Here is a 121,896-nt window from a genome sequence, read left to right as displayed (position 1 = left end):
TTTCTAGAAAAATAGGACCGGTTTAAGGTTAGTTAGCAACTGTGGCCTGTTGGAAACAATCCTGGGTTCAGATTTGGGAGCTAGCTACTCTTCCTAAGAAGATCAAACCTATCCATTCTTAAGGAAATCAGCCCTGAGTGCTCACTGGTAGAACAGATCCTGAAGCTGAGGCTCCAATACTTTGGCCACCTCATGAGAAGAGAAGACTCCCTGGAAAAGACCCTGATTTTGGGAAAGATGGAGGGCACAAGGAGAAGGGGACGACAGAGGACAGAGACTGGATAGTGTTGTTGAAGCTACCAGCATGAGTTTGACCAAACCGCGGGAGGCAGTGGAAGACAGGAGTGCCTGGCGTGCTCTGGTCCATGGAGTCACGAAGAGGCGGACACGACTAAACGACTAAACAACAACATCCTCTTCTTGGCTTGTTTATGCACTTATTCAAAGTGAGAGCAAACAGGTTGCCTGCACAAGCATACAGCTCGTGCAAGTTAAGATTTATCAAGGTTTGTGGCTTACTGTCTTGGGCGAACACTCCTTGTGTTTTACTATAAGGAACAAGGGAATAAAGACAGGTTATTGATTTCCTTATTCCTTCTAGAAGGCGGCCGTGAAGGTTGCAGTGAGCAACTCTTCCTTCACAAAACAAGGAGACAGAGATCCAAGAAGAATGGTTAGCTGTAATTGCCTCTGGGCACAGTAGCCGCTATTAAGAAAATGAAGCAGCCTTTACAGACCATTTGGCAATACCGCTTTGAGAACTAACCTGGTCATGATGTACATTTGATTTCCCACTGCCAAGGTGGAGGGCAGAAAATAAGAACAATGCTCAGAGGTGCTCCAGAAAATGTGTATGTCTGCTTATGGATGGTTAGAGCAGAACCCACGTTTAGGATTAACTGATGGCGCTCAGCTCTAGAAGCGTTATGTGTAGTTCAACCGCAGCATGTATCACCAAAAAATCCATTCATACTGGAGGGGCATCAAATACAACTGAGGCATAAGCAAAATGCTACTGATCAATATTTGAGAGGTCTGTGGAAAATCAGAGTCATGTAGTGCATTTCAATCCAAAATTCATACACAAGGTTTTATTTAAAGCAAAACAGAAACCCAACACCCAAAACTTCACTCTCACAATCTGCCCAATGTGAACCCGCAATGGACTTTTGGTCAAAAAGCTTAGCCATGAAGCAGCAAACTCCTTGCACAAATGGGCAAGGTGTCCAGGTTTTTTTGGTGTAGCATTTATTGCTCTGCAAGTGCATTAACTCGCGGAAACGTTACGGCTTAAGCAAAGGAACTCCTGATATGTGTCTCTGAAGCAGCAAGACTACAACTACACACGAGTGGGTGCAAAGACAAAGGAAGTGGAAAAATACTGTTGTAAGAAGTTTAATTTAAAAAAAGAGAAATTCAACAGTGCCTAAATCTTTATTTTTTTCATAACCTACAGTTTTAGACAGTTGTACATTTTATGACACAAAAGGAAACTTAAATTACCAATAGTTTACATGTAAGCTTGATTCCAGTCTTAAATGGAAGAAGAACAAAAAACAAACACCCTCAGGGGGAAAAAGGCCTCCATTTTACACCTCCTGTTTTGTGACTTGGCAGCTGCTGCCCTCGCCAGGTGTGTCTTCCGATTGTCTGCTGCTATCAGTGTAACAGGCTACACAATACCTAAGGGCTGCAGCAAGCTGAAAGAGATACAGAGGCTGGTGCAGAGCCCTACAGTCAGTGGTTGTTCATGATACACTGCATCACACTCACAAGTAAGGGCATCCCATTGCCCACTGGTTATGTGTGTTCAGCTAAGAGGCAGCAAACAAAAAAACAAAAAAAAAGGGGGGGGGAGCAAAAAATTAATAAAAATAAATGAGCCTGACAAGTTTGTTTTTGTGTGTGACAGTATGTAAAATTGAGGTGGGGCAGCTGGGTGGAAAATTATTGTACTTTTTTTCCTCCTCCAGAAGCAAAAAATTCTACATTTCTCGAACAAACAGCCTCAGGAAAAGCTGTCTTTATACACGAGCACCAAAGCAATCCTACAAATTGGGATTGGTGGTTGGGTAGGGAAGGAGTCCCATTGTAACGGGCCCGGCCTGATCATTCTAACCAGAATCTCAGCTTTCGGGGGAGGTTTTAAAATTTCAAAAAATAAAATAAAATAAAAATTAGCAGAACTCAATAGCTGTATGTAAAACACTCTGTGGGATATGAACTTCTGTTCCAGCAGCCCCATACAGTCTGACTAGGAAAGTATTAAAGTGATTGGAGAAGTTATTTGGCATGACACTTTTTGCTTCTTATTTATTTATTGTTTATAAAGCTATTGCAGTAAAGTTTTAAACTCTTTTACACAGACTGTTATTTGTGTGAGAATTACAGTGTATTATCCTAGCACAAGTGGCAGCCGAATGCATGAGAACAGGAACAATCCACCTGCTGGTCTGCATATATTCAGTCGGCTGTAATGATTAGCTCCACACACTCGCTGCAGCCACTTCCCACTTCATCTGCAGCTGTTTCCTTCATGCTTTCAACAGGCAAACAAAGGAATCTTATCATTGGCCCAAACCATACCCCAATCTAGCTGCCGTTCCCCCACTGCTCATTGGGTAAGGGATAAACATTAAAACCCAACAACAGTCCCAGTTTGTTGATTTTGAATTCCCAAAGTGTGCCTTTTCAGGAAGGAACAAACAGATCCCAGCTTGCTTATTTTAAATTCTGCAGTGCAAAAAGCAGGCTGGTTTTTTTATTTTTTATTCTTTTAAGAGGACAATTAAAATAGCAGCAACCTATGTCAAGAATTCAACTGCCCTATGTGTTTTATGAGGAAACAAATCCCAAGATATGTACTTGCTAATATTTTGGCCTTAAGAGTGGTTGAGTAAACGCTGGGGCTGTGTAATTGTGGCAATGTCATTTCTTTCCAATTCCGGTTCTTTGAAAAAATAATAATCGCAGCTTATAAGTCAGAGTTGAAAATTACATTGCATAACCATGTTTCATACTGGTCAAAATACACACTTCCAGAGAGTTTTTAAAATGTCAGGGCTTTTAAGACAGACTTTCTCCAATTCCCTTTTGCAGTGAAGAGGCAGAATCAGCTCAGCACACCAGAATAAAGTAAAAGAAACAAGGAAAAAAACAAATTAAAGTAATATTCAAACCACAACATTTAGTTTATCTACATCCAGCTCAACAGCAACATTTATAATATATCAATAATTTTTATCAGTTTTTTAATGGTACCTTTTTATATGTTCTGATTATTTACACCTGTACAAGCAAAAGCACACACTTCCAAGTGCACATATTTAATACAGTATTGACTATTTCCATTTACAGATTTTCAACATTTTGAAAAAGATCAACTGCTTAAGATCTTTTAAGGTATATTACAAAAAACTGCCGCTACTTCCTGTACTACAGTGTGTTTACCCAGTAAGACCAGTGACAATACATACATACTGTAACTGAGTAATTCTGTATATGCCACCCACACTAACCCATGAGAGGGTCAGACTTCAGTAACTATAAGCTGTCTTATACAAAAGTTAAGGCAAAGTCATTTTCAAGTTTAAATAAAATTCAAGTCTTTAAATATTGGATGGAAATAATTCTTTTAAAAAATCAGTTGTTTAAATAAACCTCCTTTTTTGTGTGGAATAAACTATTCAGCAGGAAAACATTTTCATCCGAACCATCTGCTGCTTAAACACTCAAAGAAAAACTTTAGGCATTTAAAAACAAAAATAATTTATAGTCAACTTTATTAGAAACTCATTAATTTAGTGCATCCTTGTCCTTCAGAAAGCATGCCACTTCTAAAAGTAAGTAAGTGTGACAAAGCTCACTCCAGACAGAAACAGGGACCTCTTCCTTTACCATACATGCACACGCAAAAAAAGAGAGAGAACTCCATTATCCCATGGACTGAAAAATAATAATTAAATCCATATGCCAATGTATGCAGGTATAGAAAGGTGTCAGCACTTAGGCCGATTAAGATATGAACTCTTTCAAAGAGCACTTTGAACATAGATTTAAAAACCTACACAGAGCACAGGGGTAAACCAGTAAGGACAGTAGTGACTCAAAATGAATTTATTCCGGCTTTTTTTTGGGAGGGGGGAATTGAGATCATCCTCACAAGAGTGCTATTGTGCTATCTTGTGAAAAACAGCCATTAGCAGGCACCTGCCATTTTGCAAGGGCTTATGTACTTTATTATTATTATTATTATTGTTTATTCACAATGTGCTTTGTTTTTCTCTTTTCCTGAAATTCAAGAAACCATTTTATTCTGGATTGAGAAGCTGGTTACTTGCTTGCAAGTCCATCAAAACAAAACCTTTTAGAGAAGGTGATCTTTATCAGGTTCACATTTCGTCAAGGGGGGGAAAAATGGTTGAAATTTAAAACATCAGAATTGTATGTATTTCAAAACCTTAAAAGTCTAATTTATTTGATGTGCTACAGCAGCCAAAATTTTTAAAAAGAAAAAAACAACCGAACATCAAACTTGTCTTACTGCTTATAAAACACCTGCTTTTCTTTGCACTCAAAATATTTGCTGCTGTTACTAGTCTTCTGGAGTATTTTTTTTAAAGATACGTATACTTACAGACCAGTTATTTAAAAACTACAGCAGCATTATTCTGCTTAATAGATTAGGAAAATAACTCATTAGATAGAGCTTGTATTCACACAGCCACATGGAGGCTTAATAAAAAAAATTGATCTCCCCCCCACCCCCGGATGAATACGTCTTCCCTTTAGGGAAAAGAAAAGGATTTTAGGCATCACCTCCGGTTCAGCACCAACCTAAATGTAAGGTTTAGATTAATTAAACCCTGACAGAGTAGACCATTTGCTCAAGGGGAATTTGGTGGGGGGTGGGGTGGAGAGCAAGAGAATTGGAGGAACAATCTGATTTACAAAGAAACAAAAAAACAATTACCTTGCAGGCATTTCATATACATAATACGCACTGCAAGCTCCTAACCAGCAACTCATTCTTTGTACTCTGAGTGGCAACATGGGTTTACTTCATGGTGAGAACTTTTAAAACCTCCTCCTAAGCACTAGTTTCACTGAGGAGATTTGGGAGGGGTGCTCTGTTCTTTCGTCAGACGTTTCCCAACGGCTGGAGGTGGGGACTTGCGCCCTGACGGCTGTCTCCTCTGGTCTTTGGGCTGTCCTGGATTGGACTTCACAGGAGGGGGTTCTTTGCTTCTCTCTAGTGTTTCTGTGGGTTTCCTTTCATCTTTCCCACAGGTGACAGTGTTTGGCTTCTGTTCTTTTGGGGGCTGCACGGGTGACGGGTCCTTGGTTGTCCTCTGACAGATCTCTGCGTAACTAGGTTTTCGCAACTCCTGCGTGATCAAAAGCACAGGACAGAGCTATACCACAACAGCGACATTTATTTGGGGCAGCAAAGGTAAGACCGATCAAGGGGAATGGTGCAGCTACAAAAGTGTGTCTCAATCACGCTCCAAGATTTGGGAAGGAAGCCGTGCTTAGAATTTTCATTTTACCAACAAGAGCTGCCATTTAAGAACTTGGGAAAGCATGTTTGTCTCAATGGGAGTTGGAACAGCTCGAGTGGTTGACGCATAAGGGGCAAGCAGAGTGACATAGTATAGATGCACATGCAGACTTTGGGACAACTGCTTGGGAGAACTGGGCAGGTGGGGAAGAACACACAGGAGAGCTGAAAAGGCATGGATGACACGAGACAGAAACTGTGGATTCCTGATTCCTAGCACGCAACAACTTTCAAATCCAACATTTAGGCTGGGTGTTCAGACATCTGGCAACAATTATTCTGTTCCATTTATCTATTTGGCATAAAGAACGGGCATTTTTCTTTTCATCATGATTCAGTTTATTGTGTCATTCTCCTTTTGCTGTTTCATGTTTTCTTAATTTTATTCATTTCCATTTAAGCCGTTGGCCATTTATTATGATTTTAAAATTTTGCCCATCAGCAGCCTTGGAGCTCCCAATTTCTCAGGACAGGAGTAAGTGTCTTAAACAAATTAGGTAAGACCTGTAGTGCAACAAACGTGTGTCCGCAATGATTAGAAAGGGAGCTCACTAAGCAGTATTGTGGCTGCTGAGGGCATGGCATATTTTGGGGCACTTCAACTGATCACAGAAGTTCTCACCACCTGGTGGCCGTGAGAGCCATCAAGTAATGCCAAGTAAGTAGGTAACACCAGGAAAGCAGAGCAGATTTCTAGCTCTCCTTTTCTCCACCCACCTCCCCTCAACTTCTTTGTTCTCAGGAAGCCAAGTCACTTGGAATTTTCTTGATTTTTTTATTGCAGTAAATAACTCCTCTATCATTTAATAGCTGAGGACAGAAGGCGCTAATTAAACAGAGAATGCCTTAATGAATGTCAAATGCACTTACTGCTACAGCAGCCCCATTGACTTGTACTGATTTGCAAGCGGTAGTGAGTACAGAAGAAAGTCTTTCAATATTTGGGGTCTCTCTCTGCTGCTTGTCCATGACTTTGGAGTCACTGCAAAGTAGTACAAAGCAACATGTGAACGTAATGAACAACTTTGCATTCAGCACACTAAAGTCAACATGCAGAAGCCTCTATTCCTGTCTTTTGCTGTAGGGAACCAATGATCATTCGCTCCTCCCACTTTGGAGGCATGCAAATGATGCTTTTTCTCCTCTTTGAGAGTCAGGCTTAAAGTTAGTGTTTGAGCATGCAAAATTAAAAGTAAATTCTAGACTACTGCTGTGGGTCACGCATGGGGTGTTATTGAACTGAATTTTTCAAGAGCTATTCACACAGTGTCACACCTAACCTTTTGATGATGGAAAATGCAAACTGTTGATTCAGAGCAGTATATTTAAAGCCATGTATAATTAAGTCCTTACTCAGGAGGCTGGGATGGGGAAGGAGACCTTTCAAACGTCCCGGGTAGAGGAGAAGAAACTGGCAACAAAGGCTCTCGAGGAACTCCTGATGGAATAGTGTTTGTACTAGTAGTCGCGCTGAGGTTCTGAAGAAAACAAATTTCGGGTCATTTCAAATGCATTTCAACTCAAGGCAACATACACTCAAAGCCTTTATAGAAGAAGACTTGCAAAAAAGATTCCAACAGAGACCAAGAAACAGTTAAGCATTTCAGTGTAGTATAGTATCGTATCAAAATATTTTTATTTCCAGAGTATCGATAGATATCTTTTCAAAAAGAGAGCAAGAGCATCAAGTGTGTGGGAATGATTCATGTTCTTATGTCGCTGCATTGTTTTATATTTTCTGGATGCCCCATGATCATATTATAAAGCAGCTGTGTTCTATGTTATAAATCAAGCACTGCTAGGAGTGGTTCCTTTTTTGTTTTCCAATGTATTCCTTACCAATAAAAAAATTGGTGTGGCGTGAGCAAATATTTATTCTGAAAGTGTGGCCCAGAGAAAGAAGTTGGAGAACCACTAGAGCAATAGCTCCAGAGATTTCAAAAGAAGTTAAGGAATTTGGATGGGTTTGGATGCAGAACGCTGCCTGTGCGAACAAGCGCCCTCTAAATCTGGCCTTCCTCCAACCCTCCAATCCCAGCGCAGATTTGGAGAGGGTGCGGATGCAAGCAGGAGGGAGAAGGGAGGAAAGTTGTGTGGCATGAGCATAAATGCTTGCGCTGGCAGAACAAGTTGGTTGGATGCTGGCCTTTATTTTGTACGCTGATTTCATCTGTGCCACACCACACCACACTCGGCATGACCCCTAACCCTCAGCAGTGGTTTTAAGGGATTAGTGAGAATGCTTTATTCAGCAGGCAGGACTCTGCACAGGGCTGCTGTGGTTAAGAGCGGTAGTCTCGTAATCTGGGGAACCGGGTTCGAGTCTCCGCTCCTCCACATGCAGCTGCTGGGTGACCTTGGGCCAGTCACACGTCTCTGAAGTCTCTCAGCCCCACTCACCTCACAGAGTGTTTGTTGTGGGGGAGGAAGGGAAAGGAGAATGTTAGCTGCTTTGAGACTCCTTGAAGGGAGTGAAAGGTGGGATATCAAATCCAAACTCTTCTTCTTCTTCTGCTTGCACACAAGCATTTTATTCCAAGCAGGAATATCGAATAAACTGCAGCGCTTGGTAGTGGCTAAAGCTGAGTAGACCAGCACAAGCCATTGTGTATACCAAGAGGAATTCAATTCTCTGAGTGTGGATCCTTATGCAGGCAGAATGAACAAGAGGGAGCAGAGACTGAGGGAACTCCAAGGTTTACAGTGGAGGGAGGGAAGGGTTCAGGGTTTCAAAATATCTGGGGTGTGTGTGTTATGGAACAGAGCATGCTGTAAGAGGGCATGACTGGCTGGCACCACAAACAGGAAAATCCCACACTGCTACTTTTTTGTGCTAGGTGTCATTTCTGCAACAAGTGAAAAGGTCTCATGTTCATGCCATCTCTCACTAGAGGTCCGAGAGAACCTTTGACCAAACACTCTGGAGAGCTCCTTGTCAGTGATGATAGTACTGTACTTTAATTCTGCATGTATGTTTGTGTAGTTGGCTTTTCTGCTTCTAAACCGTTCAGAAGTCTATTCAGGTATTAAAACTAAGGCAAGATTGACTATGTTATTAAGTAGAAGGTGGCACCTTTACAGTTGGTTGTTATGAGCTTTGCATCTGGGCAAGGACAACCATATATTGAAACAGCACCCTTTTCCTTCCAGATTTTCTTTGATCATCAATAAGAGGGTGCTGCAACAATAAAACTGCTGGCAGATTTGCAAAGCTAAGCAGAGTCCAGTGTGGTTTCAAATTGGATGGGGGACCATGTGTTGAGATTCCTGTATTGCAGGGAGGTGGACTAGCTGACCCTCAGGGTCCCTTCCAACTCTACGTATCTATGATACTAAGCATTCTGTGTCACTGCCAAGTCCATCTGGCCACTGATACGAACCTCTTTGGACCAGTTCCACAAGCAGATGTAGGTTTGTTTAAGAAATCTGTCTGTTACTCAGCTACATCAGTTTACTGAAATCCAATTTAAAAAGCCAGCCCCCTTCAGATGAATTTGCAACCTAGCATTAACTCTTTTCTGACAAATGTTTCACAAGTGTCGCAGATCGATTCACAGCACAAGTCAGGCTTCCCAAAGTAGAAAAAAGGCAATTGCTAGGGGGAGGATGCCTTCATTTGCAGATCCCCTGCCCAGTTCAGCTGCATACTCACTCTTTCTTTCGATGTTCCTCCTACTATCACATTTGATAGTCTGTTTTCAAACAAGTCTTCAGTCTTTAGATTCCCAGCAGCTCCAGGCAATGGAGGGAAACTGGACAGTCCCAATTCAAAACTTGGGGATGGAGGCTTTGGTGGTGGTGGAGACTGCGTTTGTCCTCTCTGCAAGAGAGAAAAGTGCCGGGTAAGAAATGTTAGGCTTCACTGAAAGACTATGAACTTTTAAAAACATCTTAACATTAGTCATCTACTTGTGCTTTTTTAACAACAAAAACTATTGCCACACCTGCTATATGCATCTATGTCCCAATATTCTCCAAAGACTTCTTAAACAAACAAAAGTAAGTCATACAGATTATCATTTCTATCCACAAAAATGAAAGGAGTTCTTTGTGAACCATCTGTATAGTTTTAAAAACCATTTTAAGGGACTAAAATACATGAAGACATAGACCCAGGCCAGGATCCAGATGACCACATGTGAACTACTCATGTTCAAGCACTTGTGAAATATGAGGTGTGTAAGGGACGCGGGTGGCGCTGTGGGTTAAACCACAGAGCCTAGGACTTGCCGATCAGAAGGTCGGGGGTTCGAATCCCCACGACGGGGTGAGCTCCCATTGCTCTGTCCCTGCTCCTGCTAACCTAGCAGTTCGAAAGCACGTCAAAGTGCAAGTAGATAAATAGGTACCACTCCGGTGGGAAGGTAAACGGCATTTCTCTGCGCTGTTCTGGTTCGCCAGAAGCGGCTTAGTCATGCTGGCCACATGACCCGCAAACTGTACACCGGCTCCCTCAGCCAATAAAGCGAGATGAGCGCCGCAACCCCAGAGTCAGTCACGACTGGACCTAATTGTCAGGTGTCCCTTTACCTTTACCTAAAGGGACATGTCAGCTATGCACATGGAAACATGTTTCCACAGAGACCAAATTCACTTGATCATGGCCCCAGTTGGTTTGCTACAGGCAAATTGAAAATGATGGCAGACTTATCGGGAGGACCTGCAAGTCTCATACTTCATTTAAAAGGCTGTTTGTACCATTGCACACGTGGAGAAAGTTTTAAAGGAAGCTGGCCATCAACCAGATGCAGTCATTGGGGGAGGAACTACACAGAAAGGGGGGGGGGCACATCTCAATGCACAAAACACAAAACACCCCTCGCGGTGTAAAAGATGCCACCACAAAAGAGGAGGAAAATGGCTTGGAATTGTGGAGAGAAAGAACTGGGAGGGGAAAAGCAACCAAGAGGAGACAAGGGTTGGGGAAAATGGGGATCAAAGAGGATCTGCATGACCTTAACTTCACAAAGAAGCAGATCTAATATCCATTTTGTTATGGGGATTTTCTCCTTCCAATGAAAGCAGACTAGTCTCTGGCTGGGAAGAGAAATAGTGGACGGGTGGGTGAGGATCATTTTAGCCAAGCCTGCTTTTCAGTAACCCTGATAAAAAAAATGACTCTGCTCCAGTCTTGGTATTCACCTCACGACCCTCAGGAGCTACTGACTGTATTTTATTCTTTAGTAATTATATCATGTCAATCATTTCACGTATTACTATGTCATTCATGATATTTGCAGCCATAACAAACTCACCGTAAACTTGTCTTCTCTCTTCTTTCGATAGCCATACGAGTTTTTCCTGGAAGCAGAAAAATCAATGTAATGAGAAACTTTTGCTCTATGCATCGCTGGTAAGAAGCTCACTACATGACCTTGGGTCCAGACACTTATCTCTTGGCCTATCAACCTCACAGAGTTGCTGGGAGGATATGATCTTTTGGGAGGGAGGTGGAATAATGTTGTATGTCACCTTAATTCCCCGGCTGCATCAATGTAACGTCCTCCACGTCAGATTATTTAATTAACCCTGCCTATTCATAAAAGCAAGGGGATGCTAAGTAGGTAAAGGTAATGCAAGCAATTAGTTTTCCCAGCATGCTTTCTAACTGGCAGATTCTGGTTTTGGAATGGAATTCCAGTACTTGTGGTGTGCTGCAAGCTTGAGTCTTTGTAACCTTCACCTGAATATTATTTATTTATATAATTCCTAAAATTTCTACACCACTTGATTGTAAAAAAACAATAAGCTCAAAGCGGTTTACAAACAGATAAAACAAGAAGGTTGAGAAAAAATTCACAGCCATTACTTTGAAATATGCAAAGTTAAAAATACTAAAACAGATTAAAGTTACCTCAACTTTCTAAGCATCTAGTTGGCTTGTTTAAACAATAATGTTTCTAGCAGGCGCAAAAAAGAGTACAGTGAAGGCGCCTGCTTGATCTCAAGTGGTAGGGAGTTCCAAAGTACAGGTGCTGCCATTATTCTCTGGCTAGAACTTTAAAGCATAGGAAGCTGATAGAAGTCATTCACCTGCATAGCAGTCTTGTTCTTCAGAGAATAAAATCAAATCCTGACACACATTAAATAACCTGCATTTCAACTATTAAGCTGCAAAGATTGCATTACCGCTTCATTTTCCAATTTTTGTCAATGAAAAATATGTTGATAAATAATACATTCTGGGATAATGGCAGTTAGCTTTTTTCGGTTTGCTTTTATCTGAAAGTTGCCTGGGGAGCCCCATCAGGGAAAAAGGAGGGAATATAAACAAACTAACAAATTCCCCACCACTATTTTTTCCCATGTCTTTCGGTGCTTTTGTCTCAAATGATTAAGGGCTGACTATGCCACAGCCAAGTACATGGTGATCTTGCTCCTGTTTTTTGTAAAAAAGAAGAAGTTTTTATTCAAGATTTCCTTGTGTTACAAAACAAACATATAAACAAGGAAAAGTACAAATAACGTCCCCATTTTTTATTCATAGTGTCTTTTTCACAGTTCGTTTACATTTGGTATGAGACACTATGGTCGTGGACATCATGCAGTTGCTTTCGTTCTCTTGCATAATGTTAGCGCTCCTTGTTCAAGGCAAGCTGCATTGTTCTACTATCCATACCATGGCTTGGTACCTGTATAAATATCTACAGCACTAGGAATTTGGGGTTTCTTGCAAGTTTACAGGAGACCTAAATCCTTTGTAAGCAATTGTCTCACAATTCTCTTATGTTTTCTAAGTAACAAATAAAGGCAATGAACATAAGGCTGATTAGTAATAGATTTTTATAAAGGACAAAAAAGACTGAAGTGCTGAGTTCTGCTCAGGGTTCCAGCCACTCCATTTCTCTCTGCAGTTTTGGTATTACAAATGGTAGCAACAAATGACTGCGTTCATAGAATAAGAGTCTGCAGTGTCAAATAAGAACTAGCACAGTAACACCAGGCACAAAGGCTAGACTGTAAGACAGTAGCTTGACAACAGATACCTACAAAGGCTTATGAAATCTATCAATCTGCTCTTAGCACTCAGATGACGGGTTAGGGGAAGAATGACAAAAAATCAATTATCTGTGCATGTGTACGTGTAATATCTCATAGATTTGCAGTAAAATAAAAAGGTGTCCAGAGCACTACTATTGGAAACAAAGAAGAGGAAAAGTTGAAAACCACCACATATCAATGCTAATGAAGTGCAAGGTCCAATAAGCATTTACATTGCAATGATGGCACACACAGAAAGCCATGCCTATTCAGACCATTCAAGCAGCACAGAAATAAATTTCGGGCAAGGAATTGGGCTTCCTAAAAAACATCTCTTACAAAAACACCACCCCCACCCCTCACATTTCCAGTTTCACAACTCTGGCAGAGAAAGCTCTGTTGAAGGCTTAGAAACCAAAAGGAATGTTTGGCAGATTATTAAGATGTCTTTTGTGCCCTCCAGTTCTTCCTTGGCTGATCTTCCTTACTGAGTTTAAAATTCTTGTCCCTAGCCCGGGCAATATCAACTGACCCCCACCAAATAAAGTATTTGTGTTCCTGAAAAGACCAGATGCAGCCAGCTTGCGGTCTTCATTCTGAACACAATTTCTCCCTGTCAAATCACAGAGCACCAAGCAACAAAGGTTCTAGGATCCCAGGGCAAGGTCTGAAGGCCAATGAGATTACCACCTTGGTAGAACTAAGCAGGTCTCAGCCTAACCAGTACCTGCATGGGAGTCACATGAGCAGTGTCTTGGACTCCATAACCGAAGGCAGCCAGGATAAATAAGTAAGCTAAATTGCAACTTCCAAATTGTAAATAGTTATAACACAACTAAAGCAACAGAAATATGTTATTAGATTGAATATGGTTTGCCATATTTTGATATGGACCCTAGTTTAACACCAGAACACTTTCCCAACCAGATGTTTCTTTTTTTAATTCGGTACTTCTTCACTTCGACTTGTCACCATGTTAATGCCTCTTTCTACAAGCAATTATTTCCCTCTCTTGGACTCATTGCCCTAGAAGCATTCCAAACTGTTGCAGTCCTCTTTATGTAGCCATCAGAAATCTTCCCACTCACTTCAGTCTGCCAATTTTTTGTGTCAATACAGATTCTAATCTTTTTGTTAGTAAGCATCTTCTCAGTTCTTGCACGCCCGTTTTCTTAGACGCACCTCATCTGTGGAATTTCTTTCCCAGCCTCTCATTTATACAAAAACCCTTTTAAAAAATGCTTTTAAAAGTTATTTTCTTTTCTCTTTCCCCGCAATTCAATCTCCCTCCTCACCTGGGGTTTCATCTTCCACTTTTCATTACTCCCACATGGTGGAAACACATGATTTAATGGAGCTCTGAGCAGCACTTAGTCAACAAAAGTGCTTAATAAATGTTCCAGTACTCACCTTCCTCTACCTAAGTTTGGGGATGAGTCTAAAGTAGCAGGCTCTACTCGCCCACTGCCCACTTCACGCTTGGTATAACTTGTCGTACTTTGCATCCGTGTCCTGTTTTGCCCTGGTTGCCTTGTTTGCGGGCTTCTGACACCGTTGATTAAGCGGTCAGCAGAAAAATTGAATATTGTAGGGCTCTCTAAAAGTCCTGGCCCTCTGTCTGCACTGGGTATTGTATGCCGTAGATGTGATTTGCTGGGATTTCTGGGGGAGAAACAAAAGACATAATTTAAACCATCGTGCAAAATCTGCAGACAACTTCCAGAACCACGCTGAAGAACTTTCTAAAGGCTATTCCTTTTATAGCATAAGGCAAATGTTTACTGAATACATAAATTGTTCAGGCTGTGGCGGGAATCCACCCAACACTCATGGGAAAATGTGGCGTGATCTTTTAGAGCAATCAAAGGAAACTTTATTACATAACATAACAAAGGTCTGTAATTTTATCAGGACAAGTTGTAACATCTGTCTTCTTCTCAAAATCTATCTTCTACAAAGAAGATACATTTACTTCTACAAAGTCTATTTATATGGAAAGGCCTGGTGCTTCTTCTTCTTTTTTATAATTTTTATTGAATGGTTTTATGTTACAAAAAACAATACAGCCATACTACCACTAAATATAATTAAGAAATAAAAATTACATACATCGATATTTAGTTTGTTATTTGTTATTTACCGTCTTATTTCCTCCCAAACATTGCATACAACAACACACATATGTGCAGACACCCACACCCGCACAGAAAATGACAACAATGAAAGTAAATATTTTTTCCCTTTTATCTTCCAAAATCTGTTCTTCAACTTTGACTTCCTGTCAAGTCCCTTTGCATATGTTTTATCTTACATTTGAATGAACACAAAACAATAAACCTTTCTATATAATTTTTCTAATACATTCTGAAAACATAATAAATCCTTAATTGTTGTCCAGAAAGGCCTGGTGCTTCTGTAGAGGCAATGGCTTCCATCATGAGAATGTGCGCTCCGCCCACCTTAACCAAGACGGAGATCTTGGCATCAATCTTAACTGTGGTTAACTCTCTGTCTGGTTAGCCTGAACCAGTGGATAAGATGGGAGGGTGGAATTTACTCTGGGGTAGAGGTACAGTGGTACCTCGGGTTACAGACGCTTCAGGTTACAGACTCCGCTAACCCAGAAATAGTACCTTGGGTTAAGAACTTTGCTTCAGGATGAGAAGAGAAATCGTGCTCCGGCGGCGCGGCAGCAGCAGGAGGCCCCATTAACTAAAGTGTCTCAGGTTAAGAACAGTCTCAGGTTAAGAACGGACCTCTGGAACGAATTAAGTTCTTAACCCAAGGTACCACTATATGTGATTTTATGGTCCGTTCTCATCTTTTAACCACAGTCAAGAGAGAGTGGTCATTCTATACGTACCTGCCCTTGGGGATATTAAATAGCTTGCAGCTCCAGCACTGACTCTATTCTCCTCCCAGCCATCATCCCCTCTCCTCCCACTGCTTCACATACATATAGTTCAGTTCTTCTGGCTCTAGAAGCCAACAATGTCTCTTTTAGAAGAAGCCTGTCTCATCACATTGAGATCTGTGACCACAGCACTTCATGAAGACACAAAGCCTGCAATTCTTGTAAAATTATTATTCCTCCTAGCAGCATAGATTTCCATTTGGGGAGGTCACGTAGGCCACTTCCCTTAATCAATTGTTCAAACTGCTACTGTAACATAAACATAACCCAGGGTTGTAATTAAGGTCTGGGTTTTTTAAAAAATAAAAAACCAATTACAGTGGTACCTCGGGTTACAAACACCTCGGGTTACAGACTCTGCTAACCCGGAAGTAGTACCTCAGGTTAAGAACTTTACCTCAGGATGAGAACAGAAATTGTGCGCAGGTGGCGTGGTAGGCCCCATTAGCTAAAGTGGTGCCTCAGGTTAAGAACAGTTTCAGGTTAAGAACGGACCTCCAGAACGAATTAAGTTTGTAACCAGAGGCACCACTGGAATGGTTCTTTATACAATTATAAAGTGAGGACAGGCCATAGTATTCAAGAGAAGTGAACATCCCAAAGTGATACATACAAATGCCATTCCAATAATTCCCACGACAGATATAACTTAACAGAGCAAAAGATGAAAACTTATTTCCAGAACTTGCCTGCTTCTAGGTGTATACTGCCTGAGTGAAGTCAGTGGAGAAGTAGTAGGCTTGAAAGTAGGAGATGTAAAACCATTGATAAATCCAGTATTTGGAAACGGTGTTACCTATGGAACAGAAGTACTGCAAGTTACACAGCTGTAGATTTAAGAGACTCTCAAGAGTTCTTGAAATGACCTCACAGGACTGGTTTTTACATTAAGATCAGCACTTGCTGGCCCAGGTGTATAGCCCAGCCAGACCAGGATCCAGTCCTCACAGTGGTGAAGCAGGGAAGCTAGTTAATTTATTTAGTATGCCATTCTTCCTCAGAAGATCACAGGGTGGTTTGCAACATAAAAATACAAAATGAGAACACAAAATACTAAATAGAACAAAAGCAAATCAATAATCACCCTGCCAAACACACATTTAAATGGTCTGGTTATGGAGTAATGTTTTTGCCTGGCACCTAAAGATATGTAATGAAGGCACCAGGTGAGGAGAACATCCTACAGATGGGGAGCCACCACAGAAAAGGCCCGCTCTTGTGTTGCCATCCTCTGGACCTCTTATGGACCTCGCATGAAAAAAGGGCCTCAGGTGATGATTGCAAGGTCCAGGTTTACGGTCCCTGACATAATTGTGGCCCTGAGCTGTTTAAGGCTTCATAGGTCAAAACCAGCACTAAATGTTTTTACATAAAAAAACATTTAGTGTCTGCAGAAAGTTAGCATGTAAGGGAGAGGCTGAGGTCAAAACCTCTTAAGCACTGCACGTAGTTTGGAAGTCTGAAATGCAAGGACGATTCTGCCATGCAATTTTACTTAATATGTAGCTTGAGCGTAACACCTGGTCTTAAGATTATGAGGATAAATAGTCAAGTCCTTAGTTCCTATCATCACTTCAATTTACACTGAAGGGGATTTAACAGAATTAAAAACATTCAAGAGGCCTTCTATCTCATTGTCTTTAGCTACTCCGACTTGCTGCTACAAAATAATCTAAAAATGAGGAACATGGTGTAATGCTAATATATGGGTTGAGAAGTAAGAGTATGTAAAACAGATTCAGGAAGTACACCAGTTATTATGGAGCTATAAACTGAATCTAGTATGCCCCGATTATATTCAAGACTAAGTAACAGCATGAACATTTAAAAAGCAACAAAGGAATGATTCTGAAGTGCTTACCAGTGATGGATCAAGATAGCTATGTGTTGTTGACCACGTCTGTGGGGCAATTAAGCTGTACAGTGGAAACTGCTGTTGGGGGCTGTATACTGGAGGTATGTAAAATGATGTTGTATAACGCTGTGTGTAGATGTTCATGTCCAGAGGTCTGTATCCATTCTTTGGCAAAAATGTGTTTATAGCTATAGCCTTTGCTTTTATTCTTGCCTAAAAGACAGAAGAGCATGATCTTAGAAGAATCAGCCTAAGAGAAAGACGACCACTCTCAGAAGTATTTCAGTGAACACTAAAAACAAAACGTATTTACCTTAATTGGTTTTCCTTGGAAGGTTTTCACTTCTTCTCTAAGGTATCTATAAGCCTTTAAGAGTGAAAAGTATGTTTGTGTGAAAGGCAGCAGATATAGCAAGTTAACAAGAAAAAGTATATCATTATGCACACACAGATATTAACTCAAACAATATCAGTTCTTCCCTATTTAAGAATACATGGGTCCAATTCAGGTTTATACTGGATTACAGACAGGTCCTCAGCATATGGTCAGAGGCATTATCAGGTTTCATTTTAACCCTGCTTGGCAATAATCATATGTGGTACTAAAATCACAGTAAAGATGGGAGCAGGAAGCTACTTACTCCATTTCAAAAATTCCACTCTAGGGTCTAAACCAGCTTTTGAGAGCAGCCCAGACAAGAAAGGCACAATTAAGACTTATCGTAATCACAACAGCAGTTGGCTGAATCACTCCTTTTAGTAGGATTTAAAATTTCCAAGAAGTACATGTATTCTAGACTTAATTATGGAAACCATGACTAGACAACAATGAATTTCTCTGAATTATGAAGGCTGCTGTTCTGTGCAACTATATGATGTCTTCCTGCCATTTCTTACATGAACATTGTATTATGGACCAACTTTGTTTGTGGAGGTCTGTTCACACCACCTCAGTCAAGAGTGTCACAGTAATTAATCTCCAAAACCGATAATTGACACAAACTAAATATGTGCAACAAAAAAGTGAGAGCTTACCTGCTGTGCATCTGCTTCAGACTCAAATGTAATAAACCAGTTGTCATTATAGGCAAACTCACAGTTGATGAACCTAGGCAAGTTATCTCCCTTGAAGAGTGCTTCGACCTCCTAAGGAAAGATTGGTGGGAAAGAGGGTTCACTGACAAGTACAACAGAAGGTTCATTTAGGACCAAGCAAGTAAAGGCCTCATTAGAACTGATGGCAAAAAATATCACTGACTATCCTTAATTTCAACAAGAAAGGGCTATGGAGCAGGGTACTGACACTGTCCCGTCATTCCAGGGACCCGATTTCTTTTCAACTATGCAAAGGCTGCCACCTAAAGGTTTGATGTTGGTGCCTAAACAATTTCAGGGTGGCACCTGACTAAGTCACACCTATCACTAATTTAAAGTCCATTGATTTCAATTGGGTCTATTCCAGTACAGTTCAGATACTACTCACTGAACTGTAAATACAAAGACATACCGTGTTAACCTTCAATTAACAGATTAACAGCAGATACACCCTTATTGACGTTCCTAAGTCAAACTTTATGACTCAGGAAATTTTTCCTGTTAATATCACTCTGCATGAACACCAATATTACTTTTTTGATTTCTTAAAACATCTCTTTCTCTTCAAAGAGCATTTACTCAACCTCCTTGATCTCTTGTGCTGTCAATGAGCTAGTTAGAACACCTCACTCAAAATGTTGCCGATTGCTCTACATTTATTGATTTGGAATCTGTCTTCCAGGAGCAGCCTTAACTTTATGGTGGAAGCATGTAGAGAGGCACTCACTGTCTAAAAGGCTCCAGAAACCTCTTTCTGACAAGGTATAAATGGCATCTCAGCGGCAATTCAATATTTTCTTTTAAACAGGTATTTAGTTATTGGTTGAGTGTGGGATTGTTTTCCTTGTACGCTTTATAAAATTGTGAGTGATATCATGAATGCACAATTATATGGAAGTAAATCTTACTTGGAAAATATTATATGGAAGAAAAGCTTACTTGGCCACAAGTGATCGCCAAGAGAGAGAATCACAATTAAAGCTGTAGCCACCTAGCACCATGGCAAAGGTATAGGGTGGGTGGGATTTTTTTAAAGCATGTTGCAAATTGTTTGACTGCTGTATACGGAACTTACTTCAATTGGAGTAGATTCAGGTACTTCACGTAAAATCACAATGCAGCGATTCTGGTTTGGCCTGACTTTTTCACCCTTCTCGTCCACTTGGACTAAAGGCAATGCTAGGGGAAGACACATACAACACAGTTACTTTGAATTCAACCAGTTAAGCAAGGCTTTGTTTTGCACACACTGCAGTTTTGTAGGACTAGAGTAAGATCTGTTACCTTATTCATCTCCTGTTTGTAAACAAATGTGTACAAACGTGGAACATGCCTGTCAAGTCTCCCAAGCAAACAACTTACTTTAGGAAAGATCCTGGAGTGTTCACCACACCTCTTAGTGAAGCCTTTCAGAGGGGGGAACCCACTCCTACCAGTCTTATTCTGTTAGAAAGTCCACCTTGTATTGCCCTTTTCCCCACTTTGAAATGAAAGAGTGTACATTCCAATACTACTCTTTGGTACTACACTAAACAAATCATCAGGAGTGACAATCAAGCGCTTCACTTATCAGATTCCAAACTGCCTCACACCAGTGGTAATTACCTTCAAATACTTTAGCCACGATACAAAAAATTTATGTTTGACAGGTTTAATTAGTAAACTGCTAAATAAAAATTGCAAATGGTGTGCTGGAGCAGAAACCTGTTAGGTATCTTTTGAAACCAACCTTGGAGAACTTCCACTTAGAAAAGTCTGTAGTGGCTGACGCTAAACAAGCTACATACTGAATATACGTTTAACTGCAACAATGCAGAAAGCCTCAGCAGTATCATTAGGATACCCAAGTCGAGCAGTTTGACAGAGGGGCATTCTCCAATAAATCTATTGTATAAAACAGAAGATTAAATGGCAGGTCTCTCGCTGCAAGCATGAATTTACTGCTAAGACAGGTTTATTGTCATTTAAGTACAGTTTTCTAAATGTTGCACTTACCCGCTGGCTTCAACCCTCCCCCAATGCTATGCACCTCACAGAACAAAAACTCACTATTCATCTTCAAGTAAAAAATAGGTGCTTTGTCAATTACTTACATCGCAGCACTTCAACAATCAAATCCATATCAGTACTCAGCTTCTTGACGTGATCAAGGTTTGCTACTGTCATTATTGGCACATACTGATCACTGTCCATCTGAGATATAAGGTACATGTCACTGGCAAGATTCTCTCTGTTGAAGGAAAGCAGAGTCTTCATTATAAAACTCCTTTCTTTATCTTTACACAAGCGAAAATGTTGCATTTGACTTTCTTATCGATCAACATCTACGTACAGTGGACGCTCAGAGTTGCGAACATGATCTGTGCGGAAAGCACATTCGCAACCTGCAGCGTCTGCGCACCTGCGGGTTGCAATTTGGCGCTTCTGCGCATGCACAAAGCACGATTTAGCGCTTCTGCACATGCGCCAAAACCCAGAAGTAACCCATTCCGGTACTTCCGGGTTCGGCGCGGTGCACAACCTGAAATTGCGCAACCCGAAGCGTCTGTAACCCGAGGTATGACTGTATTAAGGAACTGTCATGTATTTGCTTAAAATTCCCTTTGCTGCTAGAGTGAAGGAAACAGCTACCTATGAAACTATCTTAGCTTTGTTGCCTGGGTGGAGAGAGAGAGAGAGAGAGAGAGAGAGAGAGAGAGAGAGAGAGAGAGAGAGAAGCAGGGATTTTCAACTTAAGGTGTACCATACTGGATGCAGCCCACCTGCCAGGTACTTTTAAAACTATGTTTTACAGCGCTAGGGAAACAGAACAGCAAAAAGATTCATTAAGTCCATAATAGGCCACTTTAGGTTGGACTGGATGACCCTTGAGGTCCCTTCCAACTCCACAATTCTATGAATCTATGTAGCTGGTGCGCTGAGTTTAGCTCCGTAGCTCACACACAGACAAGGTTTGTTCAAAACATCGTAGAGCTGGAAGGGTCTCTAAGGAACATCTAGTCCAACACCCTGTAACACAGAAATATGCAGCTGTCCCTTATTGGGATCAATCCTAAAACCTTAGTGTTATCAGAACCACATTCTAACCAACTGAGCTATCCAGCTGTCACCTCCAGATGTTGAGATGTATATTTTATCTCCCATCAAATTAAATATGGGGTCACAGAGGCTCATGCATGGATAGTATTTGAAGTTTTGGTCTTGAAAATAGCTCAGTTAAGATTTCCAACAGCCAAGCAGCTCCGTACATTAAACAATCAGCATACAGGAGGTATCAGTGCCAACCCCCCCCCAAAAACCCCGACCTTCCTGCTACAGATGACAAGCCACAATTGACTTAAATCTATTCTCAATAGTTACTGTTTTCTAAAGCACTGAAAACAAATCTGGCTGCAGATAGAATGAGTGAGTGGCAGCTTTGTTTTTTTTAAAAAACCAACTTATCTTGACAGGCTTCAGTATGCAAATTAGCAAAGCAAGAAGAAAAACAAATTGCATATTTAACTGAGAAAAAAAAAAGATTCCATATGGATTTACTCTGTAGAATTTTGGTTCCTTCCCATGCTTCTCAAGGTCCGAGCCCACTTCATATATGGATAATGAACTTCTATTAAATCCAGATGCCACAACCTTTTTTCCTGCGTTAACGCTTAGCAGTGAAAATGGGTAGTGAGTTATTCCGTAGTAATGATTACTTAAGCCAGGTGTGGAGAACATGTGGCCCTCCAGATATTGCTGAACTGCACTTCCATCACCGCTGCCCATTGGCCATGCTCACTAGAGCTGATCGGGAGTTGTAACTCAGCAGCATCTGAAAGGGCAAAGGTTCCTCACACATGACTTAACCTATCATCCTAAAAGGCAAATATCTGTAAACTGCTCTGGAAGCCTTTTTCTTTTCTGTTATGAAGGGTTAATGCATGAAGGGTTTGATGCCACAGAGTAAGCTGGCCTGGCAGGCTTAGCTATGTCGCTCCCCTCCAACCTGGGAGGAATGTAATCAAGCCTTATCGCTGTACCTCACAGTCTACTTGAGAAGCTCAATTTGGGAGATCTGAGCTGCTTGCTCCAAGCGCAGACCACATCACTCTAACAGGTCTCTCTTAAATTCCTACACCAATAATTTAGGAACTTTCACCAGTATAACTAAGCCACGTTTTAATGCCTGTGCAACCTTTACTGAATGCTGCATGGAAAAGCACATGGACCTGTCCTTTGTGAGTATATAAATCAACCTTTTTTAACTTATCAAATGAGTGGTCTCTCTCTATGCTGCAGATTTTGCTTTGCTTTGCTGCATATTTTGCAAGAATATTTTCCCAAAACCTGGATATTGGCATCTAAGAATTCTATTTTGTATATATCTCTATTTTTCTTGCTACCAACAAAAATGCTTTAAATAAATGCAGCATGAGTGGTCACTACTGAATACATGTTATGCTTACCTAGATAAACAGAACTCCAGTGTTTTTTTCAGTACTTCTCGCAAGTCTTCCTGACCTTCTGACTGCAGCTGTTCTTTACCTTCTAGAAACAGAAGACATGAGTTTGACAAAGTTGGGGGAGAAACCAAGCCTTCATAAAAAGTAGCTTCCTTCAAGTGTCAAAGGTCACCTTATTTGCAATGGCAATAGAGGTTAAATAAAGTACCCTTCATACCAACTCATGACACAAAGAGTATCTTGCACATGATCCTAAATATCCGGACTCAGCAGAAACTTTGGTGGAGCTTAGACACACATAAGCTTGCATCCACAGTCTACCCACCCCATCTCATTAGAAAAGGTTGGCTCCATTGAAAAGCCAAGCAACAATCATTTTATATTACCATCAATACATAAACAACTGACAAATTAGTTAGGATTCCTTTCCAGTTGCAATAGCTTTTAAGAAATAAGGGTGATGTAAAATATGTAAATATTTGAACAGGAATAAATTTTTATATATCTGGAAGCTATCAAGAAGGCTTCTAGTATTTATTTTTTCTGCTCTGCCCTTTACACACTCAATGCAGACAAGTATCTCAAACGTCATCTTTAAAACTTGAACTATATTACTGTGGAGAAAGCAGTTTGAAATATGTGCACAGCACCATGATATAATGATATAATATGAAAAAAAAATTCATTTGTTAGCTTCAAAGTACAAAGACCAACATGAAACTCTTATGTAAGAAACTCTTATGTAAGAAAGTTGCATTATTCATTATAATTTTAACAGCCAGGATTGTGTTTGGTACTACAGTGGAAATTCTTGCCATCAGACGTTGCAGCAGACACGAGCTAAATTCTTTTTGCTAAATGGCCTCGGTCCAGTATACCTGAAGGAGCGTCTCAACCTCCATCGTTCTGCCCGGACACTGAGGTCCAGCTCCGAGGGCTTCTGGCAGTTCCCTCGCTGCAAGAAGCCAAGTTACAGGGAACCAGGCAGAGGGCCTTCTCGGTAGTGGCACCCGCCCTGTGGAATGCCCTCCCACCAGATATCAAAGAGAAAAATAACTACCAAACTTTTAGAAGACATCTAAAGGCAGCCCTGTTTAGGGAAGCTTTTAATGTTTAATAGGTTATTGTATTTTAGTGTTTTGTTGGAAGCCGCCCAGAGTGGCTGGGGAAACCCAGCCAGATGGACGGGGTATAAATAATAAATTGTTGTTGTTTATTCTATTAAGTAAAAACTTAGATTATCAGTTGGAAAAAAGCAGAAGGGAGCTCCAAATTGATTAAGATGGATAAGGGAATTATATAATGTTTTGAAAAGTTCCTTTTCTGGACTCAGAAGAAATGACACAAGAATTATAGTGTTAGGCTGCACTGAACAACATCCAATGATATCTGCCTGTTTGCACAACAGAAAAATGCCTGTGCAATGTGACTTCCTTAGATGAGTTATTAGGTTTCCCCAATAACATTAGTTTAAAACAGAAAGTACCCCAGGCAGGTGGTATCTATCCTCAGCCTATATACTGTATAAAAATGGTAGAGCTGTGCATTGGTTGAAATCCTATGTTCACACCCTGAAAACACAGTATTTGACACTAGCTGCAGAAGTCTGCAAGGCAAGTTTCTGGCCCTGAGATTGTGGAGGATTGATACCATGTAGGCAATGTCATGTGTGGGTTGCACAGTGAGCAGATGTAATGCCCTGCAAAGTTTGTCTTTCTCTGTAACTAGCAAAAGCAGAATTACTGAATTAAGCAAATAAAATGTGCATAATGTGAATCATTCAGCTTTTCTTGCCTTTGCCAAAGAATACAATCTTCATTTAAAAAAAAATTAAAATAAACATGGCCGATGGTCAGGGATGGTGGGAACTAGAGAGCACTACTCCTGAATTATGCACTGTAGGCACTTTTCATTATACAACTTAGACTTCCAAGATAACATGTCAACACTACATCCTGTGATCCTATAAAATACTCAGTTCATCTAGTAAATATATTCACTACCCAAGACATTGAAGGTTCAAAGTTCCTAGCATTGTCTGGGCTGTTGAGACTTCAAAGTTTAGATTGCTTTTTAATGATGGAGGCAAGTTTGAACATTTGAAATATTGTACATATGATCAATCTGGTATTTCTTTAAATGTACTGTAGTCACAAGCCCGGGGGCAAACAGTGGTTTGTCCTAAATGAAGCAGACTGAGCCCCACATATAAATACATGCAAATGTGCTGGTAAAATTGTTACATTAATAGGCACTACTTATTTCAGACTATGCATCAAGGATTCCTACAAGCAACTATTGTTACTGTTTAATCATTTCTGTAGCAATGCCTATAATTCAGTGTTGCCCAGGTAAATTTCTTCAGTAGCTTGTAATTTATAAGTTCCTGTCAAAGACATATTTAGGATAAACACTGGGGGTCATTTTGTAAGTTGGAGAACCATTTTAAAAACATACAAAGAAGCCTCCTCTTTCTTACCTGTCTGAGTGTTTTCGTGTATAGATTCATACTCTGAATGATCTAGAGCCAAAGGGTTCATATCTGTCTGGTCTGACAGTGGAGCTGTCAGTGATGGTTCTTGCAGTTCTGTTAACGATTCATTCTGGTGCTTTTTGTCACCATCACCATTGGCCTCCAACCCTGCAGAAAAAGTTGCAGGAGTCACAAACCAAGAAATTCTTTATCTGCTTTAAATTAGAAAGAAAAGGCTCAGAGGACCAGCACACTCAGCTAGAATCGTACCTTCTTTGCAGGAATCTGGTGGATGATCTGCTATTTCTTCCCAGGTTTTGCTCACGCCGCCATCATTAGCCCCGCTTGCTTCCACATGTAACATATGATTCCCCCATACTTTTGCATTAGGATTTAGTTCAGAAACCTTGGCCGACTCCTAGGAAATAACAATTGGGTTACGCTCTGTTAACTAAATGCCTGTAATTTTACGTGGTTCCTTATTATAAATGCAACCCACAAATGGTTAAAAGATATACAGCAGTGGAATAAGAGTTCTTGTGGCTAGAGGCCATTCGGTGCTTATGTAAACTCAACCTACATTACTTATCAAGGCAAATTCATCCACATTTATCATTTGTATAGCTCTTTGGAATATTCAAAGAAGTAACATCAATTGTCTTAGATTCCAAGTTGTTCTTCTTCTCTTGTACTCTTGTAAGGAGGTATTTCCGACAAGTCTCTCCTCCATCAGCAGTCGTCCCCCCACCCAAAAAATAATCTAGCACCTTTCCCAAAGGACCCAACTCAATTGGGATGAGACCACAGGAAGCTGCAGGAGGTAGCAGGAGTCAGGAAAGCTCTGCTCCATTTATGAAAGTTACCACCCAGGCTTCATTTATATTTATGATCAGATTTATACTCCACTTTTCCCACCAAATGGAGACATCCAACTGGTTTTCAACAGTGGCTACATTCACATGGTTACACTAAATCACATTTTAGTGTTACCAATATGAGCCTGTGCAAGTATGACATTCATGCGCTACCTCCCTCCACGATTTAGCATTAGGAGGAGCTGCCTGTGTGAGCCTTGGATCCGCACACTCTCCCATGCCTGGGTGTAGCTATGAGGAGACTCGCAGCTTCTATCTGTTTTTTTAAATTAATAACAACAACAACAACAACAACCCCAGTTTAGTGTTATATCTGAGCCCTAAACTGTGCTTAATTTTAACTGTAGTTTACTAAAAAAAATGCAGGCTTCATAGTTAAGATTAACTGCAGGCTGTCCAGATTCAGACTTAAGGCTAAGCTGTGGTTAGTCAAAAATAGATGGCAACATTCGTTGTGCCGTGCCAGAGCAGTGTGCAAGAATGAGGCTTACAAAAACAGTAAACAAACATTATCAAAAAAAGGAGCCATAGTAAAGGTAAAAGTAAATCTAAGCATTGGCAAGATCAAAAGCGGATGTTAACTCCATAATCTTTGAACCGGTTCTGTAAGGGAATGTCCAAACATATTCTTACTACAGAGGAAGGGGGAAAGTGATTGATGCGAGTTTTCTTAAGGCCCCCTAGCAAGCCCATGGGCTGAGGCAAGGTATGAAGAAGGATTCATAGCTTATATTGTACAACTATGAAAATGTCCTCAAAGATGATGGCACTATAAGGTTAGATTTCAACCATGTCATAAATGACTGAACTAGCTACCTATTGCAATGCATGCTTTACAATCTTCTAATCATGTGGTTATGATAAGATGGGTGTATTTGTGCAACAATTCCCCTTACACAATAATTCCCTTGAAGAATTAAGGCTTGCACGATTGGTATCGTTATGAGCAATTTATGTCTAGGATAATTTCCACAATAAATTGTGACCATTTTGGCTCTTGCCTGCCTTTCAAAATAAAGACAAAACCACAAACATAACAAGACAAGTGTTATCTCTCTGAATAACAACCCTACCGGTAATAACTGCTGCACAACTCCAAACATCATTGCTCTATAGTTTTTAAGCAACAAACCTAGAAACAAATCTAAGCTCGGATACCTCAGTAGGTATGGTGCTGACAATGCCAAGGTTGCAGGTTCGATCCCTGTAAGAGACAGCTGCATATTCCTGCACTGCAGGGCATTGGACTAGATTGGACTCAGGGTCCCTTCCAACTCTATGATTCTATGAGAAATGTCTTCCTTTACATTAGGAAAGGGCAGGGGCCATCAGAGTTTTGGCTGGCCTTGATAGCCAGCTCAAGTTTGTGATGATGAAGACTCCCCTCCTCAGTTTCAATGCAATCTTGCACATTTCTACTCAGAAGCACATCCCACTGTGTTTGATGGAGCTTAATCCTAGCAGGGCATAGGATTTGAGCCTTGGGAGTATTCCCCCCATAGTCTTTCCAGCCTCAATCAAACAATGCTACCTCTTGCTTAGCAATGTTCCAGGGACATAATATTGCTGGCTGGCTGCCACTGAGGAGCTCTGCTGCCACTGCCAGAGGCAGTAACGAAAAGTAAAACACAAATCCAAAAAAGGATTAAGAGAAAGAGCGCTGGTGCTGTCCAGCTTCCAACAGTTAGGTGTGCCCCAAGAAACTCTGGAAAAAAATGAATGAAATGCACCCCTCTATTCAACATGGAAACATGGCAGCAAATCCTGCAACAGCCCAAGTTCAAAGCAGTTACAGCAACCAAGTTAGCATTACAGTAATTCTCTACACAGTGCTAGGGGAGCAGGGAATTGCCCAGACTAGACATGTGCACTGCAATCCCATACATAGCCTACTCAGAAGTAAGTCCTCCTATGTTCGAGTGAGGTTCACTTACGTGCCCTCAATTAGACCCCGACCACCGTTACAAAGCTACCTCTCAAAAAGGGTTAAAAGCAATTTTACAACGTAATGGTAGCAAGATGCTTTTTCAAATCCTCGTCCTTCAGCTCTCAGATAGGAGTGCAGGTATAGGGACACAATTATTTACTTCCCAGTTCAAACTTCTTAGCAATGATAAAAATCGGCTCATCAATAATGTATTAAAATTTAACCCAAGCATTTTTCCAATCTGTTTTAGGGAGAACGTTACAGTAAGTTGTAAAATATCAACTTTGTGGCAACCTTCAGAGGCTATGGATGAGTGAGAGGCAACAAAAGAGATGTCTATGCCTGCCACAACACAGGTACCAAGATGTGCTGCTATGTATGCCTCCATTTTAGCAATTCACAGTGGCTTAACTCAAACAAACGGAAACACTGCTGGAGTTTTAGAATATCATACATCAAATCAAAATCTTCACCTTGGATTACAGCAACTCCTTTTTAAAAGTGCCTGATGAATCAAATTATGATAGTGAAATACTTACATATTCTTCATCTCTATCTTGCCATCCCCAGATATCACTGTTTTGTTGTACTAGCAACTGGTAAGGGTATCCTCCCATTTCAAAAGAAGGAACGGTCACATCGCCAGTTTCATTTTGGAGCGCCTCACTAGCACTGCATGAGCTATCCGTTTTGTTAAAAGATGAATTAATCCACAAATATCCCATCAGGTATTCCTGATCATCTGTAAACTTGGCAGATGAAAACAAACCACTTAGTGGAGCAGATGGACAAAGCGGATCACCTTGGGAATCGCCCATATCCATTTTGTGTGTGTTATCAGATTCCTTTAATATATCTTCCATCAGATCCAATACATGCTTTGCATTGCCTTGGTCACATTCTTGATCGTTAACAGAGGCCAGAGGTATTTCGTACGAAGGAGTAGCGGCATATTTGTCTACCTGCTTGGGGTCAATACAAATCCCACCTGCATCAGTACAAGTCAGAGAGTCTTTGGCATCTGATCTGGAAGCACATTCCACCTCAACGTTCAGTTTCTGCTGGCCGTTTTGGGGAGCAGAGTCCTTTGCATTTTCTGTTAATATATCTGCACAGGGAATTGAAACTTCAGAATTTAAAGGCCTAAGAGGGCACATGGTTTCCATTATACTCTGTTTGGGTAAAGAGCTGTTTCCGTAGAATCCTGATTTCCCTCCTCTTGATCTGGTCGATGTCTCAGTGTGACTAGTTTCTATTTTTACATTTCTAGCATCACTTTCATCAACTGATGCAGGAAGTCTCTCTGTTTCAAGCTGACTATTAGCTTTATCAATCTGCAGGATACTTAAAGACTCCTCCAGAACTAAAGGCCTCTCTTGCATATTTGAAGATACTCTAAGTTTTTGCATTAGATCATTATTGCCATTTAACATACAGTCATCTTGAACAGTGAAATTTTCAGAATCTGCCCTGGTTTCTATTTCACTATGTGTTTTCCTTTCATGGTGTGTTTCCCATTTCAACCCATTTACAGGCTCTTCTGCAGTTGCTATTAATTTGTGAGGGTCAGTCCCTGCACTCAGCTGATCTTCCAGTCTATGGAATGTACATTTGTTCCATAGCTTGCATTGTTCATCATTCAAATCCATCTCACTCGCTTCAGAATGTGCTAAAGAGACACAGCAGCTGTTATCTTCGTTAAGTGAACTGGAATAGTCATTTGTTTTGCCATCCTTTTTAGAGAGGTTGTGTGGAACTTGAACTTCCAAGCAATTTTCATTTTGGATTCTTTCATATTCATTTACATTTACATTAAGAGGTTTAGAAAAAGTTAATGTCTCTTCGCTTCCCCATGATCCTTCTGTCAAATCACTCATCTCTGAAGGTATGTTATCTATTTGAGACAGGTTTTGATGAGCAGCCCTTATAAAGCTGCCGTCTTCATAACTGGTAAGCTCTGAAACATGGGGTATTTCCGCTTCAAAAGCCACACTCTCTGATGTTGGAAGTGTTTTAGTGGTGCTTTCTTTCAGATCCCCATGGGAGCAGAATGTTCCAAGATCAGAATCATCTTCATATTTCAGGAGTAGCTCTGGATTAAACTGTTCAGAAAAGTTAGGGATTTTCTTATCATTGCAGGCAGATACTCTCCAAAATTCATTTGTGCTTCCTGTAAAGTTTGGCCTATTCACTTGACTTTGGTTTTTTGTGTTATTTTGACTTACAGAGAGGAAATGACCAGTTGTGTCCTCAAACTCTGATGAAAACTTCAGGCTTCCCAACAACTGTTTAGAGTTTTCACCTTCGGTATTTTGATTTTCATTAGATTCAGACTTTACACCTTCAGTGACACATTTGTTCTCACTATTGAAAAAGGAAGTCCATGCATGAGTCCTGCTTTTTAATTGCAGAGAATATTTCATGCCTTTCTCCAAATGCACAGGTGTTGGAGAATTATTGTTTTCACCAAGTGATTCATTCACAAAGATTCTACTACTATCTACCATATTCATTTCCTGGGTTCTATTTTTAGTATACTAAAAATACTAGTATAAACCTGTGATCCCCATTCACTACACCAACTGGAGCTTTTACCCCCATTTCACTTTTTGGCATCAGTAAACTATCCTTTATTATACTGGGAGATTCATCTTTCAGAGCACTGAAGTCAACAGGCACCTGAACCGGCTTCTTCGGGACTAACAATTCCTTCCCACTTTCCCCAGGCCATGTCATACTGTACATCTCCTGAACAGCTGAACTTTCTACCTCTAAAGCAGTCTCTCCGTGCAAAATAACCTGCCCTTCTTCTAGATCCATTCTCAGATCATCATCAACTATACAAATACTGTAGAATTCATCTCTGGTACTTATACGGGGCCTGTCAATATCAAGATATGCAAAGCTTGAAGCTGCTGTCTCTCTGTCTGCTGTACCTGAACCTACTGCACTACAATTACTTTTAACAGAATCTACTTCATCCTGCACTAATAAGCACTCACCCATAACTGGCTTGCCTTTTATTCCACATGTACTTAAGGCTTTCGGGAAGATGCTTCCTTGGCTTACAGCCACCGGCACACATGAAGAAGTACTTTCAAATGAACGGCATGGCTTTCCAGCTACAGTAGATCCTGTTTCATTATTGCTATTAATATGGTAGCTGCCTGCATTATTCACACATTGAACATTACTACTGCTACTTTCTGGAAGATTTTCAGCACCATCCATATCTTCCATTCGTCCGCACTCTTGTAAACTGCCATACCCATTCAAGACCTTTCTTGCATTATGTGGATAAAGATTAAAAGATCTACTGGGGTTGTGGACACCTTCAGCGATCCCCGCACAATGGCCTGAAGGATATTTAACTGACTCTACGCAATTATTATGAATAGCAGGTGTTCCAGAAACTGCCTCTTGGATTACATGCAGGTCCTTTCTTTCCATGGTCTCCAAAATGGAAGTTAAAGTTTTACTTATCCCGTTTTCTGACGTCTCCTCTTCAGTTGATTTTTGCAAAAGACTCATCTTCTCATTCTTGCTGTTGAGTTCCTTACTGAAACAGCAACCCATTTTTATGTTGCCTTTTACAAGTCCCGGAACTGTGAGCTCTTTACTGCATATACCCACTTCACTTCAAGGCTGCTGGGCAGACAAGCCAACACCCAGATGCCAAAAATAGCACTGTTTAAACAGTGCAGGGGGTTCATATGCTATTGCCACTCAAAATCCAAAGCCCAGTTCCTAAAATGCCTCTATGTAAAGCCGGCATTATGCTAAACAATGTGACTTTCAGCTATATATTTTTCTGGCTTGTACTAGGTATTTGGAGGATTTTCTTCATTTTTTCATCTCCCAAACAATGAAAGTGTTCAGAACTTTAGCTGTCTGTCTCTCCTTGTAAATGTAAGAATGCTTTGCCAGAACAGCCACTCCCATATTGAACTGAATAACAAAAAAGGGTGCATATGCATCTTAACCTACTGCAATACTGCGTGTTAATTTGCTGTAATTAGGAATTGATAGAACAAGGAAACTCTGTTAGGGGCTCAACAGGATTTTTCTATCCAAAGTATAGTTCAAAGCCTCAGAGTTCATTCTAAAGGTACTGCAAATTAAAACCGCTCCAGTAATTCCTTGCTTTTTAAATTTTTTGCGGGGCAGGAGAGAGAAGACGACAATGAAGACCATCCTGCTTGCCCACTTCCAACATGTAATTTACATACTATTCTCACATGACCATTTGCACTAACACGATTCACCTCAATTTCTCGATGTGATGCCCAAAACTGGGGCAGGTGGGGGGGAATGTGTCCGAAACAATTCAGTTCTGCCCACAAAACATGGGCATGAGAAGGAGAAAGTCCACAAAAGAAAAACCATTCCTTGTGGCATACCTTGACTAAGAAAACCAACAGGTTTTGCCTCAGTCTGGCTAAAGAGAGAACGTCCACAAGTTACAGAAGGGATGAGGAACATTTTTGGCTCTGGGGATCAGATTTTTATCTGGCCCTGCCCGATGGGCCAAATTTGACAGATGGGTGGGAGTGTGAATCCTTATTTCCTGATGTGCAGGTTCAGATCTCTAAAGCTTTGTTGGCCAGCCTATGTTTTCCTAAACCAAGAGAACTGTGATGCTTGTTCTGAGAAAGATAATCAGGCTACAATCAGGCTGAGCCAATATCTGCCATTACCACAAGATATTCTTCACCACGCTTTTGGTGGGATATTGTTAATAAAGAATCCCACTGCTGTCCAAGCCATTTGCAAAGGTCCTCAGCAAGGCTTGTGCAACAATAAAATATCATCCAGCATCTCTCTGCACCAGTAGCTGCCCTTGCTGAATTAATTCAGTCTACTACTACTACTACTACGCACATAGGAAAGAAAAGGCTGCTTGCCCAAAGGCTGACGCCATGATTGATTGTGCTGAAATTCAGATATATAGTACAAGAATATTGTAGGATGCCAATTTTCACAGGTTCACAAATGGGGGATGCTCCTGGATTCATCATTGTCACTGGAGGCTCAGGTGGCCTCAGTGGATAGGATTGCCTTTTTCCAGGTCTGAATGCTTCCCCTTCCACAGCCCCTTTTGGACAGAGATGATGTGGGCCGGTGTACCCCATGCTCTGGTAACTCCCAGTTTGGATTATTGCAACAGGCTTAGTGTAGGGCTGCCCTTGAAGGAGATTCAGAAACTTCAATTGGTCCAAATGCAGCAACCAGACCTTATATAGAAATTTAATAAATATAATGATGACGACGACGATGATGATGATATACCTCTGTTTTAAAACAGCTGCATTGGTTGCTAGTTCATTTCCAAGCGTAATTCAAGATGCTTATGTTTAAAGCCCTAAACAACTCAGGCCCCCAATACTCGAAAAGTCATCTCCTTCCCTTCTGCTAAGATTGGCAGACGGAGCCCAGGAGAGGCTAACTCTGTGGCAGCCACTAAGTTGTGGAACTCCCTCCTAACAGAGCTGCATCTGGTACCTTCATTATACAGCTTCCCATATACAGCTTTTGACAGTTGAGATTATATGTTTAGGGCCCACCTTGTTTCTGTGACTGTGCTCTGAACTGTTTTTAATATTGTGTTTTAATGTTGTAACTCGCCCTGGAACCTTAGAGTGAAGGGCGGGTAATCAATCAACCAATAGTAATAATAGTAGTAGTAATAATTTCAATTTATCCAAATTTCATTTTGTGGACTCTACTATTCCAGAAGACCTCTCTTAACGCTGTTTGCTATTGAAATGAAAGCCCTGTGTGTGGCAGCAGAAAGTCAAAAAAACAAGCATATAAAAAACAATTGTTACACAAAGTAGCTTATTCCTGTTTTAGACTAAGGGGACCTGTGACAAAACTTCTCCTTTGAATGAATATAACTAGCAGAACCAGAAAGCTGAAAGGTTGCTTTCTGTTTCATATGCTTAGCACAACTAAATGAAATGAGCGAAGAAAAGAGTTCTATTTGCTGCAGAATCAATACAGAAAATAACTTGTATCACAAGGTTACCCAAAGCAGGCATAAGATTCAGGGGATAGAACAGTGGCTAAAATAACCACACTTTCATGCATTCAGATTTATCAAGTCTTCACCATGATACTTACTAGATGAGAACTATCTTTAACTTCTTGTACTTGCTGCACCTGCGGTTCAGCCACAACTTTAGGGTCCTGATCAGAAGTCATGAGCTGCCTGCTTTCTGGCTCCTCAGAGAGAACTGTATTGATCACCACCTAAGCTGCAGGATAGAAGAAGGAAAAAGGCATTAAGAATGCATAGCTCATTTTGTATATTGCTAATAGTGGTAAACAGAAGGCAATGCCACTCAATAACAGTTTACAGACTGCACTGAAAGTCCAGGGTTCATACTGGATCTTCAATTTTAAAAAACACGATTGGGTTCTTCTCAGGCTATTCATAGCCTCACTGGCAAAGACAAAAATTCTCTATAAATACGTGATGAGCTGGAAACTCATTGCTACCACAATGATTCTAAAAAGTATGTCCACACTGCTCCATTGTGGTTTGTGTGTTTAGTTTGGCTTATTACCTCATCAAGTTACTCTCTGAAGAACAAGGGGACACAAAATTTAAGGCTGTAAAGTTGATTGTAACTGTGAGTGATGTTGCAAACCATTAAAAAAAATGGAAGGAAGAAATAGAACCGTGCCCACCAAGCTGATAAGACTGGCCAGTTGACTCCATGGAAACAATTGGCATTTGCAATAAAGACTGGACAGATGACTAAACATGTTTGATTAGTAAGCAATGTTTATACATGGGTGTCTCCATATTTGAAAACAAATACAGCCCCGGTTAGGTGTGTGAAGTATCACCAAAACAGACTGGTCATATTGCTAAAGGATTGAGAAACTGCAATTCGCAAAAAATGTTTTATGTAGAGCAGGCGTGGGCAGACTTCAGACTTGTAGGATCTACTTTTTGTTTTTTACTAGAACTCTAAGGTTCTAGTTCAAAATAATGGCGGGTCAGAGCCAGTTATCTGCTGAACCTCACCATGCCACAGACTGGGATAATTTGCATATATATAGTGCAACACTGCATTTAAGTAGAAGAGCCTCTAGTCTTGCTATTAGTAGTCAAATCCTTGCTGGCCAACTGGTGTGTCTACTGTAAATCACCCCATGATCAAACTTCTGCCTACGCAGACATAAAGACTTTCAAAATGTAATTTGACAATGCTAAGCATATCTTGAGTTTTATTTTTCATGTAGCCATTCAGGTTAGACAATTTTAGCTGCATCGTTGCAATTTATACAATTTACCCTACGACATAGAAGATGGGTGGCACAAATGTCAAGTATCTATCCCAAACAGGGATTTTGAATGAAGCACTAGGATAACAGTGTGGTATGGTGGATAGAGCTGTCTTCCTCTAATGTCCTTCAGATGTTTGGACTACAACTCTCATCAGCCATAAATGGCATAGCTAATGGTAAGAGGTTTTTGGAAGTTTTAAGTCTAAAATGCCTGCCATCAAGTGGAGGAAGGCTGGGTTACAATGATGGACATAGACTAGGGAGGTCAAATTGCTGCTCAGCCGTAAGATCGCTACTTGGCTGGAGAGAGGCTTCATAAGAAATTATTCATAATTCAAATTTAATAAATGAAGTACCTATCATGACTTTGCCGCCTGCAAAATCGGATTAACACAATATTAAACCTTCTGAGGCAGCTGCTGCAACAAGTATTTAGCATGACTGAAAGTGCTATAGAAAAAAAACGTTGGAACACACAAGCCTTTCACCAATGCTCCTGGTTCGGTACCCTGAAACCCACTTCAGCAGGAAACATCAGCTCTTTGAAATTTACAAAGAAAGCACTGTTGGCTAATATGAACAGCTGCACTGCAACATACAACATATGCTGGTTTCACTGATCTTCCCCAGCCTTCCCAATGAAGCTGTGTTTAGCTCTATGCATAGGGGAATAGCTATATCACATTTCTCTATCACAGTTCCCAGGCTGCTGCTGCTTCTTATTTGTATTGCATTTTACAGCTATAACAAAACATATCTTAAATATTAAATCACAAAAAGCAATAACTGAAGCCAATATAAATAATCAAGAACAATCCCAAAGAAAAAATATATAAAATCAATTCCAAAGAAACTGTTGTGTATGGTGAATACTATATTTCTGCTTCACAGATGTTTGTGCTCATTTCATCTTGTAAAAAAAACCAGCACACTAATTCTTTTAAATGAAATTTGTCATTTTTGCATTTGAACTTGACAATTTTTTCTTGCAATGATGGAGAATCCATTCTCCTTTCCTGGTCAAATCTACTATAGCAGAAGACAACATGGAGTTCCTTTCTTCCTGATCAAGACCATTCCATAATTTGCCAGTTAAAAAAAAAAATAATAGAGACAGATAATTCAGAATCACAGATTTTAGTTCAGTACTGAAGACACATTACTTTTGAATTTTCAGCAACGAACTTCTTGGCTCTAAAGACTCTGCTGCATAAGGTGAAAGCATTCAATGGAGCAAGGCCCATCTTATCAGGATTCAAGTTCAGCTTCTTGTCTCTCATTCAGGCCACTGCCAATGGGATGAAAAACACTCTCCCAACACTACCTTCTGCATTCTGTACCCTGCGCAGACCAGAACCACTGTAGCACAATGCCCCCAATTCCCATTCCAGATAGCCACACTATTGTGATTTGGCACTGAAAGCTGCAGAGACATCAAGAAGGAAGAGCAAGTCACACTCCCCTTGTCCCACTATCTGTAAAGATCATCCATCATGCAGAGCATTCTGTACCATGGCCAGATTGGAACCCAGACTGGAACGGATCCAAGAATGCTTGTGTTATCCAAGAATGCTTGCAGATGTCCCACCACCTTCCTCAAGAAGGGGGTATTTGTGAATGCTTGATAGTTACTCCAGCCCAAAGGGTTCAGGGATCATTTCTTTAGAAGTGGCCATACCACCCCTATCTGAAGGCAACAGGGACAACTCCCTGAGAGAAGGGCATCCAAATGGGTCCATCACCCATACAGGGGAAACTGCCACTACCAGTCCAAACTTCACCAGGTAACATTCCAACCATGACACGGGACTGCATTGCACATCCACACCCCACCCGGTTACATCTGGACCTTCCCTCATATCACTTGGGTCAAAGACTACATAAAGGGCATGCCCTGCCTCATGTGTTGGTTCTATGACCATTAGCTGTATGGTTGTCATGGAGACCATGAAGCCACATGGCGGTCCAAGAGCAATCTCCGCATGCATGCAGAAAGTGCCAAAAACAATGCCAAAGACTGTCTTGGTCACCTCATCAGGGATGTTGGTGGAGAACAGGATTTTTGATAGACTAGCATCCTAAACTATCCTAAGATCAAGAGGTTTTCTGGTAAAGGAGACAGTGCTTCTATGGACCATAACAACACACATATCCTCCATCTAGCCTGGTGTTGTACTGAGGACCCAAATGGGTACAGTTGAGTTAGATGAAGCTCACCCAGCTCACCCATCCAAGCATTGGTAACACATGCCAAGTTAGCCCCCTTCATCCACAATCAAGTTGTGAATAAGCCGTGTCTTATTCTGGACTGACCAGCACTACCAAATCAGACGACTCAATGTATTCCCATAGTAGAGGTTTTCAATTTACTATTTTTAGCAAGGTGTAATGATTAGGTGAAGGGGAACGTGTGATCACTTAATTTTCACCCAAAGGATCTATGAAAGGATGAAGCACTTTTAGAACAAAACAAGAACTTGCTTACATTTAAAGAGGTTAAAGCTTAATTGTTACTTTTGAAAGGCACAACACTTTGTTTCAAATGAACACCCTTTACAGAGATATTTAAGATCTTTCTTAAGTAACTTCATGCTTTTAACCTGTCACTGCTAAAATTCTTTCTAGGATAGCTATTGTCTAACACTCCCAGTCCCTTTCTGAATCTTTCCCTTCTCCTCATGTAGATAGAACCTTGCCTGCTCACAGACAATCCCGTCTTACCTTCTGCCAGTTCACTATCTGACCCCACTCAGGTAGTCAGGGACTTTCTGTTTGGGTGGGAAGAAGGGGTCTATATCCCTAATTCCAGGCCCCCATCTAACCCACAGACAATCTCCAGCCTGCACTCTCTCAGATAGTCCCTATCGCTATCTGACTGTGAACTGCCAGTATCTAATTTAAATTCCTCTCTCTCCTGATCAGCTGATCACTGGGTCACCAGGAAGCAAATCCAGGGCCTATCAGTCTTCGAAACATTTCCTTTGGTGTTGACCCTATCATCTGTGGACGAGCCTATCCTTATATCAAGTTCTGGACCATACCCACACCTCAGCTATATCCACTCTGCCAGCAAACAACACTCCACACTGCAGCCAGTCCTAAAATTCCTATCTGCAGGCAGGTATCTCACCAGACAGACAAACTGATGCGGGCAAAACACCACACTCTTGCCACTTAAGATGTTCCCTTTCACTATCATAATTGCTATACAGAGGTAAACATCCTGCCAGCAAAGCCTTTTTTTTTGGTTAATAAGCTACTGAAAAGATGCCAGCAACTCTTTCATTCTCACCACCCTCTGCCTAGGGAGAAAGCGCATCTCTGAATAGGAAGCGGCACTAGAATACTGTTTATTCTCCCTTTTGATGTTAGCAGTTTGTATATCATTAACAGACCACATTACACCTTGCACAGCTAGCAGGCATCTGTTTTCCGCTGCTACACAGCAGCCAAGAAATGTTTAGATTTAGGAGGTGGAGATTTTCTCAGCTCTCTCTCATATTCCAAGACAGTGTTGTAAACAAACCATTATTGTCCATTTTAAGGCCAATATGGAAAGACTTTTCACTCTGCCCTTACTAACAACTACTAAAACATTAAATGTTCAAGAGGCCTGCAGTCAAAGATCTACCTAGGTATTTCAGATATGTGATTCCTCACTTTTTTCAGATCCTGATTCTCTCTCCCACCTCTACTCTTATCATCTTTCCTCTGGACAATTGCCTCTTCTGAATCCAATCGCTTGTTTTGCTGTGCTTTCTTTCATGTCCACAGTCCCTTCTTTCCTAGGTCACTACTACTTAACCCCACTTTGCTAGGCCTTTCAGCTTGCTTGTTCTAAGCTCCAGGATCAGATGTCAGCTAATGGTACTTAATAATGAAAACTTCAAAATGGCAGCTTTCAGAAATGGCCACAAAAAACTGTAGCTGCCAAATTGTATTAAACAGGATAAAAGTTCAGAGTTACAGACATCTTAGTGTGGTTCCTTCCTCATATTCACGGAAGCATCCTGTAAGAGCAGATATTTTGGAAGGGCTTCTATAGGTTGTGACCCAGTTTTCCATCTTCAAAGCTGAAAAAAAAACTGTACAGACATGTACAGGACATGACAAACTGCTGGCAGCAATCAAGTACTGCCTATGATGAAATCTGAAATCCACCTGCAACTTTTACATGGCGCAGATATGTAATATATAATTTTGATTGTATCTAGAACAGTTTTACTAAAGACTCCAGGGGGTGGGCACGACCCATCTGCATTGTTGTTGCAATTGGGAGTAGGCTTCACTTCTTTCTCTAAAAAAAATTTCTGGAGTTGCTCCTTAGCTACTGGATAAGACTTCCTAATTTGTCAGAGACTCGTGCAAAGTTCAGTTAGTTACATGGAGGAAATCTGTGTTCCATTATAGTTTACTGATATACTGCTTTGGGTGCCAAAGGCACTCAAAGTACCAAATAAAGGTACAATAAACCAAAAGTACAATAAACCAAAACCATATAAAATAGTAAAATCACAAAATATACTCCATTCATTAGTAGCACAACATGAACTGCCTATTGCAGAAATTAATATTCTGAGTTATTTTTTCCAGTGTAATAAAAAAAGATGAAGGTTGCCTTTAAAATCAATGATAGGCAACCATCCCTTAAACATGTTAAGACTATTCCTTTCTAAAAATTTACTTGTTCTGGGCCCTTCCTCTGGAGGCATGCACATTAAAAAATGCCATTTTATGCAAAGGAATGACACAAATACCCACCTTGATGGCAGCTTCTCAGAAAAAGCCATAACCAACTCAGAAAGTACAGTGACTGAAGACAGTCGCCTCTCAGGGTCAGTGGGTGGAAACCTTATGCTACATGATACCAACAAACAAACTTGTCATGGCACACTAGTGCACTCTACCACTTAGTACTGGAATTACTGGTTTAAGGTTTTTTTTTTCATCTCTACGTCTAGCAACCTGGCACTGAAGTTGTCCTCCCTGCCTCAAGTAAGGATCAGACAGATGCTAAGCTACCAGCACTCAGCTTTTGAGAGCTGAGAGCCACGCAATAGATGGAGGTCTCTATTTTTTACACCAGCCATTGCCACTCTATTCCATGCTCAGTCTTGGCAGGAACATTAGCTTCTTCTGGTGATCTGGCTGGGCCCCCAGTTCTAGTTTATCCTTGGCCTCAAGCTGAGAGAGAAGGTAGGGAAACAGACTCATTTAACTGTTAAAACCAAGGGTAGTCAACCTTTTGATACCTACCGCCCACTAATGCATCTTTCTTGATGGTAAAATTTCCTTACCACCCACCAGCACTCTATAGAAGGAGGATTCAGCTTGTGCCGTAGAACCTCCTACCGCTCACCTAGTATCCTGAAATGCCCACTGGTGGGGGGTGGGGACCAGGTTGACAACCCCTGGTTTAAACTATCTTTTAGGAAAGACAGCTTACTGAAGATGTCATCAGTACTGTGACAATAAGAACTGTGATTCAGAAGCTAAGCCTCTGTAGATGACAGTCTAACTCTAGTGATAACATAATCATTGGACGCCTAATGGATGTCTCCACAGTTTACATTTTTCACTGCTGAGGCTTGCAGTAGCTTCCAAAGCAAAGCTCCTATCATCACATTACTGGTTGTATTTAATTAAAATATTCTCATATCATAGTAAATCATCTGAAGGGATGAGGCCTTCCAAGCTACTCCAGATAATACATTTAGCAGCCTTCAACAACAAACAACAACAACAAGAAGAACAACAACAACAAAGAATCCATTTTGGATCACATTTGTACAGGACTTGCATTTAATTGAACACGGTCAGAGTGCTCTGGACAATACAAATAGCTGTGACAGAGCTGAACAATCCAACAGCTTTGTGGTTTTGCCAAAGACAACTCAGCATTCTAGGTGCATAGCAACAGACAAAGTCTAATGGCTGTTGCCCTGGTTCAAAGTTCAAGAAGCAGCCCCAGAGGATTTTTCTTTTAAACACAAAAACAAAGCACATACTGATGTTCATTAGCTCTTCACTCATTGACTGTACCACAGAGTAGTGGCTAGGAGACCACCAAAGTTAAGGAAAAGACTAAAATGTTTCAGATAGCTTTTAAAATAAAGACAGTGGCAGTAACAAAAATTATCCCATAGTGATCAATGAAAGTTTAGAAATGAAAGAATTTTGAGCTTCCATTCAACCATTTCGGACATGCACCCAGGTGCAAAATTAAGACCTTCATTCAAGAGTCATGTTCCCAGGGGAATTCAGCTTACTGTAGTGTGTCTATCACTTTTGATGCATGGCAATCAGACCCAGTTTTTTGTTTTACAAGTGATGGCAATTTATGTGCATCTGCTGCTGCTTGTCTGGGGGATGATGTAGTATTTCTTTACTTGTAAGTAGTAAAGATATGGTCTCATAGTTCACTTTTAATGATCAACTTATGTTGAACCCCCCGCTGCCCCTTTCCTGGGGGGACTGTCAATGATAGAAAAGTTGGGGGAAGCCCAAACACAGTAAGGTAAAATGGTATGAATTGAGAAGTCTGTGTAGTGGCTGCTGGCACAGTACCCTTCCTCCACTGTCCATGTTTCACTGTTAGGGCAAACACTACCCCTCATTTCCAATGGAAAGTCACAAAAGTCCAGGAAGATCCTGAATGGCTGTGTCCTCGCACCCTTCCTGATGCAGCCTGGCTTTTATCTCCCATCACACTGTGCTGAAATCTGGTGAGAAGGGAAGCTGCAGTGTTAACCCACCGCAGTCCTTTCTAAGAAACCATTACCAGTCCAGTTTGCTATCAATAATGCATTAGGATGCCAGTACTAAAAATCAGCCATTAGGAATGATAGGCAATTGTTATTTTTATATTCTTAACTGCATTGTGTTTTATGATTAAGCACATTGATTGCTATTTAGGGCCTGAAACTATGCTAACACCACCTGCCAACTTAAGAATCATAAGCCTCTGGCTCAGAGTGACTGCAGAAGAGGACCATTTATAGACACCCCAATGACAAAACTGGACTACATACTTGCTTCTTAAGTCATTATTACGCAACTTTAGTAAAATCCATGATGCAGGAACCAACTGCGTGTTGTGACACTTTGGTTTGTACAGTTGAATTACTGAAAACGATTTCATCACAACACAGGGACAAACCCTTACTAACAAGGATCTCTGGAAAACAAGATCTGGACGTGCTTGAATTAAATAAAGTTTTCAAAAAAGACTTCCCTTGCAATCAGCTCCAAGGTAAGAAGAGGGAAGTTTAATCCAAGAAACTTGCTATAATCAGCTATCTCCATTCTCTCCCCCCCCCCATACACTAGCCAAAGGCAGGAGTGAAGCAAGAATGCCAAATCGATTCTTATGTTTGCTTAAACCAAATCCAATTTGATTGCAGTCCCTTATTAAAAAGGCCTTCTTAATGTCTTCCTCCTCTAATAAAATAGTATTTATTTCAGGAAGACAAGCTGCAGATTAAACAACAAGCACTACTGCTCAATGTAAAGCAATTTCCTAGGGGCTTCATCGTTGCTCAACACTTCTAAGGCAGCAAATAACAGAACTAGCATTCTGGCACCGATTCAAGGGCTCGGGTCAACCATTGTTTAGCTTTGCTCTATTCTGCTTCCTCAATAAGGGATAAATTGAAATATCCAACCAAGAACGGCTGGCTGCCCATTTAAGCATAAAATCTCAATGCCTCAACACTATTAATCAAGCTGTTTTGGAAAGCATTAGCTTGGTGACTCATCAGTTTTGCTGAACTGTCATTAGCAGCAAGTTTCTGTTGAGGAACTACATGGGAAGGTGGTATAACCTGAAATGAGGTATTAACGAAGGATTTTAAAATGCAGCTTTGATCAAGCGAAAGGATTCCAACATGTTGAAAACTCTAAAGCCCGCTCTTGGAAAAGTTTTCATTCATACTTTCTCTTGCAGGATTCCTGCACCACTATGTGAAACTGCTTACCTTAATAAAGAGTACAGAGAACACTGCTTAATCACACCCCATATTTAAACCACATTTTCAATTTTGACACAAGATGAAACATTCATACTAAGTTTGCTCTAAAAATAGACCCATTTGGAGAAGTGCATCACTTTTCAGCTGAAAAAGTTTGATTAACATACGGGAAAGAAACATGACAAAACTCCAGATGTCAAGCTGAATAGGTTTACGGGCAGAATGCAACCTTATTTATCTTATGAATTATATAAATTTGTAAATAATGTTCAACTTTATTAGACTAAGACGTCAAGTTTTAAATTTATGATTTTATAATTGAAAAACCTTATTGTGAAATAAAGTTTTTCAATTATAAAATCATAAATTTAAAACTTGACGTCTTAGTTTCAAAATGACTGAGCTGCAGAAGCAGAGGGTGCTTGCACTTGTGCTAGGGTTATAATTAATTTCTCTTCTTCTAATCCCTCATTCAAAACTGATTCCAGAGGATCAGGAGATCCTTCAGAGTGCTTTTAGCTGCACAGGAGGCTGAAACCAAAAGGGAAATGGAAAGACCTCTGCACACAAGTAAATGTGCAACAGAAAGGTCTCCCCAGCAGTTCTTTTGCTCCAGCAGTTCTTTTGCCCAAGTGACTTGAGTTCGCCACTAGTGTAGGGACTACAAAGTTTAATTTCTATATTGAAATATATACCAAAAGCAAACTTTCATTTTCAAAACACATAGGCGCATGCACACTCTTCCTGGCCTACAACAATTAATCTGAGAGGTACCTCTGCAAGTCATCTTTCAGGAATAATCTTACTGGTTTTATTATAAGACACCTGAAATTATTAGAGCTGCACTGTTTCATAACCAAACATTTTCAAGACTAATTGCACATTAGCCCAATTGTCTATCACTTCTTCAGGTGACCTCATCTAAAGAAGTTCCCCAACCTTGGGCCTCCAGCTGTTTTTGGACTACAATTCCCATCATCCTTGACCACTGGTCTTGCTAGTGAGGGATGATGGGAGTTGTACTCCAAAAACAGCTGGAGGCCCAAGGTTGGGGAACACTGATCTAAAGTAAAAGCTGGTCTCATTTTACTCCATTTATTCAAGGTAGTGTTTCTTTTGGTTTGGATACAGCAGTTAAGGAAACTAAGGTTTTAAGCTGTAATCCTGAGCGCATTAATGAAACACAGATCAAATGAGACCAAGAAGAAAGGAATGCAACTGAACTACAGAGCTTGACTAGCTGTATGTTAAGGGTTTGATATTTGATATGTTTGTTACAAGAAGTATCCTGTCTTAGTTTCTATAACACAAAGAATCAATTTCTATATCTTCAGACTGAGCTTTACCAGACTCCGCACATAACGTGTTAATTTTGTAACGGTTTCCAACTGATTTACCCTACTTATGGTTACAAAGTTCAGTAATTTGATGCTGTATGGATAGCTTTGATTTTAAAACAAAGAAACAAAGCCACTTAATTTCCCCCCAAAACACATGGGAACACTCTCAGCTCCTGGAACTAAAGTTACCATAACCTTGTAAATCAGAATATAGTAACTACAGAAGCTTGCCTTTCCCACACCATCACGTTGCTTCCTATAACACATCTCACAGAAGCTATGAATTTCAAAGGTATGCCACAAAAAAACTTTGCATTTTAAACTTAAATGACTTTGCCTGACAATTCTGAATATATATTTCAGTATAGCATTGTCAACAGGATGGAAGTATTTACTAGCCCATTTCTCTCTGGAACATACACCTGCAAATTGCCTGTTTCAGTACCATCCAAGACTACAAAATAACCGAACACCTCTTCACAGAAGGGATCCCCAAATATCTATATGCAATCATATATTTGAACAAATTGTTATATTGCTTTTAGAATGTGTAAAAATGATTTCATTGCTTTCAGAGTTTGCTGAAATGCTGTTTTTAGAACTTGTGCTTTATTTTGTTTTTACCTTATACACCACTTACGCTATAGTCTAGATTTTTTAAATAAAACAAAAACAGTGCCTTCTTAAAAATCAACATAACTTAGACCTCAAGGCATCAATTCTAATAGATTTCTACTGGAAGTAATTTCTACTGAATATTGCAGAACTAATTTCCAAGTCAACATGCACAGAAGTGCACTGTAAAACAGGAAAAAGCACAGCAATGCTGGGGTTACAAGTATAAAAAGCAGTAAAGAAACCCCCAAAGGAAATGCATATTTGGGTATCCTTTTGGCATAACTTTGAAGAGGCAAAAAAGAGCATATAGAAAACACTGCATAGGAGCCTTTTCATCAATGATTCCCCTTCACAGTTTTTAACTGTTAATATTAGAAAAACCTCAAGCTGGCAACCATTTATCACAAAACTATGTTGGTGATTTGTAAGTTAACGAAACCCATGTCTCTTCTGCACAAGTTTACTTCCTTTAATATAAAACAGAGTTTGCTGTAAACTTAGGCAGAACTTCTTCTATGCTACCCGGAATCAACTGAGGAAGATGTGAAGCAATGGCTGCTCTCTGAGTACTAGGAAACTGAATCCCACAACCCCTCAAACAGTAGCCCCCCCCAAAGGGTTTTGCAGAGCCCCCAGATGAACTCCATAAGAAAGAAGTTTCCAGGGTGGCTTTTTTCTTCTTGGCAGCTGCTACAAGTGCAAATAACTAATTAAAGTTCACTTCCATCTTCTCCTTTGAATCAGCCTCAGGGCAAGGAGAAGGTGTGTAAGAGGCAAGAGATCTTTTCAGTAATAATGATCACAAACACAACCAACCAACAGAAATAACCTTTAAAATTTGCCGAAAACGTACAGGGCTCAACAGTTTACAAAAATTCAGTCAGCAATGATCTGAGCATCTCTTATGAACATTTTTCTAATGTTGACGTAGTAGACTCATGCTGGAGAATATGTTGCAAGTCAGAGGCTGTGAGTCACCACCACTATGGGGTGGCAATGGCAGCCATGCAACTTGTTAATGAGAGTGCTCATCTAAGTTCAACCACATAGTGAGGCCAATGTATAGTGTTTGTTCCAGGCAAGGCCAAGCAGCTGTATGAGTTTCACAAACTTCATTAGATCTGAGAAGAAGGAATTTAGGCCCTTTTTAGCATAAACGTGTTTTGCTCCCATTGACCGCATATTTAAAAAACTGGGCATAACAGGAAACACCGCAGGACAACTTCTGCATTTACCCTCTAGCATCACCACACCACTTTCTGAATTACTTTTCTGCTCATTCAGAAAAATTCTAACAATTCCATGGATGTTTAATGAGAGTCAAGGCTGCTTCCCCTTTTATAAGAATTTAGTGTAAAATTAGAAAGAAATGAGAACTTTTTGGTGCCTTGTAGAATTATACTACTTCATCATACAGGAATTTCACAGTGTGGTTATATTGATCATTTTATTCTATTCATGGAATTTATGTAGGCCACCTAGTAATACTGTTACAGTAAAATATATTATAAAACAGTTCCAGTGAAAAAGAGTCCTGCTCAGGCCATAGGGAGTTGTGGATGTGAAAGGTTGCTAGGCAGCAAGGAATGTGCTGGCCATACCCCTCAACGGGGACAACTATGCGCCTATTGCAGGCATCCCCAAACTTGGCCCTCCATAAGTTTTGGGTCTACAACACCCATCATCCCTAGCTAACAGGACCAGTGGTCAGGGATGATGGGAACTGTAGTCAAAAAACATCTGGAGGGCCGAGTTTGGGGGTGCCTGGCCTAGTATTTGCAACCTAGGGATAAGAACCCCGAGAGGAGGGTTTTTTACAGGTTGATCCACAGCTGAGCAATACCTTCATTGGGACCAACCAAAATGTCAGTTCTCTACATTTTTTCATCAGGCAAGATGCTACATAGAATTAAACAAGTGGAGTGGTATGTAGAAGCACCCTCATCAGACCAACGCCAATCCTGCGCTCACTGCATACATGTGGTTGGTGCATAGGCCTCTTCACACATTTGGAACAGAATTTGATATTTGCCAGGTGCCATGCACATTTTGCACCTGGCTATCAGCCACTTGCGACCCAGTGAAGATGCCTGGGGACCAGGATGGTGCCTGACGTCTCCACCATCTGGAGGTGCATACCAGGGGATCCTTGGATCCTGACTGTTTTCACACACTAATATACCCCATCCTGTAGAATTCTATCCATCATATTTTATCTGTACAATCAGAATGAATTTCAGGAACCAAAAAGTCTTACTGAAAAACCATCTGGCCCCAAAATGGCAACCAGACATTGGCGACTGTAACCCTGGTTTAAGGAGCCATTTGGCACCTAGCTTATATACAGTGGTACCTCAGGTTAAGTACTTAATCCGTTCCGGAGGTCCGTTCTTAACCTGAAACTGTTCTTAACCTGAAGCACCACTTTAGCTAATGGGGCCTCCCGCTGCCGCCGCGCCGCAAGAGCACAATTTCTGTTCTTATCCTGAAGCAAAGTTCTTAACCTGAGGTACTATTTCTGGGTTAGCAGAGTCTGTAACCTGAAGCGTATGTAACCCAAGGTACCACTGTATCTGAGTTTCTAACACTGATTTGGAATACAATGCCCAAACAGAGCTAAAGGAGTTCCAGATAAAGCCAGTTTTACAGCATGGATAAAAACATGAAGCAAGTAAACAGTGTGTTACAATGTACAAACATTTAAACTCGGATTCCCCTGGCAGCAAAGTGACCAAAAAGGCAGTGCCAGGCAAGCCTCATCAGGGAGGGCATTCTACAACTGGGTTGCCAGCACCAAGGAGGCCCACTGACTCACCACTAGTCATCCTGCTCGCCTATTTGGCAGGGGCACCAAAAGAAGGTCTGTGAAGAGGACATTAACATTCAGGTCAATACATGTGGAAGGCAGCAATCTTTCAGGTGCCCTCTTTAATTTGGCCTCATAATGGACTGGAGCCAGTGCACTTGATAAAGCACTGGTATGAATATGATCGAAATCTCCCAGCTGCAGCTTGCAGTCATACTTTGGACAAGTTAGGTTGCAGGCTATTTTCAAAGGCAGCCCTAATTACAAAACACAGCGAGGCTTAACAAGAAGTTACTGGGGTATTGGTAACTGTGGCCAGTGTACTTCCAGTCAGGTAGAGTCACAGCAGGTATAGCAGACAAAGATGATAAAAAGGCACTCTGAGGAATAGCTGGACTTCAAAGGTAGAACTGGTCTTTTAATGTGATAGCATAATTAGCTCTTGAGCCTTACTGGGTTTTGAAATAAGGGTGTGACTTTAAGCAGCTTGAACTCACGTTAAGGAATAGGATATTGATGAGCAGCGTGTGGCAATACAAACAGGGTAGGCTTTGCTTCTATTAATGCCTTGGGTAAAAAAGAAGTGGTATATCAATCGTCTATGGAATGATTAATTATGACCATTGTAGCAAACATTTGCACCACGGCTTGGCAAGATGTCATGAATTACTTGCTTTTCAAACAAGTATCTTGCCATTACTAACATGCTACACTTCAAATGATTGCCTGCTCATCTGGGGTTTCCTAAAGCTAAAAACATAAAAAGTGCCTTGCTGCTATTAGCACTGCACCTAAAGTTCAAACTATAATGTTCTGCTAGATCACAGGCAGGGAACCTCCAGGTTTGGGGGAGAATCTTGGTCTGCTAGAGGGTACAATTTCACCCATGAGGTCATTTTCCCAAAAGCACCTCCGCACCAGCAGACATCACTGGTGACGTCGGCTTGTAAATGTGAGCAAAGAGTTTAATCCTGCATTGGCTGTGCAATCCTGTTCCAGCAGGATCTGGTCCGTGAAACCAAAAAGCTTCCCTACCCATGTACTAGATGGACTGCGTTTTAAAGTTCCTATACAGTGGTACCTTGGGTTACATACGCTTCAGGTTACAGACCAGAAATGGTACCTTGGGTTAAGAACTTTGCTTCAGGATGAGAACAGAAATCGTGCTCTAGCGGCGCGGCAGCAGCAGGAAGCCCCATTAGCTAAAGTGGTGCTTCAGGTTAAGAACAGTTTCAGGTTAAGAACGGACCTCCGGAACGAATTAAGTACTTAACCCGATGTACCACTGTACTAAAAACTGGTTGGAAATTATTTCATGGAGATAAATAGCAAACTAGGAAGCATATCATCCTCCAAGAAAATTACTTTACCCTCCAAGCAGGATGCAACAATTTCATTTCTGGAAACAAATTTTAGTTACATTTGTATACCTTTTTCACTAATGCACTGAGAAGTGATGAACCTCGTAGCATGCTAGGAGAGGGTTGGTTAGTTAGGCTAATCAAGCTGTTCTGGGTCAACTGAGGTTGACAGACTAGTTATAATACCAAGTATCTGAAACTGAGTTTTCAACATGCAACCACAGTATTTCCAGTTATGCTAAGGCCCTGTCCATTTACAGATTGCCTGCCTGAGCTCACACACTACTGACTAGCAATATCTTTCTGACAGTTGCTTTAAGTAGCCTTTAGGAAATCTTGAGCTCTTTGTTTTTCACTGCCAAGGAAAAGCCTGTCCTTTATATTGTTGCTAAATTTATTGCAGTGTTCATGGAGCACAATGGTGGCAACAACCGTCAGCTTATGAAGTAATGAAAGTTTTGTATCACACGTCAAGTAGTCATTAAGGATGTGGAGTGATGAGTTCTAAATCTAAATCCCTATATTTATTTTCATACCAAGTGAGCCTCAAGAGTTCTCTTACATGGAACCTGCAGACTGCACACTGGCTTGTTGGGGGTGGGGTGGGGGAAGAAGTGAGCCCAAAATTTGATGCCCCTCCCCCAGCCTTCCCAAAGCTGGGTAAGTGAGTCAGTCACTGTTTTTTTGAGAAAGTGGCACAAGACTCTGGCAGGGTCCTAGAGGCCTCCTATCTCCTTCCCAAAGCTGGGGAAGTGCTAACTGAGCTTTGGGAAAGAGGGGAGAGGACTCTAGGACCCTGACAGAGCCCTCAGACTTCCTCCCCAAAGCCCAGCAACTCACTTACCTGCCTTTGGGAAGGCAGCAGAAGACCAGCTGCAGGGATGGAGCGTCAAATGTTGCAGAGGGCCATGCACCTGGTCGGGCCCTGTTTCAGACCACCCTGCCCTTTAATTTTAATCAATGAGCGAATGGGGAGGACAACTCAATACAATTCAGTTCAGCATACTTCACCAGCAAGTAGCTGTTTATGACATGAAGCTGGAACCTCACCATGCAGGCAACTGATGTCCAGCTTTAAACAGCTTTGCTAACAAGGAAATCACTGTTCTTTTCTGTTTAAACATAAGGGAATGGTGTTGTCAGTGGAAATCATTCTACAATACTAGAAAAGGCTCATTTTGCTTCCTGGTTTAAAGAGGGAAAATACGAAAAGGAAGCTGGAGAACTGCAGGGATGACACAATAGCAAGAAAACATGAATGGTGGGTCAAAAGAGTGTTCAAGTTACCTATCCAGATTTATATGCACTACAGAATTTTAATAATGTGTCTCTGAAATACCAGTAAGCCTACTATAAAAGGCTGTCTAACTTTCAGGCTCCGAAACATAATTTATGTTAGTCAACTGAAATCTGCACCAATTTCTTACGCTGGCTTATAAAGCTTGTTCTCAAAGTTTGAGCTTAGTATGTCCATTGCAGATCATTTGGCCATGCAGCACACCTGAGCAGCAAAATCATGCTGTAGCCAATAAATCAGAGCAACTTCCTGAAAGTATAGATGTAAACTTAAAATGAACAGGGTCACCACTGGTCTGACTTTTGATCTGCCATGCTCAGATTTGCCTACCAAGTTACAAGTGTGGCTTTTGATTTTCTGAACAACTCATTTATTGTATAAATTTTCATTAGAGGCACCTAAGGCAATGCCACAATTAAAAGCACACACAAAGTGATCCTTTATACAAGTGTTAAATAACGTTCATACATGTTCAGAATTCTAGTTTTGCCTGTTTCAATTAGGTTAAATTTTAGTATTACAGAACCTTACTCTAGACAGTCTGATTACAGTGGGGAGGGAGCTGAGATCTCCTCAGCTATCTGCCAATCTCCCATTCCCACCACCCTTCTGAGTAATACCCCTCCCCACCTTCTCACTATATAGAAGGGTCTGGCAACTTCTGTTTCAGTGTATCTGAAGAAGTGTGCATGCACACGAAAGCTTATACCAAGAACTAACTTAGTTGGTCTTTAAGGTGCTACAGGAAGGAATTTTTTTAAGTTGCACAATTGGATGTTTTCATAGACTTCAAGTTTGGAAAACAGTGCTCCATGTGTTATGCATTTGACTAACATGTTTTGTCAAAAGCTAAATCAAGTTTTAGTTTGGGTGACACATACGTTCTCTCAATTACACATACCTTAGAAGTCTAACGTTTAAAGACAGCTTCCTCTGTTAAGTATTTCTGGTAATTAGTTTGCCACCACTGATGACTGTTCATGTTTCACGTACTTGCTCCCAGTGTCACACATACTGAAGCAGAATTTCAGCCTATTTTCTCAAATGTTCTAGCTTGCATGCCACTTAAGGCCAATACAAGCCATGCACATCCGTTCTGTGCAAGCATGTATTTATAAATAAATCATGATTGCCAAAGATCCTCATGCCACTCTTCCCAGCCTGCATTTCCCATTTTGTAACTCTGGATTCCATCTTGGTGTAGCAACAGTTTCAGCAGTCAAGTGATTTAAGCACGATGACCCAACACTTGCATTTACACAGAGCAGCTCTCAAAGAGTAAAACTATAGCAATCCGAACAGCAAATGAATTTTTGTTTAACTATGACTTGAAGGTGTAACAAGAAGCCAAAGAAGGGAAACTTTAGACTTCTCCCCACAAACATCTACTCCCACCAAACTATATAGCAAACCTCAAAATACATTTTTAACAAGGCATGGGGTTAGCCAGTGAAAGTAAAAAACAAAACAGTAGGCTAATACAATCTGTTTGCATGAGCCTAATCAGCTCTTTGGATCTCAAACAAAATTTTGAAATCACATAATATTCACTGCATTATTCACTCTTACTTGTTTTATTTTGCCAGGTCCTTAAAAAAAGATATTCATACTCCAGTCATACCTTGGAAGTCAAACAAAATCCATCCCGGAAGTCCGTTCAACTTCCAAAACGTTCGGAAACCAAAGCTCCTGCAGCCAATCGGAAGCCATGGAAGTCCCATTGGACATTCGGCTTCCAAAAAAAGTTCGCAAACCAGAACAGTCACTTCTGGGTTTGCGGCCTTCGGGAGCCAAAACTTTCGAGAATGAAGCTGTTCGGAAACCAAAGTATGACTGTACTATGCTTTACTTAAGACACAGGAATATAGGAAGCTGCCTTTTACCAAGCCAGACCATTGGTCCAACTAGCTCAGTATTGTCTATGCTGATTGGACCTGGTTCTGCAGGGTTTCAAGCACAGGGGAATTTTCAGTCCTACTGGAAATGCCAGGGATTGAATCTGCATACAAAGCAGATGTTCTGAGCTATAGTCCTTCACAAATAACTCTTACATTTTAAATTTCCAACAAAACAAAACGAATTGCACCCATGTACTTCTGTTGTTTATAGCCAAATTTGGCCTCCATCACAGAGCCTGAATCAAACAATACCCCCGCTACCTAGTCAGCTATGTTAGAAATATATAATCGCCAAATGGTACTTTACAGATGAGTTATAGTTGCTGCAATTTTTAAATGCATTTATTATTTATTAATTGTTATTATCATTATTATCAGCAGCAGCAGCATTTCTGCACCGCTTTACCTTTTAAAGAACAAATCTCAGTGGTTTATAACACATTAAAACACGGGTGTCAAACACAAGGCCCGCGGGCCGAATCCGGCCCGCCAGACCTTGTCATGTGGCCCGTGTAGCTGCCAGCCCGCTTCCCCCTGCGAGGCGGCGCGCTGTGGGCGGGGATGGGGGGCTGGAAGGCGGACGGTGGAGAAAGCGAAAGCGCTCCCTTCCCGCGCCGTTACTCGGCCGGCCTGAGAGAAAATTTCTGAGGCGGCGGCGGCCTTTGTCCAGGGTCGGGGGGCCATAGCGGGACTTTGCCCTCCCGGCGGCCTGGAGCATCTGGAGCTGGGGCGGCTGCGGGACCCGCCGGGCAGCAGCGGCGGTGGCGGAGTCGTCGCCGCTGCTTCCTCTCCTTCTCCTCCTCCTCCTCCTTCGTCTTGCTCGCCGTTGCCGCCGCACTCGTCTTGCTCGAGGCAGGCCTGGAGCCGGGACAACCCGGGCTTCAAGCCCAAGGAGGAGGCGGGCGAAGCGGCCAGGGCGGCTGGCAGGAGCGTGGCAGTGGGGGCCGTGCTGCAGATGGGCGTGGTGGAGTGGGGCCGAGGAGGGGTGCCTTCGCCCTCGGAGCCCGACGCCCGGGAGGGCCCGCCGAGAGCGGGAGGCAGCGGAGGTGCAGGCGGCGCGGCAAAAAGGAGGAAGGCGGAGGGGAAGGCAGGCCAGCAGCCTTGCTCTGCCGGAGGCGCCCCGCCGCCGCCGCCGTGTTTCCCTCACGAGGAGACGGGCAAGGAGGTTGCTGAGCGGGAGCGTGGCGGCGGGGGCCATGCTGCAGATAGGTATGGTGGAGTGGGGCCGAGTAGGGGTGCCTTCGCCTTCGGAGCCCGACGCCCGGGAGGGCCCGCCGAGAGCGGGAGGCAGCGGAGGTGCAGGCGGCGCGGCGAAAAGGAGGAAGGCGGAGGGGAAGGCAGGCCAGCGGCCTTGCTCTGCCGGAGGCGCCCCGACGCCGACGCCGCGTTTCCCTCACGAGGAGACGGGCAAGGAGGTTGCTGAGCAGCCACCGCCGCCTCGCCTCGGCCAAAGGGATGGCGCGCCGCCTGCGAGGTGAGTCGCCGCCCGGCCGGGCCCTTCTGTCGCCCTTCCCGGCTCGCATCTCTCCTGTTTCACCTTATTACTTTTATGTTACTCGCAAGTCTTCTGCTCTGCAGACAGATACAAATAATCCGTTCAGCTCCTCTGCAATCTCCTTTCCCACTTTTAGCACACCTTTGATTCCCTTGTTGGCCAAAGGCTCTACCACAGACATGTCCAAAGTCCATTTTGGGGGCCTAATCCGGCCCCTTCGGCAGTTTATGGGGTAAAATCCTCAAAAAACCCCTCAACAACTTCAACCGTAAAAAAAAAAAGCTCAACAATTTCAATCCTAAAAAAAGCGCAACAACTTTGGTTGGCCCTCACGGCCCTTCACTTCATCAAATCTGGCCCTCCGTGAAAAAAGGTTGGGCACCCCTGCATTAAAAGATCAAATAAAATAATCCAGAATAAAACAAATTCAAGCTTCAATTAAAATATTTCAGATCCTTCTCTAAGTGACATTTTGCTTTCCCCAGTTGCCAGCCAGGCACCCAGAGATCTCCATGTGGTTACAATTGCACACGTGTGAGTCGCAAAATGCTCCTGACTTATTTGTAATACTGGTAGTCACCATAGCTCCTGCGCTGATAGAATAGATAGTCATTGCTCACTTTAAGGGTTGAAGAGGTTTCCAATGTTTCTCAAGTAGGAAAAAATAATTCTGGGTATCAACAGGCTAAAGCAGACATCTACAAAAAGGAACAATATATTTGGAAAGAGGGATATAATCTCAGTTGCTGTATTTCATTAGAAACAATTAATAGTCCAGCAGCATTGAACCAGGAAGTATTCAATGAAATATCCTCAACCATAAACGATAACGTAAGAGCCCAAACCTTTTTTAAACTCTCCGATTTGGAGCCAAGTAAAACAAGCTATTTTTAATGACTTTGCTTGTACCAGAGTTTTGGGTCAATACCATGTAATATTACTGCTATTTAACAAAATCAGTACTCTTTACCACCTAAGATTTAAAATAAAAGCTAAAATGGTTGGTAAAAGTAACAATTATTTTATTATCAAGAATTGTCCTAAATATTTTGTGTTATCTCTCCTGCAGTTTAGCACCAGTAATTTTCCAGGAAATTCTTTAATTCAGGACAGGGATGAGAGGAAGTGCCGGTTTGGGAGGAGACGATAAGACAGAAGTTAAGAGTGAAAGGAAACAGGGAGGAGCAATTACAGGAATAAATAAAATTTCTCAATGAAGGCATTAAAAGCTTCTGGATCACCAAATTCTTCCTAAAATACAGACAGCTAATATGTGTATTAAACAGGAAACCGGTAATTCTACAGGTTCACCTTCTCCCAACATTTGTGATGTCCTCACCGAAGAATTCCTGCCTGGCATCTATAAATGTGTGGAGCTCCATCACAACACTATGAAGGGAATATCCAGTCAGAAATTCTACAAGTACAGCTTTCCCAAACCCTTGCTACAAATGCATCTGAATAATTTCTACCTGGACATGTATCTCTTCCCACACATGTACACATCAGGCCCAATGTCCACTTGAAAGACCAAAACACAATATTACCTAGCCTCACTTAGTATAAACTGGGCGTGTAGAATCTAACACAACAAACTGTTTTAATTTTATAAAGAATAGAATTTATAAAGATAGCCACTGCAGTGTAGTAGTTAAGAGTGTTGGTCTGGGATATGGAAGACCAGGATTCAAATCTGCACTCAGCAATGAAGCACACAGTTTCTTAGCTTAACCTACCTGACAGGGTTGTTGTAAGGGTAAAATGGAGCAGAAGAACCACCATGTAGGCCAACTAGAGGAAAGGCTTCTTGGAGGAAAGGTGGGAAGAAGCTCTAGTATATACCTTTAGTAAATCTTAAAAAACCTTAAAATGAGAAATAACTATTTTTTGCCACAGAGAGCAAATCATAGACACCACTATTGAAGATTTGGGTTTAGCCCCTCAAGTTATGCTTATGGTGAGATTTCTTTGAACATCTTTTTCTGATTTGGTTACTCTGCATTTTTCACTTAACAAATTAACCCCAATAGGCGTAATGTAAATTTTAGGTGATGTCTTATATTTCTAAATGGTGTGCTGTCATATTGCTTCCTTTCCTTTTCCAGTCAGTTTCTCATGTTCAATTACAAGTTGCTTGATCAGAGAGTTGTGGGTATAGGTTTCTCAAAATTTAATCGAATTCAACCAACAGTAGCCACCAGGGTGTTCCATGTTCACTCAGGCAAGTGCAAATGCAAGGGGCCAAACCCTCAACAGATGCATTATTTAGGCAATATGGTATGGTATCCTATGATTTATTTCAAGCTTCACCATATCTTGGAGTTGGATGGCTTTCAGTGACAGAGGAGTGGACCCATGTTTCAGATCTGTTTATTCTCTGGGCTAGAAACATGGGAGTCTATGCAACTGAGGCTACTGTTCCAGGTTATAAGTACCCACCTGGCAACCAATCATATCCACAAAGCATTATATGAGTTGGAAGGGACCTTGGAGGTCATCTACTCTAACCCTCTCCTAGCGCAGGACAGCCACAAGGGAAGCAAACCCAGCCAGATGGGCAGGGTATAAATAATAAATTCTATTCTAAATTCTATTCTTAACCCTTCTGTTCTGTACATCTCCTACACATGGGCTGGTTTTACAATCCTGAAACAAAAATTCTGTATGATAGGCCAATATTTCTGAAAAGTGCAGAATGAGAAAAAAGGAAAGCACTTTCCCCCTAATTACCTATGAGTTTATGGCATAGGAAGGAGTCAGGCTTTACTGCTTTGTAACTATAAGCGAACTATATGGGGTTAGGGCAAAGGGTCGTGTCCAAGTGAAGTCAAACTAAGAGGTGTCCTACTGAAATTAGCAGACATAATTTAAGACACATTAATTCCAATTACTCAGCTGAACACAACTCAAGAGTAGAGTTCTCCATGATATTGTAGCGTTAGTATCACTGTCCCCTTAGAAAACTCTTGTCTTTAAAGTAACTAAGGAAGTACAATGTATATGAAGTATTAGACAACACTTTATGTAAGTAATACATACTTCTCTTCCTTAAGTCTCGTAATTCTGTCATTCATCATAATCTTATTCTCAGAAGGGGAAAGAACTTGAGAAAAGAGATATAGAACTCACAAATTTTATGAAAAGGTACAGTAAGTATGCATACATCAGAAATGATTTTCTATTCTTAAATGGTGTATCTACTTTTTTACAAAACTAGGGCTCAAAACTTTCTAAGGAAAGTACACCCTGTGAAGTAATATTTCATACCAAGCAGTGTTCTGGTGACTCATTTAAAGGGAAATTCCACTCTGCACATGTTCAAAGGTAATTTTGTTCATGGTTTGAATATTACAGAGCTGAGCCCTGCCACAGAAAAGTATTGCCACAATGCTGCTCTCAATCTGGAGTACACAATACAGTGGTGCCTCGCAAGACGAAATTAATCCGTTCCGCGAGTCTCTTCGTCTAGCGTTTTTTTTGTCTTGCGAAGCAACCCTATTAGCGGCTTAGCGCTATTAGCGGTTTAGCGGCTATTAAAGGCTTAGCGGATTAGCGGCTAAAAGGCTATTAGCGGCTTAGAAAAAGGGGGGGAAGCGGAAAAAAATCGGAACACTCGCAAGACGTTTTCGTCTTGCAAAGCAAGCCCATAGGGAAAATCGTCTTGCGAAGCAGCTCAAAAACGGAAAACCCTTTCGTCTAGCGGGTTTTCCGTCTTGCGAGGCATTCATCTTGCGGGGCACCACTGTATTATGTTGCTTCTGCCACATTATACTGGCATCAGCACAACAGCAATCTTCATCCTGACCATTCTCTCACTTAAACTACCCAAAAGAAATATGCATCAAAATGCTTTCTCGGTGGCAGGGGCTCGGACCTGATGATCTTCAGGGTCCTGGCCACTAAGAACCATCCAGCTTGAAGATAGTGAAGCCTGAAAGATGACAATAAAAGGGTACCATACCATATCTATATTGCCTAATGTGTCTTAATGGTGTGGCCCTTAACAGCCATACTTTCCCAGCATTTTGGTGTTTGCATGAATATAAACACAAATTAAACCAAAAGATTGTCAACTGATTTTGTTTTTTTAAGAGGGGGGTGCAACAAATGAGATCTGTCCATGCTTCAGAACAAGTGTTTACCGCTTAAGTCCAACAGTTAGATAGCTTATCAGCTTTATTTGAGAGAGTGGGGATGATGATGATAATAATGATAATAATAATAATAATGATGGTGATAAATAATAATAATAGATAAGCAGATGTTTTACATTAAACTGAAGGGGTGGGGGGTTTTTTTGGCAAAGATACCCAGAAAGCCTCTAGGTTCCACTGAAAAGTTTGAAGAGAGCACCAGCCATGGAGACACAAGGAAGAGACAAGTAAGAATTGTATTGAAGTGGTTTGTAAATGTCTTTGGAATGATGCTACATGTAGTCTCCCTTCTCTGAACAGACTAAAGGCTTTTAGTACAAATTTGTTTAGTCTTCTGATGAAGTCCAACAAAACCAGACCATATGAGCCACAAACCAAGAACTAAAATATTCAGGCTTCACCTTCTGTATCTCAAGGTTGCCAAAATTCAATCTCGCTGTCCCTGTAGCTTTGGTCCTGAACCAAAATTCTGGCCTTGTGATAGAAGGATCTATTTCATAAACTTTCACAATTGATAGAAAGCAGAGAATTTGTTGGACAGGCAGTCCAACACAAAGGCTAAATCCAGCCTGAGTGGCACTTAAATCAAAGGGACATATGTAAAGTCATTATTAATTTGTCCCAGATTTCATTGAGAACAAAATGAAACCATCTTAGTCTGGATCAACCCCATGATGCAAATGCAGCATATTTACACCAAAACAGGAAATCCTTTACATACCTTGGGAAAAATCTAGTTTACTCTCTATGAGCCACATTCAACATACTGCCTACTCTCATATTTGCAAGTTAGATTGTGATTGCAACCATGCTACTGTCCAAAAAGCATTTTAACAAAGTACTCTGTTAGTACATCTATACACAAAAGCTGAAGTCACAGCTCCCAAGAACCTCAAAGGAGTAACCAGTTGACTAGGCATTTGCATAAAGTTTACTTTCAACAAATGTCTGTAGGTCATGGAAGAGAAACAAGTAGCCCATCAATATCTGGAAGACCACAACTCTCATCAATCCAAGTCACCATTGCCAATGATCAGGGATGAGAGTTGTGGCAGGCCACAGGTTTCTTGATCACAGTGGTCAATGTTATTAGGCAAAACTGTTATTAAAATGAATAGCATCCAGCAACGCAGACCTAAGTTGCCACCTGAAATGGCTAAATTAGAGAAACTAGAGTGAAACCAGAAATGGCATAACAGGAAACCTATCAGAGTGGCTATTAAATGGCTCTGTTATTATCTTATACAGCACACAGTATCCTCAGCAGCAAAAGGCTGAGCTGGTTGTGCAGTGATGAAAGTTGGCAGGAATGGAGCAGTTATGAAGTATCATCATAACATAAGACTTCCAAAACTCATTCACTCTTAGGTTAGGATAAATAGCACAAAAAGTATGGCACTTGCAAGAAAAAGAAAAGCAGCAGCAGCAGCACACAATCCACTTCATCGCAGTGAGTACACGGAACTGACATATTTCCTCAGTCCATCAGGAAGGCTCAGACCTTCTCAGCTACTGAACTTCAGACCCAGACGATCTCACACCATGTTTTCAAATGCAGAGCTACAGAGAGCCAACCATTTAGACACAAGACCCCCCTAGACCTCCGCGTTCAACTGAACTGCAGCAAACTCACTGCCTGCTTTAAAGTTCGGCAAAAGTCGCCAAATGATCAAAATCACGGCCCGGAGACGCTGGGAAAGCAGTAGAAAGCCACCCTCCTGTCACACTTAAATCATACCCATTGCAAGTATGGAAGAAGGGCGTGTGTGTTTGAATTCCTAACTTTAGATAAGGGTGTGAGTCAAGGAGGACTATGGCGGTGGGGGTTTGGGGGGAGCTTGAGGAAACGAAGCGAGGGGGAGCTTTGGCTTGCCGCTTGGGGCGGGTCCCCAATGGGGGTGGGGTGTCCTCCGTTTTCGGCCAGCCGGGGATCAACTTAAAAGGGCGATCTCTCCCTCCTTCTCCCCCCCCCACCAAATCCGAGGGTGTAGGAGGGAGAAGGAAACGAAACGAAACACGTGAAGATGCCGCCGCCGCCGGGCCCAGCGCTTCCCTCCCGGCGACCAGGCCGAAGCCGACGCAGTGCGGAGCTCCCGGCAGGAGCAAGGCCACGAAACCGGGGCCAGTTCCCTGCAGCGGCCAGCCCCGCCCCCCACCGCGAGCGGCCTCGGGTGAGAAAATGGCGGCGGCTCGGGGCGGTGACGGGAGGAAGCGGCGGCGGCGGCCCTGCTGCTGCCACTTGACTGCTGCTGAACGCGGCCTCCACTCACCTGTCAAGCCAACAGCCAGCAAGGCCCCGGCGGGCCGGGAGGGATCGCGCTCGGAGGCCGGCCTGAGGGATCCTTCGCTGCCGCCGCTGCTGCTTCTCCTCTCGGCCTCCGTCTTCGTCTCCCGCCGCCGCCTCCTTCTCGTTCTTCCTCCGCCGCCGCCGCTGCCGAATCCCAGGAAGGGGTGAGAGAGAGAAAGAGAAAGACGGAGAGAGAGGGCGGCGGGGGGCGGCAGCGGGGCCCAGGCGGGGGAGGAGGAGTGGCGGCGGCGGCGGCGGCGGCGGGGAGGAGGAGCGACAAGCGGAGAGGGAAGGGCGCGGAGAGGCGGGAGGAGGAAGAGAGGGCGGCGGCGGCGGGTGTCCGGGCCCCGGGGCTTCTGGGCGCCAAGAAGCAGCGGAGACAATTCGCTCGCATATGAGAGGGAGAGACAGAGAGAGAGAGAGACGGAGCGCGAGGGAAAGAGAGAGAGAGAGCGCCAGGGAGACCCACGAGCCCCGCTTCCGGCTCCGGGCGGAAGTCCCTCCCCCGGCGGCGGAAGATATTGGTCGACGCCTGGAGACTCGCCCCCTCTCCCCCCTCCCCGAAAAACGCCTCGCGCACTATCTCCTCCCCTCCGCTCAGGCGAAAGAGAGAGGCTGTGGGAAGGGGGAGGGAGGGAGAGAGGGAGGGAGGGGTGGAAATAGGCCGGTAACCTTCTCCGCGTGTGATTGGCCCGGAGGCAGGGACGGCGCGCGGGGCGCGGCGTGACGTGAAGCGAGCCGCGCGGAAAGTGAGCGGGTGACGTCAGTGCCCCTTTCATGAGTTGAGAGCGAAGGTGGGGGCCGGGAGGAGGAATTCGCAGAAGGCTCTAGTAGCGGTTAGCACATTCTCTCTCTCTCTCTGGGAGCTGTTCCATTTACGGCCGCTGATTCAGGAAGCTTGTCCTCCGTGCGGCTTCCGTAGGAAAGGGTGTTTTGAAAGGGCCGGCGTTGGGCCCGCGCAAATAAATAAGTTCGGTCACACATTTCCCTCGGTTTAAATAATTTTAAATAATTATTTAAAAAAGAGCGATCAACAACAGCAGCTCTCCCTTTCTAGGACTCTGCCGTAGCCCCTTTAGTAACGACTAGAAAAAGAAAAGGGGCCTAGTCAGTCCTAGTTTGGAAGCAGATTGCTCCCCCCCCCCAGCATAACTATGAACAGGAAAGACTAGGCCCAATTTCTAGAGAAGGCGGTGATTTGCTGCTCTCTCCGATTTTAAATGGTTTATGCTGTCATACTGCACTGCAGCGTAAGGAGCCTGTTGCTGGACCCCCCTCAGCCCCAGAGAACATAGTCAGGGGCAGTGAGAGTTGTAGACTGGCCATGTCCTGAGAGAAAGCCTTCTAAAACCTTAATCCAAGTTAGTATCTTGCCTTTAGGTTTGGATTGATTTTTATGTATGTGCTGGTGTTGTTGTTTTTCACTGCGTTTATATTTTATAATAGTTTTCACGTTGGGTTTCTACTGTTTTTTAAATTCATGGGAAGTGATTCATAAACTAATTAAATAATAAACTTTTAAAATAGATTGTACTCAGTGGAACTTGCTTCTTGGTATACAGAAGTGTTTTAGCTTGCCAACCTTATCTGTCCCATCCCCCAGCATTGTCATCATCTGCTACCTGAAGATTAGCTTTTTGAGAGATCAACAAGATTTGTTATTGTTGCAATATACAGTTATTGACCAAACTGCAGGAGGCAGTGGAAGACAGGAGTGCCTGGCGTGCTCTGGTCCATGGGGTCATGAAGAGTCGGACACGACTAAACGACTAAACAACAACACAGTTACAGTGGTGCCCCGCAAGACGAATGCCTCGCAAGACGAAAAACTCGCTAGACGAAAGAGTTTTCCGTTTTTTGAGTCGTTCCGCAAGACGAATTTCCCTATGGGCTTGCTTCGCAAGACGTAAGTTCTTGCGAGTTTGTTTCCTTTTTTTTAAAGCCGCTAAGCCGTTAATAGCCGCTAAGCCGCTAATAGCTGTGCTTCGCAAAACGAAAAAACCGCAAGACAAAGAGACTCGCGGAACGGATTAATTTCGTCTTGCAAGGCACCACTGTATTGACTTGCATGAAAGAGTTAACCCAAGCACTGAGCTTAAATTCCCATTGAGAAGGGTTCAACAGGCTCCCAGGAGCCTTTGCCTCTTCCTCCCTTTCCCTTCTCTCTCTGCCTTCCCGGAAGGAGGGAGTCATGCAGATGGCTCCCTGCTGAAGGAAAACCATGTCAGCAAAATAAGAGATGTTTACAGCTTGCAGACTGCATGGTTATTCTGTAAGGAAATCAAGTTCTTTTGTTTTCTTAAGTTGTTTGGAACCTTTCCTTCTTTATTCTACTATCAACAATTGTTTGCTGTAACTCCTGAAACTCTGTGAGTACAATCTTCACTTACTTGCAAAGCTAAGTGTCTCTGATTTATTCTAGCCTAAGTTTTGTTTTGGGGAAGGTGGTTATGGGTAGATGTAAGTCTAATAAAATTTTAATGTGCTTTGAGCAATCGTCATTGTGCCAACTCTGCTATGAGATAGTAAGAATCTCTCTTCCAAGTGTCTCGTACCATTTTCACACTTACAATTTTAAAAAAAATTATACTGAGGTATTATAATTTTCCAAGATAAATTTAGTGTTTTCTAATTAATACAGGTGTATGTCCTTAAAATTGCAATGCTACAGATTAGATTAAATTATCTCTCTGGAAATTGTTACAAATTAAACTGTGTACTGTTGGCACCGTTTGCCCTAAAATGTGATGGAACTAAGAATATTGGGTTGAAAGTTTCCAAAGCAATATGAGATGCTATACAACCTACTAAAGAATAACTTGTTTATGGTATGGCCATATGAATAAAGAGGCTGTTTTTAAATTTTATTTTTTTGTCTGTCTTCCATAATTGTAGTTAAATTCCAAAGTAATAATAGAAAAGCCAAACTCAATGAAATAGTAGGTTCCTCTGCTGCTGCCACCACCCTGCAAAATAAGCAGACTAGTTCAGCCATACAAGAAATGTTAAAGAATAAGTTATCCCTACAAATGTTTTACTAGCCCTAACCTGAAGTGAAAGGAAAAAAGTCAGGTTTTGGTTAAATGTTTCTCCTTTACTCACTTGGAAGAGAAAATTACTAACCCACTAACCAAGAAGATGCTAAGATTAAGTTTGCTAGCGTTGCCTAATTAGTCACAATATAAGACAGAAGGATTTTATTCATTCACTCTTGAGAAACCTTTGTACACAAAGGTCAAGATGCTGTTAGTAATGACCCTTTTATGAGGAAAGCCTTCACGACCTTCTTTCCCTTTTTGCCCTGTCATTGAAGCAGTGGCGCCTGGAGGAAACAGGGAGTTGGCAACAGCTATTAAAGTCTATTCTGAGAAAAACAGCTTGGATGGAGTTACAGTTTATGTTAACAAGCATGTGTAATTTATTTCTATATTTGTGTAGCATTTCCCTTAAGCATTCAAAGTTTTTCACCGTGAGCAACCCTCCCAACAATCCTGTAAATTAGGCTACTGTGCTATCACCACGTTATCCGCGGGAAAGATGGGGAAGAGAAATGAAGACCACCCAGCATTTCCATGGCATTTGCTACAAACTGGAGACATCTTGTTTGCAGCTTACATTCTTGACAAATGTTTCAGCTATTCACTTTGGACAGCATTCAGAGAACAGTGCAACCAGTTCTGCACACCAATGGAGCATTGGTTTATATTCCTAAAGCAGCGCCTTCCTGTGCCCCATGCCAAATCATGACTGAAAATAGGGAGATTTTTAATATCAGTTTTTGATATGGCCCGAGTGGGTAGAGTCTACTGATGTGGGGGTGGGGTCCAAAATCTTCCTGGGCACACTCAACTCCTTGGGTATGGCAGCTAGTATGACAAAAACAGAAACTGCTAAGAAAAGTGCTTAGACTATTAAAGTGCCTATCTTTATGACAGTCAAGATGTATGTGCCTTAGAAGGGTGCAGTGCACCTCTACGTACTCTGCACTCAGGCAGTGTTTCTGGAGAGAGATTTAACCCATACTGAATGGTCCCCAGCAGCAAGGCATTACTCTGTAAGAGTTAAAAGCAGAAAACACTTGCACAGGATGCCTTTGTGGGTGTTATAGAGGCCTTAGCTCAGTGGTAGAGCATCTGTCTTGCAAGCAGAGGGCCCCAGCATCTTGAGGTAGGGTTGGGAGAGACTCCTGCCTGAACATCTGGAGAGCTGCTGCCAGTCAGTGTAGACATTCCTGATCTAGATGGACCCAATGGTCTGACTCAATATAAGGCAGCTTCCTGTGGTTCTGGGTAGGGAGATAAACATGCTGCCTGCATCTGATGCCATACACACATGCTTGTTCCTCTTTGTGTGACTCTACTTCTTACCTGCATGGCCCCACTAATGGGGCTTTCCCAAGTAAGTGTGCAGAGGGTTCTGCTTTCTTGGTCTTGCTAGAATTCCCCAGGATTCTTTGGGAGGGAGCTTTAAATATAGGGTCTGTATGCAGCCTAGTTCTCTATAAACTTTCTTCCATCTAAATTTTATTTATTTATTTGTTTGTTTGTTTGCTTTTCAGTAATGTTCTGAACATTCTCACATAAATAATGACATAATGATTTTGAAATGTGCCTTGCAAAGTGCCATCATTGTATTTGTGGTGAATGTAATGACTTGAGTTCTTTCAGATTACCGGTAGTTGTTTTCAAAAAAACATAGTTCATTGTTCCACTGACCTTTCACCTTTTCTCCTTATCCTCTCCTCCTTTGCCACTACCCTACTGAAAGCATTATCTGTTGTGGCCTACAAGCTTTCCTGTTGGATGCAGCTGAAATCGCAAACCTCTCTGACCATCCTCAATTTAATCAGAAGAATATACAGTTTCCTATTTTAGCTTTATATCAAATATCCTCCAGTGACTCACTCAGAAGTGCTGACGTTTATAACAGCAAATGTGTACTAGGAAGGAAGGCCCATTCAAGTGCAGAGATAATGGAAGCTGTCCCTCCCCACTTTGCTTTTTCCTGTAGTGTGTAGATTGTGTCAACATGGAGCAGTGGCACACTTCAAACTAGAAATGTTGACATGATTTGAGGAAATAGAGCCAGCAATGGTACTCCTTTATTTATTTATTTATTTATTGGGAATTTTTACCCTCCTTTTCTCTGTGGGATCATCGAAGTGGCTTACAAACAACTGTAAAACAATATAAAACATACATAAAAGGACAAATTAATATCAACAACAACAACAACAACAACAAAAAGAAACAATGCGTAAAGAAAACTGTATCACAAGCAGCAGATCAAATCATGAACAAGTCAACAGCAAAATAGCTGTTGGAAATGTTGACTCTTAACTGCCTCGTGAAAAACAACAAGCAATGGAGCAAGGCGGATTTCCCCTGGGAAGGAACTTCCATAAGATTAGTGTCTCTCCAGAAAAGGCCCTGTGTTTCATACATAACCCACCAAACAAAACAGTGGTGGTGCAGATAGACAGCAGGGCCTAGACATTAATCTCAGATCTCAAATGTTTTTGTATGGCATCCCACTCCCAGGCCATTCATGACTTTAAAGGTTGAAAAATGGGCCTTTGAATTCAGCCCAGGGATAAAAGGGTAGTTTGTGAAGACGACATAATAGGAGAGTAGTGTAAACCACACCATATGATCCGATCTGCAGGCTTAAGTTAGAACTCTGGTGGACACAATCTGAAGCAAAATAAATTTATAGACTGTCTCCAAAGGCAGACATAGGAAGAGCACTTTCCAGCTAATTTGGATGATGATGGATGATATATTTATATCCCACCCATCTGGCTGGGTTTCCCCACCCACTCTGGGTGGCTTACAGCACATAAAAAATTGTAAAACATTAGACATCAAAAATTTTCCAATACAGGGTTGCCTTCAGAGGCCTTCTAAAAGTCTGATAGTTGTTTATTTCCTTGACATCTGATGGGAGGGCGTTCCACAGGGCGGGCTCCACTACCTTGAACGCCCTCTGCCTGGTTCCCTGTAACCTCAGCTGGGGGTGGAGACACTCCTTCAGGTATACTGGAGGACATAATGCAGGATTGACCAAAGCCTGATCTTTTCTCTTTAGGCAAGTCCAAATCTACAAAATATATTCGTGGATAAAAGAAGACCCACCCTAAATATCCCTAAACATCTTCTCACTATATAGAAGGATCTGGCAACTTCTGTTTCAGTGTATCTGAAGAAGTGTGCATGCACACAAAAGCTCATACCAAGAACTAACTTAGTTGGTCTTTAAGGTGCTACTGGAAGGAATTTTTTTACCTAAACATCTGAAACTCCCTATGACCAGGACCTGTATCTTGTCTGGATATGGCATATCCTGAGTGCCCAATTAATGTAGGGAATTCCTTGCAATACAATATGGTGACTACCTCTAGCAGAGCTGATGGGTGTTGTAGTTATTACTTTTAATGGTTATTGCTGTTTTTACATAGGAATCTGCCATGTACTGAATCAGAGCATTGGCCCATCTGGCTCAGTACTGTCCATATTAAATGGCAAGTGTGTCTCCAGGATTTCGGACAGCAGTCTCCTCTAGCTCTGCCTGGAAAAGACAGTGAATAGGAAATAACTCGAAACCAAAAGCAACAAAGTTTGAGAATAAGAGCAGGATAGGAGAACCAGCTCTATCAATAGTCTCCAAAATTCCTGGTTATGCAAAGTAGCTGTATTTTAGCTCTTCTCAGAAACGGGGCTTCTTTGATCATTCAGGCTACCGTATTCCACCCTAATGTTTTAGACTAGCTGTAGTCTGGAAAGTGGTTTGTCTTCCTGCCTGCTGTTCTCTATAGGTTCAGCTGCCTCTTGAGATAGATTGGCTAATTAAACAAAGGCCTGGGAGAAGAGGAATGATTTTGTCTGGTGCCTAAAGAAATGTAGCAAAGGCGCCAAGCGGCCTCTTTGAGGAGAGCATTCCACTAGCATGGAGCCACTGCAGAAAAGGCCCATTCTCAGGTTACCACCCTCCAGACCTCTCATGGAGGAGGCACACAAAGAATGACCTCAGGTGAAGATTGCAGGGTCTAAGTCAGCTCATATTCAGTTATTTAGTTGTTTGTTGGTACCTATTTATAGAAGTATTTCTATACCGCCACATCATAAAATTTCAGGGTGGTGAACAAAGTTAAAACAAAAACTGCTAAAAACCCATGGTCCTCCAGATGTTGTTAGACTTCAACGCCCGCCTGCCCCATTCCAGGGATCATGGGAGTTGGAGTACAGCAACATTTGGAGGGCTACAAACTCCCCACCCCTGCCATCGTGTCTCACGCATAGAACTGCAGTCTCTGACCGCAGCCCTAGACGAACTTCCAAGTGTGTAAGTGCCACTGAACACAGAGAGATTGACATTCAAGTAAAAATCCATAGGTAGGTGCTATGTAAGGCAACTGATTCAAATCTGTGCTGGATTGTGACCTTTGCCTCTCATTCTACATTAAATACTGCCATCTTTAAATAGCTTTAAATGTTTGCAGTTTTAATCTTCTGCTCTCCATAATGAACACACATTTCCCAGCTTACATCCTGACTGTATTTTCTTATGCTTCTATGTATATTTTCTCCAAGCTGTCTCCATCCATTTTAAAATGTGACACTCAAAAATGGACAAATATTAGTGGTCTGACTTACTCTTTGTATATTTAAACATGGTTATAATAATAATAATAATAATAATTTATTATTTGTACCCCGCCCATCTGGCTGGGTTTCCCCAGCCACTCTGGGCGGCTTCCACAGAAACCAAAAAACACTAAAATATCATACATTAAAAGCTTCCCTGAATAGGGCCGCCTTAAGATGTTTTCTGAATGTCAGGTAGTTGTCCATCACCTTGACATCCAATGGGAGGGCATTCCACAGGGCGGGCGCCACCACCGAAAAGGCCCTCTGCCTGGTTCCCTGTAGCTTCGCTTCTCGCAATGAGGGAACCGCCAGAAGGCCCTCGGCGCTGGACCTCAGTGTCCGGGCAGAACGATGGGGGTGGAGACGCTCCTTCAGGTATACTGGGTTGTTTCCCAGTCATGCATAAAGTAGGATCAGGAGGTCTGATTTTTGAAGCAAAAAGACTGTGCAGTTGGGGTATTAAATCCTTCCCTGCCCGTGATCCTTCCCTTCCAGTCTTTTACCCCCATAAGATTTTCTCTCCTGCTAGTATCCAGTACCAGAAGTGAGCTTGGCTTATTTATTTTTAGCATTTAGATATGATGGGCTATTAGCAATGTCCTCTGAGCAGTTCATAAATTTAGAAACAATAAAATATAGCTACAGTCCCAAACTAAAACAACACATATGAAAACAAACCAGCACAGAAATCAGTAGAAAACCCTTCTGGGTGGGAGGTCTGGTTTCCTTCTGATCATCTGCCGCCGCCTCCTTTTCCTCCTGTCTAAATCACAGGGCCTGCTTTCTCATCAGCTGTAGGGAAGTCAGATGATTATTCCTCACTGCCTGCCAGCCAACTTCTAGCTTTTATTAATTTGAGTGCTCTACCCAGCCCTTGTTCAGGTCCTGGCACTGCATGCCAGGCATAGTTAGTTGCCCTGGTCTAGCAGAGGACATCCATGTGCCCAAATGCATCTGCTACATGTGGATTTAGATGCTTCCACATCTGAGCACCACTGAACTGGCTACACACAACTTTTGATCCAGGCATCCCTGGTTGGGACAGTAAATTGTATGTAGCTAGCTATCAGTGTCTTCCTAAGTAATATCTGCCTTGTACTATATGTGGAGTAACGATGCTTTGATTCATTCTTCTTAAGAAAAAAGTCTCCCAGACCATAATCCCATCTCACAGACATTGCTGTTACATTTTTTAAATATTCAAACAAATACTAGCTCAGTTTCAGAGGTTGGGTCCCACCTAGGGAAGCATAACTTTTCTTCCAGTTGTGTTATGTAACATGACTTTAGCAGTACATTTTTTCCCTTGAGGTTTAGTAAATAAATTTGAGCACAGGACCAAGCTTGCATGTGAGGATAGGTATAGGGAAGAAATTCAGTTCAGTTTGCATATAAAGTAGACCTTTCCAAAACCCTATACAAACAAAAACATAGCCATTGTTGGAAATTTTCACTTCTCCGAATTTAGAATTCAGTTCCCCAGCAAATTAATGTGTACAAAAGTGTATCTACTATGGTAAAAATAGCCATAAAAATGCATATATGTTTGTGAAAATAGCTTACAAAAAGGCACTGTGTTCGAGAACATTGCATACAAACAAAGCACTTTGCACAAAAATGCAGGGTTTTTTCTAAGATCACAAACTGATGAGGAATTGTGGAGAACTGAATTTAAGACTGGAAAAATTGGAAACCAAAATTGACAGATTTACCTGTCTCTCTGCGACAGTCCCTTTTTATTTCTGGTTCCACAGTAATAAGAAATGGGTTATCACAACTGTTTGCTATGAGCAATTTCTGTTTCACTTAACCAGAGATGTTGCTAGGTACTTTAACAGTTCAGGGCACAGCCTATTTGCATAAAACTTACATCTCTTGCTTTATATGCATAGATACAAATTTAGGCCTCTGAGCAAATTAAGATGGTCCAGAATGTCTGGGGCCCAGTTCAAAAGACCCATGCCTCAGGCTTCCTGGGCCACCCCCAATCATCACTCCTGCACATTATTCAACCCACATGTGAAAGGTTTACAGGAGAGACCAAAACAGGATCCATGATAAATAAGGAGTGAGAAAGCAACTAGCATGGTCTGGTGATGGTACGCATTGATCCTGAGAAAGCAACTAGCATGGCCTGGTGATGGTACGCATTGATCCTGAGAAAGCAACTAGCATGGCCTGGTGATGGTACGCATTGATCCTGATTCTTCCATATCCTTGGCTAGCCATTTAGTCATTTTTCTCTACAGATTAGAGTGACAAAATATTGCCGTTCAATAATCTTGTGCATTAAAAATAAATATTAACCTGTAAACAGCCACAGTTTGACTCTGGGGACCTTTCTGTTCCACCTATTAAGGTCCTCAGATGAGTTGAGGTCCGTGTATTACTTGCATGTCCTTGTGTATATATTGCGGATATTGCCACTTTAATCAGTGGGGGAGATGGGAAGCAGAGCTAAAAGCCCAGCTCCATCAGGCAACTCCAACCCCAGAACTATGCAAGCTGGTCATTGTATGTAAGTCACTCTGGGAGCCTTTGGGGCGCTAAAGAGTGTGAGGTACAATGATTCTAATAAATGAATGAATGAATGAATGAATGGTGTCTCCAGGCAACTTATTTTACTGGGCATCTTGATTTGTTTGCAAGGAGATTACATGACATTGACTATTGATGATGTTGCATCAAGCAATCGTTATCCTACACTTCCCAGTGAATTTTCCTGTCATTTTCCATATTGCAAAAAGTCCCCAAAAATTATTTTTTGGGGGGTGGGAGAAGACCACTTATCAACCTTAATAGTGCAGCCTCAATTTTCCAGTATCTGATTGAATCTCACTCGAAAATAGCAACAGCGTGGAAGCACCCAAAGGCTACCCTGTGGTAGAGGGCGATTGTGACTCATGAGCTGCTAAGTTCTTCAAGAGACTGCCTTTAGGTTGAAGCAGGATCTAAGCTTTCATTAAACCAGAGAGTGAGAGATTCCAGCCTTTGTGGCTCTAGAGCAAAGCTGGTAAAATCTGGACACTGTGTGTTATCAGCTTACTTTGCTAAGAGAATCTGATGAGCTCCATAGGAGTTCAATTCCATTTAACATAATTCCAATCCCGCCTTATTAGTCCTGGTGTGTCTGAAGTGAGCAGGAGCTGCATGGATTGTGTTTTTATGTTGGACAGGCAGTACCATTATGCTACTTTCCCCCCTGCCCCCATCTTTTCCCACCTCCGATAAACAAAGAAAAATAAGGGTTTGTTCTGCTTCATTGGAGCAAAAGCACAGTACAATAGAGGACCATTCAGCAGCATCAATAGTGCTTGTCCTGTGACTTCTACTTAAAAAAAGATGTCCATGGGGAGAGCTGGATTGCACGGTAGTGCAGTGTGGAATTTGTACTGTAGTGATAGACGTGGATGAATGACTGGAACGCCAGTAGCCCATAATGTATAAAAATCATGGAGTGTTCTTATTTGCAAACCTGTTCTTCAGTTTATTTTAGCCTGCAGATGTGCGAATGTTAGCGTACTTAAGCCCTGCGTAGGATACCTCTCATCTGCCTTTGTCATCCTGTTCTGAACTTCTCTCCTTAAATTTATATTTTTCTCCCATTGCTGCAGCTATGTCATGGCATCCCCTTATGGTCTTGAGGAAGCTCCTGGCCATGACCCATGTAAAGTTTGATTGCTATACTGGCTAACTCTGAGAAAGTTTCCAAAACGCCATTCCCCTTCCTTGACATTTTAAACATTTAATGAGTTTTCGTTGTTAATTTTAACTTCAAACAATTACAGCGAGCACTTCCTAATCTCGTTTGGGATTATAATATTGCAGTACATGAAAGAGCTCTTTCTTGATTAAGGAAAGAATTTTCTAAGGGAATAGATTGTCACTTGGCCTGGTGTTTGACCATGTTTCCATGGAGCCAGGCTGCATGCAACTCCTGTTGTCAGATGAATGAACCGTGGCAGCTGGGAGGAAAATGTATGGAGCGTCGAGCAGGACTGGATGCCTATTCCAGCTGAGCCACATTCATCTCGAGCTAGTCAGCAAGTATTAGGCAACAGATAACAGATATGGGGTGGATCTTGATTTCTGCAGGACCTAGGAGAGTTCCCAGAAAGGAAAAGCATCATTTCAGATGTTGACCTAAGTCATGGGGTCAGCAGTGTGGCACCTGTGGGTGCCAGTGTGCTGTTGGTACTTCCTATGGCTCCAGCCAAGGTTGGCAGTAAATATCCTCTCAAAAAAAAAAGGGACTGTTTGCTTTTCCTGCTGAGTAGTGGTTCAGCCTCTCCTACATTGATCCCCTTTCTCCACTTAAATGCCCACATTTAATTGGAGCCCACCCTCACATCTGTTCTGAACAGAGAAGAGATGTAAGAGGAGGTGAAGCCAAACCTACCCCACAGGACTCAAGAATGCTGGTGCCAAAAGGTCCCTATCCAAGCCAAACAGTAACGGCATAACATGTATCTACAGACCCAGAGTCGTCATGAGACTCAGGATTAAGAAACCCCTGAAACCCATTGGCTAGGTTTTAGGCTAGGAGGCCAGCGTATATCAGGTCCTCCCTCTTGAGCCCTCCAGTTGTTCAGAACAACACTGGTCTCTGGCTCCTTGTGCCTGATTCTTGTCCCCACCCACCTTTCTTGCAATGTTGTACCTTGCCTGAATGATCTTAGACTGTTGCCTGACTTGGACTCTGCATGATGTTTTGGACCTAGACTCAGTCTCCATGCTTGACCTTAGTTTGTTGGGACTCTGCTACACCCTTGCCCCTCACTGGTGAGTGCTTTGCTAAGAGGCTTGTATCACCTGGGACAGGGACCCTAGACACCCACGAGAGCATGACACACATCCATGGAGTCATCAGCATGATGTGTACCTCTGGTTGAGTAGCCTGCTCTAGGGAACGGGAGCAGAAGACCACTTAACAAAGCTCTGCTTTGTTCATCTGACGGGGCTGTTAAATGTTGCCTGTGCCAACTGAGAACAAGTGACTTCTGCAGCTCCTAAAGGGGGGTTATTATTACATTTTTAATGAAGATACTAATTTCCATAATGTGATGGCATATAAAAGGTCATCGTCAATCTGTCACAAGAATAATGAGCTAATTGCTTGAAATGACAACCTTGTCCCACTTTAAAAGTATGTTTGTGTGCTGAAAACCTACGTTTTAAAATTATTGTGCTTTAATCACTGAATCGCTCATAAGTTATTTTTAAAAGCGAGTGAAGGCTTTGCTAGCACTTGGCATGCTCGAGTGTCTTTGTGTGTCAGCAAAAGTTGTGGAATGTCAGCGGCTAAGTTGCAAGCTGTTCCACCTTACTTTATGGGTTTCCTTACCTTTAGCTCTGATGCAAAGCACAATTAGTTGAAAGTAGGTCTCACAGAAACCAATGGATCATAGCAGGGCAGGGTTTTAGGGATGTGCAGCCAATGAACTCTTAGAGCAGAAGTGGTTAGTGTGGTACCCTCCTGATGTTGGACTTCAGCTTCCATTATTCCTGACCAGTGCCTAGGTTGCCTGTGTCTGATAGGAGCTGGAATCTAACAATGACTGGATGGCAACACATTGGCTACCCTTGCTCTAGATCAGTGATGGCCAAATTTGGCCCTCCAGCTGTTTTGGGACTACAACTCCCATCATCCCTAGCTAACAGGACCAGTGGTCAGGGATGATGGGAATTGTAGTCCCAAAACAGCTGGAGGGCCAAGCTTTGGCCATCACTGCTCTAGATGAACAGAGAGGAGATGGAAGACATTTAAGAAAGCTTCCTTAAATATTTTTATTAATTAAATTACAAGATGCAACAAAACACTGTCAGGAAGAATATATCACTTTACAAAGAGATCCAACATAGTGTATAAAGGGGGAACCTTAGGCATGGGAGACCAAAGGCTCACCTAGTCCAGCATCCTGTTCTCTTGTGGGAAACCAGCAAGCAGGATTCAAACACAAGAGCACTCTCCCATCCTGTGGTTTCCAGCAACATGTAATACAGCCAGCCAAACCTTTCTGTCTGCCTCTTGGGACCCTCCCGAGGCCATGCCTCTCACTGGACTTGCTTTCCACTATCCTTTAGTTTAGAGGACAACTGTCAAATCATTGCCGAAACAGCACGGAGACAGGGGACACTAAATGAGAGGGAGCCACTCCTCGCAAGTGGACAATCCCTCGGGTAATGCTGATGACCAGCTGCTGTGGTCTGGGTGGGACTCTGAAGTGCTCTGACTTAAAAGCCAGATACAGAGTGCTGGATCAGTGTCTACCTTATAGACTTGTGTATCCCCTGACCACCTAGCTGTTTACTGACACACACAACATGCCACATGTTTGGACCTCGACCTGCCTCCAGACCATGCTCCCTGTATTGACCCCTGATAGTTCCTGGCTTTGCACCCACCCAAAGCAAGAAAGGGTACCTGCCTGCACTTTGAGATCCCAGTCAGAGGCTCCTCTCGGGGGTTCTCTCGCTTTTTTGGCACCCACTTGTCTTTTTCCAAGCACCAGGTGACAATCTCTTCATTTTCCCATCTTTTCTCCTACCGTAGACCCAATTCCACCTTAGATCTCCAATCCTTTTTGTGTGTGTGTCCTTTTCTTTTGCAAGGCTTGTCCCCTATCATGATGACTAACTTCTCTCTGCAACGAGTGCCCTTTCGTCACACAGGCAAAGTCCCATTTCCAGCTACTATCTTTGAAAACAAGCCCGTCTGTTTTCTCAACACTGCTAGCTGGAGCCAGAGACAAATATTGATAGATAGCGGCAGTGTTTAATTTATTTCATTGTTGGAGATTGATTTCCTCCCTTGGCCTCCACCAGTATTGGCTGCCTTCCCAGAAATGTCTCTTAATTTGTTGCCTTTAAGGTGTCGCCGCCAGACTGGGTGGTAGTGGTGGAATATAAAATATGATATTTTTTTTAGATGCATACTGGACATTTGACATAGAATGACGTTCTAACTGCAGCCCACGGTAGAGGAAGGAACAGTGTTGGCTGAGATTGAAGGACAAAATACGGGGATATGCACTCATAGCTAAGATTGAAGGAGGGGTATTGATTATTGGGACCCTCTTGGTTTCTCTGCTGCGGGGCAGATGACCATCTTCTGCTTTGACAGCAGAGCCGCCTGGCAGCCTGAGAATGAAATGGAGAGCCATAAAAGCAAGCAGAGCGGAGTGCACCGTCAGCTAGTCTGTAGTATATTAATGCAGACAGTGGGGGGTTGAGCATTTTCGGGGGAATTCAGTAATGGCTGTTGCCATCACTTCACAATCCTCAAGAAGGAGGTTGCTGACTTTATCATTTTTTGGTCTTTCGGTTGATCGGCACTGATAGCTCACTCCCAGGCTGCTATCTCACACTCCCAAGCGGAAGGGCTACTTGGAGGTGTGTGCAAGGAGACATTCCAAAGCACTGAAGCTCACAGTGGCGTGCCGGGCAAAGCACACCCATCTTAATTGCAGCATGACAGCAATTCAATAGAGTCACACCCTCTTGAGCCAGAGCTGTCAGACTGGACCAGTGGCGTGTATTTATAGCATTATCTTAATAGATATATACTCGTGAGTAAACCGTGTTGCTTTGCTTGGGACTATCTGCTTTTGAACTGCCAGACTTGATCCACTCCCAGGCTGATCTAGAGACTGTTTTATGCCCTTTAGATTCAGCAAAGGATCAGCTACTTTTCGGTCAGAGGAAGGGAAAGTGCTTCCCTGAAAAAGCAGGATAAATCCGGGGGAAATGGCCAGGTTAAACATTACCTCTGATGAAGCAGAATCTTACTTACAGAAGTACTTGCTGCAATAAGTTTTAGTTTTGAAGGTGCCTGTGCTGTTTTTCTGTTTAAAACAACAACCCAAAGTGACTTTAACCCTTTCCCTTCACATGCAGTCCTGTCTATCAACCAATGACCATAACAATTTTAAATGGTTTCGACTGCTTCTTATATGTGCAGACTGGTTTATGATCATTATTTACAACGAATGGTTTGAAGTATGTAAATATTTCACATTTATTTTATAGGTAATGAAAGTTAATGCTGAAGTACTGTATGGTGATTTGCCCTAAGTTTGCAACGGATATTTGTACGCAAACAGGGTGCCACTTACATCTCACAAAAACCTTTGACTGCATTCACACCATACATTTAAGGAATATTCCCCCTTCTCAAATTCTGAGAACTGTTGTTTGTTAAGGGTGCTGGGAATTGCAGCTCTATGGTGGGCAAACTACAATTACCAGGTTTCAAGGTGGGGTGCTTTAAATGTTTGGTGGGTACACAGCCTTTGTCTCTGTTACGCTTATGTTCCACTTCCTGATTTGTTTTGTGCACAAATTTGTATTCCTTATTTAAGGAGAAGTCTTGAGCATTCTTTCTTCCCTAAAAGTGACTGTGTACACACCATACATTTAAAGCTCATTACTTTCTTCAAAGAATCATGGGAACTGTAGTTTGTTAAGGGAATTTGCTGGGAATTGTAGCTCTGTGAAGGGGATTGTTTGGGGGAAGTTGCACTCTTCAAATGTGTGCTGGATGTGCTTAATGTGGCTCTCTCAATAGTGCGCCCTTGTACTCTTTCTAGATATCCATCCGTTAGTTCATCAGATGAAGTTTGGAGGTTGAAACATTCAGCGGAGGATGTTCCATTATAGCAAATGGGGCACTGCCCCACCAGCCTCCGTCTGCCTTCAGCCAGCCCCCACCTGCCTGCCTTCCATTACCAGTCTAAGGGGTGGTTCTGGCTTTCAGCTTCCCCCTCCTTAGACTCAGCGTTGCCCTTGTAGAACTGAGTTGGGAGGAGGATGGGGAGACAACTAGAATGGATGGGCTCTGCCTCTCATTGACTCTGGCGCCACCTGCTGTTGGCCTCCCTGCCTTCCGCCCTACCAGTGCCAATGGGCACCAGCTGCTGCTGCTTTGTCTGCTAAACCCTTAGATTACCAACTTGTAGACCAGCATCTGATCTGATAGCAACAACAGCTCTGTCCTGAGCAAATGAGTTGACTGACCAGCTCATATAGCTCTATATGCTTCAAGGGAAGGTTTGTTAATTCAGCTGTTCTGCTTGGCTGGTGTTTTAACCTCTATATGTGGAAGAAAATGAGGAGGAGGAAGATTTTACGCCATAGCAGACCTTGACCATTTCCATGGAAAGAGTTACAGAAAACAAGGAAGTGAGTAATCCACCTACTGCTTCACAGGCTTACCTAACAGCCCCAAATCCCATTATGGATAATAACTACGGATATGCTTCAAGCGCACAACACTCTTCTTTTGCATTAATCCAGGGAGATCTGTTGTTCATAACATAGGTTTATGGTGGGCATATTTTGGAGACTGATGCCCATCAATTTGATGTTTAATTGCAACAAGGGAACACTTTTTCATACATTCAACTCTTTCTGTCAAGCATGCTGTGGTTGTTTATTGATTGCTTCCTATGTTTCTAGGCTTGATACTCTCATCTCACCAAAATGTCAAGGTCTCAGCAACTGAACTGCTTGCAAAGGACGAGAGTACAAATTATAACATGGTTCACTGCTTGCTGAATTTACTTTAATAGCAGCTTTTCCATATGACTCAAGAGTCTTGTCATACCTCTTATTAGAGCTGTGCTTTGTTTTCATTTCATGAAGTTCCCATTTTTATTAATTGGTCAAAGGGTATCTATATCATTTAGCCATTATCAAACAAAGCAGATCTGGATCTGACTGGGACCAGGATAGGAGAATACTAGGAGCCCCATTCTAGAAAAAGTCAGTCTTTTCAGACCTGGGTCCCACCTTAAGCCTAAACTTTTCACCATCTACTTGCCTGGTGCTAATATTCTTTTTGCAACCAATTTAGGTCATTCTGCAACTCATCAATGATTTAATCTTCTCAAGACAAAAGGGTTGAAACAAGGTGATAAGTAGCATGAAACCTATATGGCAGGAGCTCCCAATTTGTTGTCTTGAGTCCACAGGCTTCTTTGAGGCCGTCTCTGACATGTCTGTGGATTTGAGGTTGAAGACTGGAAGCAGCACATCCATCACATTAAATATTCATATTGATTTTAAATTGTGTTTCTATTGCTTCTTTTATTTCTTATATTGCATTTTATTGTATTCCATGGAATCCAAATTTTAATGCAGCAGGGTACTATATATACGAATAAATGATGCAGTAAAAATGCAATTAAAAATCATACAGCATCTAGCGCATTGTAATTGCTACAAGAGGCAGAAAAATCACTAAGTGGTCCTTCAAGATCCTCATTGGTTTTCAAGTGGTCCATTATCAAGGCCCTGCCTCCCAGCCAAAGGAATGGACATGGCAGATAGTTAACTCTTTATTGTCAAAGCTGACACAGTACAGTGGTACCTCGGGTTAAGTACCGTACTTAATTCGTTCCGGAGGTCTGTTCTTAACCTGAAACTGTTCTTAACCTGAAGCACCACTTTAGCTAATGGGGCCTCCTGCTGCCGCTGCACGATTTCTGTTCTCATCCTGAAGCAAAGTTCTTAACCCGAGGTACTATTTCTGGGTTAGCAGAGTCTGTAACCTGAAGTGTATGTAACCTGAAGCGTATGTAACCCGAGGTACCACTGTAGTTTCCACGGCTTGCAAGCTGCATGTACAGTCACATTATTATTATTATTATTATTATTATTATTATTATTATTATTATTATTATTATTTATTGTACTTCCCACGCTCCTGGACATTAAAGCCTTCCACCTGCCATCTGGAGGAGGCCAGGAAAAACCTGTAGACTTCAGGTCAGACCCGGAACTCTGGCAATCCTACATCTGAGAGATGTAGTGGGTGGTGAAGCTGACTGCAGCCCACAACACAATGAACCTCTCTCTTACTCCCATTTACTCTTCACATAGTGCACTGCCACCTCTGGTTTGAAAAGCAGTGTGCATATGACATTAGTCACAATCCACATCTATCCTATTTCTATCCTGCCATTTCTTATGCGTTTGTTCCCTGAACCTGATTTGATCTGAATTTATAAAAACAGCAACCTAGCTGCATTTTAAGCTGGTAACAGCATCAGTGTTCTGTTACCTAATTTTTACTTGTCTCCTTCTACCACTAGCCTGGTAGCATCTTTCCTTCTCCTGCTCTGTCTGTTCTGTCGCGTGCATTGACAACAACAAAAACACTGCTCTCTCTCTCTAAAATTAAAGTGTGGCTCTGCATAGCTGCCTAGGGTTGCCTCGTGGTATGGACAATCCCCTGCCTGTAGGATTTGCAGGCCTTGAGCACAATCTGCATTTATCTCTACTTTGTCAAAGTGGGACGTTATTTCAGAGCTGGGGAGGAAATAATCCTTGGCTGATGTGTGTTATGCTTTGCGTTCCTGAGAGTGGAGTAGTCAGGCTGCCGTAAGTGCATTATAATCCATTGAGTGACATACTCATTACACTCCAAAGCTCTTTGGCTCATTAGTATTGATGCCTTTTTGTAACGATAATTGCAAATGAGAGAATCTGGTTTTTAATAACTTAGGAACCACTGCCCCATACATACTGATGCAGGCAGGCAGCTGGAATGGTTTCAAAAAATATAAACTGGCATCCTATAGAGACAGCTCACATTCTGCATCTAAAGGAGACAACACAGACAGAGAAACCTCTTTGCCTATGAGATGGAGAAAATTAACCTCTGTATAGCCATTACTTACACTCAGATTGTGTAGAGTCAAAGATCAAGCTTTCAATTTGCCCAATTAAGCTTTTTAGCTCCTATGTATGGAATAGATTCCACATCAAGCCATTAGGACAAATGCCCCCTGTAGATTTGTCCTTAATAAACTCAAGGTGATAGCTACTTTAAATTCACAGTGTTGAATACCTGCTTTTTTTGTTCTGTAGAAGCTTGCATATGCTTGTCGATGGATTTGTAACTTTCTTTGGTACACAGGAACTTTATCCACATAAAAATGGAATGAAAAACGGTGGAATGGTTATGCATTCAGATGAGCTCTGGATCCTTAGGAGGATGCAACCTCACACAGAAAACATATGAGAAAAGAAGTGATTGACAAATCAGGTAAGGACATAATTATTTTGTTAGATATTTCAGCCTCAGCTTTTATCAGTAATTCAAAGGTGTTAAATTTAAAAACATGCAGTAATACCCCACAACAATTTTTTCTTAAAATGCCAAGGACAGAGATGAATCTTAGGGAAGCAACATTTGGCATATATAAGGGGCATATAACTGGAATAAATCTTTAAGTAAAAGTTTATATGTTATCCTCCAAGTCAAGGCTATGAGCGATTCGTAAGTGTATATCCTCAAACTTACTTCTGCTTCTACTGTTTCAATGTTGGTGGGGTTTTTTTCTCCTCTTGGGAAAAATTTCAAAGTATTGTTGTGAGTTTGGGGTGTGGGGTAGGCTAGGCTATATCTTTGAGTCCCTTCCAATTCTTTGATCTCCTGATTGTTTATTGATCTATTTTATAAAAATGATATACCACTTGGTTGTAAGAAACTGTTAAAGATATAAGTTTAATATGCATAAAATGTAAAGTTTGTATGCATTGTGTTTGAAAACATTTTGCAAAGAGACATTTTCATTAGGCATGGGAGGTTTCACTCTGGAAAATGCGGCAGAAAGGTTTGTATGTTTCCGTTTCAGCCTTTATGCTAATTGATGATTCATCCAGAAACGGAACTGCAGATCTCTTACAACAGGGAAATGAGACCCGAGAACTCAGTATTTTTGTCAGCAATGGAGCCAGGAGCAGCAGAATCTCAGTTCTGGGATGATGAAGAAGCAAGTTGCTTAGGATCTATCTCTGGGGGCACAGAGAGGAAAATTCTTTTAGTCCTGAACTGTATTCGGGACTAAAAAGAAGACAAGACCACATTGCTTGCTTGCTTGCTTAAGAGCAATGTGTTACTAAGAGCGGTAGACTCCTAATCTGGGGAACCGGGTTCGCGTCTCCGCTCCTCCACATGCAGCTGCTGGGTGACCTTGGGCCAGTCACACTTCCTTGAAGTCTCTCAGCCCCACTCACCTCACAGAGTGTTTGTTGTGGGGGAGGAAGGGAAAGGAGAATGTTAGCCGCTTTGAGACTCCTTAAAGGGAGTGAAAGGCGGGATATCAAATCCAAACTCTTCTTCTTCTTCTTCTAAATATTTTGTAAACATTTATTTGTAACTGTTTTAAAACTGTTCCTCAGTAAAGCTTTGAAACTCATTCTTGTGGTGAAGAGCAAATACGTTTCGACTCTTTGTAAGGTCCTGACCAGAGGTTCTATTGCAGCAACTCTAACATAAACCTCAATGCAATTTGAATTATACCAGCGTGTCCCTTAGGCTTAAAAATTCAGTCACCGGGAGCTCTCATTCAGATTAGTAGAAATATTTTTGATAATGACTTTCACTTGAGAAATTCAGGGCATTCTGTGTAGAGGGATGTTAAGCACAGAGAAAGTGGGGAAAGTCCTGTTGTCAGTATAAAAGTCTTTGAGAGCATCTGGGGAGATAGAAAAGACTTCTGAGCTAACTGTGTGAGTGTAAAGCAATAGTCTGAGTTAAGAGAAAATTGATTGGGGTCATTCGTAGCTGGTGGATCCCAGTTGACCTCAATCAGCATAAAAGCCCAGGGCTCTAGCTGGAGAATTGTATTGAAAACTTTTTAAGAAGGCAGGCAGGCTGGTGGGTCCCTCACTAGGAAGAAAACAGTGAGACACAAAAGGGCTGACAGGAAGGACTTAAAGTCAAGTGAAGCCTTTCCTGGCTTAGGGATCAAGAGAAGGGAAAAGTTTGAGGGGCTTGATCACATTAAGTGCAGTTAAAGGCACAGGAACAAGGAAATAAGTAAAAGCTAGCTAGTGTGTGGGAAATTGCCGTAGGTGGCGCTGTTGTCTAAACCACGGAGCCTCTTGGGCTTGCCAATCAGAAGGTCGGTGGTTCGAATCCCTGCGACGGGGTGAGCTCCCATTGCTCGGCCGCAGCTCCTGACAACCTATGCAAGTAGATAGGTAGTTACCGCTCTTGTGGGGAGGTAAACGGTGTTTCTGTGCACTGCTCTGGTTTCACTGTTCCGTTGCACCAGAAGCGGATGCTGGCCACACGACTTGGAAATACTGTCTGCGGACAAACGCCAGCTCCCTCGGCCTGTAAAGTAAGATTAGCGCCGCAACCCCAGAGTCGTCTGTGACCGGACATTTGGCAAGGAAGCAAATTTAACTAATGGCCGGATTTGCTTGCTGGGTGTCTGTATGTCTTCTCGTTAGTCTTTTTTCATCCCACACGTATCAATGCATTTCCTCCTGGACTTACCAAACTGTAAACAGGTTGCCCTTGAATCCCTACCTCCCAAAAAAGTCTGGAGGTTCCCAGATAGTTTGCTACCAGGGCTGCCCTTGTTACTAGAAGTGAAATATCCTGGTTTCTTAAACCATCAGCTCCCACTGAGAAAACATCTACCAGCCTTTAGCCAGCAAGGTGTCTGGCAAAAGAAATGGCAGGAACTGGGCTCTTTCAGAGGTCCAGTGACTTCCTGCTTTTGAGGCCCTTGGCCATAACAGCAATTAAAAATGATAACATGAGAAAACAATGCAATCTAGAGCACTTAACAAAATAAAATTGTGTTTTACCAAATTGCATCTCTTCATTGTTTTAAGATTTGCAGACATTTTGGTCTAATGTGCAGCATTACACATCTTTAGTTGCCAGGCAAAGACATTCCTTTTTTAAAAAGGCCTTTGGCTTTTTAACTATCTGTTGCATGGGAAGCAAAATATTCCTGCTTTGCAGGGGGTTGGACTTGAAGGCCTTCATGGTCCCTTCCAGCTCCACAATTTATGATTCTCTGGTGCTGACCTTTAAAGCCCTAAAACATCGGCCCTGTATGCCTGAAGGAGTGTCTCCACCCCCATCGTTCTGCCTGGACACTGAGGTCCAGCTCCAAGGGCCTTCTGGCAGTTCCCTCAATGCGAGAAGCAAAATTACAGGAAACCAGGCAAAGGACCTTCTCGGTGGTGGCACCCACCCTATGGAATGCCTTTCCTCCAGATGTCAAGAAAATAAACAACGATCTGACTTTTAGAAGTCACCTGAAGGCAGCCCTGTTTAGGGAAGTTCTAAATGGTTGCTGTTTTATTATATTTGTTGGAAGCCACCCAGAGTGGCTGGGGCCACCCAGTCACATGGGCGGGGTACAAATAATAACATTATTATTTGTAATTAGTATTATGATTTTATGGCTGGGTGAGGATTTGAACCCAGGGTTTCCTGGTCTTGCATTTCAGCACTCTGTTGCACTGTTTCTCGTAACAGCATAATTATTGGCATCGTTCCCAGAAGTGAAGTAATCCAAATGAGACTTAGGAGATGGGCTTGAATTCTTTTTGGTATGCAGTACAACTGGATATTAGCGATAGCTCTTGCACCTGACTTCAGCCCTAGGCAGCATGGCTGCTGTCAATAATATATGTAGGTGCAGCTGATTGAAATACTGCTTACGGAGTCAGATCCAGCTCTTTATCTTTTGGCTGGGTCTGTTCTGATAACAGGGCTGGGGGAGAAAATCATTAAAGCATTAAGATGACAGATTACAAAAAGGGAGCACGGCAAGTCACCCAGAAGGTGCCTTTTGGATGCTGTTGCATTTTTGCAGCAGGAAGGCACTCGCTTGAGTTCTTTATCGTTCTTTTCATTGCATCGTCATTGGTTCTGGCTGAATAGAAACTATGATGCTTAAAATTGTTCGTTGCGATACGTAAATTTATTAGAGAGGTGAAGGTAGAGTTCATGAGCTTTTTTATGTTGGGCAGGTTTACTTTCACAGAAAAATGAGGAAAAAATATATAATAGGAAAATAAGGTTTTTTTTCTACCCAGCTCCTGGTCACTTTTCATTTTTCTCTCCCAGGAAAATCTCACCACTAGGTAAGATATCACGGCATTGTTTCCATGGTTACTCCCTCTCCCATGAATACATGGTGAATAAAGGAATATCTACCATTGAATAACCAGAGTTTCTTTTTTTCTTCTCAATTTTTCCCCATTGAGTAAAACATTAAGTATATATGGTTACAGATAACTGGGGGGGGGGGGGAGAAACAGCCCTGGACCATTTTTCACGGTACACACATTAATCCTAGCAACAACAAATACTAAATAAAATCTAAAATTAGCATCTCCCCCTCCTTAAAGTTACTTTAGAATGGAAAAGACAGCCTGCTTGCTTAGAAAAAGTTGTTACTGCTTCTTCCCCCCAGGACAAGATGGTCCTTATTGTTTCCCTATACATGTGCATACTGTTGGGATCTTTTGAATTTGCTGTATGTTCAATAAAGTCAAACCAAACAGTATAAAACCTGTCCTTTTAGAATGTATTTGTCCCCTAACAGACTAAGCAACCTGGAAATACTACTTGTGTTGAGAAGAATCCTCCCCTCTCTTACTCAACTTGACTGCAGGTGCTTTTGATACCCTACAACCTCCCCCCCCCCCATTTATTCAGTTGAAGGGGACTTGTAGGAGCCGGGTTTGGGAGAAGGCATTATTGAACAAAGGCGTGCAAGCCTTTGGAACTCTGCTTCCAGCTCAATAAGCAACATTAATGCCTTTGCAGTTTTGCAAGTGATTATTAACTTGTCGCATGCCATCAACCTCACCTTTGTGTTCATAATATAAAACGGAATTCTTTTATGTACATCGCTCAGCCTCTTGGTGCACAGACGCAACCCCAAACCCTTATCTTGACGACGCTTCAATCTTCACACCGCTTTCAACAAAGCAGGCTGAAGGACGTGAATGAATTAAAAAGCCTTTATATAAAGACATTCATTCTCCAGGATGATAAATAAGCCGGTCATAAATAGGCTTCAAGGACCATAACTCTTGTGACTTTATCAGCCTTGTTTGTGGTAAGTGTTGTTCATTTATTCATTACTGAAATTAAACGGCGAAAAGGATTAGTTGATTGCCCAGCTGATTGGAATATAAATGCTGTTCAAATGCACTGACACTTGCCAAGATGTTATAATTTGCCCAGAGCAGCTGAGAAGATACCAAAGGGGTGTTAAGAAACGGCAGAATAAACTGTTGTGGGTCTTTAACGTTTTCTTTCATTGGTTTTGTGGTGGAAGTGATCCTTTGCTATGTAAAAAGAGAAATGTTGTGAGGAAAAGTTTGGCTGGAGGCCCTTGCCCACAACTCTTGAAGCCCAGTGGTTGACTAAAGGATTGTGGTCCTCAAAAGAATGTTGTACACTTGTTCAGAGAAGCAGTGTTGTTTCCAGGCTGCTACATGTGGCAAATAGTACTGAGCTTTTGCCATGCACTATCGCTGGCACATACCTGTGGTACTTAAAATCTTGTGCTGACTGATTATATGCTACTGAGCCTAGTTCAAAGTTCTTGGATTAATTTACAATGTCCTTAATGACTAGAGTCCACGCCTGATTCCTTATATCCCTGTCCGATCACTGAGGTATTTGTTAGTGGCCCCTCCATAGCTCAGATGTACAGATCATATTGCAAAGGAGTCATGTTCAGCATGTGTTCAGTATTGTAGGGTCAATTTTCTGGAACTCCCAGCTGATATCAGACACGAGCCCCTCCCTACAAAACTTCCAGCACGTGCTGCTGAAGACGCACTCTCTCACACACACAAATCTAGCAGGCATTTTAACTATTTTTTTTATTTTATAGTTGGTTTGCAACTGATCTTGATTGCATTTGTTGAGTTTTATGAACACCCCATTTAGCCAAGTGTAATGAGCTGGTATATAAATTGTCTAAATACAGTGGTGCCTCGCAAGACGAAAAGAATCCGTTCTGTGATTCTCTTCGTCTAGCGGTTTTTTCGTCTTGCGAAACAAGCCCATTGAAGGATTAGCGGATTAGCGCTATTAGCGGCTTTTAGCAGCTTATCTGCTGATCGGATCAGCTGATAAGCGGCTTAGCATCTTAGAAAAGGGGGGGGGGAGGAAAAAAACCCAGCAGGAACTCGCAAGACATTGTCGTCTTGCGAAGCAAGCCCATAGGAAATTCGTTTTGCGAAGCACCTCCAAAACGGAAAACTCTTTCGTCTAGCGAGTTTTCCGTCTTGCGAGGCATTCGTCTTGCGGGGCACCACTGTAAATGAAGACTCTCATACGCATGGCTCCCTAGTAGCGAGAGAGTCCAGGGGCAGCTCTGTCTGGATCAGGCTTCGTTTTGAGGAACAGTACTGGAGACACACAGCATTTTTACAAAATTTGCTTTTCGTTTACAAAATTATTTAATTAATTTATTCAGACTATTTCTTAACCACCCATCATTGAGAGGATTCCAAGGCGGTGTGGAAAGTGACGAGCATGGAAAATGGGGCACAGCATGAGTGCTGGTCCTTGCAGGCCCCCCACCCACCCTCCATGCTTCCTGAACACTTGATACCTATTGGTTAGCATCCATGCGTCTTGGGAGACAATGGAAGAGTGCACCTTTGGGGGTGAAGTTGGAAGCCAACTCCCCATAGAGCACATCCTTGGGGATCCTGCCATCTTCCATTCCGTAGACATGATCAAGCCAGCATTGTAGGGATGGCGTCGAAGGGCGCGAGCACACCCTCCCCCACAGCATAAGACAAGCCACAGCTATCCAGCTGCCGTGCCTACTCCTTGACCTTTTGTCTCCTCAGCAGTGTTCAGTGCCCTGACCTTTATCTCCTTTGCCAAAAGTATTGCTCATTTCCCCCTGTAATGGGAACATGATGTGGTGGAGCAAGTTGCGTAGATAACAAGGCAACACCCAGGCAGCTCAGGATTGGAGAAGTGTAAAGGGCAAAGCCCTGAATGTATCTTCCTGGTTTTGCATATCTTGCTAATAAAAAGAGCCTCCATGAAGAAGAAGAAGAAGAAGAAGAAGAAGAAGAAGAAGAAGAAGAAGAGGAGGAGGAGGAGTTTGGATTTGATATCCCACCTTTCACTCCCTTTAAGGAGTCTCAAAGCGGCTAACATTCTCCTTTCCCTTCCTCCCCCACAACAAACACTCTGTGAGGTGAGTGGGGCTGAGAGACTTCAGAGAAGTGTGACTAGCCCAAGGTCGCCCAGTAGCTGCATGTGGAGGAGCGGGGAAGCGAACCCGGTTCCCCAGATTAGGAGACTACCGCTCTTAACCACTACACCACACTGGCTCTGGCACAGTGTGGCACCACACTAAGCTAGCAGTCAGCTTGCTCTCGCACAGCTCACTTGCATCCCAACTCCCATGTCGGCTGGAGATGTGGGTTTGGGAGAGCACATCCTTGTTTGAGACTCTGTCCTGCCATGTGAAGACCAACATCCTGGATCAGGACATCACCCACACTCCACGCATCCGCATTAATGACCACATGCTTGGGGCGGTAGACGATTTTGTCTACCTGGGCTCCATTTGAAGGCAAAAATACAGTGCAGCTAAATTCGCAGTTGGAAAGTAAGCACACAACCACAGTAGACTTAAGTCACAGGGACCAATATTGGCCTTTAAAGCTATAAGAACCAGCCTACATACAACATACACACACAGCAACACTTGGCTCGAGATAATTTTTTAACGCCAGGCAAGAAAGGAGAAGAAAGTTATATCCCTATAAGTCAGTGTTTCCCAACCACTGTTCCGCGGCACACTAGTGGCAAGTGCACACTAGTGACTAGTGACGTTGACGCTGCTGTGGCAAGTGCCTTTACTTAGCAGAGTGCATTCCCCTTTACACAGGAGGGGAGGGGAAAAAATTGAAACTTACACTTTCGTGCGTCCCTCCCGGCGTGACGCTGCGCACTGACGTCACGGGGCTGTAATGGTGGTGTGCCTCCAGATTTTTTTCATCAAACAAGTGTGCCTTTGCCCAAAAAAGGTTGGGAAACACTGCTAGAAGTTAAAACACATGCAATGAAACAATGTGATGGCCTTGTCCCTGACTCACTTTGGCTGTGCATACATCACCAGTTTATAATGCAGTGAGATTGTTCCTACCCACCTCCAATGAACTTCAGATCGCATTTACATGTCATTTTACATGTCAGAATGGGTTGAAAATGTTTCCAGATCAGCTGCTGTCCACACAAGTAGGTGGGAAAGATGTCTTCATATGGCTTAGATTTTTGAATCAGACTGAAGATGGTTTCCGGGGGAAATGCATTAAAACTGTGTTTCTCAAGATGTGGTTTGTGGCTAACGTATTGTGTACACAGCTTCACAAACCAGTGCACTGTAGAGTAATCAGGAGTGACAATGCTGACTTGGAGGCATGCTCATTAACATTTTGTTTGTGTAATAAGGGATCCTTCAACATAGCAGCATTGCCATACAAGGGAGTGGTTCACCCCTCACACACACATTTTCAATAAAGATTTATATGTGACCACTGGCTTAGTATAACAATTTTAGTTCAGGACCAGGGAACAATACAAATTCTAAAGAAGCCTAGAATAAAATGTGTCTCTGATACTGCTAAGGAGTTATACAAATGCGTATTTTAACTCCCCAGATCTTCAACCTTGCCCCCCAATGGTATTTCAGAGGTTGCCCAGTCCAGAATTCCCTACCCCCTTTCAATTGGTCTCCATAAGAATTGTACAGTGATACTTTGGTTTAAGAACAGTCCTGTTTAAGAACAATTTGGTTTACAAACTCTGCAAAACCGGAAATAGTGTCCTGGTTTGAGAACTTTACCTTGGTCTAAGAACAGAATCCGAACACTGGAAGGGCACCGGCGGCCAGAGGCCTCATTAGGGAAAGCGTGTCTCGGTTTAAGAACAGACTTCTGGAACGGATTAAGTTCGTAAACCGAGGTACCACTGTATTCCTCTAAGGGCCCTTCCAGATGTCCTGTTGTTGTGATACATCTTAATATTGTGCGATTCATTATTAGCTGCTGTGTGTTTGAAAATTCGGCAAGAAATAAGTTTTTGAAATAAGAACTCTGTGGCCCTTAAATTAATATTAGCGTACCAATTCCCCATTTCCCACCTGACTGTGACAGTAATCCTTGCAGTTTAGTTGCATTTGAAATACGTTTGATACCAACTCATGATAAGGTTCCAAGCGTTGTTTTTGAAATGTAGCCTATGTATGTAATGTGATACGTGGCGTTACGTACACACGTACACCCACCTTCACGTATCAAATAATTGTGATCCGCGCTATGTATAATTGCTTGGGCTTCATGCTGGTTTGGCAAATGACGCTGCAGTTCGTACCTTTGAAGTCCAGGCGGCGCTACAGGACCGCTACTGGCGGTGGAACTGGAGCAGCTTTTCCCAACGGCGCTTTCTAGAGCTAGGAAAAGACAAGCGTCACTTCCGTTCTACTACAGTGTTTTTCCCCATTAATAACTTCCAATAAGTAACTGACGTTTAAGTCCGTATCTGCGCGTGCGCAGCGAGCTTTTCTCGTTCCGGTCTCGTTTATTTCCCCCCTCTCTCGCGAGAACGGACGAAACCGGACGTCCTGCCTTCCCCTTCCGGCCCCCGTGTACCTCTCTCTTTAACTCCGGCAAAGGGGCCGGACGGACACGCCGCAACCATGGCGCTCTACAACTTCAAGAAAATCATGGTGGTCCCGTCTGCCAAGGTAAAAGGAGGACGGCTCCCTTCTTTCGTGATTCGAACGGCGCGCGGGAGCTTCTGACTGCGGCTGCGCCGTTTCTGTGGGAACACGGCGGCCCCGGTTAGCGCGTGGCGCTGGAGTGGGGGAAGGGAGAGGCCACGTGCCGGAGAAGGGGGAGGCCACTTGACGTGCCTGGCCACTCATTGGCTCTCTTCTCCACGTGGCTCGCGGCTGCGCTACTCCACAGTGTGGGTTTTTTTTGGGGGGGGGGGAGCTGTGCCTGTTGAATTTCTGCCTGTAGCGCTGCTGCATATGGTACCAGCAGTGCCGGATTTACGCACAGTGGTACCTCGGGTTAAGAACTTAATTCGTTCTGGAGGTCCGTTCTTAACCTGAAACTGTTCTTAACCTGAAGCACCACTTTAGCTAATGGGGCCTCCCGCTGCTGCCACACCACTGCTGCACGATTTCTGTTCTCATCCTGAAGCGAAGTTCTTAACCCGAGGTACTATTTCTGGGTTAGCGGAGTCTGTAACCTGAAGCGTATGTAACCCGAGGTAACACTGTATAAGCTAAACAAGCTATAGCTTAGGGTCACACTCTCTTGGGGGCCCCCAAAAAAATTAGAGGAAAAAAACAACAGGATGTACATTGCCAAAATATAAGATAAAAAACAAAATAAAATAGAACCTGCATACAGCAACAGTGTTTTGGGTTGTGTAGGCTCCTATGATGTAAGTAATGGGCCCTGCCTGCTAGCCTGCTCCCTAAAATATCACTGGTTTGTTCATTTCTATATCAATTAATTTGATAAAATACATATTTTGTTATGAGCAAATGGCTTTAGATACCTGTTAGGTCTATATAGCTTGTATTCAAGACAAAAAACAGCAACAATTTGTTATTGACAAAGGACAGCTGGACATATAAATTACCATTACCTTCAGTAGCTTAGGCCCTCATCAAACCTAAATCCGGCCCTGGGTGCCAGGGATGGGTAAGAATAGGAAGCGATCCTATTTTTCTCTCCCCGCCTCCTGAAAGACACGTGACCCTAATAGTGACACTATTTGTGTATTAAATTTGTCGCAGAATTGTAGAGTTTGGAAAGGGGGCCCTCCGAGGGTCATCTAGTCCCACCCCCCTGCCGTGCAGGAATCTCAACACAGAATCCTTGTCAGCCGCTTTAATCTTGCGACTTAACAACCAGTCAAATAGGCAGCAAACCCCACGTTAAAACTTAAAGGGAAGAGAAACACATAGAAAACTTACCGCCTGTTACTTCTAAAAGGCTGCAGATATTTAAAAGGCCTGCTTTCAGAGGAATGGTTTTGCCTGGAGCTCCTCAATTATTGATGTGTTTTTTTGTTCCTAAGGTGCTAAGCGAGGAACCAGGGATCCTTTGGCCCTCTGAATGCTTCTGAATCACAACTCCCATGAGTGTGGCCAGCAGCAAGGGGTGGGGGGAGTCGTAGTTCAGTGATGTCTGGTTGGGCCAGAGATTCCCCACACCTGTGGCTGTTAAGACAGAAGCACAACAACAAAAACGGACAAATAATGTCTCAACAAATGACACTGATCTGTAAAAAATGTTACTTGGGGGGAAAAGAGAGAGAGAGAGAGACATTGCACATACTTTTGTAAACGAAGAAAATCTTTAATAAAATACATTTTAAAAAATGGGCAAGTAAGCAAATGAAAGCATGCGTAATGGCTAAAAAGCTGCATTCAAACAGACATTTAAATAAAATTGCTCTTGGTTTTAAAAAGGCTGACTTTTAATTATTATTTTTTTAAGTCTGGGGAAAGAACTGTCTTTTTCTTTTTTGCCTTGTGCTTAAATGATAGCAGAGGGGTTTCCAGGCATGTTTCCTTGGGAGTCATGCTCAAAGGAAGCCACCATTGAGAAGGGCTTCTTTTGATCATCACCTGCTGGCACTTCAGATGACAGTCTTGGATGAATGTGGCAGGTGCGTCCTCACTGTGAATTGGTGAAGTCTGAATTACTCTTGTAACATTCCGTGAGAGAAATTAAACTGTATGGGCGTTTCTATGTTGGTTCACACCCATGTTTCTTGGAAGTGAAACGGAGGGCTCTCTTCTGGAGGTGGAAGCTACAGGATCAGTACTTGATGTGCTTTCAGTTTCTGATAAATTCTCCCCGGTCATTGTATGTCCTTAAATGGTTTTGGTAGACAATGCCAGGAGCCTGAAGCATAGCATCCTTTCCTTTGCTTGTTTCCAGGCCTAGCAGAGAAGCAAGCATCACCATCCAGATGATCTGTCTTTATTTTTCTTAGATGTTGCACTCTTTATTCGGATGGGTCCTAAGCTCCATCTCACTATTACCTTGGTTTGCTAGATTCATGGGAGGTGTTGCAGTTTCACAGCTGGACAAAAAATGGCAAGGAATTGGCATCTGTCATGGGGCTGAGATGCCATATGTGGCACCCAGGGGGTTCCAGGTTCAATTCCCAGCTACTCTGATCAGGGTAGATTTGATTTAAATCAAATCAATTTAAATCACAATTTAAATCTAGTCAGTAAGATTTGATTTAAATCTTTTTTTTTTTGCAGAAAGACTCATTCTTGTTGGTATAATCTTAATATTTACAAACAGATGAAGGTTTCATTTTTGGAATAATAGCTGTAGTTTTTACAGTTATAATAAAAATTACTGATTTGGTTGTACTATTAGAAATATATAGACTGATAATTATGAAATTATTGTGAGGTTTAATAAGTTAACTGTTTATATAATATGACAACTTTTCTGCTATACTTTATTGGAAGGAGAAAAATAATCATTAATAACAATTTAAACAATTTATTTGACTAAAACAACAACATTATAGCATATGCCTCCATGTTTGTTAACTGATGTGGTTAAACAATTTAAAAAAAAAATTAGACTGAGTTTTAGCACACACGAAAAACTTGAACAAATCCTTATTTCCTGATGAATAGCCTTTGTTTTTTTATGATAATTTTTATTAATTTTCCAAACATATAATAAAACACAAACAAACAAAAGCATACAAGATGAATAGCCTTTGGACTAAAAAGTAACTTAAATAGAAAACTATCTTTAGGAAGATTTTTCCTCCAAAAATCCAATTTAAATTTTAAAAATTTATTTTAAAAAAATCATTGATTTTTATCCACCCTGACTCTGATTTAAGGAGGATTGCAGATTGCCGCACTGGAAAATATCTCTTCCAGAGACCCTGGAAATCTGTAGCTGGTTGGAGTAGATGATACTATGCTAGATGTATGATGCAGCATAGTGGAGGATCATGTTTTTGTATGGCTGTTAAAATCACATGAACATTTGCTTTCCTTAAAAAAAAGAAAGAAAGAAAGTTAAAAAGATTTTTACTTTCTGAAGCATTATTTCATTGCAGTTAAGATGGCCTTAAGCAACCAGGTGTCCTGTTAAAATCACATGAACATTTGCTTTCCTTAAAAAAAGAAAGAAAGAAAAAGATTTTAACTTTCTGAAGCATTATTTCATTGCAGTTAAGATGGCCTTAAGCAACCTGTGTCCTCCATCTGTTTGAGACTACAACTCCCACTAGCCAGCACAGCCATTCTGGTCGAGGCTGATGGGAGTTGTAGTCCAAAACAGATGGAAAACATTGAGTTCGTGAAGACTGCCTAAAATGCTTTAATTCTGGGGCTCAGGAAGCATGCTTGCTGTATTTGTTATATTAAATTTGTTGTATTAAATTAAGCTTTTCCCCAATTGCTGTTAATGCTCCATGACCTACATGGAGAAGATCAGGTTTTTTGGTACATTTTACCCTCCCAGATCCTAGATGGCAGATTTGCTATGGTTCTCTTTAAGGAGCCTTTAAGGAACATGAGAGAGCTTGAAACAGTCTCTCATGTATTTTTCTACTGTAGATTTGATTAAGGAATTGAAGAACACATAATTTATCCCCAAAATACTTGATTGATTGATTGATTGATTGATTGATTGATGTTGACACTTTATATTGAAATGAGTTATAATTGAAATTAGTGGAACTTTGACACATATGTGCTTAAGAACAGAGAGCAAGTCTGTTAGGGCAATGAAGGGGTTTGGGGTAGATTTTTAAGCACAATCAATATCAGTAAAATTATGTGAAATTGCTGTTCTTTTAACCGTGGGTTAAAAGATTTTGTTCAGAGGCAAGCAGGCAATGACTGCATGTCTCATGATCCCTAGTCTTAAGGGCTTTCCAGAGTTATTTGCCCTGTCGCAGCCCACTTGACCGAACTCTTCCTTTCTGCTTTCAACTACAGGTGTGAGTTTTTGACTCTTGTTTTATTGTGATGTTTGGTGACTTTGAAAACACTAAACACTTCCTTGCCGTTTGTTTTTTAACTGCAGGACTTCATAGACCTGACGTTATCCAAGACGCAGCGGAAGACACCCACAGTAATTCATAAGCATTACCAGATTCACCGCATCCGTCATTTTTACATGAGAAAAGTAAAATACACCCAACAAAATTACCACGATAGGCTCACCCAAATCATCATGGATTTCCCAAAACTAGATGTAAGTGGCTTTGGCAGGAGGCAGTTGAACACAAAAAGTTATTCCAAGCCCAGTGTTATACTCTCTGCATGATACATGGCCAAAAAAACTTGCAAAAATCTTTCTTTTGGGTAAACCGTATCTGGTTTCTTAGAGAAAGGTTATGTACTGTATTTTTTGCTCTATAAGACTCACTTTTTCCCTCCTAAAAAGTAAGGGGAAATGTGTGCGCGTCTTATGGAGCAAGTGCAGGCTGCGCAGCTATCCCAGAAGCCAGAACAGCAAGAGGGATTGCTGCTTTCACTGTGCAGCGATCCCTCTTGCTGTTCTGGCTTCTGAGATTCAGAATATTTTTTTCCCTTGTTTTCCTTCTCCAAAACTAGGTGCGTCTTGTGGTCTGGTGTGTCTTATAGAGCAAAAAATACTACTTCAAGTTCTTTCTTTTACAATATTATAAATTGGTCTATAAAGCCCTAAATGGTTTGGGGACTAGTTATCTTGGGGAAAGCCTGCAGTATCCTGCCAATAAGGTGAGTTCTGCTGGCACGTCTCTCTTGACCGCACCATCACCCGATGAAGTCTGGATTCCTGGAACTTGGCATAGGGCTTTCTCAATAGCTGCCCCTCCAGTTGTGAAATTCTCTTCCCTTGTACCTTACAGTGGCACTGGCATTAATGAGCTTTTAGTGCCAAGTGGAAATCTTCCCCTTTTGCCTGGTTCCCACAAGCTGACATTTTAATAACAGACGGGGAACACTTGCATCAGCGTCTGGGTTTGCTGGATTTGTTTTATTGCTTTATGAAACCGATGTAACGCATATGTTGCGACAGCTTAGGGTGACGTTTGGCTATCTATCCCCGAAACAATGTAGCATATGTTGATAAGGTACAGTATGGACAAAGTCACCCTTCCTCTGGACAAGTTCAGGGCGATGTACAGGGTGAGTCTTTTAAAAGGCCCTGTGGAACATGTGTATTCTATATCTATGGGGTCTCTTTTAAAGGACTCGCCCTGTACAACAGACATTAAAAACATATGTCTCTTAACCTTATTTTACTATGATTTGCTGCTTATTGAGAAGGAGAGAGTCATGTAGGATTTTGGATAGTGTTCTGTGAAAATATATGCACGGTTTGTTTGAGTCTTTCTGGCAAAATGAATAATCATATGTTTTAAAGACTGTATTATACAGTAGACAAGATTCCGCTTGCTGATACAGCTTGCGTTGATCATTGAGTGTGCAAGTTTCTAATTCTGTAGAGTTTATTGCTCCTTGGCTCTTGAAAGCTTGCATGCTCCTACACCGACCTGGGCTGAGCTAAGGAATGCTGTTTTAATTTGTAACACTTTTTAAAAATCCGCTGTTTTGAACATGGTCAATGGTGTAGCATAGTTCAGTTTCTTCTTAGGGTTGCATCGTTCTAGTTGCTTTTTATGCAAAGAGAAGGCTAGGTTGAGCAAGAAAGACCTTGCTAAAGAGAGTAAATTTCTTTCTTTGCAGTGCATTATGGATGCAGGACCTGTTCTCCATTTTTGCCTAGGTCTGTGCTCTCTATGGTCATCAGATACGAAAACCTTAACCTAGGATTCAATGAGCTCCACAGACTCATACAAGAAGATTGTGTTAGCCTTGTTCAGAGGTTCCCAAGCTTTGGTCTCCAGCTATTTTTGGACTACAACTCCCATCACCCTTAGGTGGCTGGACCCAGTGGTTAGGGATGATGGGAACTGTAGTCCAAAAAAAAAAAAAGCTGGTGGCCCAAGTTTGGGAAACCCTGGCCTAGTTGAATTGTGTGACATTCCTCTTCTGAGCAGGTTATTTTTTCTCTTGGGCTGTGTACACACTGTGTACACACGCTCTGCATTGAGTGCACTTTTCCACTCATGGTTTGGGAAGTGGTGTATGGATGACATTAGCCTCAGTCCATATATATCTTGTTATTTCTTTGTTTTTAATGTGTTTTGTCTTAAAACCAGCTTTAATCTGAATTGAGAAAAAGAACAACCTAGCTGCATTTCAAACTAGTAATGTGTACACAGCCTTATTCTTAAGTTTGTCTTCCATCCTTTAACCTGATGGTTCCCAGGGCGGTACTCAACAATATATTAAGTACCCAAACCAATACAAGAGCCATAAAACCATTATGATAACCAAACGAAAAGCAAGAAATCAGTAATTCAGAATACATAGCAGCAGTTTACATTTTACATCAGCCCAAATAATAAGCCTAGGGAAATAAATGCCTCTTAATCTGGTGCACAAGGACAGATAGTGTAAGAGACAGCAGTATCTTTGTGACAGCGGTGGGGGTCTTTTTATGGTCATCTGACATTATATTGATTTCAGATGATTGTCAGATGGATAGCCACACAGCAGGAGAATTGTTGAGGAAAACTGCCTTGAGGTTCCCTACTCCTGCCTTGTAGGAAGGAACCTCCATATCTAGGATGCCACAACAGAGAAGGCCCTGGTCTACATTGTTGCACCACAAACAATAGATGTAAACAAATATGAGCGGGCTGCTCCTGGATTTATGCTGCATCATAGAATGTTTATTTGAACTTTCATCTAGTTTCAAAATCAGTTTACTGTGGCCCGAAATTCCTTTGAGCTTGTGGAAGTAGTCAGCCCTCTGGACCTTGGCTGTGCTACTTAGCAAAGGTCAAACTGCTAAGAAGTTTGCATATTGACATAAGTTTCGTTCTTTTTTTTTCAGGACATCCATCCATTTTATGCAGATTTGATGAACGTTCTTTATGACAAAGATCATTACAAGTTGGCTTTGGGGCAAATTAACATTGCAAAAAATCTGATTGACAAGTAAGAGCTTAATATTTAGTTGTTGTCCATGCTTCAAAAAACATTTCTGTTGTTTGGATCACTGTAACACATACACATAGGGACGCGGGTGGTGCTGTGGGTTAAACCACTGAGCCTAGGGCTTGTTGATCAGAAGGTCGGCGGTTCGAATCCAGGGTGAGCTCCCGTTGCTCGGTCCCTGCTCCTGCCAACCTAGCAGTTCGAAAGCACATCAAAGTGCAAGTAGATAAATAGGCACCACTCCGGCGGGAAGGTAAACGGTGTTTCTGTGCACTGCTCTGGTTCGCCAGAACTGCTCTGCGGTTCTTCCTTATAAAGCCATGCCTTTGAAACATGAAGAAATGCCTGCATATTCCTTGGGACTTACCCTTTCATTTCCCCCTTTCAAGTGTTCCAGTTCTGTGCTCAGGTATTAGGATGGTGGAGAGGGCAACAAGCTTCTAGGGGCCTCAACACAAGTTTGACTTCTGTTTTTGAAATACAGCGTTGCCAAAGATTATGTACGGCTGATGAAATATGGAGATTCCCTTTACCGATGCAAGCAGCTGAAGCGAGCTGCTCTGGGACGGATGTGTACAATCATCAAAAGACAGAAGCAGAGCCTGGAGTACTTAGAACAAGGTGGAGTATATCAGGGGTGATAGCAGAACAGACTTCCTACTTTATTGCGATACCACCCTGTCCCTGCTCAGTAAGTTCATACCGGCCTCTCAGGCTTCTTGTCCCAACTTTACCTTCACAACCGCCCTGTGAGGCTGAGAAAGTGACAGACTGACGATCACCCAACGAGTGCCGTGGCTGAGTGATGGTTCTAATACTCTTCTGGCAGCAATAATCATTGCAGCACTTTGGCTGTCATTAGACAATGAACTTTAGTAGTAATAAAGTTAATCTGCCAGAAATGGGCCCATTCAATAATATCCCTGGCCAGTCTTCATGTTCAGCCAGAGAGAGTATACGAGACTCTCCTTGCTTCTACAAGAAGTAGATAGCCTGGTGTGTCTTCATTTAAGGCGTGGAACTTTTTGCCAATTAATATTAAGCAAGAGCTGTTAGCACATTTCCAATTGTGCAATGAAACATCCCCTCCCCATAACTCTTCTGCCCCAGAACAAATTTACGGAACATTCGAAGAGACGGCAGGGAAGTTCTGTTGCGCAATTGGACTGCTTTGTGGATACTGTCTTTTGTTCAAAATGCCTGCTTAGGACTCTTCTGCTTACACCGGGCCTATCAGACGCATAGCTCAGCCATTGGTAATTGTGCATCAGTGCCCAGATGCTAAGTATTTTTAGACTTCAACAAATGAAAGATTGTCTTTATTTTTTACAGTGCGTCAGCATTTATCTCGCTTGCCAACCATCGACCCTAACACACGGACTCTCTTACTGTGTGGTTACCCGAATGTTGGGAAATCCAGCTTTATAAACAAGGTTTGTGGATATTTGTATGGCTTCGGAGCCAAAGGAAAGTACCATGCGATCATAAGCTACTTTTTCTGCTCGGAAGCAAATCCCATTGAGTTCCATGCAACTTGCTCCCTAGTAAATGTGTTTAGGATAGTAGCCTTAGTTGAGTTTATATTCAGCTAGGGATGTGCTGCCTCTTAATGAGTGAATAGATATTTTAAATATTTGAGTAGATAAAGGGTCACATTCCATTTTAAGGGCTGCAATATCAGCGGTGGTCATGGCCAGGGCCAGATCAACATGTGTTACAGAGTACTGCATTCAAGCTATGCAAAATTTGGAGGTTTCTATGCACAATCTCTCCACCTGGGCACAGGTGCTGTAGCACTTTGCACACCTGCGATTCCCAGGAGGTATTCAGAGTATAATGTCTTTGACAGTGGCGGTAGAACACAACTATGGTGGATAGTAACCATTGATAGTCTTGTCTTCCATGAATTTGTTTAATCCTCTTCTAAAGCCCTCCAAGTTGGTGGCCATCACAGTCTCCTGTGGAAGCAATTTCCATATTTTAACTATGCACTGCGTGAAAAAGGACACATTCCATCCTTGAGGTTGGGGTAGGACCAGAGAAGAGGGTAGGATGGGGAGAATCTCAGGGTCTGGATAGAGAGACCTGGAGCTTGGAAGTTCCACCCCGAGTGCTAAACAGAAGATACTTGGTTTTACATATTCTGAGTTCCAGAACAGAAAATATCTTCTCTTTCCTACCCCACGCCTAAATAAGTGTGCTCTAGTTTGAACTGCAGTGGCTCAGACATTTATCTTGTAAGAAGCCGAGTATGGCCCTTGTTTGTTCCATTTTGTTTGAAAAATGGAATTGTCTTATAAATGGAGAGACACTGCAACTTTGGGACTTCTTGTGTTTCAGGTGACGAGAGCAGATGTAGAGGTGCAGCCGTATGCCTTCACCACAAAATCTCTGTTTGTGGGCCACATGGATTACAAGTATCTGCGTTGGCAGGTAAGGACTTTGCTGTAGCAATTAGTTGGGGCGGATCTTTCTCCTTCAGGGTAGTGCTGTGAATCGTGGTTACATATCCTTATGACCGCTGCTCCTTGTGTGCATTTTTCTAATCTATGATTTGTGCTGAAGAAGATTCCAGTGAAACAGTCAGATTATCTGGGATCACTGTCCTACGTTGTTATTCACTTACTACTTCGGCACCATGAACGCCTAAAAAGTTCCACCGCTTAGCTATGTTGTTATTCACTTACTACTTCGGCACCTGAATGCCTAAAAAGTTTTACCGCTTAGCCCACAGGATAGCATCTACAGTGGTACCCCGCAAGACGAATGCCTCGCAAGACGGAAAACCCGCAAGACGAAAGGGTTTTCTGTTTTGGAGGCGCTTCGCAAGACGAATTTCCCTATGGGCTTGCATCGCAAGACGAAAGCCCATAGGGAAATGCTGGCGGTCGGGAGCAAAGACTTTTGCCCACAGCCGGCCTTCAGAAGAGGACCTCTTCTGAAGGCCGGCGGGGGGCAAAAGTCTTTGCTCCCCCCGCCTGCCTTCCCCCCCCCCCCGCCTGCCCCGGGCGATCTTAAAATGCTGGCGGGCGGGAGCGAAGCGTTCGCTGCCGACCCCCAGCATTTTAAAATCTCCCCGTGTCCCGGGAAGGTTTTAAAATGCTGGGGGTCGGCAGCGCTTCGCTCCCGACCCCCAGCATTTTAAAACGCTGTTCCGAAGGGGGGGGGGCGGGGACACCTGCCCCAGCCGCCCCACTTCGGAAAGCTGTTCCGAAGTGGGGAGGGGGGGCGGGGACACCTGCCCCAGCCGCCCCACTTAGGAAAGCTGTTCCGAAGTGGGGAGGGGGGCGGGGACACCTGCCCCAGCCGCCCCACTTCGGAAAGCTGTTCCGAAGTGGGGAGGGGGGCGGGGACACCTGCCCCAGCCGCCCCACTTCGGAAAGCTGTTCCGAAGTGGGGCGGGGGGGGGCGGGGACACCTGCCCCAGCCGCCCCACTTCGGAAAGCTGTTCCGAAGTGGGGCGGGGGGGCGGGAACACCTTCTGAAGGCGGGCAGGGGGCGAAAGTCTTTGTCCCCCCTGCCTGCCTTCCCAGGGGCTTTTAAATCGCCCCGGACAGCGGAGAAGTCCTCCGCTGTCTGGGGCGATTTTAAAATGCCGCCCGCCAGCATTTTAAGATCGCCCCGGACAACGGAGAAGTCCTCCGCTGTCCCAGGGTTTTTTAAAATGCTGGGGGTGGGAAGAAAAGCCCTTGTCCCCCCCCCCAGCCTTCAGAAGAGGTCCGGGGACAGACTGTCCCCGGACCTTGGCTGAAGGCGGTTTCCCTAGGAACGCATTAATTGATTTTCAATGCATTCCTATGGGAAACCGTGCATCGCAAGACGAAAAAACCGCAAGACGAAGAGACTTGCGGAACGAATTAATTTCGTCTTGCGAGGCACCACTGTATTACTTTGTTTCAACTATAGACTTATTATACTTCTACGGTATTTATTTGATTTCAGATAGATTAGAGAATTTACAAGTGTACACATTTTGTTTTTGTTGTACTAAATTATGTATATTATGCAATAAGAATTGCAGTGCTATCTAGTATACTGGCCATCGTGTTGCTTGTGTTGTTTGTTGTGAATCGTATTTTGGCTTCCTAGAGCTCCTTATAAGGTTTCTGAACTTCCAATTAGCTGATTAGGATTCGTGATGTCTGCATTGAACTAGTTTGCCCTGGCGGTTGCCTTGCTTGCAATCTTCACCTTTGTAGCAAACTGCAAGCCAGGTTGGGAGTCTTCTTTTACAGTAATGGCCACTCCTTCCAAGCTGTAACCCTCTGAAGATTGAGCCCTTGTCTCAAAGCAGTTTTCAAAGAAATTTCTCCTTTTTAATAATGTTTGCCTAGTCTTGTCTCAGCCATGGACCCCAACGCAGCTCATTTGGTGCTCTTGTAGATGAGCTGATTGGGGTGATGCTCCTGTGTGTCTTCTCACCACTTATTGAGTCATCTGATGATACTCTAGCTCAGCTATCCACATGGCTACATAAGACAGGTTGTCTGGAAATGTGGGCGACTGTGGTTTCTAGACTTGAGGGTTGTGACGAAATAGTTGTAATCCTCTATGGCAATATAAACCTATTACAAAAGAGTGTCCTGGGCTTTTAGTCCTTGGAAGGGTGTTGACACTCTGTACTTAGCTGCCTAGCCATTGATTAATGTAACTTTCATGTTCTGGAGCTTTACCAAAAGACATAACACCCTCTACCAAAACCCTAAAACAAACCTGTCCAAATCTGCCTAGGAAGATCAGTTGGCATGCTTCAGTTTGTCCAAGTGAATGACTACAGTAACTTCAACTAGCTGTCCTGTACCCAGATGCTGTGCTTGTTTACTTCGAAGTAAATCTACCGAGTTCAATGGGACGTACTTGCAGGATATGTGGGTATGGGATTGCAGCCATTGATATTGCATGTAGGAGCAATAATTTCTTCGGTATTCTGAGCGATACTATTTCAGCATCCTTGCCTTCTGTTTTGCAGTTTAGGAGGAAGGGTTAATAGTATTTGAGTTGCAGAGGTGCTTGAAGCGCTGTTCCAGAAGTGGGGCTATTTTTCCTCCCTAGCCCAATTTCTGGTTTGCTTGTCAATGCATGTGAGATCAAGGACTTTAATTTTGTCTGTCTTCATTCTAGGTGGTGGATACCCCGGGTATTCTGGATCATCCCCTGGAAGAGAGAAACACCATTGAGATGCAGGCAATAACAGCACTTGCCCATCTTCGTTCAGCTGTCCTGTACGTCATGGATATATCAGAGCAGTGTGGGCACAGCCTGGAAGAGCAGCTCGAACTCTTCAGCAATATCAAGCCACTGTTTGTCAACAAGGTGGGCTGGGATTTAATATCTGATGCCGAGCTGCTGCTTTCTTGGTTATAAAATCTAGACTGGATGCTTAGTTCAATCTGTTATTTCCCCCTTTTTAACTTTCAGCCTCTAATAATTGTAGCAAACAAATGTGACGTGAAGAGGATTTCTGAGCTTTCTGAGGAAAACCAGGTAGGAAATTCTGTTCGTCCATCTGTCTTAAGGTTATGCACTGGCTCGGAGTGCAGCTTGAGTAATGGGGTAGATCAGGATGATATGGAGAAGACTCCTCCTTTGCAGAATCAGGTCATGCCATTAACAAGGCAAGTCGAAGTGGATCAGGATCAAACTCAATTTTCTGAGTAGCTCTGTCGCCTCCATTTTTCTAAAAAGTTAAACCCACAATTTTACCCTCACCATTTTTTGAGAAACAAAACCAAGTGGTCTGGGGAAACGGCCAGAACTTGAGAGGGGACAAGGTGGTGTTCTGGTAAGATCTTTTCATCTTGACAAAGAGGTTTAGCTTCCATTCACTGTGAATTATCCCCCCCCCGCACCCCAATCAGAGTGATTTGGGGAGGCAGTTCGTTTATTTCAAAGAGTTGTTCTTTGTGAGGGTCTTCTTTCTTGTCTGAATTTTGGCTGTGAGAGCAGGGAGTAAGCAGCAGAGTTACACTGCACAAGTAGGCTGCTTTCCCCCTGGTCATCTATTTTCCTAACAGACGGCTCAAAACCATAACTTGCTTTCTTTGGTGACTGTTCCAGTTTTTTTATACCAAAGGTGATATCACTTAGCATGATAGCCCCTGGACCAGTTTCCTGAATTTTAGCAGGCATTTTAGCCTGAAACTGGCAGGTGTAATCCACCTGCAGTGGTTCCTTTGCATGCAAATTTCATCCACATGTGAAAAAGAAAAACACTCTCCATTTTTCGGTTTCTAGTTTTAGTCGATGGTGGTTTCGGATTTAACTGGTCAGAGTCAGACATACGCAAGTAATGAGTTGAAGTGCAACAGTTTGGGTTGTATACACACTGTACTTTTCAGGCACAATACATTTAAAGCACATCCATAGCACATTTCCCCCCCATTCTGGGCACTGTAGTTCACAAAGTTAACAACTCCCAGCAACCCTTAACAGATTACATGCCCAGAATTTTTTGAGGAGGGAAACAGATGGAACTATGGTCTGCTTATTTGTAATTTATTTCACGGCCGATGTGACACATTCTAACATAACTGTTGTATCTTCCAGTTCATGAAGATCTTGTGTTTATTTTGATACCTTAGCAATAGAAGGCAGCAATATTTTTGTTGGGTTTAAGCATTTATTTTCACTACTGAATTCACGTGTGTCCGTCATGTTTTAGAAAATGTTTGCTGATTTAGAAGCAGATGGGCTTCCTGTCATCGAGACGAGCACCCTAACCGAAGAAGGAGTGATTCAAGTTAAAACAGAAGTGAGTCGTATGTATGTTTGTTTTTGTATAAGCTGTGTTCCAGACACTCTCATTGGGCTGGCCCAACAGTGACCTCCTCCACATTTAAAAGATTTGTGCTGCTTAGGGAAAGGCTACAATAATAATACAGTAATAGTAATACCTTGCACTAGACTAGAACACTGCTCTGGTTTGCCAGAAGCGGCTTAGTCCTGCTGGCCACATGACCCGGAAGCTGTGCGCCGGCTCCCTTGGCCAATAAAGCGAGATGAGCACAGCAACCCCAGAGTCGTCCGTGACTGGACCTAACGGTCAAGGGTTCCTTTACCCTTTACTTTTAATACCTTGCACTAGGACACTGCAGGAGAAATGTGAAGCCAAATCCAAAGGTGATTATTATTATTTATATTATTTATTATATTTGTTAGTTGCATTAGCTTGTCCAAGGCAATCAAAAGCGACCTGTGCAACCACAAAACCTACCTATTTCAGCAAATGTTTATGGCATAGGACCACCTGCTCTTTTACCTTTTGCTCATGGTTGTTTTGACCAACCTTTTGTTCTGTTAGCTGCTGGTAGCTGAACTGGAAGCCTGTTTGGAAAACTGTAAAGAGGAGGAACATTAATGATAGGCTTTCTTCATTGTTCCATTCCCTCTAATAGGGAACTTAGATGGTTGATTGCCAAACAATTTACAAGCTAGAGAGAGTAATCCAAAAAGAAAGGAGTGTTTTATATGTGCTGGGGGACCTTTTGGCCCTCCCGTTCCAGACTGACAAGTATGTGAAGTTCTTTTAAAATGGCCTCCTTAGTGGAAAGGCAGAAAAGTCTGGCGATAATGGGCCTGTTGATGCAAGCACTGGCTTGCTCTGTAGGTGAATTCTAGATCAGAGACATTAAGCTTAATATTAGGGAAGATGGGATTAAACCAGGAAGTTGTAAAAGAGAGTCAATCTTGGCCTTCTGGAAATTTATAATGATTTTACCCTGCAGAGTCAATTTTTTTAGGATTTCAAATTGGTGGTTTGATAGCGCATGAGTAGTTAAAGAATTAGGGCGGCCATCTTGCTTGGTGATTTCACACACCCCCAGTCTGGTGCAGATGTAGTGCTTTCTTTTCACTGTGGTTATGAGATGGAGAGCCTGTGAACCTGTGGGTGCTCCCAGTTTTCTTTCCCCTGCTGTTTTTTCAGTGACAGTAAGGATGGAATTTGGGAGCCTGTGGGGTACTCCTGCTCAGTAAAACTGACGTTAAGAAATTGGGAGCCATTATGTTTGCGTGTTATTCGTTTGCTTTCATGAGCATGTTTTTTTGAATTCCTATTTTATATGTTCTCAGGCCTGTGACAGGTTGCTGGCCCATCGTGTTGATACCAAAATGAAAGGAAACAAAGTACACGATGTACTGAACAGGCTCCACTTAGCTATCCCCTCCAAAAGAGACAACAAGGTTGGTGTGTGTGCCCATTATACCTCTGTCATCCCCTGTCACCTCCTATTTCAGCAATGTATGTATATATAATACACATGCATCTAATCAAAACAGTCTTGGTCTTTTTTTCTTTCTTTTTTCTTTTTCTTTTTCTTTTTTTTTTGCTTTCACATGCTGATAAATGCAATTACGATTTGTTTGTTTTTTGTTTTTAAACTGCTTCCTTGAGCTCATCTTGGTTTTATCCTTTAATCTTAGGAAAGGCCACCTTTTATCCCTGAAGGTGCCCTGCTCCGCAAAAAACGCATGGAAGTTGATGCGCCTAAAAAGAAACTGGTAAGCATCTTTTGAAAGATTTTCCCAGGAGAAGAAGAGCAAAATTTGTGTGAAGCTTTTAAAAAAGGGCCCTTTTTAATGCTGTATGCTTGTTCACAGGAGAAAGATATTGAAATGGAAATGGGAGACGAGTATGTTTTGGATCTTAAGAGTAAGTGGTAACAGTAATCTTAATGTTCACACTAGAGGTGTCACTGGATGTAGTTTTCCCATTAGCAGACAGTTCAGGTAGAAAACTGCAAGGTTAACTTCAGCCGTTGTGTGTGGTTAGGAGCCCTGTTTAGGGAAGTTTTTAATGTTTGGTGTTGCTCCTTTTTTATTATTAATATTCTGTTGGGAGCCGCCCAGAGTGGCTGGGGAAACCCAGCCAGATGGGTGAGGTATAAATTATTATTATTATTAACATAATTATTACCTTATGCTCTTAGTCTACTGGATAATACTGATGTTCACCTAATTTTCCATCAGGGACTATATGTTAAAGTTGATGGAGGGCTTTGTCGGTTTGCATAAGGAGTGAACAACCTGCAGCCTTTGGCCTAATGTCATGCATCCCTTTCCCGAATTACCCTCTCCTGTGCTGCCACTGGCAAAGCTGCTTTGGGTGGAGGGAGGGTAGCAGGTGTCAGAAAGTGAGTGACCTTTCTAGGCAGTCAGCTTTTTGGACAGGTAATAATTCAAAATACAAGGGGTTTTTTTTGACGAAGTCTAAGGTTAAAAGAAGATTGTTCTGGTTGCCAGACAGGTTTATCAACTTTGGACCACCTGCTGTAATTTCCTGCTGTAACGATGAAATAGTAGCTTCTGTGCTGCACAAATTAATAATTCTGTGTGTTGTTCCCCTCCCCCCCCTTTAGAATACTGGGATCTAATGAATCCATCTGAAAAATATGATAAGGTGCCAGAGATCTGGGAAGGACACAACATAGCAGATTATATTGACCCAGATATCATGAAGGTAGGAGTTATCCCCATTAACTTCACACTTCAATGTACAGAAAATGTGTGCACTCTTGTCATGACATGAATCTACAGAACATTCTGTCAAGCTATGCATTTCTTGTCTAGCCTCTTATTAAGAAGAATCACAACTAAGAAGAATGAATTGATTGACTCCGTAAAACCATCACTCTGCTTCTGCCTTTAATCTTGGTTCAGAAATTGAGGACTTCTGATATGGCAGTTAGGAGTTTGAGCATTAACTATCTGAAAGGCTCTGTTGATGAATATTTGAAGCATGCATATTGTAAAAGTTTCTAATGCATTGTGTGTGACGTCTTTAAAGAAACTGGAGCAACTGGAGGAAGAGGAGGAGCTGAGGCAAGCAGCTGGAGAATATGACAGCGACTCAGAAAGCGAAGATGAGGAAATGATGGGCATCAGACAGCTGGCACAACAGATTAGAGAGAAAAAGAAACTCAAGATGTTGGCATCCAAAGAGAAAGATACCCAGGGGCCCAGGATGCCGAGAACGGCGAGAAAGGCAGGTTTCAAACATTTTGTTAAGAATGTGTTGGGGCCTGACTGCAGTTAAGGGATTAAGGGATTTACGTGTGTTCCCTCCCACCCACTCACTTTCGTTACAAAACAAAAATCGAAGTTGTCATGGCTAGAAATGCCTGTTAGACTGCAGATTAAAAATAATGGCTTAGGCAGATGAAATAGTAACAGGTCCGTAAGCGATAGAAGAAGAAGAATGAGAATCTCCATTAACGTGTGTTCTAGTTTAGGACTTGTCAGAAACACAAGGATCACGCCTGAGGCCTGCTCTACGCAGTCAGCAGAACAAAGTTGTGGAATGAACTGGGACGTAGGAAGGTGACTTCTGTTGAGTCTGAGCTTTGGTCCACCCAACTCAGCACTGTCAACAGTGAGTGGCAGAGGTTCTCCAGGGTTTCATACAAGAGTTTTCCCCAGGCTACCTGGAGATGTCTGGATTGAGCCTGGGACCTTTTTTTATACGAAGCATGTGCTCTAGGTCTGAGCTATAGCCCTTCCCTATTTCAGACATGATTTTTTTATTTCACTCACACCCACCCACCCACACAACATTACAGTGGTGCTCTGCAAGACGAATGCCTCGCAAGATGGAAAACCCGCTAGACGAAAGGGTTTTCCGTTTTTGAGCTGCTTCGCAAGACGATTTTCCCTATGGGCTTGCTTTGCAAGACGAAAACATCTTGTGAGTGTTCCGATTTTTCCCTGCTTTCCCCCCCCCTTTTTCTAAGCTGCTAATAGCCTTTTAGCCGCTAATCCGCTAAGCCTTTAATAGCCGCTAAGCCGCTAATAGGGTTGCTTTGCAAGACAAAAAACCGCTAGACGAAGAGACTCGCGGAACGGATTAATTTCGTCTTGCGAGGCACCACTGTATAAGCTTCTAACAGTTCAACAAACAAATTTTACTATAGGCCACACACCCGCCTGCACTGGCATGTTTCAAAGCAACAAACAGGAGCTTAAGTGAACTCCCAGTTGTTCCTTTGCCAGAACAAGTTGCATTCCTTCATCCAAATTCTTCGTACAAGGCGTAGGGCTGATTGAGATCTGGCCCGTTGGGGTTGGGGTAAGGTTCCTCATGTCTGCCTTAAGCACAACAGTTTATTATTATTATTATTATTATTATTATTATTATTATTATTATTGCCTGCTTCCAGAAGCGTAGGCTCATTTGCTACCCATACTCTGTGTTGTCGTGTTGAGCATCCTGTATGCATGGAATGTGTGTTCTGGTACATGTTAAATTACACCTAAACTCATTTGGGGGGGGGGGGGAGAACAGCAGACCATTGACATTCCTGCTTTTATCTGTTTGTCTCCAAATTGTCACTGAAATCTATTTGGAACGTACACTGTAGGATTTCTCTTGTAGTTTTTGAACAGTGTACTGGATTGCTTCTTAGGCTCCTTTCTGCCACGTCAATATAAAAGTGTATTGATAACAGGGAAAATAATTGATGACTTGTGTCTTTAGGTTGAACGGAAGACATTAGAGAAGGAGATGACTGATCTCGGGCTTGATATGAGTGGTAAAAATGAGGTAAGACAGACTTTTTCTGCATTGATTGCTGTAGGCATTACTTTCATTATTTCTAAATGTTCTTATACTTCATTTTTCTGCCACAGGAAATAAAGCTGTGGCTTTTTTTGTTTGTTTTAAAGCCAGGTGGCGCCTGCAGGTCTCACACCGCGGGAGGCGATTGTGGGACCCAAGCAGTGTGTTGGTTGATGGAACCGCTGGGCTAAGCTGGCTCCAGGAATAAAGCTGTGTTAGATTAATATTGGATTAAGACTGGAATTCAGAGTCGAAAAAATCCTATTATTTAATAAAGTTTGTACTCATAAGCTGTTAGCTGAATTAAGTAGTATTTATGCTGAGGAACAGTGTGCAGCACCTGATAACTAATTTAGAAGATGAGGGGTTCTGATTGGGCTTTTCTTGGTTTGTGAATTTTCAGGCACATTATGTAGCCCAGGCAAGAAGATCCCGGAGTGTTACCCGTAAACGTAAACGAGAAGAATCTGTAACACCTACATCTGTGGCACGAAGTCGCAGTTCTTCCCGCACACCTCGCGATGTATCTGGCCTTCGAGACGTAAAGGTCTGTCTTAAGTTAGAGTTCTGGACGGTTTTATAGGATGTAGTATTGCAAATAGGCATTTATAAATCTGCACGTTGAGCTACTTTAATTAAGCAGAGGTTTTTAAGCATTTTAAATTGACTCGTAATACGTTTCGGTGTCATCAAGAGAAAATTAAATTACTTTAAAAAAACCTCTTCCTGTATATTTAGTACTGTATTGTTAGGATCAATTGATTCCTTTTAGTTCAAGCCATTTGAAGCAGAATCAGCCCGTGTTCAGTTCATCATCTGTACCGTCATATACTAAGGGTGGATGGTTAACCTGTGGCCCTCCAGATGTTTGCTGGACTACAACTCTCACCATCCCTGTTTGGCCATATTGCCTGGGGCTGATGGGAGTCTGAGCCCAACAAATTCTAGAGTGACTACAGGTAAGCTACGCCTGCACTAAGGGGATGTGATGGCAATAGGCCAGCTTGTCACTTATTTGGCTGAGGTGTCCAAGACTCGCCATGCACAAACATAGCTGGGAGTAAGTTCCACTGAACTTACTTCTGTGTAGGATTGTGCTGTTAATACTGGACAGGTAGGGTAGGGAGAAAGACCTAGGAAAAGGAGGTGGCCAGGCAAGATGGCTGAATTTACATACTGATGTGCAATAGCCAAATGAATTCAGGACTCATCTGGCTGTTTAGCTTTGCCTTTTTATATGTAGCTTATGCAAAGACACTTCTAGTGTTTGAGAGACCAATCCCTTTGCATTTTTAAATTGCTTCTATAGAAGGCACATTTATGGCTGTGTCTCAGATCCTAGTCTTATACTCTTAACCACTACTTCCCCAAGGGACTATAAGGCAATATTTGGGTCATATTATTGGTGTGGAGGATGAACCTCAAGTGGAGAAAGAATGCTTCACTTATTATGATTTTTTTTTATTTGTATAGATGGTGAAGAAGACTAAAACTATGATGAAGAAAGCTCAAACGAAAATGAACCGGTTGGGCAGGAAAGGGGAAGCAGATAGGCACGTCTTTGACCTTAAGCCCAAACATCTGTTTTCTGGCAAGAGGAAATCTGGTACAAACCAACGAAGATAAATGGCTTTACAAGGACAATATGAAAATAGCAATGCAAATTAAAGGCAACATATATATATAAAAGAAATAGTTTGTGGAGAATTTATTCCAGTGAAGTTGTGGTTTTATTGTTAGTTCTGTCATAATGAAGTATAAAATAAATAACCCAAACATTCATTCAGTTACTTCAGCAGAAGTACATACCAAATGATGCATATCTCAATCTGCTGGGGTACTTTTTCTCTGTACTGAATACCTGGAGGTCTGGTAGTAAGTATCATTTCCCAAAGGTCTATTTTAACTACATCTCATTAGATATGAGAAGCAGCAGCTCTATCATAAAGCTATATTAATAAATTTAGTGGTAACAAAACGTTGCAATTTATAATAATATCAAGATACACGCAGAGTGGTCTAAGCTGAGCACATAACTTTATATGCAGGTTTGAAACATATAGAAGCCCTCTTAGGCAGTACTGAGCTAGATGGACCAATTCAGGATTCCTCCTGGATCAGTTTTTTAAAATTAATGTTATATTGGCTACTTTCCAGTTCCCAGAAATGGAGGCTGATCCGAGGCAAAAGTTACATATTTTTGTTAGAAAATCACATTTGATTTTTTTTGAAACCCTTAGGTGGATGCTATCTCAATCTGGCAATTTGTTAGTTTTTATTTGGTCTATTAAGCCTAGAACTGTTTTTCATTTACCACAGATAGCAAAAGTTAGTTCAGGTACAGGATCTGTCCTATATCCTCTGCTGTGAAAACAAAAGCAGTGAATTCATTTGGATTCTGAGCCACCTTCTTTTGCTCCCTTGTCATCCAAGATACCAACTGTCTTCCTAGCCAGTCATCTGCTACTAAGGTATTTAAATGTTTTGTTGTTCATGTTTTTAGCAGTGTACTGCTCCATTTTTTTAAGGAACCTTTATTGTCTCATATGCCAAAGTTTGTGTTCCTTTTTGTTTTCCTTATTTGGGCAAGACCTCCATTTTTGGAAGGAACAGCAGCTTCTTTGACTCCGGTTGTTAACAGTGCTGGTGTCCTCTTGGACACCGTCCTTGATCTGCATTTTACACTTCAGTTGAGCTTCTAAAAAACTTCCAAGATGGGGGACACTGATCAAGAACAAGCATTTTTTAAGATCAGAAATTTAGCTCAATGGGCCTGTCCAATAATTATTAACATTTGTCATATTGTATTCCTCAAAAATTGGTTTTCTATTAACTAGCCTAAATTTAACAGGTTATGGAAAATTTAAACGGAACACATTAATTTTTTTCATGAAGAAGAATTAAGTTCAGTTGTTAGGATTCAGTCATTTTAATGATTAAAAATACACCAGCAGCTTTCTGGAACACAGCAGAATGTCTGAATATGCACAGTTTTTACTATCTAGTTATATCTGAAAATGGAACACCCTTAAGTCAAGGTAAAGTGAAGAGTTACTAGGCAGGCCCAAGAATTCCTTTCCTTTTTACAGCAAATAATTCAAAAAAGGAAGGCACATTTGGAGACGACTGAAGTACAAATTCTCACGACATTTTGAATACCACCTAGTTCTGCCCTGTAATGGTTTTCATCATGCACAGTTTACAAGTGAACAGGTACTATTAGAGCAGTTAACACCACACTTACTTATTACCCCACATATTTCATACTGCTAGCGCACCAGAAAACTGAAAATGAGTGGATGAAATAGGCCAGCTCTTGAATTGGCAGAATGTAAGTACTGTTTCTCTTATCCCCTAACATGGACTTTAGTATGACATTCAAGATGCAGCCTTTAGGACCAGAAATCGCAACAGCTATGCTAGTTAGGGCTGATGGAGAGTCACATGTTAGCGCCCCCCTCCCCTGCATTAAGCCAAGAACAAAACTAGTCTGGGAACTCCATTGGGTTTGTCTGTATCTAATGGGATTTCTGACTAAATAACTAACTCCTTCCCTATTGTACAGCAAACAGCCTACCCTGAAAAATAGAGAGGTATCCTGGCTAAGATTTAACTTTCAATCTTGACTGGTAGCCTAGTCAGTATTAAACCTCAGATTCTAGTGATTATATCAACAAATACATTCCCATTGAAAGCTTGTTAATAATCCAAATAATTACTCCAAGAAATGAAAGGCAGAAAAGACTCAAGCTTTAACAATCAGCCAGAGATAAAATCAATTTCCCTTCACAGGATATCTTCTTATTCCTAATTCATTCCCTGTGCTGCAGTCAACTTATAATTAGTGCTTCAGATATTGCCATTTATCAGTATTAAATGGTACTATATCGTTTTTAGAGCAGCATATTCTACAAGCTGTTACATTCTGTGAATCTTTTCATGATCCACAAACCTATTCAGATTATTCAAGTTATCCCACCATTTAAAGAGAAAAGTCTCTGCAATCAGTTTGAACCATGGAGTAATCTTAATTTCATTTCGGGATGCTTTTTCCAGGAGTTCTTTCAGTTCTTCCTGTGACACATAACAATAGCTTTTAATTTCATTGGGATCTGCATTCAGCGTCACATTCTTCTGCACAAACAAGATGTAATCGATTTCATGTTCTCCCCAGATCCCATTGGACTGAGCTTTGTAGTGAATTCGGGTTAAGTACAGGATTTCTTCTGGTGTTACCTACAACCAAAAACATGTAGTGACAGTACTTTATAACTTCCTTTCTGCATTTTTATGATAATTTTTTTCCAGAACACCTCAATACAACCCTAAAAGGGGTGGGTTGGAGAAAGAGTTGTGGTAGTTTGCTTTTGCTTTTAAATGGTTGATTTTTAATATAACATTTGTACAGTCAGTTGCTCAGATCAAAAGAATGACACTTGGACTTTCCTTCCCCATCTAATCTGCTCCTAAGGACTCTGTGGAATAGTGTATAATGGAGTGGACAGAGTGCATGTCCGCCTGGGATGGTGAGAGACTCAAGGCTCAAGTGAGCATTTAATTGAATAATGTACATTTGAGTGGATATATCAGATAAGAAAACATTCTTCCCAATATAAACTGCAGAGAGGAGTACCTCAGAGCTCTAGTCATATGGGTATAGCCAGAGCCCTTTGTGTTGCTTCAACAATTCTTCAAAGTCTTAGGTGTTTGCTTGCCCAGACATAGAAACATTTTATGCTGGAGCCAAGGCATCTGAAATCCCTTTCCAGCCCTGGGAAAAACTGTACTATTAAAATAGTTCCTTCTTGCTCCTTATATGTTTAGATTATACAAAAAGCCTTTCTGGTGTGCTTGCTGGACAGATTGTTACAATCACTCTATCAACTAACATCTGTAAGCAAGCATGTCTTGATCAATTGTGATTATTCTGAAACTCAATCCAGGGCATGCACCAAACCTGGTCATTCTGACTAGTGAAAAAGCACAGACAAGCTGAAGTAGCAACAAACACACTGTGATAATTGCTCCCTTCTCTTAAGCTTCTGGGAATAGGGCCGACAGGTTCCAAATAAATACTGCAGCTCTGATTAGTATTTAGAACTGCAAGTATAACTAGATGCTGTTCAACTATTTTCCCCTAGGGAAGTCATTACTCTGAAATAAGAGCATTATTTACCTGTTCCATTGGAATTCCTAGCTCTTCTTTCAGGCGCCTCTGAGCTGCTCTTCGAACGCCAATTGCGTTCTTTTCTTCTACTTCAAGCACGGTGTTCAGGGGATGACTGCAACAAGTGTTGGTGAAGCAATCTACCAAAAAAGTTTTGTGGATTCAGTTTTAAGAATACTTTGCAGACTTTCAGATACTAGAATCCTTGAAGTAGCCAATCTCATTTTGTTGACAGTACCAAGTATCCAGAGTTTGAAACAAAGTTCCAAAAAAATCAACAACACAATAGCACATACTGCCATATTCAAAGCAAAATAAACCTATCAATGCTTAGCACCATAAAGAATACATTTCCAACATGTAAACGTAAAGTGAAATTGTGTTCCCAAGCCCATTCTGAGTTATATATGGTTAGAAAAAAAGGGACAAAGCACTAGTCATTATTTAAATTGTGATTTCCACCCCCCTTCAATTTGCACTTATTCACTAAAAGTGTGCTAGTCTAGACCAAAGACAACATCACCACACCAAATAGTCTTTTGGGCATTTGACCTATCAGAAAATATTTGCATGTTTCTCACGCTTCTGCTGTTAACTGAACAAATACAGGTCATGTACACACCCACCCCACCATTCTTTCAAAGAGAGAAAACATTACTGCTACCCAAGTATCTGCTCACTTAAAAATGAAAGTAAATTTGTTTGAAATTTAACAGATAATTCTATTTTTCAAGCATTCCAGAAATATATGAGGACACAAAGTGGTATTTTATAGAAGCTACGCAATGAAAACAAGAATTTGTTGCTTAATAACAAACCTGGGAAAGTGATTTTGGCATCTGATCTTTGTTGCAATAGCAGTTTATTCTCCGTATTGAACAAGAAGACACTGAAAGCACGATGCAGCAGTCCTAGCACAAAAAGATAGGCAATATGTTTTTAAAAAGAATGTACTGCAAGGGGGGTGGGGAGTAAACTTCACTCGTGTTCATCGTAATACTTGATCTTACAGTTTAAAACCAAAGTTTAAACAAAGAAACAAGCATCCTATTTCTAAACAAAACTTTCTACTGTATGCATTATGGTTTCTCATTTAGGCTGGTAACTGCCTTGGAAAGGAGGGTTGGATATATATTTATTTGAATAAATTATTGCTTGGGTACCCTTTGAAGAACTTTGTAGGAGTAAACCTAAGATATTATTGTATGCCATATCTTACAATATACTACAATATATTACTTTTGCAAAAGTCAAGTGCTTAGGTGTTTTTGCACTGTCTGAGGAACAGAGCTATTTATTTTGAGCAGTTCCTTACAGATCTGTAATCAAAGACATCACAGAAGACTAACGTCTTTATTTTGTCAGATAACAGGTTAGTGTCAGATGTTCTCCTGGAGCAGCATAAGTCAGCACAAGAAAAGGGTTTTTAACTCACGCTGCTTCTGTTCTTGTGTGCAGTAGGGAAATTGTCTATATCCTTATGCACCAAAAGTGATGTTTCAACCACAGAAATAATTGTGTACCTTGGCTTATGGAATATGCCCATTACCTCTTTAACTGAAGCCTGAAAATTGCAGAACACTCATTCATCTTTTATTGCTCTTTGGCATAAACATTTGAAGGAGCCACCCGCAGTCTAAATTTGTGTGTGGGGCAGAACTATATAAGGTAAGGCTAAATGGTGGGGCAGGAAGTTGCTCTGTGGGCTGTGTGTCAAAGTAATCGGTGACTCAAAACATATTAACAAGCCTAAATTGCTATTCGACTTCACAGCATGAAAAGGATTTTCTTTACCACTTAAAGAACTCTGAATTCAAAGTTATCTTGTACATGCATGCATAAGACTAGTCTGCTGAACCACATTCCTCTATCTTCCTTGTTCCATTTCCTCCAGCTCCCTTTCTCGTTTTAACTGCTACATCTTGTTGTGCAAGTAGATTGCAAAAAACCCAGAGGCAAAAAATGGGGTTAGGTAGAAGTGCTCAATACAGCTTGGTACCCAGGCAGGACCAGTTTACATACAATGGGATCTGAACAGTGATAGATACCTTTGTCAATGTTCTCATTCAGGTGGCAGTTTTTCTTGGTATCTGAACCAATTTTGTTGTCGTTTTCATCAATAAGGATGCACATCTCTGCCAGCAACCCTACCTGCTGCTCATCCAGTTCATTTGTATTTATTTCAGGCATGGTTGCAGTATTGATGCTCCTGATAAAAATACTGATGACAAAAAACCAACAACCCACAATTACACAAATATTTAATGAACAGTATTAGAACTTACAAGATTTCCTAATGTTTGCCTAGAGTCAGCAGAGCACAGGCATGCAGATGAGTGTCCATTATACTTGCCAAAGCTAGAAACTTGCCTAAACTTCACAACCAATGCAACCATCAAGTGTGCATATAATTTCTGATGGCTAGACAAAGTTAATTTTGATCCTCAGCCAATATTCTTAGTTCAGTAAGAATACGAGTCCACCATTTTTTACACAATACATAGCTATCACTACTTGTTTTATCTTGCACTAGCATGACTTTACAGGAAAACACACAAAGCCTTTAGTGTCTTTAGGCACCAACTATACTTATCATTTGTTAAAGTAGACCACTTCCTCCTTTTTAACTAGCCCTGAGCCAATGCCTTTATTAGTACCTGTTTAATAGATGGAAGCTTTTTTGATTTGTCTACAGTGATAAGGCTTCACCTGCTATACTTCTATGTATAAAGGTAAAAAGGTAAAGGACCCCTGGACGGTTAAGTCCAGTTAAAGGCAACTATGGGGTTGCGGCGCTCATCTCGCTTTCAGGCCAAAGGAGCCAGTTTGTCCACAGACAGCTTTCCGAGTCATGTGGCCAGCATGACTAAACCGCTTCTGGCTCAACAGAACACCGTGACGGAAACCAGTACACATGGAAACGCCGTTTAGCTTCCCGCCACAGTAGTATCTATTTATCTACTTGCACTGCCGTGCTTTCAAACTGTGTATTGCACTGCTGACAAAAGTAAGGGGCTAGTAAAAGATGTAGCAAATGCTTTGTTAAAAATATGAGAGTCCTGCCAGGAAAAGATGTGGCAGACTTACCCAACTGCTTAAACAAAGAGAGGAAAAGTACAACTATGAGCATACCTTGAAACACCTTTGTATATTGGGAATGCTATAGAATTTTTTTTAATCCCCCAGCCTACTTCAGGTCCATGTCACTTGTCAGCCCAAGTAGCAAAAGTTCTGAGCGCTTATAAAGCTGTGGAATCCAGCAGCAGAGCTTTGCTGCTGAAAGTTTAATTTGGAAGCAAAGAACTGTTGCTATAGTGGGAAGTATGCTACTTTTGCTGTTTAACAAAAATGTTTTAGAAATCTACACTAGGAAAAGAGAAGGAGCTACATGCTCCGTCTCCAAAAGCTCCATCTCTTTCAAAATCCCAAGGGAAACTACAAAGGATAAATACAGGAAATTACTGAGCTTAGTACAGTGGTACCTCAGGTTACATACGCTTCAGGTTATATACGCTTCAGGTTATAGACTCCGTTAACCCAGAAATAGTGCTACAGGTTAAGAACTTTGCTTCAGGATGAGAACAGAAATCATGCTCCGGTGGCGCTGCGGCAGCAGGAGGCCCCATTACCTAAAATGGTGCTTCAGGTTAAGAACAGTTTCAGGTTAAGAACGAACCTCCGGAACAAATTAAGTACTTAACCCAAGTTACCACTGTACTGTCTACAAAAACCAGCAGTGGCTCTTCAGAGTTTCAGGTTGGTATCCATCCCATCTCTACCAGAAGCTTACACAATCTTTATCTTGGTCACCTAACCGCCCTCAGGGGCATGTTGTGGGGAAAAATGTGGGGGAAGGAGGAAGAGAACAGCAGGTGCCATCTGCAGCTCTTTAAAGGACAGTGCAGTAAGAACAAGAGGACATTAATAAAACTTGAGTAAGATTTCTCAGGGCTGTGGATGGAGGAAGGGAACTTCCACAAGATGCAGAGAAAAAACCTGAACTCAGATTCCCTACCCAAGCCTTTTCAATAGGGAAGTGGATACTGTATGCAGATCAGTGTTTCCCAACCTAGGGTCTCCTGCTGATTTTTTGGATTACAACTCCCACCATCCCTAGCTAGCAAGACCAGTGGTCAGGAATGATGGGAATTGTAGTCCAAAAAGAGCTGGAGACCCAAGCTTGGGAAACACTGATGTAGATCAGGCATCCCCAAACTCGGCCCTCCAGCTGTTTGGGGACTACAACTCCGAACATCCCTAGCTAAAAGGACCAGTGGTCAGGGATGATGGGAACTAGTCTCAAAACAGCTGGCGGGCGGAGCTTGGCCATGCCTGATGTAGATAATACAGTGGTACCTCAGGTTAAGTACTTAATTCATTCCGGAGGTCCGTTCTTAACCTGAAACTGTTCTTGACCTGAATAAATAGTGCTTCAGGTTAAGAACTTTGCTTCAGGATGAGAACAGAAATCCAATGCTCCGGTGGTGCAGTGGCAGCAGGAGGCCCCATTAGCTAAAGTGGTGCTTCAGGTTAAGAACAGTTTCAGGTTAAGAACGGACCTCTGGAACGAATTAAATACTTAACCCGAGGTACCACTGTATTATTATTATTATTATTATTATTATTATTATTGGACGCTGCACCGCCACCTCCCTTCGCTTCCCCGCGGGTGACTCAGCTGCATCGCTTCGAACTCCCTTCCGCCCCCAGGCCTTTTTTGGTCCTTACCGCGTTCCGTCCCCGGGCCGGCACGCGGCCTCTGCACTCACGCAAAGCGAAGGACGCGGCCGCCGAGACTGAGGAGGTGGTGGTGGCTGCAGCACCTGTCCGAGGCTGCGACGATACAAGCTTCCCCACGAAGACGAGGAGGCGGAAGAAGCAGAAGCGGAGAGCGCGCGGGCTGCAGAGCCTTCTCCTCCGGCTGCCCCGGCAGCAACAGCTGCTGCCGACGCCGCCAACCGCTGCGCCGCGCGCCACATCGCCTGGCAACCCTCCCCGCTCGGCGCCTGACCAATGGCGGCGGCCCCGGGCGGCGGCGTCATCAGGTGGGCCGATCGCGCCACCGCCCGCGAACAGGGAACGCAAAGCGCCAGCCAATCGCCCGCGGGAGAGCGGTCGCGTGCGGCTCTCGGGTTCAGCGGGGGGGGGGGGAGAGAGAGGGGTGGGCGTGACTAAAGGCGTGAGGGGGTGTGACTAAAGGGCGAAAGGCGGGAGGGGAAGGGTGAGTGGATGTAATTTCACAGAAGCGTGACATTCTTAAGAGTTGGAAGGGACACCAGAGGGCCATCTAGTCTAACCCTCTGCAATGCAGGGATCTTTTGCCCAGTGTAGCGCTCGAACCCACAGCCCTGACATTAAGAGGCTCATGCTCTACGAACGAAGGAAAGGATAACAGCAAAAGCAAAAAATAAAAAACCAAGAGTGGAAGAAGCTGATTGCAGTTTTTGTAGGAGATGCCTGTATTATATGCTCGGTTAGCACCTGATCTTTGGAACTCCCTACCGTTGTATATCAGGCGTGCACCTTCTCTATTGAAGTCTTTTCAGCACCTGCTAAAAAATGCCCATCTGTCACCAAACCTTCTGGAGGAGATCTTCATCGTAGCTGAAATCAATGTTGCATCTCAATTGAACATATGTGTGTGTGTTCCTGATGCTCTTTTAAACCATGTAAGTGTGTGTGTGTTTATAGTGTTGAGTGCCACCCCAATCTTCTAGTGGTGTGAGTTTCCAGGGGTTCCAGTGTTTGTGTTTTCTTTTGGGAATGAGGCACAGAGGACACTATGGTGCCTATAGGATATATGGTTTACTTACACACGCACACACACATATGCAACCTGAGCTGAGTATAATGGAGGGGTTCACAGCATTAACAGCCCAAGAGGGGCTTGTTTCTCTCATGGCTGCAGTCTATGATTCAAACAGACACCAGCCATTTTGCTCTGATGCTCTTTCCAGCTGCCGCCTTTACCAAACTGCAACCTTCCCCCCCCCCCCCAGGTCACATCACACTCAACCTAAAACTATTTCAAACACTGGCTTTGCCTTCTGACTCTGAGTTCAGGAAGGGGCTCCACCCATTTGCCTTTCGGTCCAGAGTCTTTTCCTTAATGGCTTCTTACCTTTCCTTTGTTCTATAAATGGCTCCTCTCCCAGGCAATTACCTCATGAGGTTCACTTATTTAGTTTATCTAGCTCTTAACATTTGCTGGGTGCAGATATTAAATGTCTGGCACCCACAAACTCATAACACAGGTGAATCTGGCATCAAACTCGTTACAATATATTTAACTTTTATTGTGTTGTAAATAGCCTCTGGATGCCTGAGGGGGAAATGATTCATAAGGGAAATAAATAATAAACTGAGATACCAAGCATCTTGATAAAGAAAGTAAGTGTAAGCTGAGGGTCCAAAAAGGCCTTGAAATGTGAGAGGTATGTTTTGAGACATTTTTGTACAAAGCTCAAATGTATACGAGATTTGACTGTGTTGTGCCATTCACACACAAAAAGCGATAATTGGTGGTAGCTCAGTACTCATTTGCTAAAGATATTCATCTATTCATAGATATTCATCTGTATAAATACCAGACTAGTAATTTGTGGTAATGAGGCATCTGATCAAGGCCTGTATTTTAAAATGAGCTTAAAGATATATTTGCAAATGTTTGTATGTTTCATGCCAGGCAGAAATCAGCTGGCTAAGTACTTTGGCAGTTGTTTATCTTCCTGCTCTCCTGAACAAGGGCCCCCCTGATTTATAGCAGTAGCAGGAGACAAGTTTCTCTAAGTTGTAAAAGGAAATTACAGGCTGGGAGCAAATGTTACACTGACCCTACATATTACAGAATACAATCAAGCTGCAAAAACACTAATTAAGAGTTGGTAAATAGTAAGAATTATTGTTTAACAGAAAATAATACCATGAGCCATTTGTTTTAGCCATTTGTTTTGGAATGCAGGGGCAACAGGGGCAAGAGGTGATCTGGTAATTAAGGTGCCTTGTCGAGGCAAATGTAAGATATATGGCTACTTGTCTGCCATTTATGGATAGAAGGAAATATAGCTCTTTGTCTCCCATAAAAGGTAATAGGAAATGGGTGTATCTTTTATGATTGGTTCTAGCAAACAGCCAATAGGAATTTCAACCAGGCTGATTGGACAGAGTCAGCCAAAGGAGGAGCAAGGGGGCTGGGCTGAGGAAATATAAGTGCTGGCCATCAGGGCTGGAGGGGGCAGAGCTTTGGTAACCATATACCACTGTGCCTATCATTTATTTGTCTGACAAATAAATTGTTATTTTAATTTCTCTATTGCTGCGTTGAATATTTCATTCCAGCTAAGCGTTAACCACAAGCAGGGTGCTACAGTAACATAATCCTTATTTATTAAAAATATTTATTATAATTGACTCACTAGGGTGGTAACACAGCCTTTATTAGAAATACCTATTTGTAGATAATTATCTATATAGATGGGGTTGATCAAACTAGTAGTCTCCAAATATTGTTGAACTTTCAGCATCCATAAGCTCCAGCTGGCATGACGATTGGCCAGGGATGAAAAGGGAGTTATAGCCCAGCAGCATATGGAGGGCATTGTGTTGTCTATCCTGAATAACATAAAATAAAACAAACTGCTACCAGATCATGAAAAAACGATACATGCTAAAATACTGCATGAAACAAATAGGACAGCAAAACTTAACAGTTAACAATCTTCCTGTATTTGCTGTGGTAGTTTAAAATTAATTCAAACCTTGGTTCCAGTTGCTGTTCTTATAAATATGACATCCTCCCATCAGATGTCAAGGAAATAAACAACCATCTGACTTTTAGAAGACACCTGAAGGCAACCCAGTATTGGGAAATTTTTTAATGTTGTAATTTTTTATATGTTGTAATTTGCCCGGAGTGGCTGGAAAAACCCAGCCAGATGGGTGGGGTATAATAATAATAATAATAATAATAATAATAATAATAATAATAATAAGAAGAAGAAGA

The 121,896-nt window shown here is 42.1% G+C and overlaps 3 protein-coding genes and 2 long non-coding RNA genes across 8 annotated transcripts; 2 read left to right on the top strand and 3 right to left on the bottom strand.

The window, feature by feature from the left end:
* Positions 1-1,415: 1,415 nt before the first annotated feature.
* LARP4B (La ribonucleoprotein 4B) lies at positions 1,416-60,796 on the bottom strand. Its single transcript, XM_081163615.1, has 17 exons — positions 60,631-60,796; positions 34,246-34,379; positions 25,591-25,738; positions 25,327-25,488; positions 22,851-22,932; positions 20,499-20,635; positions 19,481-19,584; positions 18,346-18,456; positions 17,624-17,677; positions 17,317-17,523; positions 16,145-16,251; positions 13,952-14,203; positions 10,816-10,861; positions 9,213-9,380; positions 6,914-7,038; positions 6,431-6,542; positions 1,416-5,387 (listed from the first exon to the last, which is right to left on the bottom strand). Exons 2-17 carry the CDS (start codon positions 34,324-34,326, stop codon positions 5,103-5,105), a joined length of 2,181 nt encoding a protein of 726 aa, XP_081019741.1. The 5' UTR covers positions 34,327-34,379; positions 60,631-60,796; the 3' UTR covers positions 1,416-5,102.
* On the top strand, positions 60,705-81,072 carry LOC308569758. 3 transcript variants are annotated; one of them, XR_014000816.1, is made up of 4 exons: positions 60,705-60,811; positions 62,952-63,016; positions 80,214-80,342; positions 80,935-81,072. It is a non-coding gene; the product is annotated as an uncharacterized lncRNA (long non-coding RNA). The 3 variants fall into 3 exon arrangements; XR_014000817.1 differs by lacking the exons at positions 60,705-60,811; positions 62,952-63,016 and adding an exon at positions 61,490-62,008; XR_014000818.1 differs by lacking the exons at positions 60,705-60,811; positions 62,952-63,016 and adding an exon at positions 74,227-77,473.
* On the bottom strand, positions 78,151-80,218 carry LOC308569803. The gene is made up of 2 exons (XR_014000869.1): positions 80,145-80,218; positions 78,151-79,090 (listed from the first exon to the last, which is right to left on the bottom strand). It is a non-coding gene; the product is annotated as an uncharacterized lncRNA (long non-coding RNA).
* An 8,619-nt stretch (positions 81,073-89,691) lies between the features above and the next one.
* GTPBP4 (GTP binding protein 4) lies at positions 89,692-110,420 on the top strand. Its single transcript, XM_081163654.1, has 17 exons — positions 89,692-89,850; positions 94,205-94,375; positions 97,073-97,176; positions 97,661-97,797; positions 98,509-98,609; positions 99,517-99,609; positions 102,298-102,489; positions 102,595-102,660; positions 103,838-103,927; positions 105,247-105,357; positions 105,598-105,675; positions 105,775-105,826; positions 106,533-106,633; positions 106,961-107,158; positions 108,647-108,712; positions 109,131-109,274; positions 110,201-110,420. The coding sequence occupies exons 1-17, from the start codon at positions 89,803-89,805 to the stop codon at positions 110,351-110,353; spliced, it is 1,905 nt and encodes a 634-aa protein (XP_081019780.1). The 5' UTR covers positions 89,692-89,802; the 3' UTR covers positions 110,354-110,420.
* A 1,217-nt stretch (positions 110,421-111,637) lies between these two features.
* Positions 111,638-118,951, bottom strand: IDI1 (isopentenyl-diphosphate delta isomerase 1). Of its 2 annotated transcripts, XR_014000758.1 has the most exons (6): positions 118,623-118,951; positions 115,943-116,115; positions 114,713-114,805; positions 113,904-114,034; positions 112,263-112,963; positions 111,638-112,217 (listed from the first exon to the last, which is right to left on the bottom strand). XR_014000758.1 is itself a non-coding variant. In XM_081163869.1 (5 exons), the coding sequence occupies exons 1-5, from the start codon at positions 118,934-118,936 to the stop codon at positions 112,646-112,648; spliced, it is 1,029 nt and encodes a 342-aa protein (XP_081019995.1). In that variant the 5' UTR covers positions 118,937-118,951; the 3' UTR covers positions 111,638-112,645. The 2 variants fall into 2 exon arrangements, 1 of the variants encoding a protein (XP_081019995.1); XM_081163869.1 differs by having other exon boundaries at positions 111,638-112,963.
* Positions 118,952-121,896: the final 2,945 nt, after the last annotated feature.

Source organism: Podarcis bocagei, assembly GCF_964188305.1.
Source record: "Podarcis bocagei genome assembly, chromosome: 12".
NCBI lineage: Eukaryota > Metazoa > Chordata > Lepidosauria > Squamata > Lacertidae > Podarcis > Podarcis bocagei.
Note: the sequence above shows the minus strand (reverse complement) of the source record. Positions and strands in the feature narration are given on the sequence as shown.

Coding starts and splice junctions, on each gene's coding strand:
- LARP4B (XM_081163615.1), bottom strand. CDS start 34,326: ATGACTTCTGATCAGGACCCTAAAGTTGTGGCTGAACCGCAGGTGCAG. Junction 22,933..25,326: donor ACACGAAAACACTCAGACAG/GTAAGAAAGAGG, acceptor TTCTGTTTCTAG/AAGGTAAAGAACAGCTGCAG. Junction 7,039..9,212: donor GAGGAACATCGAAAGAAAGA/GTGAGTATGCAG, acceptor TGTTTTCTTCAG/AACCTCAGCGCGACTACTAG.
- GTPBP4 (XM_081163654.1), top strand. CDS start 89,803: ATGGCGCTCTACAACTTCAAGAAAATCATGGTGGTCCCGTCTGCCAAG. Junction 89,851..94,204: donor TGGTGGTCCCGTCTGCCAAG/GTAAAAGGAGGA, acceptor TTTTAACTGCAG/GACTTCATAGACCTGACGTT. Junction 102,490..102,594: donor AGCCACTGTTTGTCAACAAG/GTGGGCTGGGAT, acceptor TTTAACTTTCAG/CCTCTAATAATTGTAGCAAA.
- IDI1 (XM_081163869.1), bottom strand. CDS start 118,936: ATGACGCCGCCGCCCGGGGCCGCCGCCATTGGTCAGGCGCCGAGCGGG. Junction 116,116..118,622: donor CGGCCCGGGGACGGAACGCG/GTAAGGACCAAA, acceptor TTTTGTCATCAG/TATTTTTATCAGGAGCATCA. Junction 114,806..115,942: donor GAATGAGAACATTGACAAAG/GTATCTATCACT, acceptor TTTTTGTGCTAG/GACTGCTGCATCGTGCTTTC.